The 110,049-nt window shown below is 38.2% G+C and overlaps 6 protein-coding genes and 3 long non-coding RNA genes across 12 annotated transcripts; 3 read left to right on the top strand and 6 right to left on the bottom strand.

Moving 5' to 3' along the window:
* Positions 1–1,089: 1,089 nt before the first annotated feature.
* Positions 1,090–1,637, bottom strand: LOC121776535 (oleosin H1-like). Its single transcript, XM_042173705.1, has one exon. It carries the CDS (start codon positions 1,635–1,637, stop codon positions 1,128–1,130), a length of 510 nt encoding a protein of 169 aa, XP_042029639.1. The 3' UTR covers positions 1,090–1,127.
* A 16,687-nt stretch (positions 1,638–18,324) lies between these two features.
* LOC121776439 lies at positions 18,325–21,522 on the bottom strand. Its single transcript, XR_006045291.1, has 3 exons — positions 21,206–21,522; positions 20,115–20,211; positions 18,325–18,647 (listed from the first exon to the last, which is right to left on the bottom strand). It is a non-coding gene; the product is annotated as an uncharacterized LOC121776439 (long non-coding RNA).
* A 3,144-nt stretch (positions 21,523–24,666) lies between these two features.
* On the bottom strand, positions 24,667–27,419 carry LOC121776494. The gene is made up of 3 exons (XR_006045305.1): positions 27,311–27,419; positions 26,220–26,316; positions 24,667–24,752 (listed from the first exon to the last, which is right to left on the bottom strand). It is a non-coding gene; the product is annotated as an uncharacterized LOC121776494 (long non-coding RNA).
* A 16,698-nt stretch (positions 27,420–44,117) lies between these two features.
* Positions 44,118–45,790, bottom strand: LOC121777818. Its single transcript, XR_006045560.1, has 2 exons — positions 45,281–45,790; positions 44,118–45,205 (listed from the first exon to the last, which is right to left on the bottom strand). It is a non-coding gene; the product is annotated as an uncharacterized LOC121777818 (long non-coding RNA).
* A 15,050-nt stretch (positions 45,791–60,840) lies between these two features.
* Positions 60,841–61,776, top strand: LOC121776733. The gene is made up of 4 exons (XM_042173905.1): positions 60,841–61,084; positions 61,177–61,460; positions 61,610–61,670; positions 61,766–61,776. The coding sequence occupies exons 1-4, from the start codon at positions 60,841–60,843 to the stop codon at positions 61,774–61,776; spliced, it is 600 nt and encodes a 199-aa protein (XP_042029839.1).
* An 8,506-nt stretch (positions 61,777–70,282) lies between these two features.
* LOC121776732 (denticleless protein homolog A-like) lies at positions 70,283–75,590 on the bottom strand. Its single transcript, XM_042173904.1, has 7 exons — positions 75,552–75,590; positions 71,796–71,906; positions 71,594–71,673; positions 71,364–71,448; positions 71,131–71,267; positions 70,999–71,047; positions 70,283–70,906 (listed from the first exon to the last, which is right to left on the bottom strand). The coding sequence occupies exons 1-7, from the start codon at positions 75,588–75,590 to the stop codon at positions 70,517–70,519; spliced, it is 891 nt and encodes a 296-aa protein (XP_042029838.1). The 3' UTR covers positions 70,283–70,516.
* Positions 75,591–80,979: 5,389 nt separating this feature from the next.
* LOC121776482 lies at positions 80,980–83,861 on the top strand. Of its 2 annotated transcripts, none has more exons than XM_042173656.1 (2): positions 80,980–81,208; positions 83,288–83,861. In XM_042173656.1, exons 1-2 carry the CDS (start codon positions 81,158–81,160, stop codon positions 83,699–83,701), a joined length of 465 nt encoding a protein of 154 aa, XP_042029590.1. In that variant the 5' UTR covers positions 80,980–81,157; the 3' UTR covers positions 83,702–83,861. The 2 variants fall into 2 exon arrangements, 1 of the variants encoding a protein (XP_042029590.1); XR_006045301.1 differs by lacking the exon at positions 80,980–81,208 and adding an exon at positions 82,524–82,813.
* Positions 83,862–92,951: 9,090 nt separating this feature from the next.
* Positions 92,952–93,716, top strand: LOC121776731 (secreted RxLR effector protein 161-like). Its single transcript, XM_042173903.1, has one exon. The coding sequence runs from the start codon at positions 92,952–92,954 to the stop codon at positions 93,714–93,716; it is 765 nt and encodes a 254-aa protein (XP_042029837.1).
* A 605-nt stretch (positions 93,717–94,321) lies between these two features.
* Positions 94,322–106,790, bottom strand: LOC121777176 (microtubule-associated protein futsch-like). 3 transcript variants are annotated; one of them, XM_042174341.1, is made up of 19 exons: positions 106,609–106,789; positions 105,284–106,030; positions 104,773–104,901; positions 103,411–104,673; positions 102,867–103,217; positions 102,431–102,733; positions 101,931–102,308; positions 101,352–101,798; positions 100,866–101,204; positions 100,293–100,631; positions 99,709–99,969; positions 99,162–99,551; positions 98,701–99,009; positions 98,031–98,138; positions 97,074–97,937; positions 96,935–96,988; positions 96,563–96,766; positions 96,328–96,423; positions 94,322–96,239 (listed from the first exon to the last, which is right to left on the bottom strand). In XM_042174341.1, the coding sequence occupies exons 1-19, from the start codon at positions 106,648–106,650 to the stop codon at positions 94,566–94,568; spliced, it is 8,298 nt and encodes a 2,765-aa protein (XP_042030275.1). In that variant the 5' UTR covers positions 106,651–106,789; the 3' UTR covers positions 94,322–94,565. The 3 variants fall into 3 exon arrangements, with proteins under 3 accessions (XP_042030275.1, XP_042030276.1, XP_042030277.1); XM_042174342.1 differs by having other exon boundaries at positions 99,709–99,966; XM_042174343.1 differs by lacking the exon at positions 96,935–96,988 and having other exon boundaries at positions 106,609–106,790.
* Positions 106,791–110,049: the final 3,259 nt, after the last annotated feature.

Genomic DNA, 110,049 nt, shown 5'->3' with positions numbered 1-110,049 from the left:
ATAATTTGGAATTTATATAATATTTAGAGTTTACATTTTATTAGTACCCTAAATATGGTTTTTAAACCTTGGGTATATATGTTTAGTTTAGGAGCAGGCTCTCATAATAATTTCGGAGTCCATTATCCGTGAAGTATTTTATTATTGATTTTCTGTGAAGTATTTCGAGGTAATGCAAAACTGAAGTCGAACTAGTATATATTGTGTTTCTCCTCTCACACAACGTATTGTGTAAAGAGTCGGTTACTAAATTTTTTGTGGCTAAAATATCTATATTGGAATTTCTTCCAGGCTATGTTGTTTTCAGAAAACAACAAATATCTTACAATTCCATGTAACAATTTGTATATTCAAACAATAGTAATAGTACGATAGTAATCAATACCAAATCAGTATTAAATTATCAAAATTAATCAAAATACCAAATCAGACAATTTGTATATTCAAACAATAGTAATAGTAAATTAATCAATACCAAATCAGACAATTTGCATATTCAAACAATAGTAATAGTACGATAGTAATCAGTACCAAATCAATCTTAAATTATCAAAATTAATCAATACCAAATCAGAATTAATCAATACCAAATCAGAATTAATCAAATACCAAATCAGAATTTAATCTTATGTACCGAACAATATTACTATAAGATAACCTAGAATTCATTATAAAAATTAATAACAAAAACATTATATTTTTAAACTACACCATTGTTTTTTAATCTCTAAATTCCCTATAATAAACTACAAATAAAATTATAAATAATAATATGTTTTACGTTTAGCGTTTTCCTATAATGAACTTCAAATAAGTAATAAACGTTTTCCTATAATGAACTTCAAATAAGTAATAAACGTTTTCCTATAATGAACTTCAAATAAGTAATAAACGTTTTCCTATAATGAACTTCAAATAAGTAATAAACTCCGCACCGCATTATTTTATAATAATGTGTTAAGACATTTAGTGTTTATTACATAATGCAAATCTAATACTAGTCCATCTGCATTTAGATAAAACACAAGTTTCTATTAACCGAAATCAAAGTCTTACAAAATACAAACACGCACATAAAAATGCAAACAAACTGCATCACTCTATCATTATTCCATTTTCAAAGACGTTCAAGTCCGGCCACCAACTTGAATCCCTTCCTGCGCCGTGCTCTTGATCGTCTCGCCGGCCTGCTTCGTCTTCTCCCCAACATACATCGTCCCCTCCTGCACGCGCCGCTTCGCATAGTCCAGCGGCTCCTGCCCGGTCGCCTGCCGGAACGAGTTGAACACCCACGAGATCGACGAGAGGCCGGTCAGCCCAAACGCCCCGGACGTGAGGAGCGCGGCCACGGCCCCGGCCAGCAGGATGATGGCCGGCACCAGGACGGGGCTGAAGATGACGAAGACCGGGGTGGCAACGGCGAGCCCGATGAGGCTGCCAACGAGCGTGATCCCGGCAAGGCCGAGGAGAGCGCCGCCGACGGGGAGGAGCGTTATCACGGCGAGGACTTGGCCGGTGGAGGGGCCTTGGCGCGGGAGGAGGGAGGTTTTTCCGGAGGCGTCGTAGCGGTGGAGGAGGGGCTGCTGCTGGGGGTGGACTTGGACTTGGTGTGGCTGTGGGCGGTTGCGGTCGGCCATGATGAGATGAATGGATGTGGTGAGAAGGTGGGATTGGAGGTGTAAATATATGAATAGGGGGCCAAGTGCTACGTGTTGGGGGCCAAGGGGAAGGGGCTTGCATGACATACAAGTTTCACTTAGCTTTTGCCACCTTTTTATTTTCTTTCTATAATATCAAATCCTATTATAAATTATTGGGGAAATGCTATTGGGTTTGTCTATAATGTTGTATCATATCCCTAATTGTTTGTTATTAATTACTCAAAATTTTATATTCAACAATGTAGTGTCATGTGACCACTTCATTTTTCAATTAAATTTCCACTTTCCTATATTATACCTCTTCCGTTCCACTATAGCGGAGTCATTTCATTTTCTACATTAGTTTTACAAAAATAATTATAAATAGTTAAAGTGAAGAAAGAGTAAAGTAAGAGAGAGAATACTATAGAGAATAGTCTTATCTACAATATTTTTTTTCTTATTGTACTTTTCTCTACCTTACTATTTATAATTATTTTTTCTAAACGAGTGCAGAAAATAAAATACGGAGGAAGTAGTCGATACTATATAGTTCATGTCCAAATTAACTATATTATCTGGCATCTACAGACGTACAATGATTTTCAGTCTCATTTTTAGCCATAATTCCTTTTTTCTGCCATATTAGTATTTTAATTTCAGTTAAAATACCTGCAAAAAGGCAGCCACATTTTCAGCCCAACTTATTTCACCAAATTTATCATTTTTGAGTTAGAAAATAAATAAAATTACTCCCTCTGTACGTCATTAGGAGTCCCGATTTACTATTTTAGTCCTTCCGGCATTAGGAGTCCCGGTTCATTTATACTATAAATGATAGGTACACTTCAGTTTCCACTATCTCATTTCACTCATAATCTATTACTCCATCTGTCCCATTGAAGATGACTCACTTTCTTTTTTAATTTGCCCCAAATAAAATAACCTATTACATAATTTATACATTGCCACAAAAGGATTTGTGTGCAATGACCAAATATAATCATAGTTTGAGTATTTATGTGTGACTAAATCTTTTCTCCAAATAATTGCAAATAACCCTATACAATATTTATGAGTTACGACTTTGTTCTAACAAATTAATTTGTGATCTTTCATCTAGTATATATTCCATCCGTTCCATATATATTGTGACTATTTTGGATAACACTTGCTTTAACTTGCAATTGGTAAGTTTGAATGAGATTGTTTTGGAGTTTTGTTAGTGGAATGTGTGTCTCGCCTCATTAGAGAGAAAAAGTTTATCAAAAATAAAAATGAACTAATTTTATGAGATAAACAACAAAAAAAAGTGACTTGTTTAGTGGGAAAAGACTATTAATTTACAACTTCCCTTAATGAATCCCTTGTTGTGGAATTAATAATAAACATTATGGATACGTACCTGTACCAATGCAAATGTCTAATATGCTATGTATGTGCACTTTTAGATGTAAAGAAATTTAATTTGTTTAATAAAAATTATTTGAAGGTCTAATACCACCCACCATTGGAAATCTTTCAAATTTGAGTGATTTATCACTCTCTTCCAACAAATTAAGTGGTAAGCACCTATTGTTCGTCTTTCGCTAGACATCAAATAATCTTGTTGGCATTTTATATTCTCACAATATATTATGTCATTTCTAGAACATTTTATATATTGATTTCCTACCTGCGAGCTAGGCATGTTGGACCTAAATTTCTGTTACGAGTCCACACAGGAGTCTTGAAGACATTCCGCTGTCGGATGAGGAGCGGGAGCAGCAGGCGATGCAGGAGACGGTCTGCGAAACGGTGGAGCGAGGGAGGCCGTCGCCAAGAGCAGAAGGGATAAGTCAAGGCCGAGGAGGCGTACGAGGCCGCCAACCAAGTATGGAGACTTAGTCTCCAAGTGATCGAGAGATAGAGTAGTAGTTATTTAGTCTTTTGTTTTCTTTATTATTATTGTTATTTTGGATTATTTATTAAACATTGGGTCGAGCAAATATAAACTTCGTTTCGGGTTTTCTTTGTTGGTTCTTTCCCGGGACGTAAAGTCGAACCAACCCTAGGGTCCTTAGATTATAAAAAGGCGAGAGATATCACTGATCATTTATGAAATATACACTTTTTGCTTATTTTTTCTTCTCTTTCGTTTACGCTTCAAAAAACACCCAGTTGTCGACGGGATTTTGCCTCCCGGGACTCCTAAACTTATCTTCCGGCATCACGTTAAAGGAAAACCCCTTTAACAACTGGTGCTTTCACTGAACTCATTGCCATTATCTCTTCTGGTGTCGAAGGAGGGGAGGCGCTGAGTGTGGTCTCGTCGTCTATGCCGCGCAGCACTCTGACGTCGAACGGATCTGAGGGTCGGGAACTGAATCCCGTTAGGACCATGCTGGAACATATTTTGGCGTCTATGACGTGTTTTGAAGTTTGGATGGACGGTTTTGATAGGCGGTTGGTACCGCCGCATTTAGGGCCTGACCGAAATTTCGGCTTTCCGTCGCACTGGTTTATGGATTCGATCCCTCTATCGCTTCCGACCCCAGTCCTGACTCAGGCGGTGGTGACGAATATCCCGAGTTCCTCGGGGTTTTCTCAATTCTAGGCATCGCAACAACCCATGTTCCCGTGGTCGCTACAGCCGTACTCCGCGGCCAATATACCGCCGCAATTCTCGATGCCCTCTTCTTCTGGGGAGGCAAGAAATCGTTTTACCCCACAACCGAGCCCTAACTTGGGCTACACATTGCCCTCCTTGGGTCAGCCAATATCATGGGATCTGCCTGGGGCTCGTTAGGGATCTGCCTGGGGCATGTCAGGAAGTCACCCCCAACCTCGTGGGATAACTCGACATTCCAGTATTAGGGACCGCCACGAGATATGAAGATGAAGCCCCCGCGTTTTGATGGGTCGGACGCGGTCAATTGGATCGCTTGGGTGCAGTATTACTTCAATCACATCTTGATGCCCGAAACTCACCGCCTGCACTATGTGGTGATGCTATTTGACCCACCGGCATCGGAGTGGGTATTTAATTATCGTGCAAGTAATTCGATCGTCCAGTGGGTGGATTTCTTGGAGGACATGCGTAGACGTTTTGACCCGCAGTCTTTTGAAGACTATCTGGGGTTAATTGCAAAGCTTTGTCAGACGGGGGCCTTGGCAGACTATAATACGACTTTTGAGAAGATGAGGAACAGGATCCCGAACGTCCCTAAGTCGACGTTCTTATCCATTTATGTGGCGGGTCTCCAACAGCCTGTGCGGAGTCAGGTAAAACATCAGCGCCCCAGATCAGTAGCAGTGGCAATGGCCCTTGCCATCGAGTTTGACAGTAGTTTGGAAACGCCGCCACCGCCGTCTGCATCTCAACGTTGCAATTGGCCCAGCCGGGAGCAGAGGACCCCGCTGCCTGCCCAAGGATCCCCACAGTAGTCGGGTCCGTCGTCAACTAGGCCGGTTTATGCCAAGGGTCCAGAGTACTCAAAGCTGGCGGTTATTCGGCTTTCGGCAGCGGAGCATGCAGACCGTACCAAGCGTGGTGTTTTCCAGTATTGTGAGGAGAAATGGGTCCCGAATCATGCGTGCAAGAGGACCTTTCTCACGTATATGGGAGCCTAGGAGGAGAATTGGAGGAGGTGGTGGTCCCTCCCAACCAGCAGGACTCGGAGATGATCACTGCAGACCTCTCCCACATTTATGCTGTTGGGATTTACGCACACAAGGCTTTCACACACTCAAGAAGATCACACACACACACTCACTGTTGTATGAGATCACACAATGCAGAAACACACACACTCACACTTTGAGTATTGAAGATGATAATCTTGGAGAGAAACTGGAAAACTCTTTATTGATTAAACTCTACTCTAAACTACATACACGGTGAGCTATTTAAAGCTCTACAATCAAGTAGCAACTGCTACTAACTAACTACAAGAAGAATCAAGAAAGCAAGAAGAATAACCGCTACATCTCAGCTAACTAACTGCTGCTCCAACGGCTAGTTCGGCTAGGTTGCTTCTTCCTTCTCGGTTCAAGACCGAACTCCTTCCTCGGCTCAAGACCGAACTCCTTCCTCGGCTCAAGACCGAACTCCTTCTCGGCTCACAACTGAACTCCTTCTCGGCTTACAACCGAACTCTTCCTTCTCGGCTAGTTCCAGCTCAAAGCCGAGCTTCCTTCTTCTGCCTTCTTCTTCTCGGCTAGTTCCAGGCTAGTTCCAGCTCGGTAAGCCGAGCTTACCGAACTCTGCCTTCTTCTTCCAACTGAAATGAGCACTCCATTATTACAATTCTCCACCTGAGGGCTCATCTCAGTTCTTGCACAAACATTGATCAATTTCTTGCAATGATCAAACTTGTCTCTACCTAGAGACTTTGTTAGCATGTCAGCCGGATTGTGCAAGGTGTTAATCTTAATCACCTTCACTCTCCCCTTTTCAATCTCATCTCTAATGAAATGCAACTTTATGTCTATGTGCTTGCTCCTTTCCTTACCATCTGTACTCAGCTTGGATTTGTCCACCAAAATCCATGTTTTGTTCTTGAGTAAAGACTCTATTTCCTCATTCATGGCTTCAATCCATCTTTCTCTATCTTTACTCTGCATAGCTTCTTTATATGTGAGTGGATCTGCGCCATCAATACTTTCAGCTGCACACAGAGCATAATACACAACATCAGAGAACTTTGTTGGTGGCCTTGTTTCTCTTCTAACTCTGTCCCTTGCAAGCTGATAGTCTCTGATAGAGTCTGATATAGACTCACCAGCCTGGTTGCCCTGAGTTGGAGCCTCTTCTTTATCTGAATCAGACTCACTCCCTGAGTCAATAACTCCACCTGCTCCTAGGCCAACCCCCACAGGCTCCACCTTGAAGAAATCACCCTCATCTTCACTGGAGTCCAGCTTATCTTTCAGGTATGGCATCTGATCCTCCAAGAACACCACATCCCTACTCACCAAGACCTTCTGCTTACCGGGCTCAATACACCAGAGCCTATACCCCTTAACACCCCTCTGATACCCCAACATAATACATTTCAGAGCCCTAGCTTCAAGCTTGCTTTGCCTAGTATGAGCATAGGCCACACACCCAAACACCTTGTACTTTGAGTAGTCACTATGAGCTCCATACCACATGTAATCAGGAGTTTCAGATTTCAGGGCAGTAGATGGGCATTTATTGATGAGATAGGCTGCTGTATACACAGCCTCACCCCAGAACCTGCTGCTCAAACCAGAACCAAGAAGCAGGCACCTCACCCTCTCTAGGATTGTCCTATTCATCCTCTCCACAACACCATTTTGCTGAGGATTACCAGGAACAGTCCGGTGCCTCTTCATACCCTTCTCTTTACAAAACAGATCAAACTCAGCAGACAAGAACTCTAGGCCATTGTCTGTCCTTAAGCATTTAACACTTCTACCCTTCTCTAGCTCAACCTCCTTACACCATATCTTGAACTTTGTGAGTGTTTCAGATTTTTCTTTAAGAATATATACCCACAACTTCCTTGTATAGTGATCAATGATAGCTAGATAATACTTTCCTCCACCAATTGAACACACCGGTGAAGGCCCCCAAAGATCACTATGTATGTAGTCTAAAGGGGCTGTAGAAGAGTGAATACCTGTAGGATAGGGTGCCTTCTTAGCCTTTCCAAGTATACACTGCTCACAGGGGTTCATCTTGTTGAAATCTCCAGAGATCAGACCCTTCTTGATGAGTTCTTTCAAGCTTCCTTCAGCTGGGTGGCCCAATCTCTTGTGCCATAGCATTATGGAATCATCTGACACTGCATTGCTTTCTCCATCAACAGCCTTAGCCTTCAGATAATAGAGAATATGCTCTCTGTCAGCCTCCATCATCACTGCATCTCCAGATTTAACAAACAATTTTCCTTGACTCATCAATATGGTGAACCCTTTCTGCTCCAGCATTCCCAATGAGATGAGGTTCCTCTTCACTTCTGGAATATACCTCACCCCAGTTAGGATCTTTATAGAGCCATCTTGTAGGCTTAGCTTTACCTTCCCTATTCCTCTGATCTGACAAATGTGATTATTACCCAGCACCACAGTGCCGGCTGCTTCTTGAAGGTCATGAAACCAGCTCCTATTTGGGCACATATGGAAGCTGCACCCTGAGTCCATAATCCACCTATGACTGACCCCACTGTCACTAATATTCATGAGTTGAGCCGGGGGATCAGCACTCTCCACACAATCAGATTGGTTGTGTCCCTCAGAGGCCATCTTTCTCTTCCATGCATGACAATCTTTCTTCAAATGTCCAGGTTTCTTGCACCAATAGCAAGCTCTGGTTTCCTTCTGAGCATCAGAACTTGAGGGTTTAGGGCCCTCAAACTTCTTCTTGAAGTTCTGCTTCTTGAACTTCTTCACATTCAAGGCCTCTGCAGCTTGAACATTGGAGCTTGCAGAGCCTCTGTTGGCTGTCTTCTGGAGTTCTTTGGCCATCAAGGCTGAATAGACTTCTGCATAGGTGATAGGTTTATCTCTTCCATAGATAATTGCATCACTTAGCTGGTCATACGAGCTAGGCAAGGCATTCAATGTGAGAATGGCCTTATCCTCATCTGAAATCTTGACATCAACAGATCCCAGGTCATCAATGATCTTGTTGAACTCCTCTAGCTGCTCAATGATGGACCTATCTCCAGAAAAACTATAGGCATACAGCCTCTTCTTGAGATACAGCCGGTTAGCCAAGGATTTGGCCAAGTAAACTTCATCTAACTTGTCCAAGATCTCCACCGCAGTCTTGGCTTCTTGAACTTCCCTCAAGACCTTATCTCCAAGGCACAGAATCACTGCAGAATGTGCCTTGAGCTGCATCTCCTCCATCTTTGCCTGAGCTTTATCATCAAGCACTGGAGCCTTTCCTTTCTCCTCTGGTTTTGCAAGAACTGCGGCCAAGCCTTGTTGAATCAAAACCGCCTTCATCTTCATCTTCCATAGGCTATAATCATTCTTGCCTGTGAACTTTTCTGCATCAAGCCTTGCTGCCATCTCTGAAACCGTTTGATCCTCTGCAAATCAGCTTCAATATCCCTTTCCCACAGACGGCGCCACTTGTTGGGATTTACGCACACAAGGCTTTCACACACTCAAGAAGATCACACACACACACTCACTGTTGTATGAGATCACACAATGCAGAAACACACACACTCACACTTTGAGTATTGAAGATGATAATCTTGGAGAGAAACTGGAAAACTCTTTATTGATTAAACTCTACTCTAAACTACATACACGGTGAGCTATTTAAAGCTCTACAATCAAGTAGCAACTGCTACTAACTAACTACAAGAAGAATCAAGAAAGCAAGAAGAATAACCGCTACATCTCAGCTAACTAACTGCTGCTCCAACGGCTAGTTCGGCTAGGTTGCTTCTTCCTTCTCGGTTCAAGACCGAACTCCTTCCTCGGCTCAAGACCGAACTCCTTCTCGGCTCACAACCGAACTCCTTCTCGGCTTACAACCGAACTCTTCCTTCTCGGCTCACAACCGAACTCTTCCTTCTCGGCTAGTTCCAGCTCAAAGCCGAGCTTCCTTCTTCTGCCTTCTTCTTCTCGGCTAGTTCCAGGCTAGTTCCAGCTCGGTAAGCCGAGCTTACCGAACTCTGCCTTCTTCTTCCAACTGAAATGAGCACTCCATTATTACATATGCATTGGAGGGGAAGCGGAAACCTGAGGCCATTGAATTGAAGGGGCTGATAGGAGCGAGTCCAATACGGATTTTGGTAGAAACGGGAAGCTCCAATGATTTCTTGCACCCCAAGGTGGCCGAGAAGTTGTCATTACCTCTGACGGCTGTTAAACCCTTTCGGGTCTATGTGGGGAACGGTGAATCGCTGGTGTGCTCACATGCTAGTCGGCAGGTGCGGGTGGTTATTCAGTCCCATGTTTTCTTAATTGATTTGCATATTTTGCCCATCCATGGACCGGACGCGATTCTCGGGATGGCATGGTTGAAGACGTTGCGGCGGGTGACGAGCGATTATGAGGAGGGCATGCTAGAATTCGTGCGAAATGGAGTACCGATTTGCTTACGGGTCACATCGCCGGGAGCACAATAGGTTTCACTGAAAACTATGGCATGTCTAATGTCAATGCGGGGTGGAGCAGATATGTTCGAATTGATCCCAATACCGTCGGACGAAGGGCCAATCGGGGAGGCTTCCGCGGTAGAATTCCCTCAGGACCTCGACCCCATAATCCTCGCAGTCCTGGAGTCCCATGCGACAGTTTTTAGCACCCCCTCGGGTATACCGCCGCCCCGCCCGTTTGATCACCGCTTACATCTGCTCCCCAATTCCAAGCCAGTGAATGTGCGACCATACCGATACCCCTATTTTCAAAAAAACGAGATCGAGCGGCAGGTGAAAGAGATGTTATCTACTGGCATAATTCGCCCAAGCCAGAACCCATTCTTGTCATCCGTCCTATTGATTAGGAAGAAGGATGGTACTTTTCGGTTCTGCATTGATTATAGGGCTCTGAACACGGCAACAGTTCCTGATCATTTCCCGATCCCTACTTCAGATGAATTATTTGATGAGTTGGGTTCAGCAAGGTTCTTCACTAAGCTCGATCTTCGCTCCGCATATCATCATATTAGGATGCATACCGACGATAACTTCAAGACAGCCTTCAGAACACACGATGGGCACTTCGAGTTCTTGGTCATGTCGTTTGGCCTGACAAATGCCCCCTCCACTTTCCAGGCCATTATGAATGCCATATTTCGGCCGCTACTCCGGGTTTTTGTGATCGTTTTCTTTGATGACATCTTGGTGTATAGCTCGATCTTGGAATCACATGTTCGTCACCTTCATGAGGTCCTCACAATTTTAAAGGCGAATAATTTCTTTGTGAAGATGTCTAAGTGTGTTTTCTGCAGCACGACAGTGGAATAACTAGGCCACCTAATTTCAGATGGGCAGTTGAAGGCCGATCCCGAGAAAATCGTGGCTATGGTGGCATGGCCGGTGCCGTCCACTATCGTGGACTCATAGGTTACTATCGGAGGTTCATCGCCAATTACGCGTCAATAGCGGGGCCACTGACAGAACTATTGAAGAAATATGCGTTCTTGTGGTCTTCGGACTCGGAGGCCAGTTTTTTGGCGCTTAAGGAGGCGACGACGACGGCCCCGGTGTTGCATCTTCCGGATTTTTTGAAGACATTTGTCATTGAAACAGACGCCTCGGATTTCGGTGTGGACGCCGTTTTGTTGCTAGAGGAGCACCCGCTGGCCTTTTTCAGTAAGAAATTGGGCCCTCGACGGAGAATTAAATCGACCTATCATAAAGAGCTTTATGCGATTGTCGAGGCAGTGCAGAAATGGCGCTAGTACCTATTGGGGCGCGAATTTGTAATTCAGAGTGATAAGAAGAGTCTTAAGGAGTTGCTGCAGCAGATTATTCAGACTCCGGATCAGCAGTTCTATGCTTAGAAATTAATGGGGTACAAGTTTCGTATCGAGTACAAAACGGCCACGTCCAACAGGGTCGCGGATGCGCTATCACGCAGGGATATGGAACCGGACGCGACCACGGCTGAACAGGCGCAGACTGAGCCTGGTCGCGCATCCGATCCCGGATATTTTGGAAATTCTGCTCAAGGAGATTCGTTCGTTGGAGGAATTGATTAAGATCCATGCTGGAATTGAGGAGGGCTCGGCTGGTGCTAAATTCTCCTATGTGGCGGGGCTGATCTATTACAATCGCCGAATTTATGTGGGATCAGCGTCGGCTACGAAGCTGCCATTGCTATATGAACATCACTGTACGCCGCAAGCGGGACACCCGGAAGTGGTGAGAACTTTCTGGTGGATAGCAACTCAATTTTATTGGAGGAATATGCGTAGGAATGTCAAGAGGTTTGTCGAGGCGTGCGTGGATTTCCAGACCACGAAATACTCGACCTAGGAACCTGCAGGGTTGTTGTTGCCGCTGCCTATCCCGGCTCAAGTATGGGAGGATGTTTCTATGGATTTTGTGACGTGTTTGCCGCAGTCACGAGGTTTCACGACAATTATGGTGGTGGTTGACTGATTGACGAAGTATGCGCACTTTACCCCGCTGCCCCCTCATTTTAATGCCTTGAGGGTCGCGAATCTGTTCATCGAGACGGTGGTCAAGCACCATGGTTTTCCCAAAACATTGGTGTCCGATAGAGATTCGGTGTTCCTTAATGACGTTTGGGAGGAAATGCTCCGCTTAAGTGGTACAAAGTTACACTTTACTACAGCTTATCACCTGCAATTTGATGGCCAGAGAAGTGCGGAATCGGGGATTGGAGCAATACCTCTGGGTTTTTGTGGCTGATCGGCCGACCAAGTGGGTCAATATTTTGTCGTGGGTGGAGCTTGCCCTTAATTGTTTTCATCATGAGGGCCTTGGCACTTCACCGTTTAAGGCGTTATATGGGAGGGAACCCCCGACCCTCGTCGCAACAGAGCCTTCAGCAACGACCCCGTCGGATGTAGCTTCATTGATTCGACAACGTGGGGAGCTAATTGTAGCATTGAGGGCTAATTTGGAGAAGGCCCAGCAACGGATGAGGGCGTCGGCAAACCGACATCGCAGGCATGTGGAGTTCTTGGTCGGGGATATGGTTCTGTTAAAATTGCAGCAGTACCGCCAATACTCGGTCGCCAAGCCCCTCTCTTTAAAGTTAGCACGCAGATATTTTGGTCCTTTTGAAGTGTTTGAGAGGATCGGTCAGGTTGCATATCGTCTACGTCTGCCGGAAGGGAGTAGGGTGCATAATGTATTCCACGTGAGTTTGTTGAGACCGTTCGTGCAGGGTGCGGCGTCGGAAGCCATACACCTGCCGCCGTTGTTCGCCCACCCAGTGTCCCGGCCTCAGCGATGGACTGATTCCCGCATGGTTTGGCGTGATGGGGTGGCGGTAGAGGAAGCTGTGCTGGAGTGGGAAGATGACAATGGCGAGAGGCCTACATGGGAACCTTTGGAGGTTGTTCGACGTCGTTTCCCATACTTGATCCTTGAGAACATGGATGATCTTAACCGGGGGGGAGTTGTTACGAGTCCACTCAGGAGCCCCGAAGACATTCCGCTGTCGGACGAGGAGCGGGAGCAGCAAGCGATGCAGGAGACGGCCTGCGAAATGGTGGAGCGAGGGAGGCCGTCGCCAAGAGCAGAAGGGATAAGTCAAGGCTGAGGAGGTGTACGAGGCTGCCAACCAAGTATGGAGACTTTGTCACCAAGTGATCGAGAGATAGAGTAGTAGTTATTTAGTGTTTTGTTTTCTTTATTATTATTGTTATTTTGGATTATTTATTAAACATTGGGTCGAGCAAATATAAGCTCCGTTCCAGGTTTTCTTTGTTCGTTCTTTCCTGGACCGTAAAGTCGAACCAACCCTAGGGTCCTTAGATTATAAAAAGGCGAGAGATATCATTGATCATTTATGAAATATACACTTTTCGCCTATTTTTTCTTCTCTTTCGTTTACGCTTCAAAAAACCGTAGTTGTCGATGGGATTTTGGCTCCCGAGACTCCTAAACTTATCTTCCGGCATCACGTTAAAGGAAAACCCCTTTAACAATTTCCTTTCATAGGATGATAGGACACGGATGAGTTGGAAAACAATGCTTTATATTGCTTGGCAACAACGGTTTCTTATATTGCATTTGAGGGCTCTTTACAGCAAAACGTTAAAATCTAACGTGGATGACAGAAATATAAAGATATTTGATTAATATCCTTATATTTCAAATATATTGTTTGAAGGACCAATACCATCCACCATTGGAAAATCTTTCAAATCTGCGTGATTTATCGCTCTGTTCCAACAAATTCAATGGTGAGCTCTCATCCTCCATTGCAACTTGACATCTTTTCAATAATCTTGTTGGGAAAATAATACATATGAATAATTACTCGCATGCAAGATGTCATAATATTGTGTAGCGATATTATATAAATGTCACAATACCTAAAATATCATGCCATATCTGGAGCATTGTGTTGTACTGATTTCCTACAATGTGTGAGCTAGGGCAGGTTGGACATGAATTCCGCTACTCAGGTCAGGATATTAACTTAAATACTACGGATACGATATGACATGAACATTTTAAAAGTTCATACGTTAGGAGGGTAATAGTAATGTTTTCCAAAATACTTTTATATCTAAAAGGTATACAAACTTCATGTGAACACTTTGATTTACAAGAGTTATTACGAGATCTGCCCTCTTGAGAGTTGGAAATCAATGCTTTACTCCTTCGTCTTTCATTATGTCTCCCACTTTGACCCATCACGGATTTTAAGAATTATAGAGGAAATTAAGTGAAAAAAGTTAATGAAATGTGGGGCTCTACATTTATGAATTAGTTCTATAATAAAATGTGAATGACGAGTTAGTCAAATATGGGGTTCATTATCAAATTAGTATAGACGAAGTGGGACAACTAATAATGAACATCCCAAAACGAACAACTGACAACAATGATTTTTCGTAACTTTCCTCCGTCTATGATTTATTGGCATAACTTTCTTTTTCGTCCGTCCAAAATTAATTGACACAATTATTTTTTACTAGTTTCGATAATGGACCTCAAATTCGACTAACTAATTTTACTCACATTTTTATTATAAAACTAATATATAAAAGTAGGGGCCGCATTCCATTTACTATTTCTCACTCACTTTCCACAACATTTTTAATACTTGACCTTAGTCAACTCATGCCAATTAATCTTTGGACGGAGAGTAATATCAATTGCGGTTATCAGACATATGCATACAATGACTAAAATGCATGCATGCACATCTTCCGATATAAAGAAGTTTGATTTGTTTATTTTTCAAATTAATTATTTGCAGGTCTAATACCATTCACTGTTGGAAATCTTTTAATTCTAGATTCTTTAGATCTGGGTTCAAACAAATTAATTGGTGAGCTAACACATGCAATATACTTCACTATCTATTACTCCATCCGTTTCTCCATAGTTGAGTCATTTTTCCATTTTGGGAAGTTTCCTCATAGTTGAGTCATTTCCCTATATAGTAACTTTTTTCTCTTTCTTACTTTACTCTCTCTTACTTTATTCTCTCTATTTTATTCACTTTCTACTTTATTCTCTCTACTTTTTTCCCTCTTTTACTGTTTTATCTATTTAGTTAACACATTCAACATCCATTTCTTAAACTTCGTGCCGAAAAGTTTTGCCTCAACTATGAAGAAACGGAGGGAGTACATTTCTTAAAACTCAAGCCAAGTCAAAGCGAACCTCTTATTGGAGGACTGATGGAGTATTTCAAACTATGGTTATGATCGTTGCAAACATTCATTGTACAGAATAAGAAATTCCCTAAGACCTATGCCAAGTTGCAAATTTGTACTCCCTCCGTCCTATTAAAAATGAAACGTTTGTTTTTCGGAACGGTATTTTATGTAGTGTTGTTTTGAGAGATGTAAACTTTTGAAGGTTCAATACCGTCCAACATTGGAAATCTATCAAATTTGCGGAATTTTGATCTCTCTTCCAACAAATTAAATGGTGAGCTCTCATCCTCCGTTTGCAACTTGATATCTCTCCGGGTAATCTTGTTGGGCAAAGATCACATTTTAATAGCTACTCACGTGCAAGATGTCATACTAGTATGTAGTGACATTTTGTTATAGTGATTTCCTACATGACCCAAATTCCATTACTCGGGACATTAAATTTTCATAGTTTCAAGCTTCTTGGTTATAGAATACATCTTATTCAGTTTCGGAAAAATATTCCCTCACTTTCTAAAAGTTTAGATCTTTTGCTGACTTGATTCTTGTGTAGGCTGGTATCTTACAACACTCCCCTTTAGGTATAATGCAAATAATTAACAAAATTGGTTTATATCATTCTCTGTTTAAATGGTGGTTTTATTTACAATATATTACTCCCTCCATCCCACTCAAGATGTTCACATTCTTGAGTGGCACTGGATTTTAGGATGAGTTGTTAAGTGGAGTAAATAGAGAGAAAAAAATAGTTGAAATTTTAATGAAGGGGAGGAGAGAGGTATTTATTTCAAATATAGAAAGTGGACATCTTAAGTGAAAGAAACTAGAAAGGAAAGGTGGATATCTTGAATGAGACAGAGGAGTAGTTCACAATATGTAAAGAAATTTGATTTATATCCTTCTTGTCTTTTAAATAATGGTTTGAAGGTACAATAGCATCCACCATTGTAAATCTATCGAATCAGAAGTACTTGGCTCTCTCTTCCAACGAATTAAATGGTGAGCTTTCATCCTGCGTCTGCAACTTCACGTATCTTGAATAGTCTTGTTGGGAAACTTACACATTCTAATAGTTACTCATATGCAAGACGTATTAATTAATATTATGCAGTGACAATTTAGGAATCTCACAATACCTAAAATATTACGAAGTCATTTCTGGTACATTTTGTTTGAGTGATTCCCTGCATGCCAGCTAGAACACGAATTTCTTTCCTTGGGATATTAACATGAATACTATGGATACGATATGACACAACTGAATTGGAAAACAATGCTTTATATGAAAGGATATGGGCTAGATTAGATTAATATGGATTAAATTATTATAGTTGGGCTACAATTATAATTAGTCCATAAGCCCAATAATCATGAAACCCTAATGACTCTTTGTTTATATAATGGTTATTTATTCTCCATTGTGGAGGAAGAGAAATAGCGTAACATTAGAGAGAAAATACGAAAAGCTTTGTAGAGAGAATTCCTAGCTTTCTTCTACGGAGCAATTGTACCGGGATAGTTCCTGCATCGGATTGGATTGCACGTGGACCTCGATAGTAGTGGATTCAACTTGCAGGACACAATCGTAGAAGAAAACACAACAACAAGTAAGATTTAGTTCCGTTGTGTATTACGTGCTCAACTTGCAATATGATTATAAATCTAGATCTGTTATTCTTGTATGCAATTTCCGCTGCGCTCATTAGATGAATACAAGAATTCCTAACAGTGGTATCAGAGCCCAGAGCTCGATTCATAATTGTTTTTGTAGTCTAATAATTTGTGGAGTAATTTTTGAAATTAAAACTGTGACTTGATCTGTGGAATGAAATCAGATTTCATATTTTGAAATTGTTGTTTAATTTGTAAATTTAGAATAATCGAATTAAAGGTTTGTGAAAATCTTGTTGCAAAACTAAAGTCAGACTATAAAGTTTTATATTTAAAATTCATCCAATGATGTTTTGAACATGTTGTGATGCTTTAAAAAATTTCGAAAACAAACTCGCCAGTTTTCATTAAAATATCTTAAAGGTCATCTTGAATCCTTTTCTATTTTAAATATGAAACCAACATATATATTTGAAATCAAAAGTGGTATATTTGAAATCAAAAGTGGTTTTGAACCAAAACATGTTTCGGATTTTATAATGGTTGGAAAGGTTTTAATTTTGATTTTGAAATCTTTTTGAACCAAAATGGGTTTCGGATTTTAAAGAAAATTATGGATTTTAGAAATTCACCTATCTTCATCAAACTCATTGGGAATTGAATCGACGGCGAAGGCGTGTACTGCGAGGTGCAGAGAAAGCATGGCGCTTGGCGTCAGAGGAAGCACGAGGCTCGACCCATCATTTGGACGAGTCTGGCCGTGCTTTTCTCATTCCCGACGCTGCTCCGTCGCCGGTGTCTCCTTAGAGGCGACGATTGATCTCTGTTTCACGGAGAATAGTTGGCGGTAGCTGTTTGTCGTATTGACTCTTGGAGTAGAAGATCAGTAAAGGCAGTGGAGAGTAGTGGTTGGGTTACGCTTACTTTGGAAATTGGGCTTTGCAAATTTACTTTTAAAATTGGGCCTAGATTTAAAGAAATAGTTGGGCCCAAAATTTTTTATCCATACGTAACTTAATAATTGCAGTTACATAAAATAATTCATTAGTTAGACTATTGAACTATAGTTTCAGTTATTTATTTATTAATTAGATTGATAAATTTATTTCTATATTAATTTAGAATTAATATAATTAAATCCACATTTAATTAGAGAATAAAATTTGATTTTATTCGTTGAGCATTATTTGATATCTTATGTGATAAGCATGCTATTTGATTTTATGCTTATTTATTTCAACTATAGTAGTTAGAGACCGTTTTATTGTCTGGGTAGACGGCGCCCAATATGTGTAGTCCGTGTTATACTATGTTTGGGTAGGCGGCGCCCAGTATTTGTAGTCCGTGTTATACTATGTCTGGGTAGGCGGCGCCCAATAATTGTTTGAAATTTAATATTGGATATTATATTCACAAAATTAGTATCACAAAATTATTCCCCACAAAATATAAGTCTTGTTTTGAAACAAACGCGTCGTCCATCACAATTGTTTGATGCTCCTAGCCTTTTCGACCACGAGTTTTACGCCCTCGCGTTTACTCTAAATCTACAAGGTTTAGGCTCATTCATAGATGCATGGTTGGCATCGTGTGATGGGGTTGACTTGCTTAAATTATTTTAAGTAGCCCTCGCAACTAGAATAATTTATGGACGTATATTAATTAGATTAATAAACCAAGAACTGTAAAATTGTTGTTACAATTGGCTTGGAGGCCTACCTGGTGATATTATTGTAGTCATCAGCCCTCGCAGAGGCTGCAATAATATAAACTTGGATCTTGGACCACTAAAATTTATATTAGATATAAATTCGTATTTTATGTTTGGGGGCATAATATGTAACACCCCTTACCCGGTAGGTAAACCCACCGAATACGTGGTGTCACGTTTCAGTATCGACAACACGTACTGAAATTTTCCTATTTTCTTTTTAGCTTAAAAAGAGCAATTAAAAACTATTACAATTAAAAACTTAACATTTATCCAGCGAAAAATCAAAGATTGAACTATTATATAACATGCCACGATTTTTAACCATGTTGATCACCAGTGACCCGCCAAAAATTGCAAAGCTGCCCAACCACACTGACATACTATCAACTCTAACCTGCAGGGGGGTAAAAGATGATAGGAGTGAGCTTTCCACAGCTCAGTAGATATATCCAAACTATAAAAATCAATTTTCTAATCTAAACTGTATTGAGACTTTTACATTATTTATCTTTTACTTATAACCATTCATTCTTAGCACTTCCCACTTTCATAATTTACTATATTAATCTTTTACCCGTCAACACATATTAATTTCCGTATCACCTTCCACATGTTGTCATTTCTTAAGACATCATATATCATGATTCTTTTCTTGTATTACCATATATCACTTTATTACAACATCTATACGTTCACCGTGTTTTCCAGATAATATCTCATAACAATACTATCAAATTGCACCATAATTCTTCATATACTTACTTACAAAATACATGTTTCCATATAATTCCTTAATTTATTCAATTAGCTAATTATTATTTATTCACACTTATTCTTATCTTATAAGCATATTACTTCCCATAATCTGTCATACGTCCTATTTCCATATCCAAAGTCATTCAGTCATTTATAACTTTATGTCACATTCTTATCCACACACCAACGCAGACAAATCGCAAATGTTAACCCATTTCAAACACATATAACGATCGCCAAGGTACTCATATACCGAAATACATATAATCAGAAATAATATACAACCTATATCATAAACAATTTCATATCCATATACATATGCCTCTCTATTCCTTTTTATTATTCTGTGACGGATCAGGCCTGGTATCTGCCCGGGATTTCCAATATGATTGACCCGAAGGTCCCAATATGATTGACCCGTAGGTCCCAATATGATTTGACCCGAAGGTCCCACTGTGATTTGACCCGAAGGTCCCAATATGATTTGACCCGAAGGTCCCACTGTGATTTGACCCGAAGGTCCCATTGTGATTTGACCCGAAGGTCCCAATATGTCCACTGTGATTTCAGATCCAGGGCAAGACCGTCACAGATCCTCTTTAGTCGAATGATTCATATAATTCCAATATCATATGCAAAACATATCAATTTCATCAATCACATATCCATATCTTATCCTACCAAATAATTCGAATATAACATATAAAACATATCTGTTGCATCAATCACATATCCATATCGTATTCCACCATCAATATCAAATAGCGCATAACCATATTTAGTTCACACCATATAACCCAAGTATTCACCACAATCAACATATAGCAATCAACCACATAATATATGTAAAATTAAAAGTGTGATTCATACACACTTCAACGCATATTATCACATTTCACACCATATTATTTCTATCATCATCATATAATTATATTTATACAATTTCTTTGTAGAACTTTCATATCATGTTTATAAATATCATAATAATTCCATTTGTGTCTTCTAATGACATATATATAATTATCACATAGAATAACATATTATTATACATTTAGTTCACACAGTTCAAACCAGAGAAGTAAAATTCATAGTAAGAATATCCTACCTCTTAGGCTTATGAACATAAGCATATTTCACCTTGATACTTCTCTACCTTCTAGGTTCACTCCTTTGTCTCCAAAATGCACTATAGGTTCCTTCGCCTTTATGCGTAATATAAATAGCATAACTATTAATAACTCATATTTACCCAAAGAAGTCAATTTATAATCCAACATGATTCACTCAAGGATTCCCAATAGTTTAAGAGATATTCTTGTTTTCCCACAGACTACCAAAATCAGACAATTTCTGGCAGCATTTTCTAAACAATTTTTGTAAATGGTATTTGTACTCTTTAATTAATCATAAAATTCAGAGAACAACTAAACACCTTATAGTTAATTTAGAAATTATGAAATCAAGTTTTCATCGACCTTACATGCCCTAAATATTTCGGATAACACATACCAAAATATGACAAAGTACCAGAATTTTGACAGTTCGTAGCTGTATTGTTATAACAATTTATACACATAGTAAACGAACTCCTAAATTCTCAATAAAAATCAGGGACTCTCTAGACTCATCAGAGTTATTATAAAAATTGATAAACCAAACTTTTCACAGTCCTAAATATTCAAAACAATTCGGAATATGGGGCTAAAAAATAGAAGAGTAAATCTGACTCATACTTTTGTATCAAATTCTATTTCCATTTATGTTTAATCATCCCATTAACCATAAATCAACAACCATTTACTCTATATAATATCAAAACTATTTAGTTATAGCCTACTTTGTTCGATTATTTCACAATTTCTACCATAATTGGATTTCATTCCGATTATCGAATCAAACGACGTTTATTCACGACGTTAAACACTTTTCCCAACCAAATTCAAATCCACAACAGGCCAAACACCTCAATTATATCCTAGGGTTTCGATCATGATGGAAATTTGGGTTAGGGTTCGATACATTTAAATCCAAGGGTGTAACCCAACGTTATCGACGTCTACAAACTCGTATCTATCGAAAGAATTAAACAAAGACCACACCTCCACTCACACATATGAAGCATGAAAATCACAGCCCACACACCCTCCAAATCATCACTCAAATAGCAACAAAAGTGGTATAGAAAAGAAGGTTTACCTCAAGTCATCGGGGAGTACGTGTCTAGAATTCAATTTCACCGAACGATTTGCAAAATAGAGGGAGATGAAAGCTTGAGGTCTACTTCTCCTATGGGGGCTGATATGCACGGTTTTTTTTTTGAAGAAAATGAGTGGAAGATGAAGTCTAGATTAATATATAATTGATTAGAATCTTCTAGATTTAGTTTATTATGTAAAATATTTTTAATTATTCTTTTAATCTTCCAATATTTTATTTTCCTACCATATGATATCACATTTAGGATTTCTTTATACCCTCATTTAGCATTTAGATTCTAGTTTAAGGTAAAATTATTCCCGTCTATATCTTCAAAAGTTTCGCCGATTGTTTTCGCTAAAAACTGAAAAATATGCGATAGAATTTTTTTTTATTACCTTCTAATGGCCCAAAATAATTCCTCACATTATTTACAATTATGCTAGGCCATAATTTTATAATTTATAAAATTATTAGCCCTTAGCTTCGATTTACGATTTTACATGGGTAAAAGAAATTGCCGAAAATCGCATAATCGACATTTCGTATTAAATTTCTACCTTATAGTTTAACTTAACTACTATTCCTCATCACATATCCAAACGTTTCGTCAAGCCCTATAATTCGGGATGTTACAACTCTTCCCCCCTTAAAAGAATTTCGTCCTCGAAATTTCACTTGATTTAAATAGCTATAAACATTTATCGTATCATATCATCTAATCTCATATTATCTTTTAATTTCGCACAACCTTCGTATTTTCGTATAACATCATTCAATCTCTTATAATCACATGTAACTTTATCCAATCTTACTTTGACTTCCTGGAACTTACCGAAGTCACAATCCTATGCCACTTCATAAAATTTATAGAATATAGTAGTAAAAATGCATAACCTGATAATAGCATACCACACAAATTATTGTGAGTTAATTCAAAGAATATATCACAATCTTAACACAGCCACATTTCACAATCACGTGATAATATTATTATTATCTTTTATCAGTCATTTAGCACGCCATGCTTTCTATCTTATCACAACCATTTATTCACATCATAGTTACATACATTTCTCTGAATTGTATCACATACTTTTATTTTAGTTCGCCTTGCACTACATATCACTTCCATTATACTTATTTTCGCTTATTACCTCTTTTTTTTATCAAACCAACAAATCACAACAAAGTTCAAATATCAAGTCAGTATTCATCAACAACCATATTTGTTTTCAAATCCCATCATATATCGAGCATAAGCCTTTTTTTGCATTCTACTTTCATTTTCAAATATATAATTCATATGAATCTCTTTCTTTCAATCATATCAGATTTCACCTCATATGACTTAGTTTCAAACACATTCATCTATCTCATGCAGCGCACAAATTTTCCATCATATCACATTATATGCATATAGCTCACTTTCTAGCACCGTATAGTCCATTTAGAGCACGCAGTCACATATATCACTTCATCCAAAACATTATATAGTTCCACACATTCACATCTCAATATTCATCATCACAACATTAAATCTTGAACTCTTAGTACTAGTATCAGAACTCAATAAAAACTCATATAACAAGATCTGAATACACTGACCATATATCCAGGAATATCAGACCATATATCATCACATTTCCACTCCCAAGTCACACATATATCAAGACACATCAAATCACATGTCACATATCACGGTTATCGTATACGTTTCATATGTCCACATATTATAACACATTTTATCACATGTGCTAGTTCGCACATAATCATATATAGAAATACATACCGATCACCTCAAATATTTGCACTCATTTGTCTCAAGTGCTTAGTGATAACACACAGGTATATGGGTTAAGCGAAGTACACCCGCATGGGCTGATCGAATACTCCCGTCGCACCATATACCACATTTCATTTTCAAATTTCATCATATATTGGTCATCAATACATTTCACATTCTTACAACACACATATGATTCATTGGATTCCATACTTTCAAGCATAGTACCCTTCTTCCTCATATCGCTCAATTTCAAGCTCATATATTTATTTCATTTAAACTCACATTTTTAGACATATCATTTCATATATATTATAGCTCACTTAGAGCACCTATTTTCATTTTCCATTTCATTTCTAAATCCTCATTTAAATTTCCATATTCGCTTAGCTCGTCTTCGAGTGCACACATAGTTCTTACGGAGTTCACATTCTAATCTGATCACATTTTGTATCACATATCTTATATCATGTACAATTACTTAGCTTATATCTTTATCGCATCACATCATATTTCCTATTGCCCAATTCTGAGCACACATATAATCTATACAGAATCCATACTTCCATACACATCACATAGCTCGATCTCGAGCGCACATATAACCCATTCAACGGCACACAGATTCAGATCCCATCATTTATTTCTCATTTTCCTTATAACCAACAAGTGCCCATAATCCAATAGTATGCAATATCAATCACATAACATGTCAACAGTCATCAGTATTCACACAATCATCAAGTATTCCACATGACATCCACACATCACATCAATATCACATATCACATCCATATCCTCATTACGTGCTCAACTATTTAATTTCAGCATTTACAAAACATCCCAACATCATTTACAATTACAACAGAAACTACTAATCGTATCGTACAGCAAACCAATCATATCATAAAGCTACCAAATTGCATCGTATAATACCATACAGAACTCAAGCATAACATATATCATCTCAATCACATCATATAGCCCCACTTGAGGTCCGATCGAATCCTCCTATCACCGTATATCATATATCAGTTCCTCCCATCACACCATATATCGCGTATCATATTTTCGATCACATCATATTTCATATATTAACACTCATTTCCTACAATTCTCAACATAACATACCAACATCTTATTTTGACATATTATCGAATAATACAATTGAAGCAAATCTCATTTCTTTCATTAGGACACACTTTTCATCACTATTTTCAAACACACCCTCCCTGCACTTTTTAAGTCTTTTACACAAAATAACGTTACCGAGAGTCGAACTATATGAGGTGGCCAGTCTCATATAACATCTTTCTCGGTCACACGGGAAACTATGTTCCGTACTTTACTAACTTCTTTCCACTTTATAAATAGGCAGCTGCATCGAGTCACTGGTACTAACAGACATTTACTCCTATGTGGCATGTTTCTACACACTTTACTGAATCACTTCTTTCCAGAACCGCCTAAACCTTTGCTCTGATACCAACTTGTAACACCCCTTACCCGGTAGGTAAACCCACCGAATACGTGGTGTCACGTTTCAGTATCGACAACACGTACTGAAATTTTCCTATTTTCTTTTTAGCTTAAAAAGAGCAATTAAAAACTATTACAATTAAAAACTTAACATTTATCCAGCGAAAAATCAAAGATTGAACTATTATACAACATGCCACGATTTTTAACCATGTTGATCACCAGTGACCCGCCAAAAATTGCAAAGCTGCCCAACCACACTGACATACTATCAACTCTAACCTGCAGGGGGGTAAAAGATGATAGGAGTGAGCTTTCCACAGCTCAGTAGATATATCCAAACTATAAAAATCAATTTTCTAATCTAAATTGTATTGAGACTTTTACATTATTTATCTTTTACTTATAACCATTCATTCTTAGCACTTCCCACTTTCATAATTTACTATATTAATCTTTTACCCTTCAACACATATTAATTTCCGTATCACCTTCCACATGTTGTCATTTCTTAAGACATCATATATCATGATTCTTTTCTTGTATTACCATATATCACTTTATTACAACATCTATACGTTCACCGTGTTTTCCAGATAATATCTCATAACAATACTATCAAATTGCACCATAATTCTTCATATACTTACTTACAAAATACATGTTTCCATATAATTCCTTAATTTATTCAATTAGCTAATTATTATTTATTCACACTTATTCTTATCTTATAAGCATATTACTTCCCATAATCTGTCATACGTCCTATTTCCATATCCAAAGTCATTCAGTCATTTATAACTTTATGTCACATTCTTATCCACACACCAACGCAGACAAATCGCAAATGTTAACCCATTTCAAACACATATAACGATCGCCAAGGTACTCATATACCGAAATACATATAATCAGAAATAATATACAACCTATATCATAAACAATTTCATATCCATATACATATGCCTCTCTATTCCTTTTTATTATTCTGTGACGGATCAGGCCTGGTATCTGCCCGGGATTTCCAATATGATTGACCCGAAGGTCCCAATATGATTGACCCGTAGGTCCCAATATGATTTGACCCGAAGGTCCCACCGTGATTTGACCCGAAGGTCCCAATATGATTTGACCCGAAGGTCCCACTGTGATTTGACCCGAAGGTCCCATTGTGATTTGACCCGAAGGTCCCAATATGTCCACTGTGATTTCAGATCCAGGGCAAGACCGTCACAGATCCTCTTTAGTCGAATGATTCATATAATTCCAATATCATATGCAAAACATATCAATTTCATCAATCACATATCCATATCTTATCCTACCAAATAATTCGAATATAACATATAAAACATATCTGTTGCATCAATCACATATCCATATCGTATTCCACCATCAATATCAAATAGCGCATAACCATATTTAGTTCACACCATATAACCCAAGTATTCACCACAATCAACATATAGCAATCAACCACATAATATATGTAAAATTAAAAGTGTGATTCATACACACTTCAACGCATATTATCACATTTCACACCATATTATTTCTATCATCATCATATAATTATATTTATACAATTTCTTTGTAGAACTTTCATATCATGTTTATAAATATCATAATAATTCCATTTGTGTCTTCTAATGACATATATATAATTATCACATAGAATAACATATTATTATACATTTAGTTCACACAGTTCAAACCAGAGAAGTAAAATTCATAGTAAGAATATCCTACCTCTTAGGCTTATGAACATAAGCATATTTCACCTTGATACTTCTCTACCTTCTAGGTTCACTCCTTTGTCTCCAAAATGCACTATAGGTTCCTTCGCCTTTATGCGTAATATAAATAGCATAACTATTAATAACTCATATTTACCCAAAGAAGTCAATTTATAATCCAACATGATTCACTCAAGGATTCCCAATAGTTTAAGAGATATTCTTGTTTTCCCACAGACTACCAAAATCAGACAATTTCTGGCAGCATTTTCTAAACAATTTTTGTAAATGGTATTTGTACTCTTTAATTAATCATAAAATTCAGAGAACAACTAAACACCTTATAGTTAATTTAGAAATTATGAAATCAAGTTTTCATCGACCTTACATGCCCTAAATATTTCGGATAACACATACCAAAATATGACAAAGTACCAGAATTTTGACAGTTCGTAGCTGTATTGTTATAACAATTTATACACATAGTAAACGAACTCCTAAATTCTCCATAAAAATCAGGGACTCTCTAGACTCATCAGAGTTATTATAAAAATTGATAAACCAAACTTTTCACAGTCCTAAATATTCAAAACAATTCGGAATATGGGGCTAAAAAATAGAAGAGTAAATCTGACTCATACTTTTGTATCAAATTCTATTTCCATTTATGTTTAATCATCCCATTAACCATAAATCAACAACCATTTACTCTATATAATATCAAAACTATTTAGTTATAGCCTACTTTGTTCGATTATTTCACAATTTCTACCATAATTGGATTTCATTCCGATTATCGAATCAAACGACGTTTATTCACGACGTTAAACACTTTTCCCAACCAAATTCAAATCCACAACAGGCCAAACACCTCAATTATATCCTAGGGTTTCGATCATGATGGAAATTTGGGTTAGGGTTCGATACATTTAAATCCAAGGGTGTAACCCAACGTTATCGACGTCTACAAACTCGTATCTATCGAAAGAATTAAACAAAGACCACACCTCCACTCACACATATGAAGCATGAAAATCACAGCCCACACACCCTCCAAATCATCACTCAAATAGCAACAAAAGTGGTATAGAAAAGAAGGTTTACCTCAAGTCATCGGGGAGTACGTGTCTAGAATTCAATTTCACCGAACGATTTGCAAAATAGAGGGAGATGAAAGCTTGAGGTCTACTTCTCCTATGGGGGCTGATATGCACGGTTTTTTTTTGAAGAAAATGAGTGGAAGATGAAGTCTAGATTAATATATAATTGATTAGAATCTTCTAGATTTAGTTTATTATGTAAAATATTTTTAATTATTCTTTTAATCTTCCAATATTTTATTTTCCTACCATATGATATCACATTTAGGATTTCTTTATACCCTCATTTAGCATTTAGATTCTAGTTTAAGGTAAAATTATTCCTGTCTATATCTTCAAAAGTTTCGCCGATTGTTTTCGCTAAAAACTGAAAAAATATGCGATAGAATTTTTTTTTATTACCTTCTAATGGCCCAAAATAATTCCTCACATTATTTACAATTATGCTAGGCCATAATTTTATAATTTATAAAATTATTAGCCCTTAGCTTCGATTTACGATTTTACGTGGGTAAAAGAAATTGCCGAAAATCGCATAATCGATATTTCGTATTAAATTTCTACCTTATAGTTTAACTTAACTACTATTCCTCATCACATATCCAAACGTTTCGTCAAGCCCTATAATTCGGGATGTTACATAATATATGTTAAAATTAGTGGGAGCTAATCAATACAATAAACCCTTGTTTGATTAGTGATGCGAATGTGATCTTTATATGCTTTTCTAATTTGCTTTTAGTTTTATTTTCTGTTCAGATCATATGTCAAACTTATCTTATGAGTGTATGATGGAAACAAACAAATTGACTAGGTCAAATTTCACGGAGTGGCAGAAAGACTGCCTAAAACTCAAGGCACAAGGTGCAATGAGTGGGAGCTCAGCTATGTTTGTCATTGAGATAAATATGTCTATGAATAACTCACAATCCTGGGTATTGGATACCACTTGTGGTTCACACATTTGTAATAATGTGCAAGGTTTAATTGACAGCAGGAAAGTGAGGCCTGGGAAAGTAGACCTACGTGTTGGAAATGGAGCAAAAGTTGCTGCCGAACGCGTGGGAACTTATAGATTAGATCTTCCCTCATGACATAGACTAGATTTACATAATTGTTATTTCGTTCCAGTTATTTCAAAAAATATTATTTCCATTCCGATGTTGGACATCGAAGGTTTTTCCTTCCATTTTGCAAACAGCAGGTGCTCGTTTTCTAATAATGGATTGTTTTATGGAAATGCCTCTTTAGAGAATGGATTATATATGCTTAAATGCAAATGGGATATTCTCAATGTGCAAAATAAAAGACTTAAGCTATGTAATACAGATAATGCTACTTATCTTTGACATTGTAGACTTGGTCATATCAATGAGAAAAGGATAGCGAGATTGAGAAAGTTAGACTATCTAAATTCATTTGATTTTGAATCATATGGTGCTTGTGAATTCTGTCTCAAAGGAAAGATGACTAATAAGCCACTTTCTGGGAAAGGGGTGCGTGCTAATGATGTGCTAGAGTTGATCCACACAGATGTGTGCAGACCGTTTCCAACTCAAGCAAAAGGTGGTTATTCGTACTTCATTACTTTCACTGATGATTTGACAAGGTATGGATATGTGTATCTTATGAAACACAAATCTGAGGCTTTTGAGAAATTTATAGAGTTTAAGTGTGAAGTTGAGAAACAACTTGGGAAAAGTATAAAAACTCTTCGATCAGATCGAGGAGGGGAATACTTGAGCCGAGAATTTCTTGATTACTTGAAATCTCATGGAATTCAGTCGGACTGGACACCTCCTGGTACACCACAAATGAATGGAGTATCTGAAAGGAAAAACCGAACATTATTAGATATGGTTCGATCCATGATGAGTTTAGCTAGTCTTCCTTTATTTCTCTGGGGTCATGCTTTATTGACTGCTATTTACATTCTGAATAGAGTTCCATCTAAATCAGTTGAGAAAACACCATATGAGTTATGGTATGGCAAAAAGTCTTGTCTTAACTATATGCGGACCTGGGATTGTCCAGCTTTTGTTAAGAAACAAATGACTGATAAGTTGGAATCTAAAAGTGAGAAGTGTTACTTTGTGGGATATCCTAAACAAACTAGGGGATACGATTTCTACTGTCCTGAAAATCACAAGGTGATAACATCAAGGAATGTGACGTTCTTTGAAGACAGTTATGTCTGCAAGGAACAAGGTCAAAATACAGTAGATCTTGAAGAAATTCAAGAACCACAAGTTACCAATGAGGATGATGTATTGTCAAATGGTTTGAACAATAACTCAGTGGGAGTTTTTGATGATCTATTGGGAGGGAAAAATACTATTAGAGGAGACCTTAGAGGGACTCTCGAAGAACCTCCTCAAGACAATGAGATGCATCAAATACAAGATGATACAATAGTTGCATCACCTCTACCTCAAGAAGATCATAGTGATATTCCTGGGCCTACTCACAATCAGAATGAACAGCTCGAGCCAGAAGAAAACCAACTCAATAGGCCTAGAAGGATTCGTCGTGCACCTGAGAGACTGAATCTAATGGTTGAGAACCAAGATGATGAAGTTGATTTAGATGATGATGAGCCTAAGACCTATACCGAGGCGGTGTCGGACACCGATCGAGAGAAGTGGCTTGAAGCCTTGATATCTGAAATGGACTCGATGTACTTCAACTTAGTCTGGGAACTAGTTGACTTGCAAGATGGGGTTTACCCCATAGGTTGCAAATAGATCTTCAAAAAGAAGAGAGATGCAGATGGCAAAGTACAAACCTACAAGGCTAGGTTAGTGGCAAAGGGTTATAGTCAGCGCGAAGGCATTGACTATGATGAAACCTTTTCGCTAGTTGCTAAGATCAAGTCCATTAGGATATTACTTGCAACTGCTGCATACTACAATTTCGACATTTGGCAAATGGATGTCAAAACCGCATTTCTCAATGGAGAATTAGAAGGCGATGTCTATATGACACAACCGGAAGGTTTTGTATCGAAAAAAAGGCCGAATGCAGTGTGCAAGCTAAAGAAGTCCATCTATGGACTTAAGCAAGCTTCGAGGAGTTGGAATATTTGTTTTCACAGAACAATCAAATCGTTTGGTTTTGTCAGAAGCAAAGAGGACCCATGTGTTTATAGTAAACGCGAGAATGGAAACGTTGTCTTCCTCATCATATATGTTGATGACATCTTGATTATGGGAAGCGATCGTTCCATGATGCAATCCGTGAAAGAATGGTTGTCTAGTTCCTTTATGATGAAGGATCTGGGTGATGCTTCCTACATCCTTGGAATCAAGATCTATCGAGATAGACCAAATAGGATGTTGGGATTATCACAATCCACTTACATAGACAAGTTGCTAAGGCGCTTCTCAATGGAGAATTCTAAGAAAGGTTTTCTTCCTATGGGACATGGCATTATATTGTCAAAGAAGGATTGTCCTTCTAATGACAAAGAAAGAGACAACATGAAAAGGATCCCGTATGCTTTGGCGATAGGATCTATTATGTATGCCATGATTTCTACTAGGCCAGATGTGGCCTATGCGCTTAGCATGACAGGCAGATTTCAGCAAAATCCCGGTGAGGAACATTGGAAAACTGTTAAGACTATTCTTAAATACCTTAGAAGGACTAAAGAATATTTCTTAGTCTATGGTGGACAACCAGAGTTATCAGTTACTGGGTACACTGATGCTAGTTTCCAAACAGACCATGACGACTATAAGTCTCAGTCTGGATATGTTTTTGTCCTCAATGGTGGAGCAGTGAGTTGGAATAGTTCCAAGCAAGGTACAACTGCCGATTCCACCACCGAAGCCGAGTATATTGCTGCATCTGAAGCTGCCAAAGAAGCTGTTGCTTTGTTAGAGTTCGTTAAAGAACAGGGTGTCATTCCGAGTGCCAATAGTGCAATACCTTTGTATTGTGACAACACTGGTGCTGTTGTGCAAGCAAAAGAACCCAGAGCTACGAACAGGAACAAGCATGTTCCCAGAAGATATCATCTGATCAGAGAAATAATTGAAAGAGGCGACATAAAATTAGAAAGAGTACCCACCGATGATAACTTGACTGATCCTTTCACCAAACCGTTATGTATAGCAAAACACAACAAGCACTTTGAGAGCTTAGGTGTTATGCATGTTGGTAGATAGCTTTGAATCAGTGGGAGTTACAGTTTTATATGTCTTAGAAACATTTTGTGTTGAGACAATATTACTTGATCACATTATATGAAAATTTTATTTCCTATGGGTTTTGTGAACTTATTGGAATAATTGTTTTAAATGTTTGATTTTATTCTAAATATTTATTCCCTTGAATTGTGACTGTCGTTAATGGTCTGAGACATTAATGATGTAGCATAATTCTAAAATAGCCCTAACCAATGATCATCAAGAATGGGATATTGGTGATATGTTATAGGTTAGCATGGGATTTGCATCACATTCTTCGAGAATGTAGTTGTTCTCACAACTATGAGATATTAGATACTCGTGATGGACACATGGTATACTTTGGAGAGTATTGGTATACCCTATTATTAAACTGTTTTGTTGAGTGTGTACAGTTTATTAGTACATGAAGTATGTAATAGTCCTTGGATCTGAGGTCATTACACATTTTGTTTGTTGAGTGGTGTGCTTTGACCTTGTACAACGCTTTGCCTCCCCTCGGAGGATTAAGACACGGACTTGTGTTGGGTACATCATAAGATAAATGGAAATGGTAGTTGAGCCAAGAATGAGATTCATTCCTCGATTAGAATTTCGAGAGAACACTCAAATTCTCTATATTACTTGACCATTAAGTCATTGGCCAATGCAAAGATATATTCAATTAAAGTAATTGAATATGATCGAATGGGTCATTTAATAAAGATGAGATAAAGTGATTGAGCTATTTGGATGACACATGACAAATCTTAGGCTCAATCGGGTGGTTCGTGAATGAAAGGATGTTACTATAAACTTTGTGTAAAGGCTTGTTTACCGAATTCACGTAAACGTCCTTCATATATCGAGCTACGCTGCCAACGCAGTCTATGAGTTTTGTGCAGACTTCGATTAGATCGTCGTCGATAATGAGGGCCTAAAGGGTCACACTATAAGTGTATTTTGATCCGCTCAAGGGTACAAAGTTGGAACTGCGTATTATATCTAATGCTAGTCCAAGTGGGAGATTGAAAGGATATGGGCTAGATTAAATTAATATGGATTAAATAATTATAGTTGGGCTACAATTATAATTAGTCCATAAGCCCAACAATCATGAAACCCTAATGACTCTTTGTCTATATAATGGTTATTTATTCTCCGTTGTGGAGGAAGAGAAATAGCGTAACATTAGAGAGAAAATACGAAAAGCTTTGTAGAGAGAATTCCTAGCTTTCTTCTACGGAGCAATTGTACCGGGATAGTTCCTGCATCGGATTGGATTGCACGTGGACCTCGATAGTAGTGGATTCAACTTGCAGGACACAATCGTAGAAGAAAACACAACAACAAGTAAGATTTAGTTCCGTTGTGTATTACATGCTCAACTTGCAATATGATTATGAATCTAGATCTGTTATTCTTGTATGCAATTTCCGCTGCGCTCATTAGATGAATACAAGAATTCCTAACATTATATTCCTTTGGGTTCTAAAATATTTTAACATCTAATGTTGATAACATACATATGATTACAATAAGTAAAATGGCATCCATGTGCATTTTTCAACCAGAGAAATTTAATTTATATCTTTCTTTTATCTTTCAAATAAATTGTTTGAAGGTCCAATTCCATCCACAATTGAAAATCTTTCATGTCTGAAGTCCTTATTTCTCTCTTCCAACAAACTAAAATGGGAGCTCCCATCTTCCATCTGCAAATTGACATCCCTTGATTATCTTCTTCTCTTTGGAAGGAAAACTGCCACAATGCTTCAGAAACTTTAGTTGATCTTTGATGATCATTCATCTGAACACAAATCAGTTTAGTGGTGTCATGCCATTTACCTTCATCACGGGTTGTAGGCTTATGTCCATCAATTTGGATAATAACAAATTACAAGGACGATTACCAGAATCATTAATCAATTGCCAAAGTCTAAGGAGTCTCGACATCGGAAATAATAGAATACAAGATGAATTTCCCTTTTGGATGGAAGTCCTTCCCAAGCTTAAAGTGCTAGTGTTGAGGTGGTAACACTTCACTTCCTTCACCAACCAAACTTCCATTTCCTAAGTTGCAAGTTTTAGATATCTCTCACAATGCATTTGTTGGCTATCTACCCAATAGATATTTCAACAATTTCAAAGCAATGATTGAGGCAAGGCAAAGAGATGACACAAATATACCCTACGACTTCAACGACAAGACTATCTGACACAAATATACCCTACGACCTCAACGACAAAGACTATCTTCAATTTGTGGATATAATAGTCACCTTGAAAGGGCAAGCCAAATTATTGAATAAATTATTAGAAACCTTCACAACACTTGACTTATCCTCCAACAGATTTACAAGATCTATTCCACCTTCCGTAGTAAATCTTAAGAATCTCAAATATTTGAACTTGTGCCACAATATCCTCACAGGCCATATACCTTCATCTCTTGGAAACGTAAGTGAACTTGAGTCGTTGGACTTGTCAACAAACAAACTGGACGGAGAAATTCCAAGTGAATTGACAAGGTTGACATTTCTTGCTAAATTAAACCTTTCGACAAACAATCTTGTTGGGCAAATACCACGATCTAATCAATTCTCCACATTTGAGTATGATTCATATATGAGAAACTTGGGATTGTGTGGAGTTCCATTGACGAGAAAGTGCAAAGAGGATGATGGGAAATCGATGCAGCCTGCTGAAGAAGAAGATGGCGAATATGAATTCATAGATGGATTTGGCTGGCGATGTGTTGTAATAGGATATGGAAGTGGATTCATACTTGGTACTGGAATTGGTTACATGATTATAAGAAGTGGAAGGCCAAGATGGTTAGTGGAATTCTTTTTCGGAGTTGGATATAAATATAAGATGAAAAAGAGGGGCAACAGAGGGCTAAATTCCACGAATGTACGTCATGGGAGATGATATCCGCCATTTGTACCCGGAAAAAAAATATTTCCAGTGATGGGAAAGACGTGTGAGCCTCTTGCGTGTTTTAACCAAACAAGCGATAGTCTCTTGCGTGTATACAAAACACGCGTTACTCTCATGCGTGTTTTAATTAAACATGCATCAAGCTCATGCGTGTTTGGATGAATGAAAAATCGACGCTTCTCCCCTCTTCCTTCACTCCCAGCAGCTCCCTCTGCACGCCCAGCGACGAGACGGTGAATTCGTCACATGAGCCTGAGCGCGTTGTGAGACAATTTGGAGGCACTCCGTTCATTCCGGAATTGCGTGATTGAGGTTTCAATGAAACTCATTTCAAAACAAATATTCGTGGAAAATCTAAGACGAACCGGGCTATGCAGAACAAGGCTTACATTCAACATTGGGAGAGAATGTCGGAGTTCGTGTCTAATCATTACATGGAGCCTCTTGAAGACCACGTACAGGTGATTAGAACTCGATTATACATGGAGTGGTATTTTGAAATAACTATTACATATATGACACTGCCGGGTAGACTTCCAGAAGTAGGGATGAACACTGTTGCATCATCATCAACACTCCAAGTAAGTATTGTATTTTTATAGTTGTTGTTTCATTTAAAGTATTTATGTTATTAACTATTCACGTTTTATTTGTTACAGGCTAAGACATTGGCCCGTGTATTTCAATTGTCGAGCGGTTTTGACCCAGCAAACGCCGTAGGATTGTTGCATGAGATTAACAATCTTGTTCTTAACTGCCTTAACGATTGTGGTGAGAGTGAACGCACGGTCATACCTTCCACACAGTGCACTGATGTGGATATGTCCCGGGGTTTTATCCGAAGAGCTTGCGGTATTGGTCAAAGAGGTATCCGAACAGGCGGGCATGGTTATTCACGTCATTTCAGAATGTCCCAAGACATGCCAGGGTCATCACAAGCCGCAAATGAAGAAAATATTAATTCAGATGACAACATAGATTTGGATACATTCATCGACAATTTTGATGCTGAGCCTGAAATGCAAAATCCACCGGCATCAGATCCCTCTAGTTGGTTTCCTACCTGGTCAGACGCGCCACAGTCTAGTTGGGTGACTCCCTTTGATAGAGTTGGGCTACCATGGAAGTCTACTACACATGATTCATTCTTCTCAGATGTCCATATCATGCACTCTCCAACAAATGAGGAATTGGATGATGATATTGCTGATGATGATGATGATGTTGCTGCTGCTGATGATGATGATGATGTTGCTGCTGCTGATGATGATGATGATGATGACGATGCTGATGATGCTCTTGAGAGTTCTGCACAATTGGAGCGTCCCAGAAGTAGTGCCTACATAGAGCGCTCCACGAGGAGAGAACATATAGACCCTCATAGGAGTAGTGTACAACTTGATCGCCCTAGTAGTAGTGCACACACGTCCCTACCCGACAAGGAACGCTCCAGGACAAGTTTGTCTCAGACAATTATGGGCATGTTCCCACGTAGAAGGTCTAGCCGTGACAACAGAGGAAAAGACCCGAGTAAATATACACCATCGTCCTTTAAGTAGACAGTTATCATGAGATGTACTGTCTACTTATTACAGGTGGATTGATCAATAAATAAGGTAAACTCTGTCGAAATTTTTCGTAACAAGATGATTTTTACGTAACAATATTACTTAAGAATGTCATTTCAGTCTTAAACATGGTTAGAAAATCTAAAATATTGTTCGTAAACATAATAAAATTCAAGCCTCAAACACGATTCTCCTTACAGAAATGATCAATTTTCTCATCCCAATATAAACTCACAAACACCATCAAACATGCAAAATAAGTACGACAAAACATCATATACTCTAAATTCAACATACTTAAATAAATATTGCAGAAAATTAAATACGAAAATTCAATACCAAGTTCAATGCTTCGATTATATATTTAGTTTACAATGCATACATATAACTACATCAATGGCCTAAATTCAATGTTTTTCTTGTCACACAATGTCAAACCATGAACCCTAAATCTATACCTAACTAACATATATCAATGATAATTGAAATTAATGGTCAAAAATTACCTAACACAACTTAAAATAGGAATTAGAGCATCAAAATATCGGATTCACTTCGATTTCCGCCGGCTAGAGACGTTTGGCGTCGCTGAGAGTGAGAGAGTGAGCGAGGTGGAAGTGAAGTTTCTGCCGCCTGGACCGGAACATGTATCCAAGGCAAACACGCGAGAGCGTCATGCGTGTTTAATCAAAGACGCGAGAGTGCCATGCGTGTTTATCAAAGACGCGAGAGGCTCACGCGTCTTTCCCATCACTGGAAATGTTTTTTTTTCCGGGTACAAATGGCGGATATCATCTCCCATGACGTACATTCGCGGAATTTACCCGGTAACAGAGCAGCACCAACACGCAGGGGAACTTAGATTGGAAGACAAAAGGAGGATTGTGTGCTTTCCTTGTGTTTAATTTGGAACTCTTTCTTGAATTGCTTTGAATTTTCTTACTTTTTTTTTCCGTTATTTGAAATCTCGAGAGCTTGTGTTTGAGTTGTGTTTCTATTTCTTTTACCTTGTTAGTCGCTACTTCTGTTTGTTGTTGCAGTAAACATTAAATTCTGATAAGAATTAAGCTAATTTATGTTCTGTACTTTGAAAACAATAGTATGTGCTCTTAAATTTCGAAGAGTCGTGGGGGGAAAAATATTAAAAATCGTTAATTAGATTTGTTTAGTACTACTAATTAAATCTGTAAAATCCGAACAAAACATCTCCGTGTTTGTATCTGTTGGATCCCTCTCGTCCATGTATAAAGGTTAGATTGTTCGCTCAACTTGTAATTTTTGTGAATTTTGAGGCGGAGAATCGGTTTTGATGAGTGGTTTATGTGTTAATTGTTAGACTTAATTTATAGTATAATGTAATTATATGGATTTTTGTCTTACCGGTGTTGGGCTTGAATCATTTGTATCAAGGGCTGAGACTGTATCAAAGCTGCCCTATTTTTTCGTTTCTTTTTTACTCTTAATTTTTTGTTTCATTGGAAGGACTCTAGCGAGCGATTCGAGTGGGTGGATCAAGCTATATGGGAGATAACTGAACCGAATGGACCAGTTAGCAAATGTCATTGCCACTTGATCAAGGCTATCTCGCTCTCGCTAGCCAACCAATGTAATTTATATAACTTCCAATTTTGCACTACTTTAACAGTAAAGCGGCAAGTTCGGGGTCGATCCCATAGAGAAGCGAGTGTATCGAGTGTGTGCGTAGTGAATAGGGTTCGGCTGCTGTCACGCTTTAATTTTGGGAGTTTTAACTACTGAGTTTACACTAGACACAAAGTAAACTATCTACTGGATCAAGTCACTGATTACTACTGGATCAAGTAAACGACAGACTGAAAATAAGAACTCAACTAACTAAGCATGCTACGGAACACATGAAACACCTTGCTGTTCAACATGATTAAAAACTGAATCAAAGCCTGAAGCGAAATTAAACTAGAACAGTGAGCAAACGAACGGAAACGAAACAACTCCAATTTTATATCCAGAACTCAGAACAGTGTTGCAAGCATACAGAATACAAAACGATCGTTTCTTTAACTATGAAATTAAACTAAGCTAACACTTCGGATATACGAAAGCAAGTAAAACCGAGAGGTCCTCGGCGGGAAACTTGAGATAACGCCGACAGATATCGAGAATATTATAGCGCTTCCTTCGGTCGCCCTAACACTTCTCTATCTAAGCTATCTCTGGAACTGAGCTAGACTAAATTAAACTACGATAAAACTGAAGACAGAAGAAGATAGTAAAAGCTAAACTAATAGTGGTCCTTTTTATTATGGAGGCACATCCTCTATTTATAGGCTCGACAACGACCTCCAGCTGGATAACGATCCTGGCAGAGGATATTCGCTCACGCTGTGAGCGAGCGACTCATCGATTGCTACGTGCTTTCCTTCTAGAATGACGACGCTTTTCAGTAACAGATTGATGACTCAGCTCCGTCCTTGCGTCTCATGTATCAACACGTGTCCCCTTCTAGAACGTCGTCTTTGATAACAGAATGATTCGCATCATCCAGCTCATTATCCTCACGTGTCCTTCTTCTGGAAGCCAGTGGTCCTCTCCTTGACTGCTTGATTACTCCCCTTGATCAACTCCCTCGATTTTTGGCCTTTTTCGCCTGTTGTACTTGCTTGATTAGTTTGGCCTTTTTGCCTTGGTCAACCGATCAAGTAGCGTACTTTTTACCCCTAGACCGATGCATGAAATAGGCCTTATCATTCCGCTTTTACTTTATTGTTTGTGTAACATCAACACCAAGCTTCCCTCATTTTCCAGTGGAGAAGGTTTCAGACATATTTGTTGGAATGTATTATTTTAATTTTGAGTAAAAGGACATCTCCTAGTTTGCACATAAATATACAAATGAAGCAGAGTAGATAGACAAAAACATCAGCCATGAAAACTGCTTACCTTTTTCTTACATATTGATGTGAATCAAATTGTACATTTTTATTCCCCTAACTTTACATGATTTATATAATTTGATGCTTGCAAAAGTATGTTTTGTGGTGTAGGAAGAGGAATAAATGGTGAAACAAAGAATGAAGCTCGGATTGTGAAAAAACTGTCCAGAAAGCTCTCAAAATCAGCCACCCGGCCGGGTGTATTTTATTCCTAATAATTCACCCGGCCGAGTATGATGTGTAGAATACGAAACTTCCAGCAAGTCCTCAAAATTGTCCACCCGGCCGGGAGAATTTTATGCCCAATAATGCACCCGGCCGTGTGAATGTTATGTATATTGCAGTTTCGTGAGAGGAAAAGGGGGAGAAGTGACGGTTTGGCAGAGGGGACGTGGGAGAGAAAAGGCTGGGTGATACAAACGGGAAGTCCAAGGCCCGGGCTGACCCGACCACGACTCCCCTTAAGCTGCCCGGAAGGCCCGTCACGAGATCAATGAGACAAAGGCTTCGGGAAGGCGTTTCAAACTTCATTAGGAGGGGAATGGAGGAGGCAGATGGGATGCCCGGTCGGGCGAATCCACACCTCCAAAACGCCCGACCGGGCGTTTGTGCGCTGAGCATCGTCCACAGTCCAGAAAGTTCGCCCGACCGGGCGATTTCACCATCCCAGAACGCCCGACCGGGCGTTTGAAGAAGCAGCGCCGAATCCAGAAAGTTCGCCCGACCGGGCGATTTTACTTTCCCAAAACGCCCGGCCGGGCGATTCAACTTTTACAGCCGTTTTTCCTTGTTTTTTTAGCCATTTTCTTGGGTTTCCAACCCTAACTATAAATATCCTCTTTGTAAGACTTTAAGGGCAGACTTTGATGAATGTTATTATGAAGACTCCTTTGAGAGCATCTCCCATGTGAGATTTCTATCCAAATTCCTACATTGTAGGTTGCTTGTTTTATGTTCACTTGGCTAAATCAAGTATAGGTATGCATTTATGGTTGTGTAGTCATGAATGTGGAGCCAATGGAGTATTTGCTTTGGGTGAAAGTAGCCTAGGGTTGCCCACATCTTTTTGTGGGAGGTCATAGGTCCTCAAAGAGGATTCCTCCTTCTTTACACTTTCTTCTCACCTTCTTTCTCTCCATCCAAAACCATTTTGAGTTTAGTTTTTGGAGGCTAGGCTCTTTATCTTTACTTTATCTTTGAAAACACAAAAAAATTAAAATCAAACACCGCTTTAGATATTTCTTGGGCACATGGAAGGTTTCCCTCACAAGGAACCTTATCACTGGGGGAGTTTTGGGCAGAGGAAAAAAGAAAAAGGGGGTTGACTGGGTTGACGGCTGGAGGAGAAAAAGGGAGAAAGAGAGGAGGAAGAAGAGAAGGAAGAAAATCCGACCAACATTCCGACGATCCGCCTCCATATCTCCATTCCACTCAACAAGAGCAAGCTTCCTACGGTTTTAATTGTATTATCACCATGTGCTTAGGCTAAGCTCTTTATGTTGCTCCAAGTTGTGATTTAGACTTGTTTGAATGTATCTGCACCTTTGAATTCACGTTTTGACATCGTTGATGTGCTTAATGTTAGATTCTATCACTTTAGAGGCCTCTATCGTTATAGATTTTTAATCCTTGTTTATCGTCTCTTCAACATAGACTTGGATGGATTAATCAATTGATGTGTTGTTGAATTAGAATTGTTTAGAGGATAATTTGACAATGGATTAGGTAAGTTCTTATAATAGATGATCTTTTATTCCCGCGCTTCCGCAGGAATTTAATGTCTTTGAAAGTTAATTCATGGAACAAGTGTTCAGCTGACTGTGAATTATACGTCGCAAACATGTTCAGTGCACGCGATTAGGTTGATCAATTAATTCCAAAAATGTGATTTTGATGTAGGTGTAGAATGATTCAAGTCTAACGAGCAACTTGGAGTGGCATGTTTCTCCCATCTGATTAGTCTTTCCTCAGTTAACTTGCAGCTTAATTTTTTCTTTAACTTTTAGAAATCGAAACCTTCAAAGCAAAAATCCTCTTTAATTTGTCTTTTGTTTGTTTTCGAATTAAATAATCTACGCCTCCATGTGGTTCGACACTTGAAGTACTACTATCGACTCTGTACTCTTGCAGATAGATTGTAATATTAGAGCTATTTTATTAAACTTGTGTGTTCTAAATCCATTAATATAAAAGCTCGAAAATTACAAATCAAGTTTTGGCGCCGTTGCCGGGGAGGCAACTGGTTATTTAATTTAGGATTGTTTTTGTTTTTATTTTTGTATAGTTTTCTAACATTTTATTTTTTGTTTCAGAGTTGTAGCTAGAAGGCTAAGTCGAACCAACGACTTTAAACAAAGGCGCTAGTTGGGAGGCAACCCAATGAGTTTTTAGTTTTCTTTTTTTTCTCTTAATAAATCGAGGGTTTTGTTCGCTCAATTCTTTCCTTCGATGTATTTTTATGAATTGAGTATTTTGTTTTCTTTTTGTTGTTTTAATTTTTCTTTTTGTAGGAGCAACGTGGAGATAGGATTCACATTCGAGCTTATGAGGAAGCACACCTACAAAGGAAAATACACCCACCCACCCACCCACCCGAATGCACTTTGGATATCACGCCAAGTTTGGGGGAGTCTTCTTTCCCTTTACTTTTTATGTTCTCTTTTGCATACATTGAGGACAATGAAGCATTCAAGTTTGGGGTGGGGGGGTTGTGGATGATTTGATGCATGTTTTTGGGTGTATTGTATGATAAAAGTGTTTTGAATCATGTAATTGACGGATGCATGCTAGATCTTTGACTTTCTGGTTGGGAATGCTTGCTTGATTTTTCTTGATCTTTGAAGCCTAGGATGAATGGAATTTGTGCATGATTTATTTGAAATAGCATGTTGTGATTACATCCGATTTCTTGAGTTGAGGAGAGTATGAAAATTACATGTCTTGTGGAGATTATCTTGGATTGAATTGCTTTATCGAGTTGCATGCTTGCATTCATTTGTGTTAATGATAGGGGAGGATAAGGCACTAGGATGAACTCCATGGTCAAATGATCACATGCCTAGTCCTATACATGATCTCCTAGAAGCCACTTTGATCTTAATTCCCTATTATTTGTGTAAACACTTAGCCACTTAAATAAGCCTCATTTTAGCCTCATCAATGGATCTTGCTACTATTTGGGTGCTAAAAACAAGTTTGAGCTTTGGTGATTTGAGTTTTGAGTGTTGGGTGGTGAATTGTAAAGTGTAGACATTTTTAGACTTTATGTAATGTATAGGTGAAAAGAATGAAGTTCTTAGAGAAAAAAAAGGAAACAAAAAGAAAGAAAAAGACGACCTCCAAATTTGCAAAAGTCGAGGTCTTTTCTAGAAAAAAAAAGAAAGAAGAAATAGTTTGATGAAATAAAGTTAGAGCTTCTATATTTGTGTAATATGTAATCTTGTCTAGATTTGATCTCAAGCTTGGGGGAGTGAGAATTTGGTTGTAATATTTTGTTGTTTGATCTTTGGAAGGAAGTTGTAGGAGGGAAGAATTTGGCACTCAAATGTGTAGTCTTTGAGCTCACTATCCATATCTATCCTACCTCATCCCTAACCCCATTACAACCCTGAATTAAGACCTTGGACCTTTTTGTTGATGCTTGTGGATGTTTTGTAAATAACTTGGTAGAGTTAATGAAGTTTGATTTGAAATCCGCGAGTCTATGTGGTAAGTAATGCTTGACGAGTCAATGATGACGGTTTGAGTCGTATGATCATATGTTTGAACTTACTTTGAAATGCACCATGACTTGAAGTTCTAGGTTGATAAGTGATGGTTCATGAGAGTGGGAAATCTTGAGTGGAATTGTTGGGGGTTTTGATCTTGTCATTCATGTCTCTACGTGATTCACTCTTATGAAAACTTTTGGAACAACTTTTGTGAGCTGAGCTTTAAAGTTTTGTGTTTATTGTGATCTTGCTCGAGGACGAGCAAGCAAATAAGTTTGGGGGTATTTGATGTGAATCAAATTGTACATTTTTATTCCCCTAACTTTACATGATTTATATAATTTGATGCTTGCAAAAGTATGTTTTGTGGTGTAGGAAGAGGAATAAATGGTGAAACAAAGAATGAAGCTCGGATTGTGAAAAAGCTGTCCAGAAAGCTCTCAAAATCAGCCACCCGGCCGGGTGTATTTTATTCCTAATAATTCACCCGGCCGGGTATGATGTGCAGAATACGAAACTTCCAGCAAGTCCTCAAAATTGTCCACCCGGCCGGGTGAATTTTATGCCCAATAATGCACCCGGCCGGGTGAATGTTATGTATATTGCAGTTTCGTGAGAAGAAAAGGGGGAGAAGTGACGGTTTGGCAGATGGGACGTGGGAGAGAAAAGGCTGGGAGAGTTTTGGGCAGAGGAAAAAAGAAAAAGGGGGTTGACTGGGTTGACGGCTGGAGGAGAAAGAGAGGAGGAAGAAGAGAAGGAAGAAAATCCGACCAACATTCCGACGATCCGCCTCCATATCTCCATTCCACTCAACAAGAGCAAGCTTCCTACGGTTTTAATTGTATTATCACCATGTGCTTAGGCTAAGCTCTTTATGTTGCTCCAAGTTGTGATTTAGACTTGTTTGAATGTATCTGCACCTTTGAATTCACATTTTGACATCGTTGATGTGCTTAATGTTAGATTCTATCACTTTAGAGGCCTCTATCGTTATAGATTTTTAATCCTTGTTTATCGTCTCTTCAACATAGACTTGGATGGATTAATCAATTGATGTGTTGTTGAATTAGAATTGTTCAGAGGATAATTTGACAATGGATTAGGTAAGTTCTTATAATAGATGATCTTTTATTCCCGCGCTTCCGCAGGAATTTAATGTCTTTGAAAGTTAATTCATGGAACAAGTGTTCAGCTGACTGTGAATTATACGTCGCAAACATGTTCAGTGCACGCGATTAGGTTGATCAATTAATTCCAAAAATGTGATTTTGATGTAGGTGTAGAATGATTCTAGTCTAATGAGCAATTTGGAGTGGCATGTTTCTTCCATCTGATTAGTCTTTCCTCAGTTAACTTGCAGCTTAATTTTTTCTTTAACTTTTAGAAATCGAAACCTTCAAAGCAAAAATCCTCTTTAATTTGTCTTTTGTTTGTTTTCGAATTAAATAATCTACGCCTCCCTGTGGTTCGACACTCGAAGTACTACTATCGACTCTGTACTCTTGCAGATAGATTGTAATATTAGAGCTATTTTATTAAACTTGTGTGTTCTAAATCCATTAATATAAAAGCTCGAAAATTACACATCACATATCTTTCTCCCCTAACACTGTGTCTATGTATATTTCCTTCAAGAGCAGCCACAAGTGAAGCAGAGGGTTTGATGAGATGGAAATCCAGCCTATCATCTTCTGCTTCTCTCAAGTCGTGGTCCGTCAACAACATCAACAACTACTGCAGATGGATTGGCATTCGCTGCAACGACGGGGGATCTGTCCCTGGGATTGATCTCCTCGTTGCAGGCCTTGCAGGGACATTGGACATGTTCTATTTCACTTCATTGCTGAATCTCACCACTTTCAACCTTTATGGGAATGATCTCAACGGCTCCATACCAGCTCTCTTGGAAACCTCACAAGCCTCACTCTCTTGGACCTATCCACCAATCTATTTTCCGGCGCCATTCCACCAGAGATACAGAGCTTCGATACCTGAGCTTCTCTAGAAATCCCATATCAGATTGGCAATCTGAGGTAGGTACGCTTCTTGGATTTGGGCTTCAATCACTTTGAAACTCCTGACTGGTCTCGATTTCCCACTTTCCCTGTCCTAACTCACCTTAATCTTGGTGTCAATGAACTCAACATGGAATTCCCACACTTCATAACCACCTGTCTCAACCGTACTTTTCTTGATTTGTCTCTAAACACCTTCACCAGCCAAATTCCTGATTCATTGTTCACTGATTTGGTCAAACTTGAATATCCTAACCTCACCAGCAATGGTTTTCAAGGCCCCCTGTCACCAAATTGAAGGATCTTCACCTCGGTGACAACTTCTTCCCTGGCCACATTTTTGATATAGTAAGCCTTATTCCAAGCCTGCAAAATCTAGAGCTGGACAATAATTTGTTTATAGGAAAGAGTGAAAAGAGTGAAAGGAAATGGGCTAGAATTAGATTAATATGGACAAAAATTTGGTCCAATCAAATGCAAACTTGTTGAAGAAGATTTAGAACGTTTTTAAATAGATGCACTAGAATCTGCACTGATATTCTGATTTTGTGATTGAAGACTTGCAGGATAGCAGGTGTGGTTCTGCTTGGAGAAAACATCCAATTACAAATAACGTCCAATTTAATAAATTTTGATACAATAAGGAGTGAATCTAACCTTTTATTTCAGGAATTTTGATGTTGGGAGATTGGGCATGAAGATGAGTTTTTTTTCTTTTTTGCAGTGCACAGAACAAAATTGAGTGGCAGACTAGCGATAGAGGTGATGGTCGCCGGTGGTGACGAGTGCAGAGGGGAGGGGTTGCAGACTTACAACGCGCAGAAAAAAATTAGAGAGAGAGAAAGAGATAGAGGGCACCAGTGTCAGCGGCATTTCGCCGAGAAAGAGAGAGGACGCCGGCGTGAGTTGAGGAATTGTCGACGGAAGGAGAGGAGATGGAAGATGGTGCGCCGCCGGCTTTCCTTTTCTCTACGGTTAGGGATCATTTGAGAGGAATAGAATAGAATGAAATTCAGCCACTTATGCAGTTAATGAGTTGGGCTGTTTTCTCAATTTCATTGAAGATTATTCATTCTATAGTGAAAATCTTAAATTGCAGAGAAATAGCAAGTACGGTCTTGGTGTTTAAAGAAGAAGATGATGACGACTGATAAAAATAGAATAATATATTACTCCATTATTCTAGTAACTTTTTGAAGTAGTTTTGGATTAACTGCTCCACTCCTATTCCACCAACTCGTAAATCGTAATATAATAAAATAAAATAATAGTATTATAATTTTAATAAATGAGGGTGGATTATTTTATTTTGATGCAAGTGTGGAGTAGGAGGAGTGAGGTAGAGATCCAAATTGTTTCAAAATTATGTTAAAATGAAACTAACTTACATTTTGTTCAATTTAATTCTTTATTTTATTTCGTATTTAGCATTGCACCTTTAATTCTTTTTAGGAGCTGTTTTTTTTAATATTCAATTTTCTTCTTCTTTACTCTTCTGTTTTAATTAAATTATGCAAAATTTTATTTTTTTCTAATCTTCACTTTATCCTCTGTATTATTTTATTCTTCTACACTCAACTCACAAAATAAAAAATAAAATTTCATATTAAACAAGAAACTCTCTACTTAGATTGGGACCTTACATTACTTTTTTTTAAGGGTACATTATGATATTATATCTTATTTCTAATTAATCATCTTAATTTAATTAACACATACTCTTTAATCTTTAGTCTCACATCTTTCTCTTTGTTATTTGTTTTATTTTTTTTATTCCACTCATATCAGAAATTAAAACTGTATAAAATCAATTCCTGAATATGAAATATTTCATTTTGAAGTGGGCCGAGAGAAATACATTTCTCCTTTTGTTGTTGCTTATAATGTTTTTAATTGTTCTTAAAATTATTAATACTTAGTATAATTAACACATATTTTTAACTATAAACATCATTATATTATCTTCCTTCTCTTTTGTTTTATCTACTTACCTTAAAAATTTATTTTTATTATTTAAAAAATCTTATGTCACATGCATAGCATGAGTGATGACACTAGTTAGATTAATATGGATTAAGTAATTATAGTTTGGCTACAATTATATTAGTCCATACGCAACAGTAGAGAGAACATGAGAGTCATAAGATAGAAAACACGTAAAGCTTTGTAGAGAGAATTCCTAATTTTCTTCTACATAGCTGTCACGACCGCACTTGCTAAGGATAGCATAGTCGGGGAACCGGGCCTAGGGGCGGGGGTATAAGAAGCGGGAAAAGAATTAAGGGAAAAATAAAATCAAACATTGGTTGCGAGACATGACTAATCAAGAGCTGATACATAGAAGAAAAGATACTCGACCATGAAAACTCTAGTAATTGTTTGTAAAAATTTCAAAATATCATAGTTTTGAACAAAATATACTTGAGTCTTTTAAGATGCACAACGGAAGCAAATGAACGCGGTTCAATGTATGAAGACATGAACCTCCGAGAGTCAAAATCCGACTGAATTAAATGTCGTGTCTCAATAGGACTTCCTCTACCACTTCGCTGCTCAACCCGCACATTTAGAAATATATGCAGGGCTGAGTACAAAAGTACTCAGTGAACACATTGCCGAAATATACAATATACATTTGAAAATATTGTAAAGCCATCATCACAGTAGTACTTGGGGGTTTTATTGAAAAGACACGAGCTTGCCAAAAATATTCACATTGGGCTGCAGCCCCTTTTTCCTGTACTTAGCCATATCTGATCACTTGTGCCGCCGAGATGGTGTTCTAGCGCGATCACCTTCTCTGCCCATCATGACAGAGGTTTCTCGTGCCGGGAAGGTGGCCACCTTCCACGGTCACCTTCTCTGCCGTTCACGGTCAGAGGTATCCCGTGTACACTAGTCCGAGAGGGGACACCACCCTCACTGGGACCCGAATTCAACTTATATATCATCATTCATAATTCACTTGGCCTTAGCCAAACAGATAGGCATCATACACAAAAATACTTATGGCAAGACAACATCTTTAAAAATCACGAACATGTGTTCGTGTTTTCATAAAATATAATTTGTATTTTTAGTATAAGAAAGCTCACCTCGTTCGTCTAATTTCCTTAACTTGAAATTCTCGCTCCAACTTTAACATGCAAAGATAACCTTTTAGAACAAAAAAAAGTATAATATAATATATAAATTAGACTTCAAGAAATTCTTAAACTTTAATAGGAATGTATGCCTCCTAATTAAGCCCTTTTCATTTTCACTGTTCTTTAAGAAATTCCTAAAAACTCATGTATTGTTTGATGCTCCTTCTTCCATAATTAATTTGGCGCATGCTAGATTACCGAAATTTGATTTCTTCCCAAAAGATATTATTTTCTAAACTGGTCTAGGACTCCTTAATATTTTCTGCCCAAAAGATAAGTAAATTTCGAAATCGGGCCTTGGTTCAATTATTTACTGCAGCCCCAATTATTAGAAGAGTTGGGCTCAAATTATATACTCCACTCCTTAGTCCAAACAAACTAAAATGCTAGCCCTAAACCATTAAATTCTTTAGCCCAAGTAAATTAAAAAAAAAGCTAGCCCAACAATTCACACCACTTCATCTCCCTCACATTCACACCCAAATCCTAATTTGATGTGAGAGAAGCTCCTCCCACTCTCTACCTGCGCCGCCGCCGATTCAGTCCAGAGCCGCCGTCCACCGCCGCCTCCGGTGGTGTCTCTTTCTCCCCCCTCCGTCTGTCCCTTCTCCTTTCCCCCTCGCTCCTCTCTCTCTTGTCTCCAGCTCAGGCCGCCGCCCCCTATCTCTCCCGATCTGCCGCCGCCGCTGCTGTGCATGCACAGGCAGCGGCTTCGGCCTCCTCCCCACGCCGTTGCTGCACGCAGTGGAAAACCCCCGCTGCTGCACTCTCTCCGTCAGTTCACACCGGCCGCCTCTCCGCCGGTTTTGACAAGCAAAGTGAAGTTAACTTCATTCTATTTCAATTTTATTTTCTTCTCCTAAAGATTTAACCTTTGATTTAAATGTTTTGTGTTTTCATCTTATAGATTCATCTTGTAGATTCATCAAGATTGTGAATTTATTGACAGTCATGAGGGTGTAGGGCTACCCACGTTGTCTACGGGCTGCCAAAGAGCCATCGCCGGAAATCCGGCAGATTCGTACTCATGAGATAAGTTTTCCAATTGACTATTCTTTAAAGTGTATGCTTCCTCCATTTTACTTCATGAACTTGGTGACTTGGGGCATTTGTCTTACTGTTATGGATAGCTTGGTGGTGGGAGATGATGTTAAACTTGTTGTGTATTGGTTAATGTTACTTGGACAGATTCTACTTACAAATTATATATGCATATGCTTGTACATATATGAATATGAAAGAAAAGGGAGGCTTGGGGTTTACCTTTTTGATATGGGAACAAAGTGTTGTTGGATTGTGGAGTCTGATCCTATAATCATCCGCAATACTCCCCCGTCTCTGATTCTTGTTCTCCCATTCGATTTGTTGGTGTGTGTGTGAAGAGAAGTTTGGGTGTTCGATACTTGTAAAGACTTTGGGGTTATATATAGTTGTCATCCTTGGACAAGTTGCAAACTATGGTAGTAGGCTATGATATAAAAATCTCTTATTTTGATAAGTTTTGATCTCCTGCGGAGATTTGATATCTTACTTGTTTACTTGGCATAATCTACCCCCTCAATCTTCTTAACAGAGATATGCAAAGATTATATGCATTAAATGCATACTACCCACTTGCAATCTCCTCATATTTTATTTGGATATAATGTGTGAGTCCTCATAAATGAAGTCCTCTTTAATCCATACTACTTTATATTTTGATCTTAGCATTAGCTATAATAGTTTCTACTAACTTCCCATTTTATGTAGGAACATTCATTTGGGGATATTGGTGTCGTGTTGGACTTGTTGGGATGCTTGCAGTCTAACGGGCTGCCCGAGAGTTGCACATCTTTCCCTTCCGATTGTAATAGATTAGGCTCTGATCATTTTGTAATATTGGACTTGAGGCATGTATCGGGTAACTTTTATTTTGAATTTATTCTGTGGATATTCATCGAAAATAATTGCTAAATAACGCACAAAAGTTATTAGATGCCTTGTCTAGATTTTCGTCACTTGGCGTAAGATTCTTTAAAACTTCAGTGTTGCCTTGAAAAAACTCAATATCAGATGCACGGTGCTTTTATTTGATTTCATAAAATCCCCTCAAAGTTTAGGGTTGTTACATTCTACCCTCCTTCAAATAAATCCTTCAAATAAATTTCGTCCTGAAATTTGTGGTGCTCTTTAGATGAATTATTCGATAGTTGCCACCTTTTGTTTGTGTTGTTGACCGTAGAGATCGACTTGTTTCATAGTTGATGGACCATTTGTTCTAGAATTTCCATAGGCTCTTCGTAACTTAAGTTTGGAAACAGGTAGACCTCTGCGTGATGTGTCACTTGTTTTGTGTCGAACATGTATTGTAAGGGTTAACATGGTATATGCTTCATAAACCACTTGACCCACTTGTTTGAGATCTTGTAAAGTTAAATAAATCCATATTTTGGCTTACACTTAGTATCAATTCTAGATGGTCTTTTACCTCTCATGCTAGACTATAACTCCATTCGACGTGCATTGACATACCAGATTTTTCCCGGTCTTGTGCCCATTTGATCATTCCTTAGGTTCGCTTGAGGTTTGTGCTGATTGTATTTATTGATTATGGGCTAATATCTTTCTTTCGTTATCTAATAAAGTGATGATATACACTTTCTCTACAAAGAGTCTATTTTGGTGCCATAATAATGGTCACTTGGTGACTATTCAGTATAAGAATTTTATCAGCGTAGGATGAGTTCGAATATGGTTCATTGGTAACTATTATTGAATGCGAACCATATTACAAGTATGAATGCGCTTCTTGTATCGTCTATGGTTTGAATCGCTCTTTTGATTGTCGTAAGTTCCCCCACTCTTGACAAAGTTTTAAGTTTTGATCTGTGATCGATATTGGAACTTCATGTAAGCGTTTGATTTCCCGCACGTATAGCTAGGCTTACTTCTCCATCTATATGCAATTTGGATGGTTATGATGTGGGCATACTTTGTGAGGCGGTTAATGTTTTCCCGAATAGCAGTATTTCCTCGATTGAATTTTGGCGAGCCCATTGTGAGACCACCGTTATATGTTATTGTTCCATTAAGGAATTTCTAAGGGTTGCAACTTCTCTTAGCCGTTGATGCAATACCTCGACCTATTATCATGGTTGGCATCTTTTAACGAGTAGTGTAATGCTCGTCCTCATATATGGGCGACGCGTGCTTTTACTCGAATATATAATCTTTAATACTTTGTCGCATAATCTACTTTCAAAAGTGATATGTTTTTTGTCTCTTTCTAGTGCCTTCTGTGGTCACCCATTTTTACGTCCGTTCGTATTTATTTTAGTACTTCATTCATCTTGTCTTCGTGCGTCTACTATTTAACGTCTTAAATTGGGTTCCATCACTAAAGTGGTGGTTTTTGTTTCCACTATTTTAAGGTGCTTTACAAACTCCAAGTTCATCTTATCGAATTCTCGCATTAGTTCTTTTTCTTAGGTAACTAGAATTATTAGTTGTTAAAATTTTCGACTTAGAGCATCGGTTACACATTAACTTTCCTAGGGTGGTAGTTAAAGCCGCAATCGTAGTCTTTTATCAGCTCGCCATCTTCTTTTCCACGTGTTCAGATTCCTTTCTCAAATGAATATTTACGACTCTTATGATTAGTAAAATATAGCATCGAACTTTGTAGAGGTGGTGTCCCCCAAATTTCAGTGCATGTATCATTGTTGTCAATTCTTGATCGTGCGTTAGTATTTCAGCTAGTAGGGCCTAAGTTTCGAGATGCATAAACGATTACTTTCCCTTTTAGCATCAAACTTATCCAAGTCCATTCTTTAGTGCGTATGTGTAGGCTTCTGAAGATGCCCTCGGTTCTAGTACTGCTAACACGATGTTGTTGTCACCTTTTTCCTTTAGCATCTAAAACTCCCATTCCAATCTAGGGTCCACACACATTTGGTGCCATTTACATTCTTCGATCTTGTATTTAGAGAATCTTTTAATGAGTCTTGGGGAGTAACCTACTAATCCAAATGAACTTTGAATTTTGTTTGGGATTATAAGTGAGTTATAGCTTTAAAATATTTTCTAGCGTGATCCTCCACAGTGGTTGCTTACATTCTTCTTTCATCTTAAGATAGGTGGACATCTCATTTTTGAGGTAGAGATATTCTCCCAACTGTGACCCAATCGTATTTATTTATTTTCTTTTGCATTTACCTTTGGTATTCTCGTGGGGCACTTCCTCGCGCAATGTCTACTTTTATAACATATGCATTTGTCGCCGCTCCTAGCCGTGCAGACTCCATTGTACACTCGGTTGTTCTTAAAATAACAAGCAGGATGTTTTCTTGTCTAATTAAGAGTACTCTGCCTCCTAATTCGTAGAGGTGTTGTATCGCAGTTGACACTGATATCTCTTTTGACATTGCTACTCTAATTTTAAAGCTCTATCGCAAATCTTTGCTAGTTCCTTCCTCGTTTCTAGGTCCTTTCCCATTTGTTCTCGGTTATCAAATCTTCTTTCATGTCATCTTGTCATTAGGTTGAAAGTAATTAGGGTACTCACACTTTTATTTCTTAGTCATCATTGTAGTATAGATATTAATTAGTTTACTTCTCGACTTAACTTAGTCTTAATCGTATCGATTGATCACCCAACTATATACATAGAGATCTCGCACACTACGAAGGGACTAATAGGGTCGAATAGAATTTTCAATGACTATTGTTATCACTCTTTTCTCAAAATTGTACTAAGTACTAAACGTTCGATCCCCTTGCAACTCGTCGCATGCAGTGTTTAGTCATAGCATAAATATAACGACTTGTCGTTCTAGTCTTGACACTTTTGGTTGGCGCATTATTTTTATGGATGTCCACTTCAGATTATTTACTTTCTCTTATTCTTCTTCTTGTTTTTTTTGCGTTTTCTGCAGTGGTCAATGCCTTGCCTCCCATGAAGGTCTCACGCAAGGAAATATAGAGTTGATCTAACCGTTTTAACTTTGATAGGAACTGAATTTGGGATTCCAAGAGAAATATTCGAATCGTTCTTGCTTTGTGTAAGCTCCAAGGTAACCATGAAAACAAAATGATTATAATTATTTTAATTACGTGAGTGTTTGGTTCACCACAAACTCTCACCAGTAGCTTGCAACAAAGGTTTTCATGAAGTGCAAAGACTAGACTCAATTGGGCTCATTATGCTCACTCCCAAAAAAGAAAAGATACAACTTCAAGGGGCTTGAGCTATACCCATAGAACTTGAGAATTTTATTGTGGGAAGAGCTTGCCAGATAGAATAAATTGCGAAAGTGAGGGTATGATGAATAGAATGTAGATGTCAATAATAGGTTGCCAATAATATAATCAAAATAAACTGTGAAGTATAAAAGTTTCAATTATCCCTAGATGATAACAGTAAGACCTGAGATGGTTGGTCACAGATGGATTTGAAAAGAATAGGAAACAAACAATTGTCATTTGCTCGACAACACTTTGATAGAAGACCATGTCACGCTTTTATTTATTTATTTATTTTTTAAGTTTATAAGCAGCTCAAGGAAACTAACTAATAAAAAGGGCTACAAGAGGAAACTAGCCAAGGGAGAAGCAATGTGCCAGCTTTAACATGGAGCTTGCAGAAAAGCTCAAATCAAGAGACAACAGTCATATTTGAATTCAGAAGATGAGAGTACTCATGTAAAACAAAGAGCTTGTCAATATGTATGTCTGAAAACATAAAGGGTCAAATTAAAATGTTTGAGGTCTCACCAGATGGCTGCTCCAAAATAGTAAGACTGAAAATGATTGGTCTTAATTGGATTTGAGAAAGAAGAATAACAAGGAACTACCCTTTTGGGTCAACAACATCATGATACTATATCACGTTAATGAATTCACAAAGTTTATAACCAAATCACAGAAATTAACCAGTAGAGAAGACAACCAGAGCAAACTAGTTCGGGAAGAGAGGAAATTACTTTAGACTTGGAGTTGCTAAAGAGCTCAAAGCGTGATGGAATAATTATAGTGGGATTAAGAAGAGGTGACTATTCTTTATAAATTAATGAGCGTCAGCAAGCACATTTGAAAACACTAAAGGTCTAGTAATGATCTTTGAAAAATATATTATCATTGAAGAGACAATAGTTTAGGGAAACATGTTCATTCTGAAGGCTATAAATAAAGCAGCTCCTAGTATAGGAGTTTGGTGGCAAGAATTCAGAGAGTCAAAGTATTGCTTTTATACAGAACGAGTAAAGAAGGACCGTAGTCACTGGAGGTTATCGGAAAACATGAGGAAGCAAGCTCAAAACTGAAAGTGATTCACAACCTTGACATAGAAGAGGGAAAATAATGGCACATTACCTTGCAAAAGAAGTCATTTAATATCTCAATTCAACAAAAAGTATTTTGATCAAGGGGGTGCGAGAAAATAGAATTCATGGGAATCCAAGTAAGCGTTGCTGATGAATCTTATTGGTTAACTACAATGGTGATACTCCCTTGTTTAATTCCTTATAGAGAATGGTAACCGAGTTATGAGAAACTTTGATCACAAGTTATTTTCACTTTACGATCACGTCAGATGACCATATGTGGGGATTACGACTCTTTAGTACTCTCGGTTCGTCATAACGCTCATCCTCGTAACACGTCGTTTCTGTTTACTTATATTGTAGAGCTAGGTTCTTTGTTTGCATTGCAATCATATTCTCTTGCTATGTATGTGTACATCGCTTAGTTGGATCAAAGGTATGATCCTTTGGAGTGACTGGTTTGTCAAGAAAGACAATGGCTAACCCATATTATTCATGTCATTGGGACGTAGAAAATGGCATCTAACCCTTACCATATTTCTAGAAACATCGTTTTGTTCTATGTTGGATTACTTTTCTCGTGATGAAGTTTCTTTATTATCGCGTTCTTTTCTTTTCGTCACTCGGGAAAACGAGAAATGTTCATATTGTACTTCTAAGTTCGAGTTCATATTGTGTTCTAGAAGGAACACATAACTAAGAATTCTAAGTTCTTGGAAATTTTGATTTCCCCATACTAGCAACATGATTCAATGACTAACTCAAAAAGAAATGTCATTTCACCAATTGGTACCAGACTCGTATACTTTATACTTTCATATTTCAGTACCTTTTCCCATTTACGAAAGTTACTTCTTTTATTCATACATTCACAGTCTTTAGCCAAGAAAAGACATACTAACTCTTTCTTTAAGCACGCTACCAAATCAAGAAACATCAACTCTTTCTTTAAACTTAGTATTTTCATCTGTTCACTCAAATTAACTGCATGAGTTATTTCTCCATTTCAAACTTTTAAATATCTTGACTTTCTTTTGAAAAAGAACAAGTTACCTTTTTCCTCTTTAAGTGCGATGGTGGGAGTGCTAAGAGCATTTTCATCGACTAGACAGTCTAGTGGAACAAGGCTAGACCAAAGATTTTCAAAGAAGACTCTCGGGTTCAGAGCGGGAAAGAATGCTCTGATACCACTCTGTCACGACCGCACTTGCTAAGGATAGCATAGTCGGGGAACCGTGACTAGGGACGGGGGTATAAGAAGCGGGAAAAGAATTAAGGGAAAATAAAATCAAACATTGATTGCGAGACATGACTAATCAAGTGCTGATACATAGTAGAAAAGATACTCGATCATGAAAACTCGAGTAATTGTTTGTAAAAATTTCAAAATATCATAGTTTTGAACAAAATATACTTGAGTCTTTTAAGATGCACAACGGAAGCAAATGAACGCGGTTCCATGCATGAAGACATGAACCTCCGAGAGTCAAAATCTGAGTGAATTAAATGTCTTGTCTCAATAGCACTTCTCCACCACTTCGCTGCTCAACCTGCACATTTAGAAATATATGCAGGGCTGAGTACAAAATTACTCAGTGAAAACATTGCCGAAATATACAATATACATTTGAAAATATTGTCAAGCCATCATCACAGTAGTACTCGGGGGTTTTATTGAAAGACCCGAGCTTACTAAAAATATTAACATTGGGCTGCAGCCCCTTTTTCCTGTACTTAACCATATCTGATCACTTGTGCCGCCGAGATGGTGTTCTCGCGCGATCACCTTCTCTGCCCATCATGACAGAGGTTTCTCGTGCCGGGAAGGTGGCCACCTTCCACGGTCACCTTCTCTGCCATTCACGGTCAGAGGTATCCCGTGTAAACTAGTCCGAGCGGGGACACCACCCTCACTGGGACCCGAATTCGACTTATATATCATCATTCATAATTCACTTGGCCTTAGCCAAACAGATAGGCATCATACACAAATATACTTATGGCAAGACAACATCTTTAAAAATCATGAACATGTGTTCTTATTTTCATAAAATATAATTTGTATTTTTAGTATAAGAAAGCTCACCTCGTTCATCTAATTTCCTTAACTTGAAATTCTCGCTCCAACTTTAACATGCAAAGATAACCTTTTAGAACAAAAAAAAGTATAATATAATATATTAATTAGACTTCAAGAAATTCTTAAACTTTAATAGGAATGTATGCCTCCTAATTAAGCCCTTTTCATTTTCACTGTTCTTTAAGAAATTCCTAAAAACTCATGTATTGTTTGATGCTCCTTCTTCCATAATTAATTTGGCGCATGCTAGATTACCGAAATTTGATTTCTTCCCAAAAGATATTATTTTCTAAACTGGTCTAGGACTCCTTAATTTTCTAAATTTGGTGCAATCATAACTCACTTGGCCAGAGCCGTCGTCCACCGCCGCCTCCGGTGGTGTCTCTTTCTCCCCCCTCCGTCTGTCCCTTCTCCTTTCCCCCTCTTTCTCCTCTCCCTCTCGCTCCTCTCTCTCTTGTCTATAGCTCACGCCACCGCCCCCTCTCTCTCCCGATCTACCGCCGCCGCTGCTGTGCATGCACAGGCAGCGGCTTCGGCCTCCTCCCCACGCCGTTGCTGCACGCAGTGGAAAACCCCTGCTGCTGCACTCTCTCCGTCAGTTCTCACCGGCCGCCTCTCCGCCGGTTTTGACAAGCAAAGTGAAGTTAACTTCATTCTATTTCAATTTTATTTTCTTCTCCTTAAGATTAAACCTTTGATTTAAATGTTTTGTGTTTTCATCTTGTAGATTCATCTTGTAGATTCATCGAGATTGTGAATTTATTGACAGTCATGAGGGTGTAGGGCTACCCACGTCGTCTACGGGCTGCCAAAGAGCCATCGCCGGAAATCCGGCAGATTCGTACTCATGAGATAAGTTTTCCAATTGACTATTCTTTAAAGTGTATGCTTCCTCCATTTTACTTCATGAACTTGGTGACTTGGGGCATTTGTCTTACTATTATGGATGGTTTGGTGGTGGGAGATGATGTTAAACTTGTTGTGTATTGGTTAATGTTACTTGGACAGATTCTACTTACAAATTATATATGCATATGCTTGTACATATATGAATATGAAAGAAAAGGGAGGCTTGGGGTTTACCTTTTTGATATGGGAACAAAGTGTTGTTGGATTGTGGAGTCTGATCCTATAATCATCCGCAATACTCCCCCGTCTCTGATTCTTGTTCTCCCATTCGATTTGTTGGTGTGTGTGTGAAGAGAAGTTTGGGTGTTCGATACTTGTAAAGACTTTAGGGTTATATATAGTTGTCATCCTTGGACAAGTTGCAAACTATGGTAGTAGGCTATGATATAAAAATCTCTTATTTTGATAAGTTTTGATCTCCTGCGGAGATTTGATATCTTACTTGTTTACTTGGCATAATCTACCCCCTCAATCTTCTTAACAGAGATATGCAAAGATTATATGCATTAAATGCATACTACCCACTTGCAATCTCCTCATATTTTATTTGGATATAATGTGTGAGTCCTCATAAATGAAGTCCTCTTTAATCCATACTACTTTATATTTTGATCTTGGCATTAGCTATAATAGTTTCTACTAACTGCCCATTTTATGTAGGAACATTCATTTGGGGATATTGGTGTTGTCTTGGACTTTGTTGGGATGCTTGCAGTCCAACGGGCTGCCCGAGACTTGCACATCTTTCACTTCCGATTGTAATAGATTAGGCTCTGATCATTTTGTAATATTGGACTTAAGGCATGTATAGATTGAAACTTGTCTAGATTTTCCTAAATAATCTAGACAAGGCATCTAATATTGGACAAGTTGCAAACTATGGTAGTAGGCTATGAATATGGGCCAAGATTGAAATAATATGACTGGGTCGGTTTTAAAATCAGTTGGGCTACACTTTTGGGGCCCTAAAATAATCAAGCAGTTGGGCTGTTTATTTTATTGTTGCGTCACTGTACATGGGCGTAAGAGCATCCACAACTGTGCTCTTGCCAACGAGCACGGTTGTGGGCCCGGCGACACTATTCATGCCTGCTCTCTGGCAAGAGCACAACACCCACATCCACAGCTGTACTCTTCCGCAAGGACGAGCACAATTTAATTTAAAATTCAATTAAACAAAAACATTTTCATAATATTAAAATTCATTAAAAAAACCACAATAAATATTACAAATTACAAATAAAATAAAAAAGAAATAATTAAAATCCTAAAAATTAAAAAATACATAATTAAAATACTAAAAATTAAAAATTACATAATTAAACTCCTAAAAATTAAAAATTACATAATTATTGGCTAATATTACCCCAGGAAGACTACTTATCCGGAGGTACTAACCCCAATTGTTTTTGGAGACTCAATATCATGGTCTCGTGCGTTTGAAGTTGCGTGGGGGTCATAGTTGACCTATAGGCCATATTGAGTTGGCCTAAGAGCATCCACAGCGAGTTGTTCGGGCTTGGAGGTGGCGCATAGGGAGCGGGTTCGGGAGCGGGGGCAGATGGAGTCGCGGCGCGACGGCGGTCGGCCGCCGCCTTCTTCCTTCCTTGCGGTCGGCGTCGGGATCCACTTGGTCCGACGTCGGGGCTACCCAAGATAGCTCCGGCGAGTTGGCTAGCCACTTCTTCGGAGCCGGCGTCGGATAGGGATACCGACCTTGATCGTTTGGAGGAGCCGCTAGAGGAGGATGTTACGCCTCCCATATACTTCGGGTGCGTCCGCGTGTCCTGCCAAACGTTGAGGTACTTGAACGACTTGTCGTTCATGGATTGGTAGGTGCTCAGCGAGACAGTGATGATGTCGACCTCGCTCCGGCCGCTCCCGGCATTCCGCGTCTCTTGGAAGAAATAGCCATTAAACTTGCCAATTTCTTCGTTGGCTCGGCCGATGGAGTTGACCACCATACTCTCGTTGCGCTCGATCTTTCCCGGCGGCCGGTTTTCATTGTACCGGCAAGAGACGCGCCACCAAAAGTGATCGCCGGATTGGTTCGTGCCAACCACCGCATCTTCGGAGATTTCCAAGTACGCCTTGAACAATTTATCCATCTCCACCGGAGTGTACAGTGTGCGGACACCGCGAGTAGGAGGAGATGGAGTTTGGGAGGGGGCGATCGGCCTAGGCTCCGGTGTCCACCCGTATCGCCCTTCAGAGGCACCTTGGTCGTCGATTTGGTATGGCCGGTAGCCACCCGAAACGCCCGAATCTTAGGTTTGAGGAGGGCCAAATATTCCGTTTCCGGACTAGGAAACGGTTGTGAACCGAACCATTCAGGGTTCCAACCGTGAGAGGGCGGGTGGTCATCGCCTTGGCCGGATATTGTTATGTTGTAGGGTATGAGAGAATGACGATGAAAATGGATATGGGAGAATGAATATGAGAATGGATATGGGAGAATGAAGATGAGAATTGTGTAGTTTGATGTGAATTTTTGGGTGTGAAAGTGAGGGTATTTATAGATAAAAGTGTATATTTTTGGTGAAAAAAAAATTAAAAAGTGGTAAAAAACGGTAATAAACGAATATATTTGTTTTGGGAAGTGAATTTTTTTAATCGGTTTTTTAATTAAAAACCGATTTTTAATTAAAAAAATTCAAAAGCAACGGCTATGCCGTTGCCCAATCGCCGCGCGCCACGTGTCCTACTCGCTGGCACGGCTGCTTGATGCATCGAGCAGCGGCGGCGAGACACGTCCGTACCAGCGGCGCGGACGGACGCGGGTTGGGCCACCACCGTTGTGGATGCTCTAAGGCAGTAGCCTATTTATACTATGTATAATCTCAATGACATTAATTGATTATCATTTAGATTGATAAATTACAATTTATATTAATGTATAATTAATGTTAATTTAGAATTAATGTGAATTATTAGTCCACACTTAATTAGAGAATAAAATTTGATTTTATTTGTTGAGCATTATTTGTTTTGTTAGCATGCTATTTGATTTATGCTTATCATTATTTAACTATACTAGTTAGAGACCGTGTTATACTATGTTTGGGTAGGCGGCGCCCACTATGTGTAGTCCGTTTTATACTATGTTTGGATAGGCGGAGCCTAGTATGTGCAGTCCGTGTTATACTATGCCTGGGTAGACGGCGCCTAGTATTTGTAGTCCATGTTATACTATGTATGGGTAGGTGGCGCCCAGTAATTGTTTGAGTTTTAATATTGGATATTATATTCACAACTAGTATCACACTTTTTCCCTATAAAATATAAGTATTGTTTTTGAAACAAACGCATCGTCCATCATAATTGTTTGATGTTCCTAGCCTTTTCGACCTCGAGTTTTACGCCAAAGCGTTTACTCTAAATCCACAAGGCCTAGGCTTATTCATAGATGCATGGTTGGCTTCGTGTGATGGGGTTGACTTGCTTAAATTGTTTAGTGACGCCAAAGCGACCTAAATAGTTTATGGATGCATATTAATTGGATTAATAAACCAAAAATTGTAAAAATAGTTGTTGCAATTGGCTTGGAGGCCTACCTTGTGATATTATTGTAGTGATCAGCCAAAGCAGGGGCTGCAATAATATAGACGACCACTAAAATTTATATTTGATATAAATTCGTATTTTATGTTTGGGGGACATAATATATGTTAAAATTAGTGGGAGCTAATCAATACAATAAACTCTTGTTTGGTTAGTGATACGAATGTGATCTTTGTATGCTTTTCTAATTTGTTTTTCATTATATTTTTCTGTTCAGATAATATGTCAAACTTGGCTTACAAATGTTTGATGGAAACAAACAAGTTGACTGGGTCAAATTTCACGAATTGGCTCTGTTGTTTGCGCTTGGTGCTAAGGCATGACAAGGTTGAGTATGTCTTGGACAATCCTATAGGTGTCATCCCCAATAAGGAATCTCCTGAGTTTGCTACGTTTAACGTTGAAGCTCATCAGAAACACGTTGATAATGCATCTGATGCTCAGTGTGTCATGATGTCTTCTATGAGTTTGGAACTCCAAAGAAACCATGAGCACATGTTTCCATATGAAATTTTTAAGCACTTGGAGAGTTGTATGCTTCACAAGCTCAAACTATAGGGTATGTGATACTTCGCGATCTCTTCAAGTGCAAGCTACATGCTGGAGGCAAGGTTTATGAGCATATGCTGAAAATGATTGATTTGATTGAGAGGTTAGCATCGATTGGAACGGTGCTCCCCGCAAATATCTCAACAAATCTAAGTCTTCAGTCTCTTCCTAGCAGTTTTAAAAATTTCATTGTGAATTTCAACATGAACAACACGAAGGTTGGGCTGCCAGAATTGCACAACATGCTTAAGACTTATGAGTCTTCCGCTGCTAAAGTAAAATCTGTGCTCATGGTGAGCTTTTTTGCGAAGTCTTCCAAATGGAAGAATAAGCAACAATAGAAGAAAAAAGCATATAAGGATGTTGTTCTAAAGCCTAAGAGTGGAGGGGCTAAGAAGAAGTCAAATTATCAAAGGATGAGTGTCTTTTCTGTCATGAGAAGAGACATTGGAAGAGAGACTACCCAAAATTCAAGGCACTAGGTGCAGAAAGTGGGAGCTCAGGTATGTTTGTCATTGAAATAAATATGTCTATGAATAATTCACAATCTTAGGTATTAGATACAGCTTGTGGCTCACACATTTGTAATAATGTGCAGGGTCTAAGTGACTGCAGGAAAGTGAGGCATGGAGAAGTTGATTTGCCTGTTGGGAATGGAGCAAGAGTTGCTGTCGAATGCGTGGGGACTTACAGATTGGATCTTCCCTCGGGACATAGACTAGAATTTTTCAATTGTTATTTCGTTCCAGTTATTTCTAAGAATATTATTTCCATTCCGATGTTAGACATTGAAGGTTTTCCTTCCATTTTGCAAACAGCTTATGCTTGTTTTCTTTTAATGGATTGTTTTATGGGAATGTCACTCTTGAAAATGGATTATATATGCTTGAATACAAACGAAATATTCTCAATGTGCAAAACAAAAGGCCTAAACTATGTAATACGAATAATGCAACTCATCCTTGGCACTGCAGACTTGGTCATATTAATGAGAAAAGAATAGCAAGATTGAGAAAGTTAGACTATCTCACTTCATTTGATTTAGAATAATATGGAGCTTGTGAATTATATCTCAAAGGAAAAATGACAAGTAATAATTTCCTGGGAAAGGGGAGTGTGCTAAGGATTTGCTAGAGTTGATTCATACAGATGTGTGTGGACCGTTTCCAACTTAAGCAAGAGATGGTTATTCGTACTTCATTACTGATAATTTATCAAGGTATGAATATGTGTATTTTATGAAACATAAATTTGAGGCCTTTGAGAAATTTAAATAGTTTAAGTGTGAAGTTAAGAAACAACTTTGAAAAAGTATTAAGACTCTTCAATCAGATCGTTTATTAATCAACTCTAACAATTCAATAAAAAAGGAAATAGTCATTTATTTCAAGGACGAGGCACACGCTTCCACACACATTCAGAACGAGACACAATTGGCGGAGATGGTCGTATGTGCACCATCGGAAAATGTCACACATGCATGATGACCCAATCCCGCTGTTGAAAATCAGTATTGTATTCATTCAACTTCTATTATTTTGGCACAATATACATGCCTTTAAATAGGCTAAGGAATCCCTATAGATGGCAAGATTTTCCCTAAACATGGAATCAATAAATATACAAAATCAAGGAATATATCAATTTCCTAATTTGTGTGATTTCCTTCAATCCTGTGATTTCCTTCCAACACTCCCCCTCAAGTTAAGTAATGTGATCATACATTCTTAACTTGCCCAATACTTCACGGAAGTTCCTTGCATCGACAGCTTTTGTGAGCATATCTGCCAATTGGTCTTCTGATCTCACAAAAGGAAGTTCTACTGTTTTTGCCTCTATATTGTCCTTGATGAAATGTCGATCCACCTCGACATGTTTCGTGCGGTCATGCTGGACTGGATTCTCGGATATACTGATTGCCGCTTTATTATCACTGAACAACTTGCACGAATTTTTGGAGTTCAAATCCAACTCAGTCATCAATTTCTTCAACCATAGAATCTCTGTCAATCTACTTTTAATACCTCGAAACTCAGCTTCAGCACTCGACAAAGCTACTACCTTTTGTTTCTTGCTTCGCCATGTGACAAGGTTCCCTCCCACAAAGGTGAAGTAACCATCTGTTGATTTTCTGTCATTTGGGTTTCCTGCCTAGTCAGCATCGGTAAACCCATGAATTTCCAGATGTCCATGATTCTCAAACAGAATTCCATGACCTACTGTCCCCTTTAAGTACCGAACGATCCTCAGAGCTGCTTCCCAGTGAGCTACTTGAGGTGCATGCATGAACTGACTGACCACCCTAACTGCGTAGGCTATATCGGGTCTAGTATGGGACAAGTACATCAGTTTCCCAACTAGACGCTGGTATCTGGTGCAGTGAGTAGTTTCAGCTCCTTCAACTATCCGTAAACCGTGATTCTGAACCATAGGAGTGTCTGTCAGCTTACAATCCAGTAATCATGTTTCAGTTAGAAGATCTAAAACATACTTCTTCTGACCGATGAAGATTCCCCTTTTTGATCTTAGAACTTCTATACCCAGGAAGTATTTCAGAAGCCCCAAGTCCTTCATCTCAAATTCTGCGAATAAATTCTTTCTTAGCTGGGCTATCTCTTCTTCGTCATCGCCAGTGATTATCATATCATCTACATAGATGATCAGACAAGTGATTTTTCCTTCTCTTTTCTTCAAGAACAAGGTATGATCAGAGTTGCTTTGCTTGTACCCATATTTTTTCATCACCTCTGTAAATCTCCCAAATCATGCTCTAGGTGACTCTTTTATCCCGTACAGTGTCCGTTTTAATTTGCGGACCTTACCTCCTTCGAATTCCCCAGTAAATCCGGGAGGTGCTTCCATATAGATGGGCTTTTGTAGTTCTCTATGTAAAAAGGCCGTACACGTCGAACTGATGCAATGGCCACTCCTTGGTTGCTGATATCGAAAAATGTACTCGAATAGTGCTCATTTTTGCCACTGGTGAGAATGTCTCGGCATAATCAACCCCATAGGTCTGAGTGTACCCTTTGGCCACCAGTCTCACCTTATACCTTTCAATCGACCCATCCGGCCTCCGTTTGATGGTGAAGACCCATCTACACCCCACTGTTCGAACTCCATCAGGTTTCAGACAAACCTCCCATGTATTACTCTTCAGTAGGGCCCGCATCTCTACTAGCATTGCTTCCTTCCAACGAGGAATTTTCATGGCCTCCTCGGCTGTGTATGGGATTTCCTCCTGCTCATAAAGAGCTGCTTCAAATGCCCTAGCCATTTCAGTTAGATTGGCTTTGGCCAGGTTTGCCATAGAATATCTGCTTTTGCGAATCCTTTGAGGACTGTATCTCTTAGTCGGGATGCCGCGAGTGCTTCTTGGAGGGAGCACAAAACGGCCAGTATCACCATCAATTGTTGCATTCTCACTCTCATCTATACCAGACTCGTCAGGGGTAATAATGGTATTATCTGAGCTAGTTTCAAGAATTAACTTAGATATCACTGAAGGAGAAGATTCGGGCATAGGCGTTTGAGGAGGCTCTACAACAGACATGACTGGCTCGGCGGTGACACTAGCTTGCTCTGTTAGTTTCGCGGTCAAGATGTTTAGGTGTGGCACCGACAAATTGAGGGGTCGAATTATTTCACACCCCCCCTTACCATGATTCTCCCCCTGACCCCGAGGTTTGGTATAAAAATATTCACTCTCTAGAAAATTGCAATTCATGGTTGTTATAATTTTCCTAGACCCTGGGTGATAGCATCATACCCTCTCTGATTTATCCCATACCCCAAGAAAACTCATTTTATTGCACATGCAGAAAATTTAGTTCTTTCAAGTTTTGGCACATGCACATAAACAGAATAACCAAAGATTTTGAGCGGAAGAGTGAGAGGTGTCGGAATATTAGTTAAAGATGAAAGAATCTGTAGAGGAGTTTTCATACCTAATATTTTAGAGGGCAGATGATTAATTAGATAGACAGCAGTAGCAACAGCTTCGGGCCACAGAAACTTCGGGACTCCTGAGTCAAAAAACAGGGCTCTTGTGATCTCTAGGATTACCCTATTCTTTCTCTCTGCTACCCATTTTGTTTAGGTGTATAGGGACAAGTAGTTTGATGAACTAATCCTTTTTCCTTAAAAAAATTTGTCATTTCTTTATTAACAAATTCCCTACCATTGTCGGATCTAAGGATTTTGATACCGGTTTGGAATTGTGTCTGGATCAAAGTAAAAAAGTGAGTAAATTTTTCGAAGACTTCAGATTTATGTTTCAAAAAATATACCCAAGTTAATCTAGTGCAATCGTCCACAACTAGAAGGAAATACTTAAAACCATGATCACCAATAATAGGAGCGGGACCCCAAACATCCGCATGTACTAAAGAAAAAATAGTCTCAACACGAGTATCGCGTGATCTAAAGGATTGTCTGTGGCTTTTCGCCAAAACGCAAGACTCACAAGTAATATCCTTAAAATGAGAAAACTTTGGAAAAAGTAATTTTAAATAACTCGAGGATGGATGCCCTAGTCTGCGGTGTCACAACCAAGCTTCCCGGTTTGCAGATCCGTGAGCAAGCATTGCGGTGCCACCTTGTTGAGCAATCTCATCTACATAATAGAGACCTTGACGCTCAGTGCCACGCCCAATTATCCTCCTCGTCCCGATATCCTGTAATACACAGAAATTTGGATGCATCAGTAATGTACAGTTTAATTCTTTCGTTATATGGCTGATAGACATGAGTTTATGGGATAATTTGGGCACATATAGACAATTTTTTAGTTTTAAGGTCGGAGAAATTTCGATGGTTCCACTCCCATTCACAACAGTTAATTCCCCATCAGCAGTTTGTATATGGCTTTTTTTCGCTCCATCAAATTCAGAAAAATCATCTCTATCATAGGACATAGTATCAGTCACCCCACAATCAAAAATCCATCCACTTTTCTTAGAATCGGTTCTACTTTGGGCAATACAGGCAATCGGGATATTCTCCAAAGGTGCAAAATGATTTGGGCTAAGGAAAGTATTTTCAGCTACTTTAGGGGTTTTATCTCGAAATTCATTATTTTGGGGTCTCGTATGCAATTTTCGGGGCTCAAATTGAATACTCTTAGAACTACATGGGCTAGAATAAAAATGACTCATGCAGTGGGGTTTTTTTTTAGCATCAATCGAACTTGAAGGACTAAATAGCAAATTAAATTGGGGATTAGGATTTGTCAACCCTAATCCCATACCTCCAATTGAGCCGCCTCCTTTTCTCTCGGCAAAAGCCGCCTCCCCAATTCCAGCTGCCTTGCCGGCTCTGCCGCCTCCGCCCTGCTGCTGGCCGGTGTCCCCTACTTTCCCACGGGTGACGGTGACCTCCCGGTTGCCCGCCCCTTGCGGACATAGTCCACCGCCACCATCCTCCATCCCGATTGCCAACCGTGCCTTTGCCTTTTGATTCTCATCCCACCACTCCGGGAATCTAACGAGGAGAAAACACGTTTCTCTGGTATGTTTGTTCTTTCCACAGTGTGAGCACCACATCTTTGATTTATCGGGTTTGAATCCTCGACGGTTGGGTGGTTGTGCGGCTGCTCGTGGTGGTGGCTGGTTTGGCCGTTGTTGAGGTTGGTTTCGGACAGCGAACCCGAGTCCAATTTGGCCCGATGATGAGTCGCCGTTGATTGCGCCGGTCTGGTGGTCAGGGTCTGTTGCTGGCATCATCTTGCGCCGGGCGGCTTCTCTTTTCACCATCCCGTACACGGTCTCGGCTGAGGGCAATGGGATCTCTTTGAGAATGTCCCTCCAGATTCTGTCGTATACCGGGTTGAGTCCTGTCAGAAATTTGAATAGGCGTCTGGTTCCTACATATGTTCGGAGTTGGCTGATTCCCTTGTCGCAGCAGTCGACCGGTCGATCTCGATCCAGACTCCGTGAAGTTGTCGCCAGTATGTCTCGAGCCCCTGTTCTCCTTGGACAACCTTGCCTGCCTTCTCCTCCAAATCATACAGCAAATATGGATCTGTCGTGCTTTCAAAAGTGGTTTGTAGGCTCTCCCATAGAGCCTGTGCAGTCTGGTGGTGTGCGAAATCGACAACAATTTCGGTCTCAACGTTGTTAATGATCCATGAGAATACGATCATATCGGCTTCCTCCCAACTTGAGTAGCCTCGCATCCCTAGTTCCGGTGGAGGCGGTGTACCGGTGATATATCGGTTTGCCCGCCTCCCTACAATTGCTACTCTCATCAACCGTTTCCACAGGGAGTAATTCGTCCCGTTAAGTTTAACGGCTAGAGTAACATTCTTGCTCATCTTTAATCGTTCATCCTCAATGTTGTATGGTTTTCGCTCCTCCTCGTTGTCTGACATTTTTGGTGTAGATCGCAGGTTCGCCTTCTTGGCCGGGAAAGGTTTCTAGGCTATGATGATATTTTTCTGAGCCTTTGCTCTGGTACCATTAGGCATGCACAACGGTTCCGAACCACCGGTTCCGGTTCATGAACCGGCGGTTCACGGTTCATCATATGCATGAACCGGAACCGGCCCGCCAAGGGTCCCGGCAGTTCCGGTTCTGGTTCAAAAAACCTCCTGTTTACGGGCGGTTCAAAACCGCCGGTTTTTGGCATGAACCGGCGGTTCGCTGGTTTGAACCGGCGGTTTAACTGAAAATTTAAAAAAATATACTTTTTATTTATAAAAATTGATTTTTATACTTAAAAACAATTTTTACAAATAAATGAATACAAGAAATTCATAATAGCCCATAGATATTTGTTGGGCTTGTGAATTTATGAAACCATTCTTGGTTGTTTTATGTTTCATTTTCGATGTGGAACAAAATCATTCTTAGTTGTTTCTCTTTTATAGAGACATCCTTGAATGTTTTATGTTTCACTTTCGATGTGGGACAAAATCATTCTTGGTTATTTCTCTTTTGTAGAGACATCCTTGAATGTTTTATGTTTCACTTTTGATGTGGGACAAAATATGTTGAAGTATTTTCTTTTATAACTACATGTTTAGAGTATTCATTCATCTTTTTCCAATGTGGGATACAAAACTTTCTTTTATCTTCTACTTTTCTTCATGTTTTGTATAATATATATAAACAAAATTATTATTCAAATATATTCTTGATTGATAAAAATAAAGAATTATTGAGAAATATGATTTGTATTTAGAAAATATTTATTTGTATAATAATTATTGTTAGATTTATACAATTTGTATAAGAATTATTCTTTCAATGTGTATAATATTATTTATTAGTTAACATATACATATATTTATAAACCTAAGCAAATCATTAATGATAAAGAACTAATGAATAATAGTTTATGTAATAATATTTGTTGTTAAATTATAATAATAGAAGATAGAGTATTAATATAGACGAAGAATGATGGACGATCTATAATATACTTATAAATAAAGACTTTTATCTCTCATTGAAATAAAGAGTAACACATCCAAAATGTGTAACTATAAAAGAGAATAATTCAATATACTATCTTTTAAATTAAATAAAATCCAATATACTATCATCCAAGTATTGGCATTTTAAAAATCAAATCCAACTTTAATTTTTTTTTTGACTTTTTAGTCTTTATTATGTATAAAATGTGCTTAAACAAATTTCAAACAATAAGGTGAAAATTATAATTTTATTGATAATAAATTTGAATTAGACTAAAAATTACAACTTATAATGAATATTTTTTATTTACAAAAATTAATAAACACTACTTAAAGTTAAACCTTTTGATTTTTAAAATATCAATACTTAATATTGGACTTGAGCATTTAAATTGGAAGAGAGTGTATTGAATTATAGGGAAAACACTACTTGAATTATAGAGAGTGTATTGAATTATAGAGAGTGTATTTCAACTTATAATGAATATATTTTATTTACAAAAATTAATAAACACTACTTAATATTTTATTTATCATTAATGATTTGCTTATGTTTATAAATTTATGTATATGTTAACTAATAAATAATATTATACACATTGAAAGAATAATTCTTATACAAATTGTATAAACCTAACAATAATTATTACACAAATAAATATTTTCTACATACAAATCATATTTCTCAATAATTCTTTATTTTTATCAATCAAGAATATATTTGAATAATAATTTTGTTTATATATATCATACAAAACATGAAGAAAAGTATAAGACAAAAGAAAGTTTTGTATCCCACATTGGAAAAAGATGAATGAATGTTCTAAACATGTAGTTATAAAATAAAGTACTTCAACATATTTTGTCCCACATCGAAAATGGAACATTAAACATTCAAGGATGTCTCTATAAAAGAGAAACAACCAAGAATGATTTTGTCCCACATCGAAAGTGGAACATAAAACATTCAAGGATGTCTCTATAAAAGAGAAACAACCAAGAATGATTTTGTCCCACATCGAAAGTGGAACATAAAACATTCAAGGATGTCTCTATAAAAGAAAAACAACCAAGAATGAGTTTGTCCCACATCGAAAGTGGAACATACATCATTCAAGGATGTCTCTATAAAAGAGAAACAACCAAGAATGGTTTCATAAATTCGCAAGCCCATCAAATATATATGGGCTATTACGAATTTCTTGTATTCATTTATTTGTAAAAATTGATTTTAAATATTAAAATCAATTTTTATAAATAATTTTTTTTAAAAAAATTCGGTTGAACCGGCGGTTTGAACCGTTGAACCGCCGGTTCAAACCGGTAAACCGCCGGTTCAAACAGGTAAACCGCCGGTTCACGGTTCACGGTTCACGCATTTTTCGACCCTGAACCGGTCCGTTGGAACCGGCAACCCGCCGGACTGTTCAAACCGCCGGTTCCGGTCCCGGTTCCGGTTTATGAACCGGCGGGCACGAACCGGCGGTTAACCGCCGGGCCGGTTCGGTTTGTGCACACCTAGGTACCATGTTGAAAATCAGTATTGTATTCATTCAACTTCTATTATTTTGGCACAATATACATGCCTTTAAATATGCTAAGGAATCCCTATAGATGGCAAGATTTTCCCTAAACATGGAATCAATAAATATACAAAATCAAGGAATATATCAATTTCCTAATTTGTGTGATTTCCTTCAATATTGTGATTTCCTTCCAACACCCTCTAATAAACTGGGGGGAAGCAACCATTCACTAGCACCTTACAAAGATTTCAAAATCCAAAAATGTTCAATCAGAGTTCAATTTCATTTGTTACAGAATTCAGAAGAGGGTTTATATTGTTTTTACCCTCTCTAATAGTACAAGTTCAATGTGATCCCTTCTTAACATATACATGTATATTAAACAATTTTACATCCCCTATAGTCGTTATTGATCGGTGCACTCTGGAAAGCTCGACTTAGCAGTAGAGAGTTTGTTAAATGGAACAGGAAAATAGTCTCGGATGGTCTTCCTTTTCAGCGAGGAAGGAGGGTTTAGAACTGAAGAAGGGCTTCTGGTTTCAGCTTCTGGAGTTCTCACTAAATCCTCTTTTACTTCAAAACTAAAGGACAACTTCTTCTGGGATTCTGGTGTCCTCATTTCTGGCATCGTTATGGGAGTACGGGAGTTGGTGTCTTCGTTGCTTTTTGAGTTTGATGGCTCTTCTGAGAACAGTTTTCGCCTCTCCATTCTTGGAAGCGCCCGGACTCTCTTTCTCAGTGACGAAGGAGATCGCATATTTGAATAGCAACTGCTTTGGATGTTCCAAAGACGAACCTAAGAGATTGGATGAAATTATGTAAGTTTATGCTTTAAGAATGTAGCAAAGTGATCTAAAACTATTTCGACTACAAATCTAAGAGGCTTACTGTGAAATCGTCTGAGCAAGTTGCCACTTTCCCCATCTCTGATGGACACCTGCACATACCACAGTCTTGGTTAGAATATGTGTAGTAGTACCAAGTCAATAATTTGAAAAATAAATGTTTAAGAGGACGAACCAGTTTACTGCTGTGACTTCTCCATCATGGCTTTTCAAAACAATAGGATCCATCTGGGGTTTGTCCACCTGCCATATGTAGGCATTCCCATCGCTAGAACCACTGAGTATGTGAGCTGCATCAGGGCTGATCGCTGACTGTAACCAAGTAAAATTTATATACTGAGCTACCAAGGCTGATTGAAAAATTATATTGAACACCTGAACTACATTGAACATAGCAAAGATTTATACTTTCACAAAGAACGACTCAGTTCGGCCTCCAGAAAAAGTTTTTATTGGCCCCTTCTCAAGCTGAAGCACATTATACAGGTAAACCCTGAAAAAAAAAACAAATTGATTCATGTCAAGCTTTACATTTGATATTTTCATTAGTTTCCTCCGGTCACATCTGAATTCAGTCAGAATGTGATTACTACCTTATAAATTAACTATGAAAGCTTAGGATTCAATATGAAATTCACCTGTGATCCATGCATGAGGCAGTAATAAACATCCCGTTTAAATCTTGAGACAGGCTAGATATGCCATGTAATCTCTTTTCCTACAAAATAACAGTTTGCTCCTTTTAGTCCTTTAAAAACTCTGATGATAATTGATACTCCATGTTTCACTTAGGTTTACTGCATAAGCAACCACCATCGAACAGAAATTTTAGGTATTTACCTCGGTTGATTTGGCGCTCGCCGAAATTCTCGCCGAAATTGGCACTCGCCGGCTGTAATAGTTCGGCGAGCGGACCGGCGAGCGCCAAAAATCGGCGAGTCGGTCGCTCGCCTATTATTGGAGATGCTCTCAGCAGATGAATGGTTAAAAGTTCTTTGTTATGTTGTTTTTTTTATTTTGAATTGTTTTAGTTTGTTATTTTGACTAGAGTATTTGTGAATTATGTCTATTACTTACATAATTACTACTACACGCTACTGATGTTACAAAGATTAAAAAAAATAGATGAACCTACCTACCTACCATTTGGTGAAGCAGAATATGAAGAATTCGAGCATGTGTGTGTGTTCACTTGTTTTATGCTGATAAAATTAAGTAGGCCCCACTTACATGTAATTCTTGTAAGGACGTTTAGTGTTCTAGAAAAGAGAGTTGGTTTGAGAGTAAATCCATAGTCAAAATGATGCGACATTAATGAAAATGGCCTTGCAAAAAAATGAAAAGGATTGATTGATGAAAATGGCCATCTTCAATTCTTGATTCATTTTAATTCTCATTATTTCAGCCTTGAACAGTTTGAAGCTTGTACACTGAACAACATAAAATGCCCATGATTTAACCCCATTTCTTGCTATATCTTAAAAATGTGAACAAGCTCAGTCATTGTTTCCTTACCTTTCGTCAATAATGGCATCGTTTCCATCTGTCTATTCTAGCTGCAATTTTAGTATCATACTAATAATTTCAATGTTTTAATAAGGGTAATTGGTCCCATAAATTATATACATAGCCCCAACTTTTAAATTTATTTATAATATCACGATCATTTGTTTTTAAATTCTATTTAGCAGAAATATCATACTCCTATATAGATTTGTATTTGGCATAACTATGTGTATTATGCAATTAAAAAAACACAAATGGCAAATTGGTAAAACAAAATACAACTCTATAAAAACAAACAACAACTTCATTAAAATAAAACATAATTTCAAAAGGAAACATGAGTATCGTCATTCTCCATAGCCGTTTTCCATCTTCCTCAAACCCTAGGCGCAATTTTTGTTGATTTCGTCTATGAAGCTTCGATTTTTCGAAGAAAGGATGACGGGCATGGCAGTTTTGGTAAAAAATGGAGATGAGGTGCGCTTTGAATTCTCCCCCCTTTTTAGTCGGTCGACAATTTTGATGTCTGCGATCCCCTATTGTTTATTACTCTTGTTTTTTTGTTGGTCACCACCTCTAAGGAACTCAAGAAACGTATAATATTGTTGTTGGCCCAATTGTTTGTTTGTTATTCTAGATCACACCTGTAAGAAACATTGTTAATGTTTTACAAGCGGGGACCAAGAGCAGCAAATAAACATGTGGGGAACCAACAATAATATCAAACGTTTCTTAAATTTCTTACAAATGGAGACAAAAAAACCTCAAGTAATAGTAAATAATAAGGAACCACGAACATCAAAACTGTCGACCAAACATTGATTACGAATATTAGGGTTGTCAATCCTAAATGTATAACTCCTAAAAGCTCCTAAGACCCTTATAAAGTTCTCACTCTCAATTAACAGTGTCCTTTTAAAGGAAGCTAATTGTAGTGTCTATTAAGTGGATCTAACTCGACAACCTCTTCTCACGATTATGTAGCAAGTTATATTAAATCATCACCGAATGTGTCACTCAAACGTGGAGTATTACAGAATAACTTAAGGAAGAAACAAAGTAAGAACAAACGGATATTAAATAGAAAAAGGAATTTTATAAACCAATAAAAGTTACTAACACTTCCCTAGAATCCTATGAGTTTAGTTACACATGATTGGATAAGCTAAAAACATAGATTGAAGGTAAGACAATGAAAACATAAGAACTAAAGCAATAAAACCCAAAGGTTGAATCCTTGTAACTTGATGATCTTAAATTCTTCTTCAACTCCTTGCACAATGAAGTACTCTAACTTATGAACTCTGGAAGTATTTTGCAAAGAAAGGAACTTATTTTGTATGAAGCTTTAGGGGCTATTTATAGGGGAGAAATCGTCTTTTCTCAAATAAGGAAAAATGTTGCAAAATATGGTAAATCTTGGGGAGAAAGTAGGGCAAAATCGCTCGCCGATTTTTCCTAGCGGCCCGCTGCACCTTGGCCAGCGGTCGCCATGAGGTTATCCGAGGCTTCAGACCTTTGGCTGGCGGTCGCTGCACTTGTTTCAGCGGTCGCCATCCATCATCCCGTAACTCTCTGGACTCTCGGTAGCGGTCGCTGGGCGTGTCTTGACTTCATGCACAACTTTCCTGGAGCGGGCCGCTATTGGCTTAGCGGCCGTTGGGCGCCAGTGGTCACCGGCAATGTTGCAGCGGACCGCTGGACATGCAAAACAACTCCAGATTTCCAACTTCGCGTTTTGACTCCCTTTTAAGGCTCAAATATGCACATTTCTCACAAAACATGTCAAAATACCAAAATATACAAAATATGCAAATAATAGACATGTAATGCATTTTGACATTAAAAACAGACCAAAAGATGGCCTTAAAACTGTGCAAAATCCGAGCGTATCACACTCCTACAAGGATTTCATTTATTATGAACCTGTTTTTCAAAAAGTGAATGTTTTGTACCAAATTCGTATTTTGGTCATATGTTTATGACCAAAATTGACTTTTACTCTTTTATTTATATATTGCAAATAATTTATGTAATCTTTTGCGTTGTACATAATTTTTAATGACAAAACATTATTTGATTTATTGAAGTAGAGTTTAAATAATTTAAAAAAACTAAAGAAGAGGCTAATGATATAAAATATAAAAATATTAAATGCATTAGAATAGAATTAAATTACTTTTAAAAAAATTGAAAAATGATAAAAGTAAATAAATGTATTAATAAAGAATTAAAATTACTTTACAAAAATTTTAAATACATTATAATTAGAAAATATAAAAAAATAATTATATTAAAAATAACGAAACTTTATAAGAGAAGTGAAAAAATAAAACAAAATTAAACATATTAGTAGAAACTAATGTGTTTAATTTGGGATATGGAATGCATGTGCTAAAAATCTCGAAGATGTTGGATTGATTGAAGTTAGTCAAAAGCTTAATTATTGAGTAGGTGATAGTACCGTTTCAAAGTTGTGTTATGAGCTCAGAAATTCTTTTTCTAATCTCAAGAAGAACTTGGAAGAACTTCCTTGCTTTCATATTTTGCTAGAAACACAAATGTAAGGCATTTATGAGCTTTCACTCTTTATGTTAGAGTTATTAGCAAAACCAGAGATCATGGTAGCGGGTTTTTATATTTCTTGAAGTATAATTAGGATAAATATGTTTACTTTATCTCAATTTTTTAGCATTTGTACCAACATCAGGTTTACAGTTGATAAGTCGTATTCTAGGCCTTGATTACTGGTCAGTATAACGTGCATAATTAGAATATATCTGCAAAACAGTGGCTAAAGTGTGCAGGGAAAGTGTTCTAGTCAGTATGGAAAGGCTCGGACAACTCAGGTGAAAAGGGCATCAGAATGTTGCTATACTGACCAGTATGCATGCCAAAAAGGCTTGAGATGGAAAAGAAGGATTGCTGGGAAGATCAGCCACAAGTAAGGGCAAAATGGTCATTTCGCGAAGAGGGTCTACCCTAAAAATCAAGGGCAGGCCTCCCTATAAAAGGAAGCCACTTGGAGAGAGATCAGGGAATGAACCTTCACACATAGTTAGAATTCTCTCTCGGTAGATCAGTTCCTACAGCCTCGTCCTTCATATTCTCGTTCCTCGCCACAGCCATGGTCACCTGAGTTCCATCAGTCTGTCGGAGATCCACCGTCCTTCTTTCCAGCCAGTTTGTTGCGTGGTGATAGCAGTTCCATCACCCGGAGTGGCAAAACAATCTTTATTTGCTTTCTTAGTTAATCGCACTTTGTTTTCTTACGTTGAATCGGTTACACTTTCGATATTTGTTTACTTTGAAGTCTTAGTTGTGATCCAAATGTTTTTATGATATAAAGTCGTTTTTGTGCATCGGTTCCTGTTTGATTCTGTTTCTTTCTGCCTAGATAGCTTAGATCTAGTTGTTACGGTAATTTTCAAGTGTTGCGAGCATGTTTTCATTTCTGAATTGATAGATCTGAGTTCATGAGTTTAGATAACTGTTAGATTTTAGATCTGAAATGGCTAAGTGTGAAAGCCTAGTTTACGTGATTTCTGCCACCTTGCATGTCACCCAGTAAGCGTAATTTCAGTTTCGTTAGTTTAATCTTTTGATTTGGAGTTTAGATTGCAGATCTGTTCTCGTGGAGTTTGTTAACCTGAAATTCTCGTTCATGGAATCTGAGTTGTTTGATTTGTGTTCATACTTGTTGGAGAAGACAATGTCCACATCCAAATTTGGGACCACTTTTACTTTTTAGTTACTTTTTGCTTTTGTCATTTACTTTTCTCTACTTTTTCTGCTGGTACCCTACACATCTGTCAGCCTAGTCACCTAACTACCACTTTTTCTCTGATATTCCGTTTAGCCTTTTATAGTAATCCCGTACCTTCCACATATTTTTAGAGACATAATGTTCCCCTACTCTCACGTACACAGCTGCTTATCAATCATCTCTCACACCTCCTAGTCAGTAGAGTACCACATTAATTTCCAGTCTAGTTAGAATTTTAACCCAAAGCGTGGTAGCTAACCAACCCTTCCAGAATATCACCACAATTACCAAAACGCATCATCTCTGTGGGATTCGACCCTTACCTCCACTATACTAATTAGTAGAAGTGGGTTGAGGAATTTCTTTGATAGCCAGGTTCAGGCTTAGCTGGGGTTTCCATCCTAATCATTAGGATACATCTTTGCTTGACGCGACACCGCAACAACTTGGCTCTATCAATGGTTTTCTTGCGGTCTTTGTAAACTATGTTCCTCTTATTAAATGTAATCGATGTTCCCTTTTCATTTTTACAATGCTAAATTTGACTTTTACCTTGTCCGTTTGCTGTTGTACATAGACTTCTCTGCTATAGCTTCGAGTTGTCACCAAGGTATGCTTCTCATTTTAAAAAGCGGTCCCATGTTTTCTACTAAATTTATTTTCAGATCTCGATTATAGTTGCCAAGTGCTTGTAATGAAGCTACATAAGTTTTTATTGAAAGTTGTATGCTTGATCAAGTGTTTAAAGTTACATCTGCTGTCATATACCTTATTTTTCTCATTTGTCCTCATTTTTTGTCATGATTGTAGTTTATATTATGGTTAGAATGTGATTCTGTTATAGCTTATAAATGTTCACTACCTTTTACTTTAGTACATGGAGATCCATGAGTCTGACTCCGATGATGGAAGTGACGATGAGAGTTCTTCGACTAAGATATTCATTATTCTTCAAGTTGTGAAATTTGCTACATTAGTCAATCAGTGGCATGAACAATGGATGTTTACTGTGCTATGTTTTAAGTTAAAAGAGATAGGTTTGAAAACCACAAAAAATATCACGGTTGAAGAAGTAGTAGCCATGTTTCTATATGCCATCTCTTTTAATTTAACAAACCGTAAAGTCGGCTTTAATTTCATTAGATCCAGAGAGACTGTAATTAGATACTTCCATATAGTATTAAATACTATACTAAAATTAGGAAGTCATTATATTGTCCAACGAGAAACAGTCATGGAAGGCTTTGAAGATGAAAAATGGGATTGGTTTGAAGTAAGTATTATTCCATTTGTTTATTTTTTTTGTAAATCTATCTAAAATTATAGTACTATTTAATTAGTTCTTTCATGATGTAGAACTGTCTCCGGGCACTTGATGAAACACAAGTTGAAGTGTTCCATTGAAAGAACAAGGAAGGTATAGAAATAGAAAGGGTAGGATAACAACCAATATTTTGGCTGTGTGTTCTCGTGACTTGAGGTTTACCTATATTTTACATGGATGGGAATGATCTGCAGCAGATAGCAGAGTATTACGAGATGCACTTACTAGAAATTATCCATTCATAGTTCCTAAGGGTATGCTCTAGTTAAGAAGTTTCATTTTTTTCTCTTTGTTATTGATAACTTTCCATTTTGCACACTATGAGGACCCTTTCTTATATGCACATAGCTCTAATAAGAATGCCAAACTTTTTGTGAAGATGTTGAAGAACATGGGAATAGGTAGTGTGGGAATGCTTGAGACAAAAAGAGTCAAATTGTGTGATGTTTGTGTGTTGTGGCATAATACGTGTTTTCCATGCATGACAATTAAGCCGTTCAATGGGGTTGGCATCTTTTTTGTCATTTTATCAAAGACTATGCATCACATGGTTTTGTTTGGGAGTTCAATGTTAAAGATTGGCTAGGTTTTTGTTTCCACATAGCTTATGTATTAAATGCTTTGAGCTTGTCAGAGCGTGTCCACCGTCTTGGTGTTGTGACTTCTATTAGAGTCGTTAGTGGTCTTAGTCTTCATCATCGTACTTTGATATTTGATTTGCTCTCGTTCTATTTTATAGGTGTGCGGAATCTGGATTTGAGGGCAAATCCTCTCCAAGAAGGGGAGGATGATATGATCACGGGTGCTAGACGTCAAGAGCCTTCACTTCGGCGTGAGCCATGGATTGATTGAGATCCAAGGATGAGAGAGAAGACATGCCAAGGATCCAATAAAGCTAGAGGACCTCCCGAGGATGCGAGGAATAGAGAAGGCACGGATTTGAGGACAATACCTTTCCAAGAAGAGGAGGATGATACGATCATGGAAATCGTACATCAAAGTTTGTACCTGCAGCTGGATTCGATCTATATTTTGCCTATCGAGATGGAGTCCAAAAGTACTAAAACTACCACCAATCTCTTTGCCTTCGAAAGAGCTTCGTGTGGGTACATTGCACGCCTCCATCGGAGTCCATACGAGGGAGATATGATCATTTTAAGGAAGCCGCGCGTTGCAGAAAAGTTCCACCCGGTCGGGTGGATTTCGGCGGACAAAATCCACCCGTTCGGGTACAACTCTCTGGAGGAGTCCTGTTCAAGTTGTTCCACCCGGCCGGGTAGCCTCAATGCCGCCCGACCAGGTGCGTTGTCGAAGGCATGAAGAGTCCAGGGGGTTTCAATTGACCGGGTGAATTTTGGGTCACTTTGTCCACCCGGTCGGGTGACTGACGGAAGGCACAGCGGGTCCAGAGACTTTCACCCGGCCGGGTGATTTAGCACCCTAATATCCATCCGGCTGGGTAGAGTGACGCATGATAAATTTTGTGGGCCTTTTTCTTGGGAATTGGGCCTAAACTATAAATATCCCTTTTCCCCTTTTTATTCCTTAGTTTTTGCTTAAATTAGATATTTGAGAGAATTGTTCCTCTTGAAGAGGGTTTTCATCTAATTCCTAGATTTAGGTTGCTTTTCCCATCAATTGCTAGTTCAAGTATGGAATTTCCATCAATTGCTAGTTCAAGCATGGATCAAGTAAATGTATGCTTTGAGGATTGTGGTTGTCTTGATGATCTAGCCATGAATGAATGTTAGTTATGTTGTAAGTGCCTTAGCTTGCTTCATCAATGACTTTGTATTCAAATTTCCATACTATCAATGTTATTTCTTCTTGTTTCATCTTAGATTCATGAATTCTTGTTGCATCAATGATTTGTCTTTGTTTATTTTGATAAATTGAAAATCTACATCACCAAAAATATTGATCAAGCATCTACAATTGAGTTTTCCTTGGGTTAATGGATCATGATCTACATGGATCCATATCAGTTATCCTTTTTAAGGTTTAAGTTATAATAAAAAAAATTTACTTTTTATCTCGTAGATAAGTATTTTCTAGTAGATGCTGGATATACCAATGGACCTGGCTTTCTAGCTCCTTAGAGAGGTATTCGATACCATCTCAATGAGTGGTCCACTAGAGGCAACAACCCACAAAATCCAAAGGAGTTATACAACCTCAGACATGCAACTGCTAGGAATGTGATAGAAAGAGCTTTTAGATTATTCAAAAAGCAATGGAAAATTCTTAGAGAAGTATCTTTTTTTTTATGTCAAAACGCATGTGAAGATCATCAATGCTTGTGTTATTCTTCACAATCTTATTTGTAATGATCCATTGTTGGATGAAGTGGATGTTGAGATTCAAAATAGAGTTACTCAACAAGGTGATGATCATGATGAGGGGAAGAGAATCAACCAAATTTTCCGGGTGATTATCATAATGCAGAACAGACTCAACACGCGGATCGAATTACAGTTGTTCATGTTACTAATGAGTGGACTAGATTTAGGGATAGTCTAGCCGAAGCTATGTTTCTCCATTATCAAAATAGGCGTAACTTTTAGTGTCGTGCTTATGAAACTAAATATTTAATAGAATTTGTTTTTGTGGACCAATGTTTTATGGTGCTTATTAAACTAAATATTGAATTGAATTTTGATTAATGAGTAGTGTAATGGTATAATCTAATATGTTGTTGATGGTATTTTGTTTGTTCCCACATTGATGTATTCATCAGTAGCTGGATTCCAAGTATTTGCTTGTTTAGTTCCTTCCATGTGATTTGAATTTGTCATTTTAGCTCTCTTTCTTTGCCTTGTGGTATGCATTTCAAATGTTGATATAATGTAACTGAACTTTTTCCTTTATTCCCTGCTTCAGAGAGAGTCTTCACATGATATGTTGTCTGCCTTTCTAATAGCAGTAATAGCTCAAGAAATAGTTTCTGATAGCAGTAATAGGTCAAGAAATAGTAGTTAGTATCCCTTGATTATCTCCATCCTGTCATTTGCTGTCTTTGCTCTAATGGAAACTCAAATATTGTATCCTGCCTGCCCTTTTGAGGTTCCATCAATTATTCAATTACCAGTATCATTAGAAGCAAGTATTGCTTCTTGGTCATCTGCATCCTTCCCTTTTAAAGCTCCTGTCATTTATGCAAACCACATCAGTCACTATCATAAATAATACTTTATTTTGTTCTCACTGTGTTGCTTCATTATTTTCATCATAATATTAAATTTTACTCTTCATTCTCCTCGTCAACTTCAAGAATTGATGTTAGAGTCACTCTTTCATATTGTTTTATTGCTTTCTTGTTTGTTGTAGATGGCCGCTGAGTCAGAAGCATTGAAAGAAAAATCAAAATATTTGACTTGGACTCCCGAGATGGATAAAATTCTCGGCGCCAGCTTTATAGAGCAAATTAATCAAGGAAACAAGCTTGATGGAAAATCGGCTTGGAAGTCTACCTCTTGGAATCTAAACGTGAAGGTGGATAAGCAAAATATTCAAGCTCGTTTAAAAACTTGAGAGAAACACCACGATATCTTGCATCCATTGTTGATATCATGTAATTCTGGCAGTCCAATCATATGGGATTACACAATGGGTAGAATTGTGGTTCATGATGAAAACGTGTGGAACGAACGACTAAAGGTAAGTTTATTTCTGTATATTCTTGTCTTTATGCTTTGATAAGAGATTATTATCTTTAAGCTTTCAATTGATTCTGGTTGCTACAGCTTTTCATCTCATATTCTGATACGATCCCATATTGATTTCACACGAAAGTGTGGAATAGCATATAATAGGGAGTCAGTCAACCCTTTACCTTTGACCATGGTTTTGGGTTAAGTTAGGGCTTCCTATCTTATATGCTTATCGAATTGATAGGAAGCTCTAACTTAACCCAAAACCATGGTCAAAGGTAAATGGTTGGGTAATTCTTTTGTTGTTCTAGACTACAATTAACATTCCATAAGTGTACTGGATTTCTTTTTTGTTCCTGCTTTGGGAGAGACGCATGAGGGTCATGCGTCTCCCGTTAATGAAACGCATGAAGGAGATGCGTTTTACCCAAAGACGCATGAGAGTCATGCGTCTTTCAATTTTTCATTTTTTTTAAAGACGCACAAGCGTCATGCGTCTTAGGGTAGACGCATCTCCATCATGCGTCGCTTGTTTTTATTTTATTTTTTAGATGACGCATGACCGTCATGCGTCTTAGGGAGAGACGCATCTCTAAAAAAAAGTCAATGTTTCCAAATTATAAATCAGCTAGTGGTCTGCAATCTTCACAGGGGATCAGTTCTCTATTGTGATTAAGAGTGCTCTGCAGCTCATTTTATTGTTTGTTAAGTTTTCGAAAAATGCGATTATCTCTCTATTTCTCGTTGTTGATTTGGTTTTGTGGTGCTTTTCTCTGGCATTATTATCCCTAACTTGGATGTATGATTATGTTTAATGGAGAAAAAAGGGGAAAGTGGAGTAATGACGAAGAAAAGGAGAAGAATAAGTTTTTTCTGATTCTCCAGTTTCTTGATCGAAAAGTAGTGAATTTTTTGAAGTAAATTATTTAGTAATGTGGTTGGTTGAGTCCGCGTTTTCAATCATTGTTGTTGGGGCTATTGATTAAGACTTGTTTTTATAACTGAAAGTCAATTATGGAAAGTGTGAAATAAATAGAGCTCCCTCATCTAAAAAATAAAATAAAAACAAGATGTATGATGGAGATGCGTCTCCCTCCTAAGACGCATGACGCTCGTGAGTCTTTAATAAAAATGAAAAATTGAAAGACGCATGACTCTCATGCGTCTTTCTGTAAAACGCATCTCTGTCATGCGTTTCATTAACGGGAGACGCATGACCCTCATGCGTCTCTCCCAAAGCAGGAAAAAAAAGTCCAGTACACTTATGGAATGTTAATTGTAGTCTAGAACAATAAAAGAATTACCCCGTTGACTCCCTATTATATGCTATTCCACACTTTCGTGTGAAACCGATGTGGGATTGTATCAATCCATCCCTCTTTTAAACCGGACGTTCACAGACAGCACACGCCAGGTGGCGAACCCAAAGCCATGGGCCCACCATCCCCTTTGCTGCCCTTTTTCCTTCGGGCCCACATTTTTCGGTGGCACCCCTTTGGTCACACCTACGGGTAGCCACTTTCCATAGGACATCCGGATCCACGTTCGCCGCATCAAATTGATAAGCATATAAGATAGGAAGCCCTAACTTAACCCAAAACCATGGTCAAAGGTAAAGGGTTGACTCCCTATTATATGCTATTCCACACCTTCGTGTGAAACCGATGTGAGATCGTAGCATATTCATTGACAACTGGTTGCTAACCCTTTTCATCTCATATTCTAATAAAGTACTTAATAATTATTAATATTAGAATAATAGATGAATGATATGTGCAGCATCAAGTCTTAGTTTAGGATATTTTCTAGAATTGATGTATGCGCCTTCTGTCAAGACATTAATGTTGTAGTTACTGTATGCATCTACTCATTCTTTGCTGGACTTTACATATTAGTTGTTGTAGTTACTGGACTCATTCTTTGTTGTATTAAATTGTTTATTTGCTGGACTTTACACTGTCTATGTCTATGCATAAATATCTTTTGTGAATATGAAGCTTTAGCATATAAACATGACTGAATGGTTTGGTAAGGGTCTGGGCTCATGGTGTATGTGAAGTTAAGTGTGGTTGTTATTGTTTTGTAGGCAAATCCAAAAATTGCACCTTATAGGAAACGAATTACTGTAGAGAATTGGGATGATATTTGTACTCTTTTCTCTCAAGATCGTGCTGATGGTCAATGTTCGAAAACATTCCAAGAAAATACTAATGAGGAGGTTGATTTTGCTACTGTTGGAGAATCGCTCGATATGAGTGTTGAAGAAGCTAATGCTATGACAGATTTGGTGGCCCGAAAAAACGAAAGGAGGCAACATCTTCCTCAAGTTCTCTATGATCAAAGAAGAAAGTGTCATCGACTAAGGTCATATCTGATTGTGTGCACTGATTTTAGTGACTATCTAATGGTGGAAAAGAATAAGTCTGAGCTTGTTGTGGAGCAGAAAAAGCTTGATATAGAGCAGAAAAAGCTTATTATGGAAAAGCAAAAAAAAAGATGAACCCCCAAGAAATATTAGCAGAGTTGAAGACGATGGATTTGGATGAGATGCAGTTGATCAAAGGCTCTCGATTTGATGATGCGCGATGGTATATTATTCGATACATTTGTGGGTATACCGGTAGAGTTGAAGTACAAGTGGCTTAAAGCGCAACTTTAAATAGAAGCAGCTGCATTAATATGATCATGATTTTTAGATTACTATATTTATATATAATATCTTAGATTACAAAATTAATCATTTTGCTTCTATTCTTATATATAATATTACGTACTGATTTATTTATATTTTAGCTTTAGAAGATAACAAAAAAAAATTTATCTATTTATTTAATTTATATGTATGATACTCTAATATATGAATCTAAGTGAATGTGATAGTAATTATCAAAAGATAGTGAATGTTATTTTAAAAATATTCATACCAATTCCAAATTTATGTCAATTTTTAAGTAACCAACGAATGGATTTGGAATTATAATACAATTTTACATTAATTCTGTAATAATACCAAACAATGGATTTAGAATTGAATTCCAATTCCAATTCCAATTCCAATTCCAATTCCAATTCCAATTCCAATTTCAATTCTGTGTTTCAAATGAACCCTTATGGTGTTTATTTTGTTAAAAATGGAGATTTGGATACGAAGGGTATGCAAAGAAAATGAACACATGAAAAAAAGAGGAAAATGAGGAAAATATGGGCTTTAGAATTACCAGAATCAGCATTCCTTGAAGAAAAGAGGAAACCCACATCTCACAAAGTGAACTCTTAGAGAAGAATAAATAGGAAGCCCAAAGTGAACTCTTGGACAAGAATAAATATATTTTTACTTTTATCACCTAGCCACCTTTCATTCAACCAATTAACAACTCTTAACTTACTTTAGTTTTGTCTCTCTAACATAGTTTCTCTCTTTATTTTGAATATAATTTCTTGGTAAGGCTACCAACAACATTTATTCACCATGGGTTGAGGTAGTTTTATAAGTTTGTTGTAATTATTTCTGTAGTTTCTTGTTATTAACTTCTCTCGTGCTACTTTTCCTCTACATATTAATTTTATAGTTAACGGTGTAAGGCCTATTTTAAAAGCATATTTTGTGTAGTTAATATTTGAGCTTTTTATACATTTATTTTGTTACTTAGTACTCCCTCCGTCCTAACATAAGCGACTTACATTCTTTTTTGGGATATCCCAAGATAAGTGAGCAATTTCATTTTTTAACATTTCATCTCTTACTTTTTCTCTCTACTTTATTCAATCTCTTACTTTATCCACTTTCCATTTTACTAACAAAATCTCATTTTCTTAAATCCCGTGCCAAAAAGTTTTGCATCACTTATCTTGGGACGGAGGGAGTAGTATTTATTAATTTGGTAATTTCGACTAGCTTGCATTCATCTTCTTGTTGATTTTTTGCAATGTTTTAAAAACCGGACCGGACCGGCCGGTTCGACCGGTTCAACCGCGAACCGGTAGGCAGTCCGGTCCGGTTCACCCCTAAAAACCACTAGCACATTGAACCGCCGCGAACCGGTGGAACCGGCCGGTCGGACCGGTCCAACCGCGAACCGGAAACCGGTTTTTCAATTTTTCAAATTTTTTTTTTTTTTAAATTTTGTTCAATTTTCAAAAAAAAAAATTTAAAATTTGTTGTTGCTAAGACTTGAACACATGACCTCATCTCTAAATATCAACTTCTTTACCACTCCACCACATGATCATTTTGAAATATTATGAACATTAATTATCCTTATACATTAAATCTGAAATTCTTTTTCCACCAAAACTAATAATTCATATTAGTTTTGTATTCTTTTAGGATAATTCATTTTAATTTTATATTCTTTTAAGATAATTCATTTTAATTCTATATTCTTTTAAGAAATTGTTAATTATAATATATTTCTTATATTTTAATTATATTTTTACAATCACTATATTTTACAATATAGGAGTTTATAATTATACATAGACTTTAATACTAGTTTTTAATATTGTGTATTATAGTTTATTATTGTATTCAAACTTAACGTCATTAAATATTCTAATATACTAATATAAGACTTGTTTTCTATAATAATACAATTAAAAGTATAATACTATAATATTTATTGATAAAACATGTAATTAAATTTTATTATTTATAACTAAATAAATAAATATATATGTATAAACAGTATTACGGTTCAACCAATGGTTCGACCAGTGAACCGGTTGAACCAGTGAACCAGTAACGACACCGGTTCGCTGGCCGGTCCGGTTTTTAAAACATTGATTTTTTGTTAATATACTTGATGACTTGTAAAGATAATTCTTAGCATTCGTAACGATAGAGTAGTAAAACTGTAAAAAGTAAGTCACATTTTCTACCTTTTGCTTTTGACCATTCTACTTAGGTAATTTAATTGGTTGCTTCTGGGAGACATTCTTTACTAATTTTCGTGCCTTTTATTTAGTGAATTTTGTTGAGAGATAGCAACTTTAATGTTTTAATTATATTATTTCTGAAAATGTTGTATTTTCTTGCAACTTTTCTGATTTTAGTTGAAGTTGTACAGTTTCTAGTCCAATTGTTTTTTTTAATTACACTTAATTTGTATCTTTATTTTACTCTTTATAGTAGTACTATGTATTGTTTATGTTCGTATTTTATTTTCCTCATTCCCAATTAGAGCATCTCCAATGGTAATAGGCCAGCCATAGGTTAGCCACAAATTATTCCTGCCACGTCATCAGAACAAGCAACTGGACAAGCAATAGGCTAGTCACAATAAACAAAATTATATAAAACAAATAATTAACAATCACACAAAATGTGAAATTAAATTTACGACACAGATACGGGAAAATTCAATAATAATATTTAAATTAAAAAAAGTACATCAATTAAAAAAATTACATTAATTAAAAAAAATCTAACGACGTGCAGTCCTCCGCGCCCACAACTCTTCAACTAAATCCTTTTGGAGTCGAATATGAGCATCCACTTGGCGCATGTCGGCATGTGCCTTGAGGCGGCCGACTTCATCGTGAGGTACCCCCCTTCGTACGTTGGGGGCGGCCACGCCGTGGCTTGGGTCGGCTTACTTAGCATCGTCATTGGCCAAACTAGTCAGTTGTACACCTTCATCTTCGACAATCATGTTGTGCAGGATAATACAAGCGTACATTATATCAGCAATGCAGTCGACATGCCACAAACGCGTTGAACCCATAATTGCCGCCCATCGAGACTGGAGCACACCAAATGCGCGCTCCACATCCTTGCACGCCGACTCCTGCCGTTCCGCAAAGTAGGTCTTCCTCTCATCTGATGCGCATCTGATCGTCTTCACAAAGACGGGCCACCTAGGGTATATCCCATCCGCCAAGTAGTAGCCCATATCATGCTGGTTCCCGTTGGCGATAAAACTGATGGCCGGACCGACACCCTGGCACTGCTCGTTGAAAAGGGGCGACGAGTTGAGGACGTTGAGGTCGTTGTTCGACCCGGCTACCCCAAAATATGCATGCCAAATACACAGTCGGTAATCAGCTAAGGCCTCGAGGATCATCGTGGGATTCTTTCCCTTGTAGCCGGTCATGTAGAACCCTTTCCAGGCAGCGGGGCAGTTCTTCCACTCCCAATGCATACAATCTATGCTTCCCAACATCCTGGGGAAGCCATGCTTCTCCCCGTGCATCTGCATCAGATCCTGGCACTCTTCAGGGGTAGGGCTTCGAAGATACTGATCACGGAATATTTCAATGACGCCCTGACAGAAATACTTCAGACAAACCAGGGCAGTCGTCTCACCGATGTGGAGGTACTCGTCCCACATGTCTGCCGCGCCTCTGTAGGCCAACTGCCTGATTGCCGCAGTGCACTTTTGTATAGGTGTGTGGCTGGGTCTGCCAGCCGCATCGTACCTGAATCGGAAACACAAATATCGACGCTCCAAAGCATCAACGATACGCATAAACACTGCCCTACGCATCCTAAAACGCCACCTGAAAAGAGGCGCCCCAAACCTCGGCTCCTCCGCAAAGTAGTCTTCATATAGCCGCTGATGTGCAGCTACGTGATCCCGATCAATCACTGCTCGTCGGTGGACAACGGGTGGAGGTCGAGGTACCGCTGGCTGCAAGGCCCTTTGTATCAACCGGTTTATCTCGCGGGACGTATATGCCTCCAATTCTTCGTTCATTTACCGTTCGTACTCCTCAGCATCACCACCACTACCACCACTACTACCACCCACGTTACTCATTTCACGTTGTTGCTCTTGTACAGAAATTAAGATGGAGAGAAAACTCGTTAAAACAAGTGGTGCGAATGAAAATGACGTACAAATCGCGTATATCTAGTGTTTCGAAAAATTAAAAAAAAATTGAACTGGCCGATCGCTGGCCGATCGGGAGCCTACAATGACAGCCAGCCGACCGGCGAGCGGATCGGCCAGCGCCCGAAAATCGGCGTCGGGTAGCCGATTTTTTCACCGAAATGGCGCTCGCCGGTTCCAATGGTTCGGCGAGCGGACCGACCAGCGCCATGAATCGGCTAGTCTGTCCGTTCGCCGCCATTGGAGATGCTCTTATGAGCGTGACCATACTGCTGAACCTTACAAGAGCCTCCATAATAGTGGACTAGCACCCACCCTAGCTACATGCTAGCGGCTAGTCCACTATTGCAATCGGCTAATGGTAAGGACGAGCGCAGAGCGGACGAGAGGTCGGGCGTGGACTAACCGGCTAGCTGATCGCTAGCCGCCTATTGTGAGGCGAGCAATAGGCTAGCCTATTTTTTTAAAATTTTTTAATTTTTTTTATTTATACTCTATATTTACAACCCATTACACTTCATTTTTTTAATATTTGATAAACACCAATAATTAAAATGAATTAAATCGTATTTGTCAATTTATTTGTTGGATTAGGGCATTGGCTACGCTGTGGGAAGGACATGATACAAGAGTAGTTTTGGCTAGGCTTATTGCTAAGGCGTGCTATTATGGATGCTATAAGTATAGCAATACATAACTGATACTACTGTGACATTCACATCCTCAGTTACCGCATACTAATTAAAACTAGCATTTTGAAAAATGAGAACTATAAATATTAAGTAAGATGTGTGCATACGACACGTACGAAAAACAAAATCTAACTTTGACTTGGATTAACTGATGAAGGCAATAGAATATGTTACTGTAGTCCAACAATCTTGTACTACTCGGTAAAATGATAGGATACAAATTATAAAAAAAAATTATGAAGTATGGATAATTTTGAATTAAACTCCAAATACTTAGACTAGTAAATTTAATAAACTAACGTGGGCCATTGAAAATGATGAATGAAACTAAAATTGGCAAAGGTCAAAATACAATATTTATCTTTGTTTCGAACTGTGAAATTAGTTTAAATACATAAAAATTAAAATTCTCTTGTACCCTGTTTATATCTCGAAATTAGCATCCAGTTCAAAGATTGGAGCGAAATCAATGGCCCCATATCACGATGAGTTGACACTGCGAACATCGATGGAGGAACAAGGTTTCGTTTGGATTATTTTCAATGTTTTTGCATAGATCTTAAATCTATCATCTTAGATATCGAACGTAGAGAAGTAAAGATGCAGCACCGAGAAGCTGACCCTTGGAAGCTTCGAGATCAAGAGACGAAGAGAAGAGATGAAGAACTGAGCTTAGCTTCGGCTAACGGCTATCTTAGCTCTTTAGTTAGTCGTTAGTTAGTTATAGTTTGTTATCCTAGCTGGCACTTGTTAGTTAGATAGTTAGTTAGATCACCAAGTACATACGGTGATTTCTCATATTGTTTTGTAACTTTTCATTCGATCAATAAAACAAGTAGAAGCTTTCTTCTCTCATCATGATTATGCTTAGATCATAAACTTCTCATGGTACCAGAGCAAACTAAGATCTTCCGCTACTCACTCTGATTTCCTTTTTTTTCTGATTTGTTCATCATGAATGGACGCAATCGTACTCAGATTCCTCCTTCTTATGATACTTCTAGCCCCTATTTTCTTCATCCGAGTGATAATCCTGGTGTAGTTCTCGTTCCACAACTGCTGATTGGATCTAATTACTCAACATGGAGCCGCTCCTTCATCACAGCTCTACTAGCTAAGAACAAATTGGTTTTTGTTGATGGATCCATTCTTCGTCCAAATGGTGATGATCTGTTGTATCAAGCGTGGATCAGGTGTAATAGCATGGTCGTTGCATGGTTGCGCAACTCAGTTTCTCCTCTAATTTGTTCGAGCATCATGTTTTTGGATAATGCTTATGAGATCTGGTCAAATCTAAAAGATCGTTTCTCACTTGGTGATTCTGCTCGTTTATATCAATTGAGGCAGCAGTTGATGACTCTCAATCAAGGAAACTCTGATGTTAGCAGCTATTTCACTAATTTGAGATCGGTTTGGGATGAGTTCAAAAATTCTCATCCTCTCTCTTTGTGCAATTGCAATCGTTGCACCTGCAATAGCGCAACTCGATGGCATCAACACCAAGAGAATGATTGCATAGTTCAATTTCTGATCGGTTTAAATCCTACTTTTTCACAGATCAGATCTAATATCCTGGCTATTACTTCTTTGCCTCGACTCTCTAAGGTGTTTTCCTTAGTTATTCAGGAAGAAAGGCAACAGCGAATTGATGGAAAACTAATATCTTCAGCCTACTCTCCAGCTCCTGCTCCAGTTACAAGTGAACAACCTTTTGCTAGTGCTGCTTCAAATTTTGGCAGAGGCTTCAACAAGTTTTTATGCAGACATTGTGGTAAAACTAATCATAATGTGGATAAATGTTTCTTTCTCCATGGTTTTCCCCCAGGATATGGCCGAGACAAACCTAAACCTACTGGATTTACTCAGTCCAGTTCATACAAACACAAATCTGTTAACTGTGTTGAAGATAACTCTGATTCTTCTCATTGGAAAGGATCACAACTTGGATCTCAGCTTGTTGCTGCAAATCTACCTAGCATGGATCAGTATCAGCAGCTTGTGAATCTCTTGCAAGGCCAATTCCCCACTCAAAGTTCCCTCACTACTACAGAATCAATCCACACAGCCTCAAGCTACACTATCATGTAATCCTTTTTCTGGTACGGTTTGCTTCTCATCCTCTGTTTACACTTTATCTTCATCATATTCTAGTCTATCTACATGGATTTTAGACACAGGTGCTACACACCATGTTTGCTATGATCCATCACTGCTGTCATCTGCCTCACCAATATCCAATGCCTCTGTAAACCTTCCTAATGGCCAAACAGCACCTATAACTCAGATAGGTACTATCAATCTTACTCCAAACATCACTCTTACCTCAGTCTTACATGTTCCTTCTTTCTCATTCAATTTACTTTCTGTCAGTGCTTTAACCAAAAATACCTCTTGCACTGTCACTTTCACTCACAACCAATTCCAAATTCAGGAAGCTTCACTGGGGGACCATGATTGGGAGGGGTAAACGTGTTGGAAACCTCTACATACTTGATTTACCTCAGTCTCCACACATTGATCCAAGTATGGCAAAAACTCATCCTTCTCCTGTTGTTCCTCAACCTACTGTTTTTGTGAATTTAGTAGTTAGTTTGGATGTATGGCACCAACGTTTGGGCCACCCCTCACTCAATAAACTCAAAAGTCAGAAGTCCCCACTGTGATGTCCCTACTCTCCACATATGGAACTGTATCTCAACACTCATGTGTAGAAACCCCCTAACAAAATGCCAGAGTGGAAAGGAAACACCAACATCTTTTGAATGTTGCAAGAAGCCTACTCTTTCAGTCTCATCTTCCCATAGAATTCTGGGGAGAGTATATTCTTACAGCTTCCTTTCTTATTAACAGACTCCTCTCATATGTCCTACCTAATAAACTGACACCTTTTCAACTACTATTCAATAAACCTCCAACATATTCGAGTCTGAAAGTGTTTGGATGTCTTTGCTTTGCTTCAACATTGGACAAAAGCAGAAATAAGTTCTCGCCAAGAGCTATAAAGTGTATATTCATTGGTTATCCATCTGGGTACAAGGGGTATAAGGTCATGGATTTGGATTCATTAGCAGAAATGTTATTTTTCATGAATCTGAATTTTCACTCTCACAACAGAAACCTACACTTTTTCCAGATTTCCCTCTTCATGAGCCAGAAAACATTCAGCCTCAGCAAAATACTCCTTCTTCTCTTCCTTTCCTGCCACAGCAGAATAATCACCAACCTCTGTCGCGGAAAAATATTTCCCAGCCTGATAACACCAATGTTGTGCCTCACCATTCCACCTCAGGGAGGATTATCAAAACCCCAGCACACCTCACTGATTATATATGTAACTCAGTGGTCTCCACTTCAAAATATCCTATTTCCTCATATTTCTCCCTTGCCAAGCTATCTCAGCCTTATCTCAAGTTCATCATTCTTCTTTCCACCCTCACTGAGCCTAACTCCTACAAACAAGCAGCTCAACATCCTGAGTGGGTATTGGCTATGCAAGAGGAGTTACAAGCTCTGATAAGGACAGACACTTGGTTGATCACAGTGTTGCCTCCAGGCAAGATTCCTATATCTTGCAAATGGGTGTATAAGATCAAGTTCAAGGCTAATGCTACAGTAGAGAGATATAAAGCTCAATTAGTTGCTAAAGGCTTACACAACAGGCTGGAGTGGAGTGGACTTTCATATGCATTCTCCCCTGTTGCAAAGCTCACTACTGTTAAAATGGTCCTTTCTCTTGCTGCTATGCATAGATGGAAACTTGCTCATCTTGACATTAATAATGCCTTTCTATATGGTGAGCTTGATGAAGAAATATACATGACATTGCCACCTGGTTTGATTGTTCTAGAGGCTTCAGCAGTATCTGGAAAGCTTGTTTGCAAGCTGAAAAAGTCTCTTTATAGACTTAAACAGACTTCTAGGCAATGGTATTTGAAGTTTTCACAAGTTCTATCTAGTTTTAGCCTATCTCAATCTGCATCAGACCACTCATATTTTTATAGATATTCTCCTGATGGATCTTTCTTTGGAATTGTCATTTATGTGGATGATATCCTTGTTGCCTCCATTGATGATGCGTAGATAACAAGCTTCAAGGAGTTCCTCACTAATCACTTCAAATAAAAGGATCTAGGCACACCTAAATATTTTCTAGGAATTGAAATTGCTAGAAATAACAGTGACATATTATTCACTTCACAACACAAGTATGCATTAGATCTTGTCACTGATGCAGGTCTTCTTGGCTGTAAACCCTCCACCATCCCCATGGATTCATCTAAAACTCTGCAGCAAGATGAGGGGAAGCCTCTTTCTGACTGCCTATAGGAGACTCATTGGCCATCTAGTGTATCTCTGCATAACTAGGCCCGATATCACTTTTGCAGTGAATAAACTTAGCCAGTTCTTGTCCAAGCCTTGTTCAGGACATATACTGGCAGCTGAAAAGGTCCTCAAATACTTAAAACGCACCCTAGGTCATGGCCTCTTCTACTCAGCAAAAGCAGATCCATCCCTAAGCATTTTTTCTGATGCAGACTGGGCTGCATGTCCAGATACAAGAAGGAGTATATCTGGCTTCTGCTTATTTCTGAGTAGTTCTCTGATTTCTTGGCGTTCAAAGAAACAACACACAATCTCCAGATCTTCAGCTGAAGCAGAATATAGAGCAATGGCTTTGGCATGTTGTGAAGTTGTTTGGATATTGGCTTTACTGAAAGATTTTGGTGTTTCTGTGAAGCAACCCGCCCCTCTCTATTGTGATAATCAAGCAGTGGTTTATATTAGCTTCAATCCAGTATTTCATGAACGCACCAAGCACATAGAGATCGACTGCCACACTGTTCGAGAGAAACTACTTGAAGGAATCATTAAGCCTGTGCATGTTCATAATAATCTGCAACTTGATGATATATTCACCAAGCCTTTGGCATCAACACCCTTTCATACACTCTTGTCCAAGATGGATTTTACAACTGTGTATAGTCCATCTTGAGGGGGGCACTTAGATATCGAACGTAAAGAAGTAAAGATGCAGCACCGAGAAGCTGACCCTTGGAAGCTTCGAGATCAAGACACAAAGAAAAGAGATGAAGAACTGAGCTTAGCTTCGGCTAACGGCTATCTTAGCTCTTTAGTTAGTCGTTAGTTAGTTAGTTATAGTTTGTTATCCTAGCTGGCACTTTTAAGTTAGATAGTTAGTTAGATCACCAAGTATATAAGGTGATTTCTCATATTGTTTTGTAACTTTTCATTCGATCAATAAAACAAGTAGAAGCTTTCTTCTCTCAGCATGATTATGCTTAGATCATAAACTTCTCATATCATAACGATCACAAAAAAAACTAGCCTAAGGCCACGGATTTTAGATTGATCAGAATGAATTTTTCCAAATCGGTCGAATGAGTTATTCGTTATATTGTTCAAGCTCTTCGATCAGAAGCAGTTGAGGATTTTTCTACGTAGAGGAGGAGATCGAAAACCGCTAGGAGATCATTTTTACCCTTTTTCAGAGTTTCTGTCTTGTGCAGTTTACATACAATAAAGTCAGATTTGTTCATTTTTCTGTAACTGTCATGGATATGAAGCAATAGAGAATCCTTTGGTACAAGAAAAAACTTTATTAGCATTACAAACTTCATATGAAGTTCCACAACAATCTTCAAACTTACAGAACATGTGTAGATATGCAAGCCATATACACAGCCAAGCCGAAAAATAGAAAATAAATGCAAATTTTTTTGCAAACACTTGACAGCAAGCCAAAAAGGTGAAAAAGTGTAAAAAAATTAGAGCTATAGTTTAAATCAGAAAACTTCAAACTATATTTAAACCCGAAATGAGTTTATTTACTTTCTGGAGTTGTCGCCTTTTTTGGAGACGGCGATTTGCCAGTAATGGCTTTCTTCACCTTGGCAATTGAATGCTTCACTTTAGATCCAACACCTGAAAGTATGTTGTGAGATTTCTTATGAGCTACTTTTATGTCTGCATCTCCAATATCAACCATGACGGGTGCTTCAGAACCCAAGTCAGATTTTTTCTGTTCATGTGATTCCTCTTCACCATCTTTCTCCTCATCTGTTTTCATGTTTTCGTGCTGAGCCTCATCAATGTTTTGAGCAGGCATGTCTTCAGCATGCCCGGTTGGCTCTTTTTCTGTGGGAGAATGATCTGCCATCTCAGAGGTTCCTCTAGTAGATACATGAAGCTGATCTGACAAGGAAGCCTTGTCAGTCTCTTCTGATTCAGTTTTCCTTTCCATTTGCTGGTCCTTTCTTTCCCTATTTCCGCATTCATCTTCTTCTTGTTCAACTATAGAAGGTTTCACCACTTCATGTTCACCTTGGAAATGTTCTGTAGATATATTCTTGTCACCATCTAGATTATCAGGAATCAAATTCCTGGTATCACCTGCTTCTAGGACAACATGCCTATCTTTCAAGGAAAGAGGAGATGCATCCAATTCTGTTACACCAGTGCTACCCAATCCTCCAACATTTGCTGGCTCATTTTCTGAAGTTATGATGTCTGAACCATTGAGACTTTCCAACTGACTGGGGATACTGTATGTATTTTTCTCCTCTTCATGGACGTCCACATTATCCCTTCCCAGTTTCTGTTCTTCTCTTTCTTCCTTTAGCGTCTCTAAGACCGGTGTAGCTTGAATTGGGTTAGTTTTCTGGCCTTCACTAGCCTCTGTTCTTTCTTCTGGATCTCCTTCCACTGGATTATGATTGCTTGATACTCCATAGGATTCCTTAAATAATTCCTGGTCCTGGACATCCTCGCTTATACTCCTGACACTTTGAATATTCTCTGCATCATCTTTTTCTGCCATTTTCACTTCAGTAATGCTCATAATTGATTCTTCTGGCAACTCATGAAGTTTGGTCTGTTGGTCTTCGGCCTCCAAAGGGGTTCCTTCTGTACTTTCTCCTATGTTTTTTAATGTAGAATTCACCAAAGTTTCAACTGGTGTGGAGGTGTCGGCCATCTCTGTGCATTTATCATTCAAATTTTCCACCTCTTCACTTTCTGATCCAGTTGCTCCTGGGACTGGAACAGCAGCTCCCAAATCAATCCCAGCTTTTGCTTCTTGCACTTCAGCAGTGATGCATGCATCCTCTGAGGGTTGTTCTGTTAGTGCAATATCTTTGACCAGTTGGTCTTCGGTTTCCAGTGGGGTTCCTTCTCTACATTCTCCTATCTTTTTTGCTTCTTGCAGTTCAGCAGTGATAGATGCATCCTCTGAGGGTTGTTCTGTTAGTGCAACATCTTCACTAGCAGAGGATACTTCGCATTTTGTGATGTTTTTAGGATAATCCTCTTCAGAAAAAAATCCTGTTGTGGATTTTTCATTGTCTTCCGGGGTGTCCGGACCAACATCTCTAACTGCATATTTCGATATATCTTTGATTTTAGGTGATGAATTAAACTTCTCAGCCTCAAGATAGGCTTCTTTATAAGTTTCTTTTGCTTCCTCCTTACTTTTCCCTTCTGAAAGTATCAAAGTTTCCTGTAGAGTAGATGTCTACTTAAAAAATGGTGGTCTATAGTACAACACTTCATTAATGATGAATATGGGTGTATGCTATTCACTTTACCTCATCTACTTCCTGCAGTTTATCTGAGCTGTATATTTCATCTTCCTTGTTCTGTTCCTCACTTTCTTTCCCAGGGATTATTGCTATTTGGACAGTCTAGACATCAAATACAATGTATAGGTTATTGAAATAATACGTAAAGTACATTTGGTGAACCTGCAATTTCCTATGTTTTACGAGTGCCATGCTTCAGAGTGGTCATCATAGTGTAGAAAGTGAATTTTAATGAACATACCTCTTTATTTGAATCTTGAGTGTCTGTGTTCACGCCTATGTCTAACTCACGGACATTTTCATCGTCTATTTTAGTTGTGGGCTCCTCAATGCTTGTTGCTTGCTCTTCCTGGTGGAGAATTCTATCAATTGCTTTATTTGTAAATGTCTTTTCTTGTTGGTCTTCTGGAGCCTTGTCATCAGCTTCTTCAGAAACTTCTGGTACCTGCTCAATGAATGGTATTTCAACATCATAACCTTTATCATGAAAACAGAGTATATATTTTCTCATCGTTTCTGTATCATTTCCAATCTTTGTTAACTCATATGTTTCTTTGTTGTTTATGTGTTGATCTTGCTTAATCTCATCTTCTCTGTGACTATCTGTGATTACCTCTAACTCACAAGAACCTTGATGATAATCTTTTACATCTTCATGTTCTCCCTTCTGCATAATATATCATTTTGTTACAGGGCTTGATGTTCATCTAACAGAAAGAAAAAAAAAGATTCAGTACATTAGAAGAATTTACTTTTGGCAATTGCTCCTTCTCGCTTGAAATGCCATTCTTCACGATTTCTTTCTCACACATAGTTTCTTCTTGTAATATGTCCTCTATTACAGCCTTGTCAGATTGTATTCCTGATTCTGTGTTAAGATCTTCTTCCTCTGCTTTTGTCTCTTCTGTTTCTGACATTATGTTGAAACTTTGACCTTGGGCAATAGATTCGAGGTTCCTTTTATCAGACTGATATCCACTTTTGTTTTTTCCAGGCATAAATGCAACTTCAGTTGAGCCTGACTTTTTCTCAGTCAAGCTACCAGCATAGTTGGAGTTTTTCTCAACAATTGTACTCTCAGCATCTTGTCCTTCTACAGATGATGGAGTTTTCTCTTTGATTGCTGGAACTTCTTCTTCTTTTTTGGTTTCAAGGTCTGTAACAGAGTTGGATGTCGGATCTTCCTCTAATGCCACATTGGATGTTGTCGCATCCTCCGATGCCATAGAGATTGGGCTGCTTGAAATTTCCTTACAGCTAGATACTTCTTCTTCGCCAGTCACCTCCTTTGATTCCGAGACGTCCGCAGAAACAGCATCATTAGGCAGTGTTTCTTTTATATGCTTCTGGTCATTTTCTGCCTCTCTTTTAGGTACTTCTGCTTCTTTTTCTATATTTGGAAGTTGGTCCTCTGTCTCTGTACATTCTCTTGAAGCTGTTTCTGCCGAAGTTTCACTTATTGGTATTGCAGTGGGAACATCATTTAGCACTTCTATTTTCTCGAAATCTGTTTTGTCACCAAAACTGTTTGCTTCCCCAACAATTGGATCATTAATCTTCTCCAAGACCACAGATTCCAAGCTGGTACTATCGGATACATGCTCGTTGCTTGTCATCTGTTTCAAAGGCAGTTTTCAGATAGAATTCAAGAAAGAAGCAAACTATAACCAGAAACATATAAAAAGTTTATTTGGGTCTTGATTACTTGCCTTATTAGATGCTACTGCAACGGCATTAGTCATTTCAACAGCCTTGATGTAACCTTCTTCCTCCTTTGTTTCTTCTTTAACATCAAAACTATCCTTCTCTTTGGGCACCTGTAGATCCCCATAAATGGTGAATCACAGATGTCAAGTTCTCTTCCTTTCTTTCAAGTGCTGTTAAGCTTTTGAGTATTGTTTTATAACTCTGATTTTCTGAGTCAAATCTCTACAATAATTTTTGTTTCACTTAACAAATTTTAAAGTCTACTCCGATCTCTAAGCCTGACATTATGATAAACTCTTATGTTATGGGATGGTAATCGTTAGCGCAAGCTTCTTCTATAATAGCAAGCTGTAATATCTTTAGACATCATATCAGAATATACTCTTACTAAGTGATTTTATTAAGGCCTAAGATTTTAAAATGTATTGAACTTTTGTATTCACCACTCACAGTGTAAGTCAACTTTGTTAGTCCAAGAATAATGATTTATGTATCAACATTGTGAAAACTAGTTTTTTGATGGCAGATTACTTAAGTTCAGATAATAGTAACGATATAACAATTTGTTATTGAGGTAATAACAGATTACTAGTTCAGATAATAGTAATGATCTATGTGACTGTGTGTGTGTACTGTTTGTGTATATATTGAGGTGTGTGTATATATACTGACCTCGTCCTTAGGAGTTTCGTTTTCAACAGTTGTTGGATCTAGGTTTTGCTCCACAATGGAACTTTCTGCATCTTGACGTGGAGCAAATGCCTTGATGTCCTCAGTTGCCACTTGAGAGGAGTCAATAGGATCCTCAACCTTTTCTACTTCCTTAACCAATGTGCTTTCTGTAATGTCATCTTTTGGAGTATCTGATACTGATGTGCTTTCACTATCCTTTACTGACTGTTCTTCGCTTTCCAGTATGAAGTCACCTGCTTGATTTTGTGAATCTTCTTTAGTGTCCTCATCTGGATTGGTAACACATTTCTGCATCAAGTATAAAACATTTGTTAAATCTGTTCATCCTGCAGATACACATTCGTGTTAACTTTTATCCATCATAACACAGCAATTCATTTTTCAAAAATTTGTCCACTAATTTTGTGATAACAAAGTCAGCTTACTACTATGATTCTCACCCCATCCTCAAGAATTTCTTGCTTCAGATCAGTTGGAAGTGGTTCATATTTTTCGTCATCCATGATTTCTTGAGAACCTGTAGTTGGTGCTTGCTCTTCTAAGGGGTTTGCTTCTCTGTCATTAGTACCTTTAATATCATCATCTGCTACCTTAAATGACTCAATATGCACATCTTCCTTTACCAGAGCACATTCTATTTTTTCCTCATCTTCATTCAAGTTGGCCTTTACAGTGTTTTCGTATGCAAATTTGGTCTCATGGCTAGTAGTTGGTTCATCATTATTGATCTTTTCTGCAGGAACTTCTTCAGATGGAGGTTCTTGTAAACCATCCACTTCTACTGGTGACTTATCGTCACTGTCTCCATTTTGAGCGCATATCACAACATCCTGTGATGATAATAACTTAAGAATATGATTGCGCTAAAAGAAGAAAATATATTATCGAGTTCTCTTTTCACTAAGAACTGAGCTAATAATTTTCCTTGTCTTGAAACTAGTAAACAACAATTGATAGTGCACTTTCTACTTCTACTTCAGAACTTACATTGTTTTTGTCAGCAGCATCAATAGTTTTTTCCTGTGTTTCATCAACTGTCTCTTGTGGATCAGCAGTTAGGATTTGCTCCTTAGTGGGGATTTCCACTTTTTCTTCTTCTTTGATTGGACTACTTTCAATGGAGGACAGTGCTGGAGCTTCTGAAGAAGGTATATTTTCACTCTCATTTTGTTCCCACTGTGAGCAATCTTCTTGGACTTGCATGCTTTCTTCTTTGTCCTCAAATGGTGTAGCATTTGCAATACTCTGCTGCAAGTCCAGACCATTTGTTAAATCTACATGGCATCATACTGATAACAACTTGAGTCTTGGGGATGACTGAAAGAATATGTATGTTACTATAGCTTCAATGCTAAAATGATGATCAAACAAGAACATAAAATAAATGCAAATCAGTTTTTTCTTTTGGCTAGTACAAGTTAGAACTACAGTGAAGGTTTACGCCAATCTTCTAACAAACAACCCAAATATTATAATTGTATAGTTATGCTCACATCAGGAAAACTTAGTAATTCGTGCAATGCACAAACTAGGCATGTCACGATCCAGATTGTAATAAGTATAATTCTCACCTTATCCTTGAGAGTTTCACCCTCCAAAGTAGTTTCACTAGCAGCTATCTCCTCTTTGCTATCATCCTTGTTTCCTTCAAGATTGACAATGTGGCTTTGCTCATCTGGTGAACTTATTTCTCTCTCTCGACTTAAATGGTCTGTTTCAATCTCCTGTGCTGCCTCTTGCAATGACTCGACAGATGCTTCTTCATTGATCAAGCCACCTTTACCTATTTCTGTAGACTCCTCGATGTTGGCATTCCCAGTCGAAGCTCCGTTAAGTGGATTTTGTGAGCCAAGTTCTTCAGTTGGCATGTTACCATCCTTGCCACAATCCGAAATATCTTCTACAATATCCTGCGGCACATATAAAAATCATAAAGTTCTATTCTCCAAAAACCCGGAAAAAGGATACCGTTGACCATTTTCTTTTAGGGTCAGATTTAGCCATTTACTGTTTACTTGTATGACATAATGACACACTCAAATATTGTACTCCATATTTATGTTTGCACCTGGGGAATTTAGTGATCATGCAATGAATAAGTTAGCTATTTAACGATCAAGATGTTTAACAAGTTTGATTCTCACCTTATCCTTTGAAGTTTCATCTTCCTCCCCCATTGCATTATAATGCAACTTCTCTTTGTTATCATCCATGATTGTTTCAGGATTTGTGGTGGGGCTTTCCTCATGTAGAGAACCTGTATCCCTGTCTCGACAAACAGGAGGTGTTTCAATATCCTTATCTGCTACTTGCAATGACTCGAGGGGTTCTTCTTCCGTGATCAAACTTTCTTCAGTAATTTTTGTTGACTTCTCACCATTTGCATTCCCTGCTGAAGCTTCGTTTATTGGATTTTGTGAGCCAAATTCTTCTATTGGTATGCTATCTTTCTTGTCACTATCAGGATTATCTTTTGCAACGTCCTGAGGTAAAAAAAAAACCATAAAATTCCATTCACCAAAAGACTGACAAGGATGCTCTTACCCTTTTCATTTGGGATTAAATTTAGCCATTTATTGTTTACTATGTGTCAAGTAAGTTAATGATGATAAGGTAAGTACATTATTCACCTTTGTCTCAACATTTTCCTCATGTGTGTGAGCCACATCAACAGATTCTCTCTCTGCCTTGTCAGTTGAAATTCCCAGCGGATCTGCATTTGTGATTTCTTCCTCGATGGATTTGTTTTTATCTGGACTTGGATCATGTTGTGTAATATCCTCAGGCTTGACTTGCAAGAAGTCAATTGATGTCTCCACGTCTGTTTCTTCCTTCCCATGCATATTTTCTGTATTCTCCTCATTTTCCATTTCAGGTGTCATTGACTCTTTGCCCCTATTTTGGGGTTCATCAGTATTTTTTGACTCCCTAGCATTGGTTTCCTCTACTAGTGCTTCTATCAAAGATGAACTTTGATTTTCCTCTTCCACACGTTCCTCATGTTCCCTCGCTGAGCAATCCACTTGGGTTACTAAACTCTCTTCAATGTCCTTACGTGGAGTTTCTTTTGCAACATTCTGCAGCCAAATAGTAAATATAAACTGATAAGCTATAAGCAACAGGGAAGTAATTTATGTTCAGTTATTTTCTCCTTCCATACATGTATATTGTATAAAAATCCACATTCTAGTTGTGATGCTTAGTCGTACCTCAAGTGCAAGATCATTCTTGTCAGCTTCACCTGCATCGGTTATTTTGTCGCTTATAATTGTTTGGGAGTTATCTTCTAAGCTTTGCTCCTCAAGTGAACAGGATGTTTCTATGTCACCACTTGAAGTAGATGTTTTATGATCCTCTGGCTGCAAATTCTCTTTCTTTGGTGTAGTGTAGTCTGTACTCGTCTCATCTTTGGGAAATTCAACAGTGCTTGGCTCAAGCAGAATTGACTCGTTTTCACAGGCCTCCTTTTTTGAAATCTCAGTTAGTGGTGGTCTTTCTGGTTCCTCTTCCAAATATGTATCATGTGTCATTTCTGAGGCAGCCACTTTGAATAACAAGTCCTTGTCACTATTCTCATTCAAGACATTCTGTAGTATGGATGAGTAATTAAATAAAGTGATGTACATGCTCAAAGGGAAACAATAATACTTAGCTTCCTATTTTTAAGTTTCACTTCTCAACATGATTCAATTCATAATATGATTCTCACCTGTAATTCTTGAGTTTTATCGTTGGTAGTAGCTGCATCATCAATTCTTGTTTCCTCTTCAACATCACAGGGTATTCTTTGTGAATTTTCAGTCGGGATTTTCTCCTCGAGGATACCCTTTTCCTTTGTATGTTGATCGAAATCAGATGTTTTTATATTTTCAGCTGGGATTTCGCTCTGCACTTCTTCTGTCAACAAAACACTCTCAGAATTTTCGTCTTTTTCAAACAATTCTGCTTCACTTGGTTCTTTTATTGAGGATACATGCTCATTTTCTTCATCCGGAACAGTTGTTGGAACATTCTGCAACAAGAAGAATAACATTCAATGAAAGACTTTTGTCACCTTGATAAATTATTATTCTTTTTTATTACTTCGTGTGTCCTTATGATGAAGCTTGTTATAGTAAAATAGTACTAATATATCTGACTAGTACCTCTACAGTTTCTTCCCTCGCTGCTGCTGCATCAACTATTCCACCCTCTGATCTTTTGTCCACCAAATCAGGTGCTTTGGTATCTTCAGGTTTGACATGCACATCTTCTGTATTCGGCAGAAAACTCACTGTATCCCTCTCATCATTATAAAACTCAGCTTTATTTGGTTCTCCATCCTCAAATCGAGCCTCTTGCACTGATGCATCACTGATTTCCCGTCCCAAATGTAGAGGCAAAGGTGGTGGCTCTTCACTTTCTTCTGCTAAATCATCTTCCTTTTTATTTTCTGAACCTTCCATTTTAACCAATGAGATTCCAGTATCCTCAGTTGAAACAGTTATTGACAGATTCTGCAGAAATAATAAAAATTATCAACTCCATGAGTTTAATGATAAATCTCTGTGACTAAGTGAAAGGGAACCAGAAAAAATTGGTGGAAAACTCTAAAGAAAGATGAAAGTCAATTTACTGACTGCAATGTAAAGTGTGACTAAGGGAATAGCAACCAAAGCTGTTCATAGCAGGAGAGTTTGTTATCCATACCTCATGACTGTCCTTCTGTCCCTCATCTACATCAATTGTTGCTTCTTCTGGAAGAACTTGAGTGTTGTTTCCTTGGGTTCTATTAGAAACTTCATTATTTTCAAGGGCTACATGCAACGATTCTGCAAGATTTTCTATCTGCATGTCTTCTTTCACCAAAATACATTTTGTACTTTGCTCGTTTTCAGGTAGTTCAGCTTCTTTGTGGTCTTCACTCGGTTCTTTGATTTCACCCAAGGCTGCTGAGGCGTTATCATTGGTGCACCCTGTTGACACTTCTTTTAATGACAGCCCTTCTCTGTCCTCTCCCAAATGTTCATTGTGATCTATTTGTGAGTTTGTCACTTGGACAGCTGAGCTCTCCTCAGACTTCTGTGCAAGCTTTGGGTCGCTATGATCTGTAGCAGCATCTTCCATGGTTTTAGACTTGCATTCCACATCTCCATGGCTCTCACTCGAAGTCTTCTCTGAGGGAACTCCATGGTCTTCTGGCGTTGTCACAGGCTCGACACTTTTCTGTAGATCCGTTTCTTCTTCTTTAGAGAGTGACGAGTTTATGTCACTCTTGCTCTGTAGCTCGTTGGGATTTGAATTCTCAAGTGCAATGCATGTTTGTCCAGATGTACTATTTTCAACACTTCTTCCATTTTCTAATTCATCCTGTTCTGAGGTAATCTTATTGTGGTTAGATTTCCCTTCCTTAGAGACTTCATTTTTGATAATGCATGGAATGTCCTCGTCAGTTGGTTTCTCATCCACAGATTTGTTGTCTGTTGTTTTCACTTGGAAATTTGGCTCTTCACCTTCGGAGATGCAAGGTGTATGAGACTCAGTTTCTCTGCTCACTAGATCAGCTTCCTGTAATATCTCCTCAGTAAGTACTATATCTGTGGTGGAGGAATCATTTGTGCCATGATGATCACTGCTTGTGCCTTTAGGTAGCTTAGTTGCCACCTCGGTGTCGTCCATACCAGGATTAACATGTGTATCTCCCACTTTTTGTTCTGAGGTCGTAACGGATGAATCAATACTGCACACCTCTGGTATCACATCTCTACCACCATCTTTGTCAGTGCTGTTATATTCTTCAGCATTCCTTTGGATTACTTTCACATGTGACTCTTCAGTTGTGGCCAATTCTACTGGTCGATCAACAAAAGTATCAGAGCCATCTCTCACTGTTTGATCTGTCTTTTCAGTATCCTTACTGGTATCAGGTGAAATGTTTGTCACTTTACAATGGCCTTCACCACTTGAGAGATTCTGAAGAAAGAACAAAGAACTGTTAGCTCCATGAGTTTAAAGAGTAATTATTTTTATAGTTAAGCCATATATTTCAGCTCGTAGAGTCTCATCTTGTACCTCAAGAACTTCCTTGTGATTGTCAACATTGTCACTTATTCTTCCATCCTTATGGTCACCCGTGGTTTCTTGTAGATCTGCATTTATGCTTCCCTGTTTGTGAGAGCTGGAAACAATTGGTGGAAAATCCTGCAACAAGATGAAAGGTTAATATGCCAGCTTTATTGTTATTGTTGTTGTTGGAAAGTGAATCAAACCAAGAGCTAGATTGGAGGAGAATCAGTGTAAACAATTTTGCCCATATTCAGGAATCTACTTAATTTTTTCATTTATAGTTTAATGCTAATGTCAAGGAGCCAACTTTAGGTATTTATAATGAATGAACTAATGATTAGTTATGGATCGTTAGTTGCTTTGATACCATGTAGAAATGAGTCACTCAACCCCTCATAATATGGGCTTATTGTTGTTGTTGTTATTAACTTTATATTTTCTTTTGTTTTCTTTTCTCCAAGTGTCTGACTAGGGAAAAAGCAACCATTTCAGTTCTTAGTAGGAGTGTTATCCGTACCTCAACACTTTCCTTCTGTCCATCATCTGCATTAATTGTTGTGTCTCCATGCAGAGTTTCATTTCTGCTTTGCACCTCTGGTGGAGCTTCTATTCTGTTTTCTTCGCTTAAATCAGACACTTCATTTCTGCTTTGCTCCTCTTTCAGGTCTTTATCCTTGTCTTTCACATTATCTGTGGCTTCTACGACAACGTTTTCATTGGTCCCCCCAGTTGATACTTCTGTCAATGACAGCCTCTCACTCTCCTCTTCTAAATGCTCATCACATACTACCTGTAAGTCTTCAACTTGGACATGTGAGCTCTCCTCAGACTTCTCTGCAAGCTTCGGGGTGTTATGAGACTCAACTTCTTTGCTCGGGAGACTAGATTCTGGTATTATCTCCTTCGTAACGGAATCATTTTTGGTGGTGGAATCATACGTGCCATGATGATCGCTGCTCGTCTCTTTAGATAGCTGAGTCACCGCTATTGCACCGTCTGTGCAAGGATCATCATCTGTATCTCCCACTTTCATATCTAAGGTCACAACTGATGGATTGGTGCTGCATTTTTCTGGTACCACACCTCTGTCTCTATCTCCATCCTTGCTGTTGGATTCTTCAGCATTCTGGTGCCTTTTTTCCGCGAACGCCTTTTCAACGAGCTCACTGACATTGGGTGCTATGTTATTTGCAACCTCGTCAGTGAAGGGTGATTTAAAAAAATGCTCACCCTCAACTATAGGAAGTCCAACTTGTTCCCCTCTCTGCCATGTTAGATAACAATATTTATTTGTTGAAAGAAAGAATATAGGACATAGTATATGCTAAAATAGAGAGTTGTGTCTTAAAAGAAGTAGCAACATTAATATCCAGTCACTATAAATTCTGCAAATTTGATATACATGCATGTCAATAATAATATCTGGCTTTCTTCTCTAACTTATTCTATGTATCAATTTGTTTATTGCGGGCTCACTTATATATGCTATATAAATGGCATGGGATCTCCAAGATAGTGCTTCTGAAAGTTTCTTCTTATGATCAGAGATTCATATAATCATTCATCCCAGAAATCAAAAGAGTACTAGTACGTTTTATATATTTCTTGTAGATGTTAGATGAAATAACCAATGTTTTGCTAAGATTTATATATCAGGAGAAATATGATGAAGAACCTGAATTTCATATAAAAGTAGTGTCACGCTGGTTTATAGCATAGTAAATTCATGCTGAACAATGAACAATAAATGATCAATTCTCATCTGCCAACATAATCGTAGCTTTACCTTACAACATATAGGTAATATTTCGAAAAACATCTCTAGTTCATGAAACAACTTACTGCTTCATTTACAGGTAATGGAATATCTGCATCAGTTGCCATCTCCGACTGCGAATCTGTGGATTATGGAGGCTTAACACATCTAGTTTTCACGTGCTAGTTATTTTCCCATATAAATAGAGGTGTTTTAAAGAAATGATCATATTTGGTAGATGAATGCAATAATGCTGCTGGCTGTATCATTTTGTTAAAGTTGGCAAAAAGTGACAAAAATGCCACTTCACTTTTGCTATTATTTTTTAGTTGGCTGGAGATCGACAATGGTCCAAGTGAGTGTGATCACTCACATGCTCAACTTGCTTTGATGGAAAAAAAATAAATTGAAATCACTCATTCTTAGAAAGGATCAATTATTTTCCATGCTCACTTATTGCTGATGCTGGAAACAATAACAAAAGGCCATGTTCTGATAGTATATACTTAGTCTGTAGGCTTTTGTTGTGGGACACTATTTCATTCAATTTTTTGGGCATTATTTCCCAAAAAAGCTGCCCAATATTCCTCCAGTTTTGCTATTCATGGCAAAGGCCATCAAGGGTTAGTCGGGTCTTGGTCCGTTTTAATCTTGATAGGGGGCTTATAAACGATATTTGTCCTTCCGACTGCTTCAAAAATACTCAATCCATCCCACCTGAGTTGGGGCATTTCTTTTCGGTAAGAAGATTAAGAAATGAATGTTTTAGAGTTAAGAGGAGAGAGAATAGAGTTTTACGGAAAAAAAAATAACTCAACTAATTTGGATGAAAAAAAGAAAAGAAAATGACTCAACTACTATTGGACAAGTAATATCTACCCTTTATTTGGACATAACTAATTCAGCATGGGTTGTTCTTTATTTCGAGATCAAGTTATTTTCCTTAGGATTTGAGGAGAAGGTTATTTACGAGAATTCAATTAGAGTGTAATTTACACATGGTTAGTCCAGCTAATTTCATATGAAGCCAAAGCTTATATTCTAGGGATAATGTTGGTTAAGACTTTTCAATTCGATAGACACATCATATGAAATGTAAAGGAATCTTACTTATTAATAAAATCAAGAGGGATGAACAAATGTGTGGTCAGGCTCAAAGATATTTTTTAGTGACTAATTATTGATGATAGAACTAATCGGAGGTAATTAATAATAATAATAATAATAATAATACTTTTTCACATGCTCACTTTGGTTATTAGTTTATGTGGTTAACACATTTTAGCATAACGTTCATTTTGTACGTATTTACTTGTCGTTCTACACGTCAAGGTGAAAAGATGATGAATAAGCATATTATTTCATAAAGTTGATGAAAGATATACTATGTTTAAATGATCATTTACGTTTACTCCCCAAAAATATAATCATTTAGTATGGGGGTGTATTGGTATAGATTGGAAGTTGTTGATTGACATTGATAGGATGCAATTGATCACCCAGAGATATATATTGTCAAGTTGTTTGTGGTTATCCTTATCTTTAGTTTGTTATTATGATCATAGCGGATTTAAAATCTTTTATAGTGTGCAATAAATTCTTTCCAATTACTTCTAACTAAAACATAGGATTGATGTGCTGCTGACTGCTCATTTCCCACTATTTTCTTTCACCACTTTTATCCCTTTTTCACTTTTATTTCTATCTATTATTTTTTCGGTTTTATTTCTGTCTTATTTCTCAATATCCAAGTTCAAGTTGAAGAAACGTTTAAGGGAGCCGAAGGAGGTAATTCTTATTGCTTTTTACAATATGTGCTAGGGTTACATGTTTATAGACTAGACAAAGCTACATATGGTAAACTAAATTATTGGTGATTCTATTCTAGTTAAGGTATGTAATCAATTTGGAATCAATCACATTAATTGTGTGATTTCTTTCCAACACTCCCCCTCAAGTTAAGTAACGGGGTTTTCGATACTCAACTTGCTTAATACTTCCTTGAATGATCTGGAACTTACTGCCTTGGTCAGAATGTCGGCCAACTGATCTTCCGACTTTACATATGGAAATTCAACAATCTGGGCTTCAATCTTCTCTTTGATGAAGTGTCTATCGACTTCCACATGCTTAGTTCTATCGTGCTGAACTGGATTTTCGGAGATGCTAACCGCAGCTTTGTTGTCGCAGAACAGTCTACACGGTCTTGGTACATATAGATCAAGTTCTATCATGAGTTTCCTTAGCCACAGTATCTCAGTAAGGCCACTTTTGATTCCACGGAATTCAGCTTCTGCACTTGAAAGTGCAACTACCTTTTGCTTCTTGCTCCTCCAAGTGACCAGATTTCCTCCTACCAATGTAAAGTACCCTGCCGTGGATTTTCTGTCATTTGGGTTTCCTGCCCAATCTGCATCGGTGAAGCCGTTGATTTCCAAGTGCCCATGTTTTTCGAATAACACTCCATGCTCTGCAGTACCCTTCAAGTATTGCACAATTCGGATAGCTGCCTCCCAATGATCTTCTTGTGGTGAGTGAATGAACTGGCTTACTACTCCCACAGCATATGCTATGTCAGGTCTAGTACGAGACAGGTAAATAAGTTTCCCTACCAGCCTCTGATATCTCCCCCTGTCTGTGAGCTTTGCTCCTTCCACTATCTGTAGTCCGTGATTCTGTACCATTGGAGTGTCTGCCGGTTTACAGTCTACCATTCCGACTTCTGCTAAAAGATCGAGGATATACTTTCTCTGATTGATGAAGATCCCCTTTTTTGACCTCAGAACTTCAATCCCCAAGAAATACTTAAGAGTACCTAAATCCTTCATCTCAAATTCCTTGAACAAGTTCTTCTTCAATTCACCGATCTCCTCTTCATCGTCTCCTGTGATGATCATGTCGTCAACATATACGATAAGACACGTGATTTTCCCGTTCTTCTTCTTGATAAATAATGTGTGATCTGAGTTGCTCTGCTTGTAGTCATATTTCTTCATCACCTCAGTGAATCGACTAAACCAGGCCCTTGGAGATTGCTTGAGTCCATACAACGTCTTCTGGAGCTTGCACACTTCTCCAGGCTGAAATTCATTTCCGAATCCTGGGGGAGGAACCATGAAGATTGTTTTAGGCAGTTCACCATGCAGAAAAGCGTTCGTCACGTCGAACTGGTGGAGCGGCCAATCTCTGTTAGCCGCGATTGAGAATAGTACCCTGACTGTGTTGATTTTTGCTACAGGGGAAAAAGTCTCAGTGTAATCAACTCCGTATGTTTGAGTGTATCCCTTTACTACCAGTCGTGCCTTATATCTCTCGACTGAACCATCTGGTCTTCGCTTGATAGTGAACACCCATCTGCACCCTACGGCTTTGACTCCTTCTGGCAGTTTTCCTTTCACCCATGTGTCGTTTTTCGTCAATGCCTTCATCTCTGTAAACATGGCCTCTCTCCAGTGCTTGAGTCTCATTGCCTCTTCGGCAGTTTGTGGAATTTCCTCTTCCTCATATAATGCCGCTTCAAACGCATG

The sequence above is a fragment of the Salvia splendens genome, chromosome 18, assembly GCF_004379255.2.
Source record: "Salvia splendens isolate huo1 chromosome 18, SspV2, whole genome shotgun sequence".
In the NCBI taxonomy this organism is placed as follows: Eukaryota; Viridiplantae; Streptophyta; class Magnoliopsida; order Lamiales; family Lamiaceae; genus Salvia; species Salvia splendens.
The sequence above is the reverse complement of the archived record's forward strand: the minus strand, read 5'-3'. Positions and strand labels throughout refer to the sequence as shown.

Coding starts and splice junctions, on each gene's coding strand:
- LOC121776535 (XM_042173705.1), bottom strand. CDS start 1,637: ATGGCCGACCGCAACCGCCCACAGCCACACCAAGTCCAAGTCCACCCC.
- LOC121776733 (XM_042173905.1), top strand. CDS start 60,841: ATGTCAAACTTGGCTTACAAATGTTTGATGGAAACAAACAAGTTGACT. Junction 61,085..61,176: donor TGTCATGATGTCTTCTATGA/GTTTGGAACTCC, acceptor CTCAAACTATAG/GGTATGTGATACTTCGCGAT. Junction 61,461..61,609: donor AAGTAAAATCTGTGCTCATG/GTGAGCTTTTTT, acceptor TGTCATGAGAAG/AGACATTGGAAGAGAGACTA.
- LOC121776732 (XM_042173904.1), bottom strand. CDS start 75,590: ATGGCTGTGGCGAGGAACGAGAATATGAAGGACGAGGCT. Junction 71,048..71,130: donor GAAGTCACAGCAGTAAACTG/GTTCGTCCTCTT, acceptor TGGTATGTGCAG/GTGTCCATCAGAGATGGGGA. Junction 70,907..70,998: donor CTTGCTCAGACGATTTCACA/GTAAGCCTCTTA, acceptor CCAATCTCTTAG/GTTCGTCTTTGGAACATCCA.
- LOC121776482 (XM_042173656.1), top strand. CDS start 81,158: ATGGGTAGAATTGTGGTTCATGATGAAAACGTGTGGAACGAACGACTA. Junction 81,209..83,287: donor TGTGGAACGAACGACTAAAG/GTAAGTTTATTT, acceptor ATTGTTTTGTAG/GCAAATCCAAAAATTGCACC.
- LOC121776731 (XM_042173903.1), top strand. CDS start 92,952: ATGCAGGTCTTCTTGGCTGTAAACCCTCCACCATCCCCATGGATTCAT.
- LOC121777176 (XM_042174341.1), bottom strand. CDS start 106,650: ATGGCAACTGATGCAGATATTCCATTACCTGTAAATGAAGCA. Junction 102,734..102,866: donor CGAGGGAAGAAACTGTAGAG/GTACTAGTCAGA, acceptor TTCTTGTTGCAG/AATGTTCCAACAACTGTTCC. Junction 99,552..99,708: donor ATGCTGCTGACAAAAACAAT/GTAAGTTCTGAA, acceptor TTATCATCACAG/GATGTTGTGATATGCGCTCA.